Below are 144,179 nucleotides of genomic sequence, written 5' to 3' on the forward strand. Positions count from 1 at the left end.
TCATTTTTATGTTTTCTAACAATAGTGGGGAATACAAAAAGCAAATTCTAGTCTTTAATTCATGTGAAATTTCTCATTTTATTACACCTCTACACACATCTGAGCATAATGGCACAATCGAAAGACGCCATAAGCATGTTGTAGAAACTGGGCTTTCCTTACTATATTTTGCATCTCTTCCATCCCATTATTGGTCTCATGCTTTTCAGACTGTAGCTTATTTAATAAATTGTCTCCCCACACCAATCTTAAATTTTAAGAATCCATTTCAAATGCTTTTTAACAGACTTCCTACCTATACCAAACTCAACCCCTTTTGATGTTTATGTTATCCGTGGCTTCACTTATACGCTACATCTAAACTCTAACCATGATCTACTCCTTACATCTTTCTTGGTTACTCTACCTTGCAATTTGCATATAAATGTCTTGACCCTACCTCAAATCATCTTTCATTGTACCAACATGTCAAGTTTATTAAAGATATTTTTCCTTTTGAATTTTGCAATAAATCTCATTAGTTCATTAACTTGTTTGAGATGCTTGCCATGTAGGTCCTATATAGGAAGATAAGCAAAATTAGTTGAACTTGGGCACCAACACTTGGTCTCCTTTTGTTTGTACCACCACTATCTTATTACCTATTATCACCTTCCCACACCCCAACTATAACTCAACTATAACCTTTGGGCCATCTCTATAATTGTGGACCCAACCTTTATTGTCCCATCACATACCTTGCCAAACTCTCATACACCAACTACCTTGCCTATATCGATTGTTGTATCACTATCTTCTCCATAAATTACTCCATCCCCTCTTCCAAATCCTACCTATTCTTGACTAGCTTGTGTTTGGTGTTCTAACCCCAAGTACTACAATGACAAATTCATTAACCTCATCACAAGACACTGACTGCCACCTACAATGGAACCTTTTATTGTCATTCAAACTTTTAAAGACTCTTTTTGGCAAAAGGCTATGAATGTTGAATTTAATGCACTATTATAAAACGACACTTGGGAACTCATCCCACCATCTATTCATGTTCCCATAAGTTGCAAATAGATATTTCGAATTAAAAGAAAACCAGATGGATCAATCGACAAATATAAAACTTGTCTTACAGTGAAAGGATTCTTAGAAGAGCCAAACAGAGATTATTTTGATACATTTAGTCCTGTAACAAAGCCAACAATGATATGCATTGTGCTATGTCTTACCTTATCTAACAATTGGCCTCTGCGACAATTAGATGTAAACAATGCATTTCTACATGGCACCTTACATGAAAATGTCTACATGATGCAACCTTCTAGATATGTCCATCAATAGTATCTATATCACATATGTAAACTCAAAAAAGCTCTATATGGCCTTAAACAGGCACCTCGCAGCTGGTATATAAAGTTGAAATTTTTTTTACTTACTTTTAGGTTTTACAAATCACTTGCTGATGTTGTCTCTTTGTTTACCATTGGAATGGAATCATGGCTTTCTTCCTGGTTTATGTGGATGACATAGTTCTCACAAGCAGCCATCCCAAATTCTTGGATCAGTTTGTTCATAAAATAGTCAGTCATTTTTCCATTAAAGATCTTGGATCTCTGTATCACTTTCTGGGAATGGAAGTCATCTCCACTTCGAAGGGCCTTTTTCTATCATAACATAGACACATAGTTGACCTACTTGACCAATTTCACATGGCTGGTGCAAAAGCGGTTGCCACACCTCTAAATCTATTTGACATTCTAACTCTTATTGAAGGTTTGCCACACATTGATGTTACACCTTATCGTTGATTGGCTGACTCTTTTTAGTACTTAGCCATAACTCGTTCGGATGTGTCTTTTGCTGTGAATAAATTATCCCAATTTATGCATGCTCTTACTCAATTGCATTGGCAAGCTATAAAAAGAGTTCTCCAATACTTAAAAGGCTCAATTCACCATAGGTTGTTTCTCAAACATGTTTCTCCTCTAAAACTCACAGCTTTCTCTATTTCTGATTAGGGTGGTGTTCAGCATAATGGTTATTCTACCACAACATATGTGTTATATCTTGGTTCAAATATTATTTCATGGAGGTCGGCTGGTCAAAAAATAGTTTCAAGATCCTTGACTAAGGCTGAATACAAAGCACTGACAAATACAACAGCAGAGGTTATCTGGGTTTAGAATTTACTACAAGACCTGGGTTTCCGTATACCACAACATTCTACCTTATTTTGTGACAATACAAGAGCCACATATCTATGTGCCATTCTCGTTTATCATTAACACATGAAACATTTGGCACTTGATTATCACTTTGTTTGCAAAAGAGTTTTTGAAGGTTCCTTGTGTGTACTGCATATTAGCTCCAAGGATCAAATAGCCGATATGCTTACAAAACCTCTAAATCGTTGTTAGTTTCTCGATTTTCATTCCAAGATTGGAGCCTTTGATGGATCCTTTGATGGAGCCTTTCATTCCAAGATTAGCTCCAAGGATCAAATAGTTGTTCTTGGTTACAGCTCGTTGGTTGGACTTATTCCGATGAGGCAGAGATGTAGACTGAGGCTTTAAACTAGAGAAATATGTGAATAATTAAAGTTTTATTTAATTCTAGTTTTGTGTTTTAATCATCTTCAAAACAAACAACTAGGAAGTAGTCAACTCTTTTTTAATTAGGTTGTCCCATTCCTAATTAATATAATAATATCTCCTAAGATAATGTTGTTGAATACTGAATAATCTTGAGCTTAGATTAGATTAATTAATATTACAGTTCGTGATTTAATGCGTGGACAAAGAAGCTAGCCGGTTAAAAAAAAAAAAAGTACAAGACAATGAAATTTCGATTGATTTTCGTATATAATATGGTATGGTCAGATTAATTGGCATGTAATTGTGTGAAACCATACCCCTTGGAAGACTTGTTCATAGAGCTTGTCTTTTGCGTATTGAATTTACATAAAATATATATATGTATGTTTTCTTTTGTGATGTATATAGATTAATGTTGTCGAAAGCAAATTAAATTTAAGAAAATAAAATAAGTAATATATAAGAACAAAATGAGATTAAATAAGCTTTGTAACCCACACAAGTGCTCCTCCAAAACTGAAAATTTCCGGAAATTTTTGGTTAAAAACTAAGAGTAGAAGGAGAAGCAAAGAGAACGATTTACGGATTTTTTCAGCTTTGTTTGCTGAAATCTTTTCTCGAAAATAGACAAATAGAAAACTTTTCGTTTTTCCAGAATATTTGGGCAGCAACTGTTGCGGCTGTAATAGCAACTGTTGTGGCTGTAATAGCAACAGGGTTTACAATTTTTAATACTATCTATTAAATCGGTATAAAAAATATTAGATTAAAATTGAGTATTTTGATCTAAAATTTATTTTAAATTAATCTGATATGATTCAAAATTAAATTAGGTAATATTAAAATTCATAAGAAAGTAATTTGATACGATCTAAATTAATTCAAATATTTTAGAAAAATATTACTTTAATAAAATTTATTAGAAATAAATTATAAAAATGTTACAAAACAATATTAATAACAATTGAAATATTTTTAAATTGCATGTAGTTATATTTTTATACATTTATAATTATTCATATTATATTTATTTTTAATTATTTTTTTATTTTATTATTAGATAATAAGAATTTGATTTAGATAGTTAAATTATAGACGTCTTTTAAAATTTTTACTCATATTATAATTATATGTTATATCTTTATAATAAAATTTTAAAATTTTTTACCAATTGCATATAATTATATCTTTATATAATTATTATTACTCATATTATTTTTTATTTTTATTTAATTTTTTATATTATTAAATAGTAAAAAATTAATTTGATTAGCTAGATTACTGATGTATTTTAAAACTTTTCATATATAAATTTTTAGACTATTTGTTAATAAGATAAAATATTATATTATGTGTTTTATTAATAGTATGTCTGGGTAATTTGTTAAGAAAATAAAAACGATAAAAACACTTTAAAAAGTAAAAATAATAAATAATTTTAAGTTAATTTAAATATAACCAGGTTGGGTTAAGGTTAAAAAATGTTAATATAATGCTAATTAAGATCATATTATAATTAAAGATCTTCCACATAAAATCTGAATCAATATGATATAAACATAAACCAATGACACGAACTAACAAATCACAAATCTACATATAAGTCAACTTGAGATTAGGTAAAGCATGATAGCACTTTCTCAAAAAATAAAGCAATACTTTGGCAGAATATCCTAGGGCAAGTTGCAACAAACACACGTATGGTCCCAAAAAAAATTACTAGTAATAGTGCCCATCTTTAAATTTTGAGAATTTAGAGCAAGTTTAATCAAAGAACCGAATTATTTTATGGCAGGTATCCTATAGCTTTAAACTTCAATATATGTTTGAAAATAGATTAATATTTAAAGTGATCCGGAAACAGAAAAACTCAAAAGAAAGTTCATTGGTCTTATCTTCTTTCAAGAGCACCAAAAAAAAGAAAAAAACAAATCAGTTTGTGAAATATGGTGGATGCGGTAGTGTCATTTGTGGTAGAGAGGGTTGGGGACTATCTCATCAAAGAAGCAGCCTTGTTAAATGGAGTCACTAAAAAAAGAGCTAGAATGGATGAATTGTTTCATAAAGGATGCCGAAGAGAAATAAGTTGACAACCCTTCGATAAAACTGTGGGTGTCTGACATTCGAGAAATTGCATATGATTTTGAGGATGTCTTAGATGAGTTCATGCTCCAAGTAGGCGACAATGATGAAGAAGAAAAGTCTTCAGAAAAAAGTACGAACTCTTTACTGCCATTAAGAAATCGGTTGCTAAATCTTATCGCAAGGGAAGGGGGAAGGAAAGTACGTACAATATAGGTAAGAAGATTGAATCTCTGAAAATGAAACTCAGTGATGCTTCGCGTTGATGTGAATCATATGGCCTGAGAGGCATCAGTATCAAGAGGGACGAAGACAGCCATGCTGTTAGAAGAATGAAACAGCTGAGAAGAACCACCTCTTTTTCCTTCAAAGAGAAAGTAGTTGGTTACGAGGATGAAATCAACAAACTGTTCGCTAAACTGATTGCGGATGAGCCAAGGCGTTATTTGATCTCTATTTGGGGCATTGGTGGCTTGGGAAAAACAACCCTTGCTAGAAAACTATACAAAATCTGTGCAACTGAACAAAAATTTGATTGTTGTGCTTGGGTTTTTGTATCTCAGCATTTCAACTTTGAAGATCTACTTCGAAGAATTATAAAATCTTTTGGTTTTTCAGTAGAGAAATTGGACGAAATGAGTGAAGAAGATTTGGAAAGGCATGTCCATGAATCTTTTCAAGGGCGAAAATATTTGGTGGTAACTGATGATGTATGGTACAAAGAAGATTGGGCAATCCTCAGAAGAGCCTTTCCAGACAATGAAAAGGTAGTAGAGTAATTATGACCACTCACATTAAAGATGTTATGGAGGGTTCAGATGAGAGTACTTATGCACATGAACTTAGATTTTTAAAGCCAGATGAGAGTTGGCAGTTATTCTGTGATAAAGCTTTTTGAAATTTAAGAATAGACGAAGGACTGGAGAAATTGGGAAGAGAGATGGTAGAAAATAGTGTAGAATTGATCTGTATAATTGGTAATACTTCCAAAAGAAGGTTTATACTAGAAAAATTACCCACTTTATCATCTGGATTGTATCATACAATCATAAAAACAATTAAAACCTATGCAGTATTAAACTAGAAGTTCTCTTATCCAAAAGTATTTATGCTTTGACATTACCATTTAGGTCACCCAAGATTTACAAGGGTGCATAGGATTATTGAAAATTCACATGGACATGCATTAAAGAATCACAAGATTTTATTGTCCAATAAAAAATTTTATACCGTCTGTTCACAAAGCAGATTAGTAATCAGACTGTCTTCTTTCAAAATTAAAGTTGAATCTATATCATTCTTATAAAGAATTCAAAAGGCTATATATGGACCCATTCATCCACCAAGTGGGTCATTTTGTTATTTTATGGTCTTTCCTGATGCGTCTACACGATGGTCACATATTTATTTATTGTCAACTCAAAACTTTGTCTTTGATAAACTATTAACACAAATTGTCAAATTAAAGATATATTTCGTGGATTATTCGATTAAGTCAATACGATTATATAATGTTGGTGAATTTACATCCAAGACATTTGGTGATTATTACATGTCTATAAGGATTGTTGTTGAATATCCAGTCTTGCATGTCCACACTCAAAATAGATTAGCTAAGTCTCTTGTTAAACGTCTCTAGGTAATTGCACGTATTTTATTCTAAAAAACTCAATTACTAACTTCTATGTAAGGACATACTATATTATATGCTACAACATTAATTCACTTGCGACCTTCTTCTTATCATCAATATTTTTCTTTACAATTGGTTCTTGGTCACTAACTTGATATATCCTATTTGAGGATATTTGGTTGCATTGTATATGTCGTTATTGTATTTTCTTAATGCACAAAAATAGGACCTCAATATCGTTTGACAATTTATGTTGGATATAATTCACTATCCATTATCAGGTATCTATAACCATTAACAAATAATCTTTTTACTTCACGATTTATAGATCGTCACTTTGATGAGACAACATTCTTACCTTTAGGGGAAAAGAAAATGTCTCATGAAGTTAGACATGAACTTACTTGATATGTACTTACCATGTCTCATCTAGATCCTTACACATTCCAAAGTGAAACTAAAGTATCAATGCACTAACAAGAATTAATATGAGTATTGAATAGTCCATTTAAGTCATTACTAGTCAATCTACTGTATGCCAAAAGTATGGTAAACCTGTTGGATTGAAAGTTACTATCCCTAAAAAAAGAAAGGCAAATAATCAAACAGATTCAATCATAAAGATCCTAAAATGAATGAAAAATCTATACTTTCTATTATTTATCAAGAAAATGTTATAGTCCCTAAAGACACTCGAGCCCCTAAAGTGACACAAACCTTTAAAGAACAGGAAAATGAGAATACTAAAATATCTTTAAATTATGCTTATACATGAGAGATATGGAACCATGAAATGGTTAACATTGATGATGTATTTTCATTTGTAGTAGCTACTGAAATTATAAATGATGATGATTTTGAAATACATACTGCGGACGAGTGTTGAAAAGACATTATTGACCTAAATAGGAAGAAACAATTTAAGTATAATTAGTTTTTTTGGCAAAACATCAAGTGTTTGAGCCTATAGTCCCAACACCTAAGGACGTATAACCCATTGGATATAAATGAGTATTTGTGAGAAAAAGAAATGAGAAAAATAAAATTGCTAGATATAAAATAAAGTTTGTAGCCTAAGGTTTTTCCCAAAGGCCAGGTATAGACTTTGATGAAACATATGCATCTATGATAGATATAATCACATTTAGATATTTGATTAACTTAACAGTCTCAAAAGGATGGGATATGAACCTAATGGATGTAATTACTACTTATTTTTATGGAGACTTGGATATTGAAATTTATATGAAACTCTTTGAAAGATTTAAATTACCTGAAGCAAAAAGGATTAATCTAAAAGGTATGTACTCAACTAAATTACAAAGATCATTGTATGGATTAAAACAATCTGAAAGAATGTGGCATAATCACCTTAGTCAATATTTTGAAAAAAAAAAGGCTATGTAAATAACCCCATATGCGCATGTGTCTTTATCAAAAGGTTAGAATCAAGATTTGTCATTGCAGTAGTTTATGTTGATGACATTAATTTAATTGAGACTCTCGAAAAACTCTAAAAAAAATTTAAATATCTGAAAAAATAATTTAATATGAAGGATTTGGTGAAAACAAAATATTGTATTAGCTTGTAGATCGAGTACAATTTAAATGAAATACTTATCTATCAATCAGCGTATATTGAAAATTTGTTAAAATGTTTTAATATGGATAAAACTTATCCTTTGAGCACTCTAATAGTTGTTCGGTCTCTCGATCCAAAAAACTACTCATTTCATCTTGAAAAAGAAGATGAAAAGATACTCAGTCCTGGAGTATCGTATCTTAATGTCATTAGAGTCCTATTATATTTGGTCCAATGCATTAGACCGAATATATCTTTTGCAATGAATTTATTAGTCTAATTTAGCTCTGCACCAACCTATCACTATTGGAACATAATCAAACATATACTCTATTACCTATGTGGAACTAAAGATTTGAAATTATTCTATTCTATCAAATCCCCTAAAAATCCTAGTTTGGTTGGATATACAGATGTTGGTTATCTTTCTGATCCTCATAAAGCCCAGTTCAGACAAAATATGTTTTTACTTATATTAACATAGTGATATCATCGTGTTCCACTAAAAAGACTTTAGTTGCAACATCTTCAAATCGTTTAGAGATTCTAGCTCTCTAGAAAGTCAGCCAAAAATGCATAGGGTTACAATTTGTCATCCATCATATCTAGAATACATGTATTCTTCATTCTATAGTAGACATTGGTAGATGACGACTTAACAAACAACCAAATTAATCCCACTACAATCAGGGGAAGCATTCATCAGAAGTAGCACTTATCAAAGGAAGGAATTTTTTAAGTTTATCATATATTGGACAAAATATGCACAGTATTCTTTTTTCTTTTACTAGGTTTTGTCCTACTGAGTTTTCTTAATAAAGTTTTTGATGAGACAGTTTAAGCACTTCCAACTCTATTTTATAAGACATTAAATAATTATGTTTTTTTGCTTTGACTTTTATTCAATTAGGTTTTTCCTTATCAAAGCTAATATAATTATTTGTAAGTGGTGGAAATCCAATGAGGAGTGTTATACACAATGTGACTTCCCACCATAAGAACACATTGGCATGGATAAGTCTCCATATATGACTTTGGGTGTGAATACATTTAATGCAATATGGAGAGAATAAAAAATTTGGGCTCTAAGTACCCCTTTTCTCTTTGTATTTTGATTATCCTAATAAGGAATCCATCTATATACATATTTCTCAACTTCCTCTCAATTATCTTCTCTTAATATTTCTGTTATATTATCTATCTCTCAACTTTTCTTTCTATATATATTTTAATATTATTATTATATTTATAACATTGACAAAATAATTGATGAATTATTAATCTAAGACTTTATACGAACCTTGAAATTGTTGTTCTTGGTTACAATTCATTGGTTGGACTTATTCCTATATGGTAGAAACATGGGGCTTTAAACTAGCAATATATATAAATAATTGAAGTAGTGTTTACTTATATTTTTGTGTTTGAATTATCTTCAAAAACAAAGAACTAGGAAATAGCCAACAAGTGTTGTGAAATTACATGTGAAGAGATATTAACTAAAGTTTAGCTAGAACCAAAATTGATGAAAGGGAAATAAGTTCCCCTAAAAGAACACTAAATCACTATAAATTTAATGGTGACAAAGCCCACAAAAGGTCATAATAAAATCCTTTTCAAACTCCATTGAAAGAAAATCCAACCATCACGCTGTAAGAGAAGACAACTTGAGATTCGCTAAAGAGTATGCGGTAGCATTTTCTTCTTAGAAAATAATTCATTCATGTATAAATCTAATGGTGGCAAAGCCCATAAAAGGTCATAATAAAATCCTTTTCAAATACCATTGAAAGAAAATCTAACCATCACATTATGAAAGAAGACAACTTGAGATTAACTAAAGAGTCTATGCTAGCATTTTCTTCTTAGAAAATAACAAATTCATGTAGCACAAAATACTTTGGAAGAAGGTAGCTAAAAAAATAAAATAGTCAAATGGAACAACCCACCAAATAAGTTTAACAGAAAAAAGCTAATAAAGTCACCTAGCATTAAATTTGGAGAATTTAAACTAAGGTTAATCAAAGCACCTAATATTTCAAAGTAGGTTATCCTAGCTTTGACTTCAATATATGTAAATAAATACAAATAAATAAATAAATAAATAACAATCAACTGTTGTAAATATAATTAAACAAAAATTATAAGTGAAAGAAGAAAGATGCAGTAGAAGCAAAACAGAGGAGAAAACATATTAGAAGAAGCAAAACTTTTAATTAATTTGGGAAAATGATGTATACATGAATATAAAGCAAATGGGCATGTGTCTTTCTTTTCTTACAAAATGAGAGAAATGTTAGGCTATTTATAATACCTTCGCATTGACCATATTAAATGCTCCCAAGCTTTAATGCCACTTATTTGTTGCTTTGGTGGAAAACACTACTCATCTTTTTTTAATTAGTTGGAAAACTATCACTTGTCATTCATTATTTTGGTGGAAAACCACTCTTCATGCAACACTTTTCCGTTGATTTTCACCACTTACAAATAATTATATTAACTTCATTAAGAAAAAATCTAGTGGGATGAAATGCTAAAATAGATAAACGTAATTATTTGATGTCCTATAAAGTGGGATTGGACATGCTTAAACTGTCTTGTTAAAAACTTTACAAGGAAAATCTAGTGAAACAAAACCTAGTGAGAAAAAAAGAGTACAATGCATATTTTGTCCAATATATGACACACTTCAAAATTTGCTTTCCCTGATGAATGCTCTTCCTCTTTGTAGTGAGATTAATTTAGTTGTTTGTTAAGCTATCACATACCAATGTTATGTACTAACTTTTCAAATGTTGATGTCGATAGTGTCTTAATTAATAAGTCTATAAGATTGTCATTAAATCGTATTTTTTTTACATTAATCTTTCAGATATGTTAGAGCTAATGAGTGTAAAAGAACTTCGTTGAGATATATTTGCATTTGTCTCCTTTAATGTATCCTCCTCTAATTTAGGTTATACTTATTGCATTATCTTCATATAATATGGAAGAAATGTTTGCTGTAAAAGGAATATTGCATGTATTTTTGATGTGATGGATGACAAATTATAACCATATACAATCTTGTCTGACTTCATGGAGGGCTAAAATCTCTAAATGATTTGAAGATGCTTCAAGCAAAGTCTGTTTGGTGAAACGTCATGATATTGTTGTGTTATTATAAGCAAAAACATATCCTATCTATTAACAGGTCTTATAAGGGTTAGAAAGATAATTAATATCTGTATATGTAAGCAAACTAGGATTTTTAAGGGATTTGATAAAATAGAATAATCTCAAATCTCTAGTTCCACATAGATAACAAAATATATGTCTGATTCCAATCTAATGGTGATAGGTTGACACAGAGCTAAATAAGACTAATAAATTCACTATAAAAGATATATCTGATTTAATGTATTTGGCCAAATATAATAGGGCACCAATAACATTAAGTTAAGGTACTTTAGGACTAAGTATCTTTTCACCTTGTTCTTTAAGTAAGTCATTTTTCAAATCGAGAGACTGAACAACCATTGAGGTGCTTCAAGGATAAGTTTTATCCATATTAAAGCTTTTTAGCAATCTTTTAATATACGTAGATTTATGGATAAATATTTCATTTGAATTATGATAGATCTGTAAACCAAAACGATATTTTGTTTTCCCCAAATCCTTTATCTCAAATTCTTTTTTTAAATATTCAATAGGCTTTTAGAGCTCTTCAAGAGTCATAATTAAATTCATGTCATCAATAGAAACTACTATAATAATAAATCTCAATTCTATCATTTTTATAAAGACACATGAACATATAAGATCATTCATATAACCTTTTTTTTTCAAGTATTCACTGAAGTGATTATACTACATTTTTTCATATTGTTTTAACCTATATAATGATCTTTGTAACTTGATTGAATACACGCCTCTTAGATTAACCATTTTTGCATTAGATAATTTAAATCCTTCAAAGAGTTTCATATGAATTTTAATATCCAAGTTTTCATACAAATAAACAGTAAATACATCCATTAAAGGCATATCTAGTCCTTCAGAGATTGTTAAATTGATCAAATACTTGAATATGACTATATCCATCATAAGTGCATATATTTCATTAAAGTTTATACTTAGCCTTTGAGAAAAGCTTGTGTCACAAGCCTTGTTTTATATTTAGCAATCTCATTTTCTTATTTCTTTTTTTCACAAATATTCATTTATATCCAATAAGTTGTACGTCTTGAGGTGTTAAAATCACAACCCAAACACTTGACGTTTTGCAAGTAAAGTTAATTTTGCCTTAATTACTTCTTCCTATTTGGGGCAATCTTGCCTTTGTCTATATTCATTCATAGTATATGGTACAAAATCATCATCATTTATAATTTTAGTAGCTACTGCAAATGAGAATACCTCATCAATGTTAACTATTTCATAGTTCCACATTTTTCTTGTACAGACATAATTTATAGAGGTTTCTATATTTTTATTTTCTTGTATTTTAGGAGTTTGTTACACTTCAAGAGCTCTAGTTTCTTCAAGAACTTTTGGAGCTCTGGTGAAATATTAACGAGTGTGGATTTTTTTAATCATTTTGGATCACCATGATTGATATCTGTTTAATTCTTTGTCTTTTATTTTTGAGGGACAATGTCCTTCGATCCATTAATTTTATCACATTTCTGGTGTGTAGTAGATTAACTAGTCACAACTTGAATGGACTATTCAAAAGTCATATTAATTGTTGTTGGCGCATTAACAGTTGACATATGTGATCTTGTCACTTTTGTTGTATCCACAAACATAGGCCAAAAGACTGTTTCCCACCCAAGTTTTGGTAAAATGACAAATATATATCTGTGATAGATAAAAATCCCCAATACCCACCCAAGTTTTAGTTTGTTAGGATACACCCATAAATCTTCTATTAGGGTTAAGGGGTAAAATTATTATTTTATTAGTAAAATTAAAATAATTAAAATTATATCTTATTTTTTCTCTTAGTTTGGAAAACTAACATTTCCCCTTGGATTAAGCTTTGAAAAATTCACTTTTTTCCTCTAGGATACCAAACCTGAAATCTAACCACTTTCTTTAGTGAACGACACACCAACGGTAGAAGAACAAGAAGGAGTTGTCCAAAGGACAATCTTTGGACGATGACTATCATCCAGATCTAGATGACGAGCGTTGTCCAATCCAATAACACATTGTATGGGTCACCAATCACCGAAGGAAGGGGTGAACAAAAAACTTAGGGATTTAGGGGGGGGGGGAAGTCACTTTTCAAAGTTCAGGCATGGGGTGAAATGTTAATTTTTAAAACCTAAAGGGGAAAGTAAGATAAAATTATATAAATTTTTAATATTATTGTTAAATGATGATTTTACTCTTATATTTAACAGCAATTTAAGGATGGGTGGGTGTTTAGGTTTTTCATTTGTCATAGGTGTATTTTTAAGATTAAGCTAAAACTTGGGTGGGAAATAGTACTTTGCCCCCACAAATATATCAAACATTTGGTTTACAATAGTTTGTAAATAGACTATTCTCTACACTTCAATTTCACTTTAGGATGCATGAGGATCTAAATAAGATATGGTAGATAAGTGCCAAGTAAATCCGTGCCTAACTTTAGGAGACATTTTCTTTTTCCCTAAATATAAGAATATTGTCTCATCAAAATGACAATCAACAAAACGTTTAATAAAAAGATCAAATGTCAATAGTTGCAAATACCTAATAACAGATGATGAATTGTATCTAATATAAATTCCCAAACGATATTACGGTCCTCTTTTTGTGCTTTGAAAAGATGCAATAGAGACATATACAATGCAACAAAATATTCTTAAATGAGATATATCAAGTTAGTGACCAAGAACCAATTGACAAGGAGAGTATTTATGATCAGAGGAATGTCGCAAGCGAATTAACAAAATATCATGCAGTATAACACGTCCCCATGTAGAAGTCGGTGATTGAGTTCTTAGCAATAAAGTATATGCAATTACCTAGAGTCATTTAATAAGGGACTTAGCTGATCCACTTTTAGTGTAGACATGCAAGATTAGACATTTAACATCAATCCTCATAGATATGCAATAATTATCAAATGTCTTAGATGTAAATTCATTAGTATTGTCTAGACAACTGACTTAATCAGATAATTTGATAAATGTGTCTTTAATTTGATAATTTATGTTAACAGTTTAGCAAAGACAACATTTCGAGTGGGTAATAAACAAATATGAGACCATTATATAGATACATTAATTAATACCATAAAATAACGAAATGACCCATTTGGTGGATGAATGAGTCCATATATGACTTCTTGAATCTTTTATAAGAATGATAGAGATTCAACTCCAATTTTGGAGAGAGATAGTCTGACTACTATTTCGCCTTGTGAACATGCGATATAGAATTTTGCACTAGACAAGAAATCTTGTGATTATTTAGTGCATGTCCATATGAATTTTTAACAATCCTACGCATCATTATAGATCATGGGTGACCTAGACAATCATACCAAAACATAAAAACTTTTGGATTAGAGAACTTTTGGTTCGATATTGCATAGGTTTCAATTGTCTTATGATTATATAATACAATTCAAATGATAAAATGGGTAATATTTCTAGTACATGTTTTATTCCAAAGGCATTACTAGTTATACAGAGGAATTTTGCATAATTTTCACTCATGATTTTAATATAATAACCATTATTTCTTGTATTTTTAAACAAAGTAAATTTTTTTTGGATCTACTTGAAATAATGCATCATTGATGCTTAATTTGGTCTAAGTTTTTGAAAAATTGTGGTTCATTTGGAGTCTTCAATCAAATTTATTGATCTTAAAATTGTGTTTATTTTAACTTCAATCGGTCCTAAAGTTAAGAAAATTTATTTTCCTTAAGGATTGTGAGTGTTGTTTACATTATCCACCAAATACATGTCTCCATCATCAACATTTGAAGTCAGTGCTTCAATTTTAGAGTCCATATCATTTCATTTAAAAAATATACTAGTTATAAAGCACATAAAATAGTGAAAGGAAGGAGTATATAGTAACAAAAATATAAAATACTATTCATGACTCTAAAACAAAAATATATGATGGATTTAATTATGAAAATTTTGGGCATTCACATCACTATTCAAGTGACTTACATTCTTACTCTTGAAAGAAGTATTGAAGCATCAAGATTCGTTAGATCGATAAGATCTAATTCAACAATTTGAATTCAATAATTTGTGTGTATGACAAGTACACAACCAATAGTATTTACAACAACATCTATTTTCATAGTCTTGTGGTTTATTCTATATTATTTTTTGTTTCACTTCAGTCTTAGTTTACATCTGGTGGTAAGACTGAGATTTTTTATTATAATAATTTATGGATCGAAAATTTGTTTCACCCATGACTGTGCTCACACTCATCATAACAACTGTTGATAGTTACATGCACTTTAGGGAAAGATGCAATGCCAATGAGGTGAGTTTGATAGTTTTTCATCAACGATCAAATATAATATTAATTCATAATTTTTTTCATGATATTGCTACTACTACAAGAGCATATTTTAGGGATGAAAAGTGGAAAATATTTTCTTTTTTACATATTCTCAAATATTTTCTCTCCACATAACCTTAATCGAGGGAAAATTTTGAATATAGCAAAGTTGTACTAACTTACAGAGCCATTGAAAGTTGAATTTAATATTCAAATCCATCTTTCAAATTTCTCCACAATTTTAGTGGGCCTATCATTATATTCACAATCTTTCTAGATGTGATGTTGGAGAAAAAAATTTCTCCACAATCTTTTTGGATGTGATGTTGAAAAAAAAATAATAATGTCATGGATTTGTCTTCTTCAAGGCTCATATATTTCAGGTGAAGAACAAAATACCCATTTAATATAATTTTATCCATCTAATCTTAGAAACTTTAGGTTAAGATATTATTCGTATTCTCAAAACTTCTAATTTTGGAAAGAATGTATTAAGTTTTGAAATTTTAGGTTCAGATATTATTTCATATTCATAAAACTTTTGGTTTTGCAATTAATATTCAAAATCTTATAGTATTTAAATCCTTATTTCCAATGATATTTTGGACTTGAAGTTCATATTTTTTCACAATTTATACGAATTTCATATTGCAAATGAGATATAGTTATTATAAAACAAACAAACAAACATTTTGATGAAATATGAGACTTCCAACCCATATATATATGTGTGTGTGTGTGTATGATATTTTGCAAACTTCATAATACAAATGAGATACAATTACAATTTTTATTTATAAATACGAAACTATTATAAAAATTAACATAACTATAGTTTACTTTTGCAAACAAAAAAATAAATATAATAGAAAAATTAAACTAAATAATAATGATAATTGAAATATACATAGCTTGTATTTTATAAACAAGACAATATCATAATTAACATATTTATATTTGTATTACACAAACAGACGATATAACATAATTTAAATATCAAGATGAAGTTGAAGCAAAAAAGAGAAGAAAATGAAATGAGAAAGATATATATAAACAGATACATATTATAAACATAGTTAAAAAAAATTAGAAGTGAAACGAGAAAGATGCAGTAGAAGCAGAAAAGAGGAGAAGCAGGGGAAGAAGCAAATCCTCCAATTAATTTGGGTTACACTCAAGACTTTAATGCCACTCATTTGTTGCTTCTGTGGAAAACAACGCTCTTCATTTATTCCACCACTCTTCGTTTATTCCAGTCTTCAATTATTACTTTGATAGAAAATCACCCTTCATGCAACACGAGCAATATAATTTGTTTCCAAAAAAAAAGATTGATTATTAAGTCAGTCAATTCTTTCCAAAAAGAAACTCTCTTATCTTCCTTCAAGGGCACCAAACAAAGAAAAACAAGTTTGTGAAATATGGTGGATGCTGTAGTGACATTTGTGTTGAATAGGGTTGGGGACTATCTCATCAAAGAAGCAGCCTTGCTAAGTGGAGTGAGAGGTGAAGTGGAGTCACTCAAAAAAGAGTTAGAATGGATGAGCTGTTTCATGAAGGATGCTGAAGATAAACAAGTTGACAGCCCTTTGATAAGACAGTGGGTGTCTGACATCCGGGAAATTGCTTATGATTTTGAGGATGTCTTAGATGAATCCATGCTTCATGTCGGTGATAAAGATGAAGAAGGGGAGTCTCCAGAAGGAAAGCACGGACTCTTTAGTGCCATTAAGAAATGGGTCGCTAAATGTTCTCGCAAGGGGAGGGAGAAGGTAACTACGTACAATATTGGCAAGAAGATTGAATCTCTAAAAACGAGACTCAGTGATGTTTCTCGTAGATGTGAATTTTATGGCCTGAGAGACATCAATATCAAGAGGGATGAAGACAACCTTGCTGTCAGAAGAATGAAACAGCTTTGAAAAACCACCTCCATTTCCTTCGAAGAGAAAGTTGTTGGCTACGAGGATGACACCAACTGTTGGCTAAACTGCTTGCGAATAAGCGAAGGCGTCATGTGATCTCTATTTGGGGCACTGGTGGCTTGGGCAAAACAACCCTTGCTGGAAAACTTTACAAAAGTAGTGCAATCAAAGGAAATTTTGATTGTTGTGCTTGGGTTTCTGTATCTCAGCATTTCAACATCGAAGATCTTCTTCAAAGAATCATAAAATCTTTTGGGTTTTCAGCGGAGAAATTGGAGAGAATGAGTGAAGAAGATTTGGAGAGGTATGTTCATGAATCTTTGCAAGGGCGCAAATATTTGGTGGTAATTGATGATGTATGGCAGAAAGAAGCCTGGGCAAGCCTCAAAAGAGCCTTTCCAGACAATGAGAACGGTAGCAGATTAATTATTACTACTCGGATCAGAGATGTTGCAGAGCGTTCAGATGAAAGAACTTGTGTACATGAACTTCGTTTTTTAAAGCCAGATGAGAGTTGGCAGTTATTCTGCCAAAAGGCTTTTTCGAATTTAAATATAGATGAAGGACTGGAGAAGTTGGGAAGAGAGATGGTAGAAAAATGTCGTGGTCTACCACTTGCCATTGTTATATTAGGTGGCTTACTTTCAACAAAGAAACCACAAGAATGGAATTTGGTACATGATAATATTTGGCGGAATTTAATTAATGATTCCATTCAAATAACATATTTATTGGCTTTAAGCTTTAATGATTTACCTTATCAATTGAAGTTATGTTTTCTCTATTTAAGACATTTTCTAGAAGACCGTGTAATCATCACAGATAAACTGATTCGCCTGTGGGTGGCTGAGGGTTACATACCGCACAATAAAGAAATAATGGAAGATGTGGCTCGCAGTTACTTGAATGAGTTGATTAACAGGAGCCTTATTCAGAAAGAGAAAACGCGCCTGGGCAAGGTTGTCAAATGTCGGATTCATGATCTTTTGAGGGAATTAATGATTCAAAAGGCAACAGAGCTCAACTTTATTCAAACTTATGACGAAATGAAAAACTCAGCACCTCACTCTTCCATGCTGTCATGTCGGCGACAAGCTATTTACTCTGGGATGAAAGGGACCGCGTGGCTTCAACAGTGTAATCCGCTCTTGCGTTGTCTTTTATTCTTTGATCTCAATAAAGAACGCCCAACAATGTCGCAATTCGTATCAACTTTGTGCAAAACATTCAAGTTTCTAAGAGTGCTCGAGTTTGCGTATTTCCGGCGAAGATCAAGTTGGTCCTTACCCAAAGATATAGATAAGTTGATTCACTTGAAGTATTTGAGTTTGAGGGATACAGGGATTTACCATATTCCGGAATAGATTCTCAACTTGTCTCACCTGGAAACACTGGACTTACTCACTGATCTGTTCTTTGGTTTCAATCTACCAACTGAAATTTGCAAGCTGAAAAATTTGAGACATCTGACTGGAAACTGCACAAGGCAATATCTGCGGATAGACAATATGACAAATCTTCAAACTCTTAATCGTGTGGCAGATGACACTTGGACTAAAACAAATCATGAATCATTGGTTAATCTTCGAGAGCTACACCTATTTCTGTACCGTGAAAGCGAGAGGATGTTTACTTTCGTTTCTATTGCTAAACTGAAAAGCATTCAAATTTTATCAGTTGATTTATCAGATAATAATTTTTTTCCTGCATTGCAGCCGCTCTCTCACTGCCCACATCTCCGAGACTTAAGCTTAAGTGGGAAGATAAAGAACCTACCAGAAGATATGCATGTACTTTTGCCGAATGTTGAAAGCCTATCATTACGCAAGTCCAAACTCGTAGATGATCCGATGCCAGTATTGGGGAAGATGTTGAACCTGACAATACTTGAGCTAAGATATGATTGTCTTCGTGGAAAGAAGATGATGTGCAGGGCAAATACTTTTCCTCGGGTTGAAACATTAGATATTGAAACACATTATTTGGAGGAGTGGCAAGTAGAGGAAGGAGCTCGACCTGTGCTTACAGGTTTGGAGTTGATAAATTACAGCCAACAATTCCAACTTCCAGAAAGATTGAAATCAGTTGCACGCCTACATTGAAACAGATGCTTGTCAGAGGTATTGATAGTTCAATACACTCTTTGAGGTGATTGTTTGTGCTTGTACTCTGTTTTCTTCCAAATTTTATTCATCTCTCGCCCAGCATTTGAGTTTGAGCATTTCCATTTATTCAATAGCTTTTTGTTGTTTCCGTTTTGCACATGTAAGCCTCTTTACTTATCCAAGTGCCATAATACTTGTGGGTTGTGTATCTGCTTACTGAAGCTTTTTCTGCCTTCTCTATAATACTGTTTTTCAATTAATGTTCTCATTCAAAAGCATTATTTATGAAATAAACTTATTAAAATTTGATAGGAAGAGAACTACTTTATTATTTTTATTTTAGATTTATGCTATTAAAAATTGCTTGTGATCTAACACACTAATAGCGTAAAATAAAAGTAAGAGAAACAGAAAATCTGAAAAGGCCAAAAAAAAAAAAAACTTAATTTACTTTTCAGGAAATTGTACAATCCTAAAATATAAAATAGTTTGACAAAACCTACTTATTATATTTTATGTATGGTCTATAAATATTAAAAATCATAATAAAATGATTAGTATGAGGAAATGTGAAAAAAAACATGTATATTGACCGTATAAAAATAACATGATAAATTTATTTCTCACTAGAAATTTTCTTTTGAAAAAAACATACCATCGTCACTAGAATGGAATTTTGTGAGGTGGCCAAAAGACAGCTAACTTCACTTTGGGCTTGAATCTGAGCTTGGTTTTTGGTTTGGAAAGAGCATTCTATTGATGCGGTTTAGCGTGCCATGTGGGTTCTTTTTTCTTTAATTGCAAAATAAAAATAGGCTTATATCTAAGCCTAGAAGCATATAGGGTTGGTTTTGGGCTGAATTGGGTCTGTGTTCACTTCGGAGAAGACTAAGGTTTTCAAGAAATATTTCTCTGACCAAAGCCTTGATGAAAGATTGAGCCCGTACAAGATAATGACTGCGTCGAAGTGGTGTTGATTTTGATTCTGAAGTACACCCCTTTCACTTAAAACACGTACATTTGGTAGAGGAGGCTTAAGAATTATAAACAAGGTTTTATTCATCTTTCATGAGTTATTTTAGTGTTGAGATAGAATATATTGGAAACCTGAATTTCAATCAAGCTCTTCATAGAATGTAACTGCAACTAAAGGTGAATTAAAATTAAAAATTAAAGTGACTATACCAATGTTTAAATAACTAAGGTATGATGATCACAATTTGTCCTTTTAAAGTGAGTAGGGCTGAGCAGGTTCTACCTGAATTGATGAGTTACTCAGATTTTGATAGGATCCTACCCAAAACTTACTCAATCATAGGACTAGATACGAAGCGAGTTTATTTGGATTCAAAACAAGTTTTACTCGAACGAACTTGAGTCGACTTCCCTTAAATGAATTCAAATACGAATGCGAGTCTGAATTTTAAACAAAAAACAAACACGAGCCCAAACCTGAATATGGGTTGAGCGAGCCGAGCTTGGCTTGCAAGCCGCTCACTCAAATAAAAAAAAAAAATTTAACTTGGAATAAACGACACCATTTATTCCCTAAAATATGAGCCTGAAGTCGAGCTTCCAAACTTAAAATGTGAGCTCGAACACTAAAATTATGAAACGAACCAAACACAAATATGTATTTAACGAGCTCAATGAGTTTGAACTTGAACCCGAGCTTGGTTTTATCGAAAACAAGTCGGGCTCAGTTCGGTTGGTATCTTCCAACCCTCCTCAATCAACTTCAATTTCGGTTTTTGGTACCATCGATGGCTTATGACTTGCACACATTATGTTTAAACAGATACTTAATAGATTCTAATATAATCTGAGATGTGAGGTGCAAAGCAGCTTCATATCCTTTTGCCTCAGCAAAATCTAATTGAGTTGTATTTGAACATAAAAGTTAAATGAAAAAAACATGCAAATGAGATCAACTTGGAACAAAATTTAATAATAAAAAATTAAAAAAAGAGCATTTCTTAAAAGAAACAAATGTACATATAAATAAGTAAATCGGTATAGAAATAATGGAGAGACACGATAAAGTCGAACAAAAAGAAGAAGAACAAATACAAAAGCACTTTAAATAAATAAAAAATAAAAATAACTAGTTATCCATTGAGCCCTAAAATCCAAAACAATCAATTAAACTGACTGACCTAATTAATTGAGATCTGAAATTCCAAAAAAAAAAAAAGGAAAAAGAAAAGAAGAAGAGAGAGACATTTTTAGAAGCGCCAGTGGGTCCGAGTAGGGCTGGATTCGAGCCGAGCCGAGCTCGGGCTCGGCTCGCTTTATTTAGGGGCGGCTCAAGTTGAACTCGGCTCGGCTCGGCTCGATTTTCATATCAAAACGACATCGTTTTGTGTATATATATGGATCAAAATGACGTCGTTTTGTATAAAAAATTTTTTTAAAATTTTTTAAAAAATATGCCCTGCCAAGCCGAGCCAGCTCGAGCTCGATCGAGCTGAGTCGAGCCCGAGCTCGAGCTGGCTCAGCTCGAATCCAGCCCTAGGTCCGAGCCTAAAAGCTCTTTAATTTGAGGGTGTATGTGAAACCATACTCTTGGGATACTGGTTCAAGTGTATGAAAGGTTTGGTAAAAGTTGAATTTAAATTACTGGATCGGGTCATAAAAGATGTTTTTCTATGCATTGAGGATGAATAAGTGATGATATATATCTTATTTATATTTTTAAATTGTAATTATACATTGCGTAAATAAATTAATCTATAATATGGTAAAATATTTTTTATTGCATAATCACGATATTTCTCTGTCACAGATGAAAAATTATCAATAAAATATTCAGACACTGTTTTCCATTTTAATAATTAAAAGATGATTTTTATTATTTTTAATTTAAAAATAAGAAAATTGAAAATGAAATATACTTACAATAGGATGTTTCCGGGTATAAACCAAAATTAATAATTAATTGACAAACTAATTAACGAATTATTAATCTAAGATTTTCTAGGAACCTTGAAATACTTGTTGGTGGTTACAGCTCATTAGTTGGACTTATTCCTTTAAGACAGAAATGTGGGGCTTTAAACTAGCGAAATATATGAATAATTAAAGTTGAATTTCATTCTAGCGTTTTGTTTTAATGATCTTCAAAAACAAAGAGCTAGGAAGTAGCCAGCTCTTGTTTAATTAGGTTGATCCACTGTTTATTAATTCAATAATATCTCATAAGATAATGTTGAATATTGAATAATGATATTCAATTAAACTAGAGCTTAGGTTAACTAATATAAAAGTTGATGACTTCATGCTTGCATGAAGAAGCTGGCCAGCTAAGAAAAAGAAAGGCCAAATAACTTATACCCACGTCAAGTATGCTGTTATCTCAAGTTTTCCTTCATTAACGTTGAAAATCTTATTTACCCACCTATAGACGGTTAAAATTAACAAAATTCTAACCTCTTAAAATTTGATTTTTTTTTTTCCCCCAAACCCTAAAACTAACAATTTTCCCATAAACCAAGTTTTAAAAAATGACATTCCCCCCTAGGGTTTCGTTTTCAATTACCAATGCCAAATTCGGTGTCATCGCTAGCGACGAAACTTTCTCGACGCATCACCATGCTCTAGCAGTCCCTCTCCCTTCTTCTAAAATGTTGGCTGACGCAAATCTAACCTAGAAAGTTGAAGAGTGATCTCCTGATGAAGCTCTCAATCATTCCAAGTCAGATTTACATCGGCCAACATTCCAAAAAAGGGGAGAGAGACCACCCTAGCATGGTGATGCGTTGAGGAAGATTTGTTGCTAGTGATAACGTCAGATTTAGTGTCAGTAATTGAAAATTTAACCCTAAAGGGGAATGTCAATTTTTAAAACTTAGTCTAGGGGGAAATAGTTAGTTTTTAGGGTTTAGAGGGGAAAAAAAATTAAATTTTAATTTATTTTTAATATTATAGATAAAATGATGATTTTATCTTTGAAATCATTAATTTTAACTATTCATAAATAGATAAATAAGATTTTTAAAATTAATAAAAAAAACTTGAGATAATAATATACTTTAGGTGGGAATAAGTCCTTTGGCCAAAAGCAAAATATGACAAAGGAAATTTCGATTAATTTTCGTATGGTCAGATTAAATGGCGAGTAATATCTTAATTTAATGTGTGAAACCGTACTTCTTGGAAAACTGGTTCATAGGACTTGTCTTTTGCTGATTGAATTTACACAAATATATGTATGTATGTATGTATGTTTTCTTTTGTGATGTATAGAGAGTAATGTTGTCGAAAGTAAATTAACATTAAGGAGCCGTTTGGTTGAAATGTGTTAAAAATTATTTTGATAATCTATTTTTTATTATTTACATTACTTTGTTTGTTTGTCAGTAATAAATTATTACAGTAATCTTCTATTATCAATGTTATCGTGACAGATAATATAGGTGGTAACCTAATTATCACTTTTATCTTATGTATTAAAAAATTACCAAGATAATCTTGATTTATTATAATTATATTATTATTTATTAATTTTTTAAAACAAAAATAAATTTATTTTTAATTAATATAACAAATAATATAAAAAATATTTAAAAATAGTTATATTCAAGGATATTTAAGTAAAATAATTTACTAGTATTTTTTTATTATCGTTAACCAAATACATTAATTATTTACATCATCTATTTTTATCAAATTTTTTCAAACATAGTAATTATTTATACCTAATAATCTTCTCAGTAATCTATCTTTAAGGTAATTTCTCTATTTTGGTAATAAAATATTACTCAAATCAAAGGCCTCCTAAGAAAATTAAACGAGGGATATATAAGAACAAAATGAGATTATGTAAAATAAGCTTCTCTAAAACTGAAAATATCCCGAATTTTTTGGGCTAAAAACTCAGAATAAAAGAAGAAGCAAAGAGAAGGATTTAAGGATTTTTTTCAGCTTTGCTTGGTGAAATCTTTTCTCTAAAACAGAGAAACATAACACTTTCTTTTTTCAGAATATTTGGCATTTGGGCAGCAAGTGTTGTGAAATTACATATGAAATCGATACATATTACCGTTTAGCTACAACCACAATTAATGAAAGAGGACAAAGTTCCCAAAAAAGAACATCAAATCACTGTAAATCTAGTGGTGACAAAAACCACGAAAGGCTAAAATTCAAACATCACGCTGTAACAAAAGTCAAGGTTGGCAAAATATTCTCGCAAGTTGGCATGTGGCAACAAAAAAAAAGTAACAATGTTGCCCTATCTTTAAACTTGGAGAATTTAGACCAAAGTTTAATTTAAAGAACCAAATTATTTTATGAAACTTCAATTTATGAAAGAAAATAGGTTGATTATTTAAACTGAAAATTTGAATTCGTAATCCGATTCAACTTAAATTCTCAATATTTGGGCAACAAGTGCTGTAAAATTACTTATGAAGTGGATACCTCCCTACCACCGTTTAGTTACAACCACAATTAATTAAGGGGGACAAAATTCCCAAAAAAAAAAAAAAAACATGAAATCACTGTAAATCTAATGGTGGCAAGGGATATTAATTAAGGTAGGTATCAATTTTTTCGTATAAATCATTTAAGTAAATTTATAGCGATTTTAATTTTTAAGTAAATTTAATTTTGTTTTCAATAATACATATATCAGCTAATTACATCACCCTCTCGGTTAATTATGTTATATTCGATATAATTTTTTTGACAACCTTTTAGTGTATTCTATTTGGTAAGTTATGATTCGAAGAATCAAAAACTTATTCCAAAACTGATTAATTTATATTCTAATACAGATCAGAATGAAAAGCTGAATATACGTGAAAAGAATGGTGTAAGTGCAAGCAGGTGCGTGTGGGTGCGTAAGAGTACGTGCGGATGGGTAAAGGTGCGTATGTGTAAGGATATGCACTGGTGCTTAAGGGTGCGTGGGTACGAAAAAATGTACGCATCTACACGCATTATATATATAAAAAATATTTTTTAAATATTATATATATGTGTGTGTGTGTGTATGGGTGAGTAAAGATATGCGCATCTTTACACACCCACACGCACCCTTATGCACCCATACGTACCCATATGTACCTGCTTGTACTCGCATCATTCTTCGCACTTATATTTATCTTTTCATTTTGCACCCATATGTACCTGCTTGTACTCGCATAATTTTTCGCACTTATATTTATCTTTTCATTTTAATATGTATTAGAATAAAAATTGATTTCGAATAAGTTAATATGCTAAAAAGGTGCGTGTGGGTGCGTAAGAGTACGTGAGGATGGGTAAAGGTGCGTATGTGTAAGGATAAGCGTGGGTGCTTAAGGGTGCGCGGGTACGAAAAAATGTATGCATCTTCACGCATTATATATATAAAAAATAATTTTTAAATATTATTTATATTTATATATATAAAAAAGTGTGTATGGGTGAGTAAATATATGCGCATCTTTACACACCCACACGCACCCTTATGCACCCATACGTACCCATATGTACTTGCTTGTACTCGCATCATTCTTCGCACTTATATTTATCTTTTCATTTTGATATGTATTAGAATAAAAATTGATTTCAAATAAGTTAATATGCTAAAAAGATTGTTGAAAAAAAATTATATCGAATCTAATGTAATTAGTCGAGATGATGATGTAATTAGCTGAGAGAGATTATTAAAAACAAAATTAAATTTATTTAAAGAGATAAAGTAACTGTAAATTTACCTACAAAAATATAGGTGAAAAAATTAATGCGTATTTTAATTAATATCGCGGATGACAAAGACCACAAAAAATCTTCTGGGAAGATGATCGTCTTCCCAGATGAAGACGACAACTTCGTCTTCGTCTGGGAGGACGAAGAACTTCGTCTTTCTCGATGAAGTTCTTTGTCTTCCATCGCTTCTCTGACATCGATCATCTTCCATCGCTTCTCTGACGTCGATCGGACATCCAAATGGGAGGAGAGAGACCATCGAAAGGAGAGGATGCTTCGGGAGGGAGAGGTTGTCAGCAATGGAGTCGAAGATGACGTCGAAATTTTCAAAATGAAACCCTAGGGTGAAACTGTCATTTTTTAAAACTTAGGATGGAAGAAACTTTTAGTTTTTAAAGTTTAGGGGGCAAAAAAGAGATCAAATTTTAAGGGGTTAGGATTTCGTTAATTTTAACTGCTCATAGTGGATATTTGAGATTATCAAAGTTAAAAGGAAAAACTTGGGAACGCATCATACCTTGGGTGGGAAATAGTCCTTTAGCCTAAATAAAATCCAACCATGACGTTGGATGAAAAGTTTTCTTGATATTAGGTAAAGTGCCAGTGGTATCATTTTCTTCCTAGAAAATAATGTAATACTTTGGCAAAACATTCTCAGAAGTTGGCAAGTTACAACAAATATCCGTGTGGTCCCAAAAAAAAGAAAGGTAATAATGTTACCCTATGTTTAAATTTGAAGAATTTTAGACCAAGTTTAATCAAAGGGCCAAATTATTTTATGAAAGAAAATAGATTGATAATTTAAAGCCATCCATCTCTTTAGTGCTTGAAATAGAAAAACTCAAAAAAGAGTTCATTGCTGTTATCTTCCTTCAAGAGCCCAAAAAAAAAAAAAAATTCAGTTTGTGAAATATGGTGGATGTTGTAGTGTCATTTGCAGTGGAGAGGATTGGGGACTATCTCATCAAAGAAGCAGCCTTGTTAAGTGGAGTGAAAGATGAAGTGGAGTCACTGAGAAAAGAACTGGAATGGATGAATTGTTTCATAAAGGATGCTGAGGAGAAACAGGTTGACAACCCTTTGATAAAACAGTGGGTGTCTGACATCCGAGAAATTGCTTATGATTTTGAGGATGTCTTAGATGAATTCAAGCTCCAAGTCGATAAAAAAAATGAAGAAGGAGAGTCTTCAGAAAGAAAGCACGGACTCTTTACTGGCTTTAAGAAATCGGTTGCTAAATCTTCTCGCAAATACAATATAGGCAAGAAGATTGGATCTTGAGAAAATATTTCAAAGAGAATACAATGTTTTTGGAAGAGAAAGTTTTGTCTTTATTCACCAAGAAATCACACATATATATAGTATTACAGTCCTAGAAATTAGGAACTAATTTAGCACGTAGAAAACACTTATACAGGAAAGAAAATCTCTACCACCTAAATAAGCATGTAATTAGGAACTAATATTTTCTTGCTATACAAGACTATACAACTAATATACAGAGAATATTGCCCTTATTTTCTATTACCCCCCTTTAAGTTGGAGCATGCAGATTATGAGTGCCCAACTTGTGAAGAAGATGCTCAAATTGGCGACCACCCAATGCTTTAGTAAAAATGTCAACCAACTAAGAACCAATGGGAACATATGTTGGTTGGATCACACCACTATGAATCGCATCACGAACAAAATGACAATCGATCTCAATATGTTTAGTGCATTCATTAAACATGGGATTGGCGGCAATATGCAAAACTGCTTGACTGTCACAGCATAGTCGTACAAGAGTCAAATGATCTACACCAAGAGTCAATAATGGTCCTTGCAACCATTTTAATTCACAAGTAGTCATAGCCATAAATCGATATTCTGCTTCAGCCGATGATCGAGAAACAGTGTGTTGCTTCTTGGTCTTCCAGGATATTGGAGAACTACCTAGCTGAATATACCAACCAGTCAAAGAGCGACAAGTCAGAGGACAACTCGCCCAATCGGAGTCACACCAAGTAGAAAGATGCAAATCACTTTGCAATTTGAGCAAAATTCCTTGGCTAGGATTTCCTTTCAAGTAATGAACCACCCTTAAGGCAGCCTCCCAATGTTCTTTTTGAGGTTGTTGCATAAATTGAGCCAATGCATGCACACAATATGATAATTCAGGTTGAGTGATCGAAAGATAAATAAGTCAACCCACCAAACATCTGTAACTCTCTGGATCATGCAGAAAAACACCTGTGGCTAATGCCAAATTATGATTCTGTTCGATTGGAAAAGATACTGGTCTAGCTCCAAGTAAACCAACTTCTAAAATAATGTCCAAAGCATATTTTCGTTGACACAAATAAATTCCATCGGAACTGCGTGCAACTTCAATACCCAAAAAATACTTCAACACTCTCAAATCCTTCATATGAAAACAATTACTCAAATACTGCTTAAATATTTGAATAGTCGTATGATTATTACCTGACACAATAATGTCATCAACATAGACGAGGACATTGATTTGCACCTTGCTTTTTCGCAAAGTGAAAAGGGAATAATCAAAATAGGATTGTCTAAAGCCATATTCCTTTAAAACAAAAGTCAATTTTGCAAACCAACATCTAGGAGCCTGTCGTAGCCCATATAAAGACTTCTTCAAATGACATACCATTCCTGGTTTATGAGCGTAAAAGCCAAAGGGCATGCGTATGTACACCTCTTCTTGTAGATCTCATTGTAAAAATGTATTATGCACATCCATTTGCTGAAGTTCCTAATTTTTAGTTGCAGCTACTACAAGAAAAGTGCGAACTGTAACCATTTTTGCTACAGGTGCAAATATCTCATTGTAGTCGATTCCTTCAACTTGCCTATTTCCAAGAATAACCAATCGGGCTTTGTAACGTTCAATTGTTCCATCTGCATTATACTTGGTCCGAAACACCCATTTACATGTTATTGCTTACTTGTCGGGTGGTAATGGCTTTACAATCCATGTTCCATTATCTTCCAAAGCTTGTATTTCTTTCTTCATAGCATCTCTCCATCGTACATCTTTTACAGCTTCAGCAAAAGAATTAGGTTCAACACTTATAGTAATAGTTGCTAAGAAAGCACGGTGATGCATAGAGAATTTATCACAGTTCACATATTGTGTAATAGGATAAGGACTACATGAGGAATGCTGATGATCGAGTGAGTTTGCAGAAGGACTCATTACTTTCACGGTGTTTAAGACAAAGTCTCGTAACAAAACAGATCCACGTTCCTCTCTGTGACCACGACCAAGTAATACTTCAGATTGTTGATCTTGTTCAGTTTCGGTGATACCACCCCTCCTTGCTACAATCATATCTTGATTTTGGGCATTGCTGTTGGGCTCAGTCAAATCTTGATACTGCTCATCACTCTCATCATTTTTCTCTTGTTCAGGCATCCTATAGTGTTCCAACTTTTCTTCACCCAAACAATCTTCAACAACATTGTGACCAGTCTTCTCTTGTTTGTCATTGGTTTTATGTATATAAGGAAACTGATTTTCCACAAAGGACTACATCTCTTGAAACAAACAATTCACCAGTTTCCACATCATACATGCTCCATCCTTTCTTTCCAAAAAGGTATCCAACAAACACACATTTGCAGCTTCGACTAGCAAATTTATCTCATTTCCGTTGTTAGTTATGAGCATAAGCCAAACATCCAAACACTCAAACATTTTCATATGAAGGAGCTTGACCATACAAAAATTCATAAGGCGTTTTGCCTTTCAACAACATAGATAAAGTTCTATTAATTAAATATGCAGCTGTTAACACACATTCTCCCCAAAATTCAATGGGCAAGTTTGCTTGAAAACGACGTGCACGTGCCACATTAAGTATGTGTTGGTGTTTCCGTTCTACTCTTCCATTTTGTTGAGGGGTCCCAACACAAGAAGTTTGATGTATTATCCCATTCTTCACAAAGTAATCATTCAAACAAGTAAACTCAGTCCCATTATCACTCCACACTACTTTTACATTACCTTGAAATTGTCTTTGTATTAATGCAAAGAAATTACAAAGAGTTTGTCCTACTTCAGATTTATTTTGCAACAAATAAACCCACACACTTCTTGAATAATCATTAACTGTTGTCAAAAAATAATGTGCACCACAAAAGGTTTGAGTTTCATAAGGACCCCACAAATCACAATGAATCATTTCAAAAATACTAGACGCTTTATTATTGCTAGACATAAACTCTCCTCTATTTTGTTTTGCTCAAAAACAAACTTCACAACTGGCACATTTATCACTACTATTGTCAACAAATGGCAATAAACTAACAATCTTATTAGAAGGATGTCCTAACCTTTGATGCCAAATTTCAAAGATATCTTTCTGCACCGTCTTCAAAGCCTTAGTACACTTCACGCCTTCAATTCCCTGAAAGTAATAGAGCCCCTCGCGCTGCTCACCTGCACCAATCAGCATCTTCAAATTGTGGTCCTGTATTACACAAAATTTGTTAGTGAACAGAACTATGCAATTCATCTCTTCAATAAGCTGTGACACAGAAATCAAGTTACACTTCAAATTAGGAACATATAGAACATTGTTCAATTTTATATATTTATTTAACATCATAATTCCTTCCTTCTCAGCCATGGTTTCCTTCCTATCTGGCAATCCAATCGGGACAGGATGAGCATTTTTTATGTTGCTAATTAATTCAAGTCTTCCTGCCATATGATAAGAAGCTCTAGTGTCAATTATCAATTCCGTACCATTCAATCTTTCCTTCCTTTTGAGCATTCAAAAAATTAAGCAGTATGTTCCATTGCTCGCTACTTAGTCTGCTCAAACTTCCTTTATCTGTCTTGGTTGTCTTGCTTTCCTGTGATGTCACAATTGTTGCATTGGCTCTAATTGGTCCACCACATCCTCTACCACCTGAGGCTATAGATTATTTTGATCCTCCTTGTTCACGTCTTAATCCATGTCTGCTGCCTTTTGGCCTATCACCCCACCAATCTGGATAACCAATCAGCTGAAAACATAACTCAGCGTTGTGCCCCAGCTTGTCACAGTTTGTACGTACCATGGACTTATCTTTATTTCCAATTCATCCCTTTGAAGTCGATCCTGTTTGGATAGCAAAAGCCATGTGCTCACTTCACTACTCCTTTCCACAAGTTATATTATGAGCCCACTCTTCTTGAATCATTATAGCGTATGCTTGATTCAAACTTGGAAGTGGCTCGGTACTCAAAATATTGGAATGTACTGTTCCATAAACCGAATCGTCTAATCCCATTAAGAATTGATGCAACCTTTCTTCTTCACATTTCTTATCCAATTCTATACCAATATTACATTTGCAGTCTCCACATCTGCACACCGGGTTCTGCTCATAGTTTCCCAATTCTTCCTATATCATCTTCAATTTTCCATAATAATTCACTATAGTCATCCCTTGTTGTTTCCACTCCACCAATTCTGTTTTGAGCTTATGAATGCGTGGTCCATTCCCTACAGAAAATCTCTACTTAATATCATCCCAAAGATCCTTTGCGATTTCCATATATGTGATGGTTGATCGCAATGTCGGTTCTATTGTATTCAATATCCACGATAGCAGCATGGAGTTAACAGTCCACCAATCTTCTTGCTCTGAAGAATCTTCTGAAGGCTGCTTTACGAAACCATTAATGAACCCATACTTTTTCTTGGCTTGAAGCGCTGTCCTCATTGCTCTTGCCCATTCGTCATAATTTTCTCTGTTCAATTGAACCTGCATAATAATACCTGGATTATCATTTGCCGAAAGAAAGTATGGTGACATCGTCAATTTAGTTGAGGCGTCACTGTCCTCCTTTTTTTCACTATTTATGTTCCCACTCATGGCTCTGATACCATGAGAAAATATTTCAAAGAGAATACAATGTTTTTGGAAGAGAAATACAGAGAATATTTCCCATATTTTCTATTAGATCTCTGAAAAAGAAACTCAGTGATGTTTCTCGTAGACGTGAATTATATGGCCTGAGAGACATCAATATCAAGAGGGACGAAAACAGCCATGCTGTTAGAAGAATGAAACAGCTGAGAAGAATCACCTCCTTTTCCTTAGAAGTGAACGTAGTTGGTAACCAGGATGAGATCAAAAAACTGTTGGATAAACTGCTTGATAATGAACCAAGACGTTATGTGATCTCTATTTGGGGCACTGGTGGCTTGGGCAAAACAACCCTTGCAGGAAAACTTTACAAAAGCAGTGAAATTAAACAAAAATTTCATGATAGTGCTTGGGTTTCTGTATCTCAGCATTTCCAACTTGAAGATCTACTTCGAAAAATTATAAAATCTTTCGGTTTTTTCGTGAAGGAATTAGAGAGAATGAATGAAGAAGATTTGGAGAGGCATGTTCATAAATCTTGGCAAGGGCACAAATATTTGGTGGTAATTGATGATGTATGGAACAAAGAAGCATGGGCAAGCCTCAAAAGAGCCTTTCCAGACAATGAGAACTGTAGCAGAGTAATTATTACCACTCGCAGCAAAGATGTTGCAGAGCGTTCAGATGAAAGAACTTATGTACATGAACTTCGTTTTTTAAATTCAGATGAGAGTTGGCAGTTATTCTGTGATAAAGCTTTTCGGAATTCAAGTACAGAAGATAAAGGACTAGAGATGATGGGAAGAGAGATGGTAGAAAAATGTCACGGTCTACCACTTGCCATTGTTGTATTGGGTGGTTTACTTTCAACAAAGAAACCACAAGAGTGAAATTCGGCACGAAAAAACATTTGGAAAAAATTAAGTGATGATTCGATTCATATAACATATTTGTTGGCTTTAAGCTTTGATGATTTACCTTATCAATTGAAGTTATGTTTTCTCTATTTAAGTCAATTTCCAGAAGACTCTGAAATCGACACAGATAGGCTGATTCGCTTGTCGGAGGCTGAGGGTTTCATATCGCACAACGAAGAAATAATGGAAGATGTGGCTCGCAATTACTTGAATGAGTTGATAATAGGAGCCTCATCCAGAAAGAGAAAACGTTGTCGGGCAAGCTTGTAGCATGTCGAATTTATGATCTATTGAGGGAATTAACGATTCGAAAGGCAACAGAGCTCAACTTTATGCATACATATGATGGAATCGAAAACTCATCAGCTCACTCTTTCAGGCAATCATGTCAACGACAAGTTTACTCTTGGATGAAAGGGACCATGTGCCTTCCACAGTGTACTCCGGTCTTGCGTTCTCTTTTGTTGTCGGATCTCATTAATGAAGATCTAACACCGCAGAAATTCGTATCAACTTTCTGTAAAAAATTCAGGTTTCTAAGAGTGCTCGAGTTGGATAGTCTTCCGGTTTTTCCCTGGTCCATACCCAAGGATATAGGTAAGTTGATTCACTTGAAGTATTTGGGTTTTAGGGATTCAAGGATTTCCCATATTCCGGAATCGATTCTCAACTTGTCGAATCTAGAAACTCTAGTCATACGCGATAGTAGTGCAGTCTCTCTACCAACGAAAATTTGCAAGCTGAAAAATTTGAGGCATCTGATTGGAAACTTCAGACGGCAATATCTGTGGATAGACAATATGACAAATCTTCAAACTCTCAAATATGTAAATGGTGAAACTTTGACTAAAACAAATCTAGAAACATTGGTTAATCTTTGAGAGCTACACCTTTCTCTGAGATATGAAACAAAGTCGAACTTCACTTTTGATTCTATTGCCAGCCTGAAAAGCATTCAAATTTTATCAATTTATTTATCAGATGATCAATTCTTTTCTGCGTTGCAGCCGCTCTCTCATTGCCGAATTCTCTGAGACTTAACCTTAAGCAGGAAGATAGAGAAACTACCAGAAGATATGCATGTTCTTTTGCTGAATGTTGAAAGCCTATCATTACATGAGTCCAAACTTGTAGACGATCCGATGCCAGTGTTGGGGAAGATGTTGAACCTCGCAATACTAACGTTAGGCCATGATTGTTATCTTGGAAAGAAGATGGTGTGCACAGCAAGTAGTTTTCCTCGGGTTGAAATTTTAGATATTGATTGTAAATTGGAGGAGTGGCAAGCAGATGAGGGAGTTCTATCCGCGCTTACAAGTTTCTACTTGGGAATCTGCGAAGGACAATACCCACACCAAGTTCTAGAAAGACTGAAACATCCAATAACCATGTTTGAGGTGATTGTTTGTGTTTTTACTTTGTTTTCTTTCAAATTTTATTCATCTTTAGTCGCCTAGCTTTTGAGTTTGAACATTTGTATTTATGGAATAGCTTTTTATTGTTTTCCAGATTTGAATAAAGCTTGTGGGTTGTGTATCAGCTTACAGAAATAAGAATGCAGTAGCAAATACTATGTGTAATATGGAAATGTGGAGCGAACAGAGAGAGTAAGGAGATTGGTGGAACCTGTTTCTGTCTTCCCTTTATTAGTATTTTTCCATTAATGTTGTCATTCAAAAGCATTATTTATGAAATAAACTTATTAAAATTTTCTTAATATAAAATTTTTATTTTCTCTTTTCATTATAAACTCTAATCCCAAATTTTCATTTTAATGATAAATCTTGAGCCATTATATATATATATATAATTGCCAAAATGTCCATGAACCAAAATGTCCAGCTACACTTTTTAATTGCCATTAGCGATTTATGAGGTTTCTAATTTTGAGAAAGCTTAACCTAAAAGAAAGTAATGTAGGATAAATGCCTTCAGAAAGAAAAATATCTTTACAAATTTAATATATAAATAATGTGGGGTAAAGATTCAAGAAAATATCTTAACAACTCGATACGGGCGCAAGATCAACAGTTAATGAGAATAATTGGTAAGGGGAAATGTTATAACAGGGCACTGACTCTCTCATTTTCTGTCCAGAATTTTCTTCACTCCACAAGAATCCAGAATGCTCCAGCCGCCTTATACATGGTATATTTTTTTTTTGTTTTACTAATTCTGTTGAATTATGGTTTTAAACATGGTATATAATTTTCTCCTGGTCATGTTTACCTGTGTGTTATTTTAAATTCATGACTGAAGTTTCCAAGAAAGAGCCAAGAAATTTCCCATACCTAACCTTTTTTTTTCCACTTTATTAAAGTACTGACTATCAAAATCAGAGAGAGCAGAGTTGGCTCATCACACTGAACCAGAGAAGCTCAGAAAATGTAAATGAAAAATATTGTATTTCTATTACTTATTATTCAATCTTTACATGCTATGGTTTATATACTGTAAATCCTAATCCATACTTGGTAACATAATATTTGTACAAAAGAAAAGGAAGAAAAATAATTTGCTCATCAATGTAGATATGATCTTTAGGGATGTGATAGCAAATAATCTTGGATATGATAGGATGATTTGCATGATTTCTGGAATATGATTTGTATGATATCCAGGGATGTGGATATGATTCTAATTTCCAATACTCCCCCTCAAGCTTATGGTTTGTAGATGTCATAAACTCCAAGCTTGTGTAGGAGGTAAAGAAGTTGTCTTGATCCCAAAGGTTTGGTGCATATGTCAGCCAACTGTTCTGTAGTTCGAATGTGGTAAGGTTTTATCAATCCTTCTTGTATCTTGTCTCTTACAAAGTGATAGTCGATCTCTATATACTTAGTTCTTTCATGGAAGACTGGATTAGTAGAGATATCCTTTGCCGTCTTATTGTCATAGTAGAGTTCAACTGGTTCTGAGATTATCACGCCCAAATCCTCTAATAGACCACGAATCCATATTATTTCACAAGTAGTTTTTGCCATTGCCCGATATTCTGCTTCAATTGAAGAGAGAGGGACAATAGATTGCTTCTTCGTTTTCTATGAGATAAGAGAATCCCCAAGTTTTACACAGAAGCTTGTCAGTGATTTCCTTGTCATGGGACATGTTCCCTAGTCTGAGTCGCAGTAAGCTGTTACTTTCAGTTTTTTATCTCGAGGGAATAACAGCCTTAGACCTGGACATCCTTTTAGGTATTTAATCACCTTTAAGGCTGCATCCATGTGAGACTGCTTTGGTGCATGCATAAATTGACTGAGGATCTGAACTACATAACTAATGTCTGGTCTGGTCATTGTGAGGTAGATTAGTCGTCCCACTAGTCGTTGATACTCGAGATGATCCTGTAGTGGCGGGTCTTCTGTTGTTTCACTATTATGGTCATACTCTTGACTAGTAAGTTTGACATTTTGTTCTACTGGGATTATACTTGGTTTGCAAGCAGATAGTCTAGTATCCGCTATTAATTCCAAGGCATATTTCCTTTGGCTGAGGACGATTCCATCTTCAGATCAAGCAATTTCAATCCCTAAGAAATATTTTGGAGACCCTAAATCTTTTATCCTGAATGAATTATGGAGGTGAGTTTTCAGCTCTTTTATGGCGATTGTGTCATTCCCAGTTATGAGGATATCATCTACATAAACCACGAGGCATATGAATGATTTTCCTTGTCTTTTTGTGAACACGACATAATTATGTCTTGATTGTTTGAAACCTAACTTAATCAATGCTTCTGTAATTTTGGTGTTCCATTGTTGAGATGCTTGTTTCAGGCCATACAAGGACTTTCGCAGTCGACAAACCAAATTCTCCCCCTGTCTGCGAATTCTAGATGGAACTTTCATATAGATTTCTTCATCTAAGTCCCCATAAAGAAAAACATTGTGAACGTCCATCTGATGAAGCGACTAGTCATGAAAGGCTACAATAGCAAGAGGTGTGTGAACTGTAACATGTTTGATGACAAGCAAGAAGGTTTCTTGGTAATCAAGGCCTTCTTGTTAAATGAATCCTTTTGCAACCAATCAAGCTTTATAACGTTCAATGGAACCATCAGCCTGGTGTTTTATCTTACAGACCCATTTGCAGCCAATGGCTTTCCTATGAGAAAGGCGCGGTACCAAGTCCCAAGTGTTGTTGAGGTACAGAGCTTCAAATTCTTCTGCTATCATCTGACACCAATGAGGTGTTTGAACTACTTCTAAACATGAGGCAGGTTCATGATGTTTAGAGATGTGACTGATGCAGGCTCTGTGCCCTAGAGATAACCTGTCATAATTAATATATTAAGAAATAACATATGGTTCAGAGGAAACAACACAAACATAGTCGGTGCTCCAAATGGGAGGTTTTCTAGATCGTGATGAATGCCTCAATAGAACCTATGCAGGATCATCAGAGGTAACTGGGACATCCATGGATGATGAAATTGGATATATAATAGATAAAGGTAACTCGACACCTTGTGTAGGGTCAAATCTTGTCAATATACTGTTAATGTTGTGAGATGATGGGATGATGTCATACTCGTGTTCCAGGAACTTAGTGTGCTTCATAAGTGTTAAGCCAGTGGGTGTCGTCTCTTTAATTTCACCAAAGGGAAAAATATCTTCATGAAATGCGATGTCCCTATTGATGAAGAATTTATCTGTAACCATATCATACATACGATATCCCTTTTGTAGTGGAAGATATCCCATGAATACACAGCGAGTTGCTCGGGTGTCAAATTTGTCTACTTGTTATGGTTTGGTGGAGTAGCAAAGACATCCAAATACTCTTAAGTTCCTGATGTTTGGTTTCTTGCCAAAGAGAAGTTCATAAGGTGTTTTCCCATCCAGAACTTTGGTTGGTATTCTGTTGATCAAATAGGCTGTCGTGACCATACAATCTCCTCAGAATTTAGGTGGAATTTTGGATTGGTGTTTGAGGGCACGGGCTACTTCCAATAGATGTCTATGTTTTCGTTCCACAACCCCATTCTGTTGTGGTGTGTAAGGGCAAGAACTTTCATGTAGAATTCTTAGAGAGTCAAGATAGGCGGTGGTGGTGTGGTTAAAGAAATCTTTGGCATTGTCTGTTCAGATTCGTTGGACTTTGGTGTGGAATTGAGTTTGGATTATGGACATAAATTTCAAGAAAAAAGAGTGTGTTTGGGCTTTTGAATTCATAAGGTATAGCTATATGGCACGTGAGAAGTCATCTACAATGGTAATAAAATATTTGGAGCCATCATAATTAGGTGTACTATAAGGTCCCCAAATGTTTAAATGTATCAATTGGAATGGTTTTGTAGTTGTAGAAGTACTTATGAGAAAGGTATTGCGAGTTTGTTTAGCGAGAGGACAAATAGGACACTTTGGATATGGGACAATACTCGAATGCCCTAATCTTTGATGGGAAATGAATGACACTTTATTAATTTGATTTGTATTACAATAGGTAGGAGTAATACAATTTTTATTGAATAAAGGAAGTGTCTTGGGGTCTAGTGTCCAATAGTATAACCCATGTTGTTCATTACCCAAGCCCATCAGATTGTCAGTCGAATGGTCCTGAAATGCGCATATAGTAGGCAGAAAGGTTACTACACATTTGTTGTCTGTGCATATTTTGGATACTAAGATGAGATTGAAACGAAATGTGGGTATGCAAAGTGCATTTTTTAGTTTGAGTTTATCTAATTGGACATCTCTTATTTGTGTGGCTTGAGTTGTGGTTCCATTAGGTAATTTAATAGGTGTTGGAGGGGATTAATATTTGGTGTTGGTATAAAATTCTGGAGAACATGTTATATGATCACTAGCCCCTAAATCTATTATCCAAACATCTGGGGAAATAAAAGTATTTAAGCATGAAATCGTACCTGCGTAAGAAGTTATAGTGTCACTACCTTTTGGTACCTGATTTAGAAGCTGAATCAGTTGATCATATTGTTCAGATGAGAGTCCTGTTGTAGATCCTAGATTGGTTAAAGTAGCTTGATTTGTTGTGGGCTTTTTTGTCTTTGTTCTACTGGATCCAGAACGACCATATAGCTTCCAACAAGTATCTTTGGTGTGATTACAACGTTTGCAATAGTCACAATACAATTTTTCCTTTTGTTTGGGGGGCTGATTATAACTATTGAAACTATTTTGGGCTTGACAGAAGTTGTTGAAAGTTTAGGAGCCTATTTGATTTTGTGTCGTCGGTGAATATGCGTCGTTAGATCTCTTGGTTTCATCTTGGTCATTGATTTTCCCATATAAATTACAACTTTGTGGTAGCCCTAAATTATTTCTTTCTTCTCCAGTCACTTGTTTTCTTTGGTAGGCGTTAAACACAGTAGCTCCGTCATCTCCAGCCACTTGCTTTCTTTGGTAGGCATTGAACGTAGCAGCTCCTTCATCATGCCCAACACTTCTTTGGCTCTCATCTTGAACGACAAGGTGGTAAGCTCGCCGCAATGATAACACTTCTGCAAATGTAAGGATGTGGGTTCTGAAGGCGATGAACCCTTCGTTCAACCCCATCAGGAAGCGAGTCAGTCTTTCCCTTTCCTTTGCATGTTGAATCTGTTGGAGGACTTCTGGTGGAGCTACGATTGATTCTTCGACGATGTCCAACTCGTTCCATGCAGCGGAGAGTTTGTTGAAGTAGGTCGTGACACTTTGGTTGTCTTGTCGGATCTTGACAAGTGTTTGTCGCACACTATAGATTTTCGCAAGATCCAGAGCTCTGTACATATCCTTGATGAAACCCCACAACTCGCTGGCATCTTCTATAAGTGGTAGACCTGCTATAATTTCTTCATTCAAACAATTACTAATCCAGGCTCAGACAAGCGTATTACATCGTACCCAAAATCGAGCAAGATCAGGTTCAGACGACATGGGTACAATGCCATCTACGAACCCAATTTTGTCCTTTACTATGAGTGCTCTTCTGAAATCCCTAGCCCATTGGGCATAATTCTCAGCTCCAGTTAAGGTTTGCTTTATTAGAACGCGTTCTAGTCCATCTGATGGCAACGTATAAAGAACATCTCTAGGCTCTGGCTTATTTTTGTTTATGGGAACCAGGTGAAAAGCCAACATTTGTTGTGAACTGGCGATTGGTTCAGAAGCTTGGTTCACTATTGATGCTTCAGTGGAGGATTCTGGTGATGTAAGAACAACAGGTGTTGTCTTGATTGGCTCTATCTAATAATCTGGTTTTCTTTTGTGTAGGTTAATGAGACAGAGGCAAGGCTGCCTAGTATTGGATCTGGACAGAGGAGAAGGATGCCTGTTTACTCGACAGAGAGAAAGAGGATAATTCAGAAATTCACTCTAATACCATGCCAAAATCAGAGAGAGTAGAGTTGGCTCATCACATTGAACCAGAGAAGCTCAGAAAATGTAAATGAAAAATATTGTATTTCTATTACTTATTATTCAATCTTTACATGCTATGGTTTATATACTGTAAATCATAATCCATACTTGGTAACATAATATTTGTACAAAAGAAAAGGAAGAAAAATAATTTGCTCATCAATGTAGATATGATCTTTAGGGATGTGATAGCAAATAATCTAGGATATGATAGGATGATGATTTGCATAATTTCTGGAATATGATTTGTATGATTTCCAGGGATGTGGATATGATTCTGATTTCCAATACTGTCTTTTCCATATTCAACCTATATTAGAATTTGATCGGTTTCCCTTTATTTATTTAATTTTGAATATTATGAACTTTCAAGTCAAATTTGGTATGCCGAATTTTTCCACAACTTGGAAGCTTCAGCTACTGACCACTTTTTGCCCGTGAATTATATGAGCCAAAAGAAAAAATACAAAAGCAAAATTAGATTTTACAATAGTTGGCTAACATGGTGAAAAGAAATAATGTTTCTACCCTCACGCATGGTGTTTAACCTAGGGCTGGATATGAATTGAGTCAGATTAATCTCAAAAGCTAATTCGATTTAATTAAATTCGATTCAAATTTGTTTGATTTGAATTTCAATTGAATTTGAGTTAGAAGATTCAACTTATTTTTAAACCGAACCGAACTCAAGTTAACTAATGTTCAACTCAAGTTCAGTTCGAATTCATAACTCGAATTTGTAGTTTAATTCTATTCGAATTCATGGTTCAAATCAACTTAAATACATACTTTGAATTGGAAGTTTGAATTCATGGCTCGGTTCGGTTAGGTTTGAATGCATAGCTTGAATCCATGATTTTGAATATTATTTAAGTAAAATAACATTATTTTATCAATAAACCATAAACTCAAGCAGTAAATTCGAACCAAAGATTCGAACTGAATCAAACCACAAATTCAAACTATTGATTCAAGCTACAAAATTGAGTTAAACTTGAATCAAATCAAACCGAATCATTTTTCATTTAGTCAAACTCGAGATACCTTAATTTTGTTTAATATGTCATGATTATCTAAAAAGTTGTCAAAATAAATATTGCTATTGACAAATTTACAATGGTCGTCAAATAATATGTCATAATAATTTGACGGTGTCAAAAAATTTGTGACATTACCATTTACTAGCCAAAATTGCCCTCATTTGCAAATAATATGTACTATCGTATCAACATCAATTTCATGACTTTAAATTTATTGTCACGACTTAGAAAGATCATCGAATTCCCACCGATTGACGAAGAAGAGCTCTTGAGACTGCCACCACCGCAAGGGAAACGTAAAGTAGTGGTAACATGTATGTTATTTCGTGATGTTACAGTACCATTGAATAATTTCAAACAGTTTGGAAGGAAAGTTGTTGGAGACATTGACGTCCAACTACTATCTTCTATTGTTGAAAACCAGCTTGAATCATTCATATGAAGTTTGGTAAGTTCAAAAATCTGAAAAGATAACCTGTGAGAAAAGAAAAATAAAGAGTAAGTTTAGTGTGAAGATCAAAAACTCAGAAGAAAGTTTACAAAAAAGAGAAAACAAGGCAGCTTGAGAACAATGGTGGATGCCGTGGTCTCGTATGTGGTTAGCAAGCTGGGGGATTATCTCATCCAAGAAGCAGCATTCTTACGAGGAGTGAAAAATGAAGTAGAGTCGCTAAAAAAAGATCTAGAATGGATGCTATGTTTCATAAGCGATGCAGAAGATAAACAATTTGACAATTCTTTGATACACCAGTGGATATCGGACATCCGAGAAATTGCTTATGATTGTGAGGATGTCCTGGATACATTTATGCTCCAAGCCCAAGATGAAGGGACTGCAAAGAGAAGGCGAGGATTCTCCACTTTCATCAAAAAGTACTATTCCTGGATAGTCTCTAAAACAACCGGTCACAAGAAGCCCAATCTACATAGCATAGGAAAGGAGATTGAAGCTCTCAAAAAGAGACTTCGAGAAACCTTTGATAGATCTAAAATGTATGGCCTTAAAGCTATTGATAACAAGTGGGAAGGAGAAAGCAAGGCTCTTCACAAGCTGAAACAACTAAGAAAAACCACCTCCTTTGCTCTTGAAAACCGTGTTGTTGGCTTTGAGGATGACACTAGCAAATTGCTGGCTAAACTACTTGAAGATGACCCAAGGCGTTTTGTAATTTCTATATGGGGTACGGGTGGTTCGGGTAAAACAACTCTCGCCAGAAAACTTTACCACTCTAGCCAAGTCACGAGTAAATTTCAGCGTTGTGCTTGGGTTTCCGTGTCGCAAGATTTCAATATTGAAGATCTTCTTCGAAGAATCATAAAATCTTTCAATTTCACGGAGACGATAGAGAAGTTAAGTGAAGAAGAATTGAAGAGATTTCTTTATAAATCATTGCAAGGGTACTCATATTTGGTGGTGGTTGATGATGTATGGGAAACAATAGCATGGGAGAGCCTCAAAATAGCATTTCCAGAAAACAACAATGGCAGTAGAGTGATTATCACCACTCGAAATAAATTTGTTGCTGAGCATTCAGATGAGAGAACCCATGTTCATGAACTTCGGCTTCTGAGGGAAGATGAAAGCTGGGAGTTATTATGTGAGAAAACTTCAGGCAAGGCAAACGAAGATGAAGAAATGAGGAAGCTGGGAAAGGAAATGGTCCAAAAATGTGGTGGTCTACCGCTAGCTATTGTTGTATTGGGTGGGTTATTATCTACAAAGAGGCCAGAAGAGTGGCGCTTTGTGCGCGATCACATTTGGTTAAATTTATGTAGCAGTTCAACTCCAATCCAAAATTTATTAGCTTTGAGCTTCAACGATTTACCTTGCCAACTCAAATTATGCTTTCTTTATTTAGGCCATTATCCAGAAGACAACGAAATCCTGACATGGCAGCTAATTCGACTGTGGGTGGCTGAGGGGTTCATTCCGCAAAATGAAGAAATAATGGAAGACGTGGCTTATCGTTACTTGAATGAGTTGATTGATAGAAGTCTCATTCAAATAGATAAAACACGCGCAGGGAGGATAGTCACCTGTCGAGTCCATGATCTTTTGCGGGATCTTGCAATTCAGAAAGCGGAAGAGTTGAATTTATTTCACATTTACAATGAAATTAAAGATTCAGCTCGGTGTTCGAGTAAATCATCACGTCGACGGCAGGTTATTTATTCTGGAACAGGAGCTTACTCGCAATTATTGGATCATCATAATTCACTCTTGCGTTCTCTAATTATCTTCAACTTGGGGCAGCGAGAAATTCTTACCATCTGCACAAGATTTAAGTTACTAAGAGTAATCAATCTTTCCTCAATACTTTTTGAACTCATAATTCCTGAAGAATTAGGAAAGCTGATTCACTTGAAATATTTGGTATTAAGATATTCTGAAGTTAAATATGTTCCAGAGTCCATTCTCAACTTGGTGAGCTTACAAACATTGGACATAGTCAGTGGTACGTGTCCGCAGATGCCAACTGAAATTTGTAAACTGCAAAAATTGAGACATTTAATTGGAAACTTTTCAGGGCAATATTTGCGGATAGACAATATGACAAACCTTCAGACTTTGAAGTACATAGAAAACAAGACTTTGACAAAAACCAATTTGGAGAAATTGATTAATCTACGAGAGCTCGGCATACTTTATCATGATGAAGAAGAAAAGGAGTTCAGTTTCAATTCTATTGCAAAGCTGAAAAACCTTAGAAGTTTATTGGTTCATCTACTGGATAATCCTTTTGCTTCACTGCAGCCGCTCTCTCATTGCCAAGATCTAATGCACTTGAGCTTATGCGGGCGGATAGAGAAACTTCCAGAAAATATGCAAATAGTTTTGCCGAATCTGGACTACTTAAGATTGGAGTTCTCCTATCTTGTGGAGGATCCGATGCCTGCATTAGAAAAGTTGCCGAACCTGACAGTTCTTCATCTAGCCAACAGTTCTTACTGTGGAGAGAAATTGGTATGCAGGGACAATGGTTTCCTTCGGCTTCAAAGTCTGTATCTTAATCTGAGGGAATTAGAGGAGTTGCATATAGAAGAAGGAGCTATGCCTATGTTGACGGGCTTAAGCATTGTAAAGAATTGCAAATTGAGAATTCCAGAGAGATTGTTTTCAGTCCCATGCCTAGCCGAATGGGAATGCAGAAGAGATTTCTTCGAGGAATTGTTGTAATGAAATAACTCAAGCTAACCTACTCTGATTTTTGGAATTAAATGGTGAGTTTGTGTTGTGTTTCATTTCCTTCAATTTGTTTTTCTTTTTAACTTATCATCTGGTGTTTGTTGTCATTTCAGCTTACAAAGAAACAGGAATCCATATGATGAGTAGCACACAGCAGAAAATCAAACCTGGAAATATGCAGTTTACAAAGCCAGAAAGCAGGAAAGTTTCAGGAGACTGAAAAGGAATGAATAATTCAAGTCAATGGCCAAGATTAGAGCCATAAAAATAGGGAGATTAATATTGGCCGTTGACTTGAATTATTCATTCCTTTTAGTATCTTAACACATTGTAAACCTCATTTCTGATCTGATCGTGGTGTTTTTATGTTCGCCTTCAATTTTCCCTTTAGGGCTGCAGTTAGGTTTTCTACCTGAGCATGATATTTGCAGTGAACAGAAAATATTTAGTGAACGGATGAGAAGGCAGGGGAAGTGATGAAAATTCATTCTGTTTTGCTTATCTTTGTTTTCACTTTATTATAGTGTCAAATTTAGTTGGATTCTGCAGATGTTGCAATCTTATCAGTTTGGCATTTAATGTGTTAAAAGCTTTTCTATAATTTAGTGGAAAGTGGGACAAGCACCAAAAATGAGACAAATACTTTCACTTTTCAGGATTTAAGGTTAAGATGATAGATTTTCATGTCAGTTCCAGGATTCTAAGGCTGCCAATGGGCCATTACGCTCGTTGGTGTTTGAGTTTTTAGCAATGCAATTTTGATGCAAGTATTGTCACGTAGCCTCATCAATGCTGAGAGATTCTACATCTTGTCAGCTTCCAATCAGCCACTTCCTCAACACTGCTTCCTTTACTGCACATCAATTCACTAACAACAGAAAAAAATTATTGTCATAAATGACTGAAGAAATGAAATTTTCCTGGGACAAACCCGACTGACAATTGCAATTCATATTAAATGGCTTGAAAAATTAAAAAACAGAAATAAACGAGATTTCACGTTGGGATATCTTCTGTTTATCATATGTCTCCCAAGTACAAAAAGAAGATCCATCCCAATGATGCTGTCAAGAATAAATTTAATCATAGTTCTTGAGTTTCTATTTTTTAATATGAAAGAGTGACGAAAATGGAAAGATTATGTTTATGCTTCTACGATGACGTTTTTAATTTAAGCATTGATTTTGTGTCCTAGGTGTATGTTTTTCATTGTTTCACCTTTAATACGTTGGTTGTGATTTCAATAGCTTAAATTGAAACAAGAATTCCTTATTAGTGAATTTAAGTAGATCTATTGAGAAGACAGCACCTGGAAAAATATTCAGTGGATAGAGTGTTAAAAATTGTGGCTTATATTTGAATAATTGCTTGTCGCAAAGTTCCCAAAACAATGATACAAGCACTCCATGATCCAGGAACAGACATTCTAAATGTTGAAATTCAAAAATAGGTTGTTCCAAGCCATGTAACGTATCAGAATGACCCATATTGTAAAAATGTCATGGTGTGTACTAGAAGGTTTGTTGTCGTTCTTCAGCAAAACGAACCAGTCTAATGGTCGTTCCAAGCATATTTGTCGCATCTGATTTGCGAGAAGAAGATCGGGAGTGGAATGGGGTTGTTCAACGAAACGACCAAGACTTAAGAAGTAGAATAAGCGTTCCATTAAACGGAATGACTGTTTCATCGGGCGGGCCTAAGAATTTTAATTAGGGCATTATTATGTTTTTGGGTTACTCAAGTTACCATACAGTTTAAACTATTATTACATATGTCCTTCCTATCCGTCTTTGTATCAATAATTAAAAAAAAAAATGAAAATTAGGCCAAATTTGAACGAAGGGCCAACCCCAAATCATGTAGCATTTTGTTCATATCTGGCCTAAATCTATACGCTGCACTAGGCGGGTCGGTTTCGTTCCGGAATTCAGGGTGTTGATTGATAACCACCATAAGAAATAGTTTAATTAATTAATTAATTATATATAATTTCATTATTCCTAATTATTTACACCATCACAGCTATTTTTGAAATACCTCTAACGGAGGGACAAATAATCAATTTTGAAAGAAAATTTATCTACCACTTTTCCATTTGAATCTATTTGATTTAGAAAAGTAAATTTGTATCGGTATATCAATTTTGATTCAAACATAATTTTGATTAACACTTCATTTTAAGTAATAGTTAACATCATATAAAATGAAATAGTATATATGCATTATAATCTCTTAAAATTTATAAGTTTAACTCAATGAGGTCGAAGAAATTAGGCTAGTTCATAATAATTTAGACTGGTAATACTAATACAAATATAAATATGAACACCGATATAATGTGATTTAATTATATCTAATTTTTAATTAACTTAATTATATGTTGCATCGATATTTATACGTATTTTTTATACCCTTTGTAAATGTATGAAATATATTTGATAATCCACATCATGAATACATGTTTATATTTATTTAAGTATATTCAGTACCTACCAATTGAAAAAAAAAATAGAATGGAGCTGATGCCTTTTTTTTTTTTTAAATTCAATTTACTCGTGCTTGAGATGATATTTCAATTTGATTAATAAGTATATATAAATAATATGAATAGGTAAAATCACTTTAAATTGATGTAAGTTCTATATTATTTCATGCAAAAGATGAAGCCTTAATCATTCACATCAAAATGGAATTATGTATTACCATCTTGAAAACGAAAAACATCACCAATCCAACCATATTGTCCCTATGAAATTAACTCTAAATTATTTATATCCAATTTTAATCTCCCTCTTTTTTTTTTTTTTTTTTGGAAATGAAATCTAATGGTTTCCCATGAAAGCTGAAAATGATACAAAATAAACAAAGTCATGTCAAGAGGATCCTGATATTTGGGCACCAAATCAATATTTGATCCCATAACTTGTATGCTAGTGACTTAACTTATTCTTTAAGTAATTTTTAAGTTAACAATTTATCTAACTTAATTATATCTAAAGTAATCTAACATTATCTTGTAGTCACCGTCACTTCCCATGAACAAACCAAATCATATAAAAAAATGAAACCAGTTACTTCTCTATGCCACAATGATAATATATTTATATATATACATAGATCAGTAGCTATATCTGTCTCTCTTTCATATCTGTAAAAGATTTTGCGGCAATTAGAGAAGAGATGTGTTTTAATTTAGGGTTAAAAATCAAGAAGGGATCAAAGAATATTAGAGTGAAGGAGAACAAGGGAGAAGATGAGAGCAGAGGGTTGTTATATATAGAGATTGAGAAATGGAAGAAGCAACAAGAGATGTTTAATCAAGGAAGTCATGCTGCATCGACACTCCCAAATCACTATCTTTCTGATGCCAAGAGTTGATCGGTGATCATTATTCATCTCTTTTGTTCTCATTATTTGCATTGAATTGATGTTGTTATTCAAGTTGAATTATTGAGTATGTTGTTGTGAGAAATACTTCGATTTTAGTAGAATGTTTGCGAGGGAGAAGAGCTCGGATTAATGTAAGTACATAGCTTAGTTGATTATTTCTGATCAATGCATTTGTTTGTCTTTGCTGATCAAACTAAAGAACCAGAAAGAACAATTACAAATATGCTCTTTGGTGTGTTTGTGAGTTATTAGAGTTTTGTTTTAGAATAATATTCTGTACTATTTAATTTCTTCTGATTTCTATGAATATCATATTTTCATCTTTGTTTCCAGGAGAAGATTTACTTTTCTTGCATTTTGGGTTAATTAAGTAATAATTTATTACCGAGGGGAAATTCAATGGAGTAATTTTGAAGTTAGATGATTGCAATTGTCTATTCAAATTCTAGGTGGTTAATTATTTTCACATTAAGAGTACCCTCACCTACAAAATCACTTTCTTTGAGATAATTGCCTTCAGGGGTTGTGCTTCTGCTTCAAGTTTAATTCATAAATAGTTGGTGGTGGTGGGTATTGTGAGCCTTTCTTAGTGTACGGTTTTCTTCTTCTTTCGGCAATGATGTTGATGGCCATTTGAGTTCTGCTATTGGGCTTCTTCCTTTTACCCAACCCAGTTTCTATTCAGGGTTCGGGTCCAATAGAAGTCAATATATATGGTTTGAAGAAACAACAATGATAATATAACGAGTAATATTTCTTTCATAAAATGTGTATCATAACTTTCATATCACGTATAATTGATGTGGGTATGTTTATACACGTCCAAAGGTTGTGCCGGAATGAAATTGGTGTGGCCCGCAGAATGACAAAGCCTGAGGTACAGTTAGTGACAGATTTAGGATTTTTGTTAAGGGGAGCCTCATGTAGGGATGAATACGAATTCAATTAACTTCAAACACCCTTTGACTTGAGTTTGATTTTAATAAAAAATAATTTAATTTAAATTTGACAAACTAATATTAATAATAGCTCAAATTCGATTCGAATAAAAATGATTTAGTATAAGTTCGACACAATTTGAATTCATAGTTTGGTAATATGATATTGTTTTACTCAGGTAATAGGCAAAACCAACGATTTAAGCTATGAATTCATGGTAAACCAAGCCACAAATTTAAACCACCAATTTGAGCTATGAATTCGAGTTGGCTCAAGCCATAAATTTAAATAACTGATTTGAACCATGAATTTAAGTTGAACTCAAATCGAATTGAGTTATATACATCCTAGCTTAAATTTGGCTTAGTTTAGAAATGAAACAAAATCTTTCAGCTTAAATTCAAATTAAATGAATTCAACTTAAGCTGAACTGAGTTGACCCAATTTGTGAGACCAAACTAGCTTGGTTTGTATCTAACCCTATCACCACGACTCCCCCATTGTTTATCAATCAAGTAGTAAAAACTTTAAAAAAAAAAAAAAGCACCAATAATTGAGGAAAAGAAGATAATGTGAAAGAAATGTAAAAAGAGCAAAAAAAAAAAAAAAAAAAAAAAAAACAACCAGGGAGATCTAACAATCCATTTAAATCCAATTTAATGAAAAGTGTTTATATCAATCACAATCTATGAAAAATACTTCACACAAATTTAGAATGCCATAACAATTCTAATAAAAGTAAAATACATATAGTTTTAAAAAATATTGATTAACTTTATCAAATAAGTAGTCAATGTCGATCTTTAAGTTTTATAAATCTAAATCCAATTATTAAATCAAAATTTAATTGTCTAAATTATAAATTCACACGTCTCCTTATATACTAATAAAAAATTAAGTTAAAATAATATATTTAAATTTTTGAATATTTGAATGAGTTTAACATCATTTTTCGAAAAATTGAAACTTTCAAGAATGAAATCATGAGATGAGGTTGTCGAAATCAAGTTAAAGAACTAGAAGAAAAATCTAGCTTCTAAAATTAACATTCTTGATTTCAATAGATATGGGCTTTTGGGTTTTTTACACGTGTTGTATCGGTGATAGTTTAATTCAATTCTACATTAGGTTTAGAGGTTTATTTCACATCAAGACAACCTCAGTTTTAATTTCAAGCCTATTTGAGGATAGATCTAATAACATATTTTTAAATTTTTTTTGTCTAAACCTATTTATGGTTAAGAGTGAGTCTAGGTAACTTACTTTCATTTTATCAAATTTGAGAGTGGGCATAAATAAAATTTCCCCAAGATTTTTTTAATTTGAGGATGAAGCATGCTTACCCTTAAAATGCCTATGTTCGGCCCTAGGTACGGCCCAGAATCCCTTTGACCATGCTTCCATTGGTCTTTATTAGGTCAACCCATCATATTATATAATTTATATTTTTTAGTTTTTAAAAATTTTTACTTTCTTCACAACCTAACATATTACGGATTGGTTTATAAATCTCTTTATAGAAGCCATTTTCAATTTAATATAGTAATCAGATAAAATTCTAAACTACATTTTCGGACACTAATACCATAATTTTTCAGAGAACAATCAAAATGATCTAAAATTTATACTAACAAGAACAAATGTAATTCAGAAAGAAGAATGAAAAGTTTATATCAATGAAAATGCCTAAGCTCGAATGCTTTTGCAGAATAATTGTTGCATTGATTTCGTCCTTATGGTGCACAAGATTGGTAAAATTACGGTTGACTTGTAATGAAACGCACAAAGAATGTAAATGGAGTTGGCCCCAGTATCTTTATTCTGCAGTGTTTTGTTACACTTCATTTGGATATATAGAAATTGCATTTTGTCCGGTTTCCTAATTTGTGGGAAAAATGGAAATGCTCCGACGTCCTGAAAACTCCTACTACAGTTCTAAATTTCAAACTTTCCACTCTAGAGTATAGTGCAAGACCCTTCATCAGTCTTACCATTTGTACATGGGATACCATATAAAGTTCACTTTTCCGTTCAGTGATCTTTAGAGTAAACTATTTCAGAGTAAAAAGGTACATTAGCTACTCACCTTTTTTCAAAACTATCACAAATCATGTGATAAGTCTGAAACAATTTTGTATACCGGTTCAAAATCCTCTCCTAATTCCACGTATTTAGATGAATATGTAATATTAATTCAAATGAATAAGAGTTTATAGAAATACTTGATAACATATTCAATAAAACTATATATACATATTTTAAGTATAAAAATTGATATATACTTAATATATATTATCATACGATTGGATAATTTTAAAATAAGGATAAAATAATACTAATTATGTGATGACATATATAAGTATATATCTATTAGTGTACTCAAAATAGGTATATAGCATTATTTCATATCACTTGAATTGTTTTTATAATAATTGGTTTTCTCCTCTTAAAATCTCTCTAAATGATAACTTTAATAGATAGAGCTATAACTTTTGCAGTGACAACTTTCAATTATGTTTTTGTAGAACACACAAGTTTTATTTTATAAAATTACATATAAACATACATGCATATTGTAACATCCTTGGTCCAATAACTCAGTCCACTGTCAAGATATTGTCCATTTTAGACACATAGTCTATCATGGTTTTGCTTTTGGGTTTTGTAACCCAAAACGCGTTTTAACAGTTTAAGGAGCTCACAGACTATATAAATAGTCAAATTCTCCCACCACTAATTGATGTGGTATACATAGACAGAGTACAGACAGACCAAGTATCTCTCCCATGCTTTATGAATGTAAGATTTACCTAAGAATATCACATACACCCCTCTTTACAGGACTTAGTGTCTTCGCTGAGGTTTGCCCCACCATCATTCAAGAGGACATACGAAGCCGCTTTGATACCATTTCTAACATCTCTGGTCCAATAACCTAGTTCACTGTCAAGATATTGTCCACTTTGAACACATAGTCCATCATGGTTTTGTTTCTAGGCTTTGCAACCCAAAATATATCTTAACAGTTTAAGGAGCTCACAAGCTATTTAACCAATCAAATTCTCCGACCACTAACCGATGTGGGATATATAGACAGAGTACAGATAGACCTAGTATCTATCTCGTGCTTTGTTAATGTGGAATTTGCCTAAATGTATCATATACATCCCATTTACGGGACTAAACGTCATCACCGAGGTTTGCCTCACCATCATTCAAGAGGACACACAGAGTCGCTCTAATACCATTTGTAACATCCTTGGTCCAATAACTCGATCCCTGGTCCAATAACCCAATCCATCATGGTTTTGCTTCTAGGTTTTGTAATCTAAAACGCGTCTTAACAGTTTAGGGAACTCATAGACTATTTAACTAGTCAAATTCTCCCACCACTAAAAAATGTGAGATACATAAACAAAGTACAAACAGACCTAACATCTCTCCCGTGCTTTGTCAATGTGGGATTTGCCTAAGAGTATTACACATGCATACATTCCCAAAACAAAATAGCACCCTTAATTTTGTATCATTGCATTTATACCTTAAATGCATTTTGAACTTAACAAAATAGCACTATGGTCCTTGTTTTAAGTCAATAAGGTTAAGACTGCATTTTGACCTTATGCATGAGAGTACATACATCATATACAATTATCCATCCCATTATTTCTGAAATTCAACAAAAATCCAAAACAATGAGTGAATGGGAGGAGTTCATGCCTCGCATGTTTTGTGAAAATGTTCTTATGCATAGACGTGCATGTTAAGTGCACTGTTAAACCCCTAGGTATTTTGATTATGATAAAAAGTTAAATTAAAGTGGCTAACATGCCCAAATAATGTGTAAACAATACAAAATGAACGAAGAGTGAAAAATGCAAGAACAAAAAGCATGTTCATTCCATGAAGAAAAATGGCACATTTATCAAGTCATGCTAAAAGTCATTCCATGCTCATTCATGTTTTTGGAATTTTGAACAAGTTTGTTTTGGTCATGCACGAACGTTCCAGGCATTGTACCAAATGTTCATGATCATTTCCATGACATGCATGAAAAAGGCAGCCCAATACTCATCAATGCTTATTTGTTCAAGTGTGATCAATGTGGGAAAAAGTCAAACTTGGTGTACCAACCATTCCTCAAGCCTCGCACTGTCTGTGCTTCTAGATTTGTGAAAAGTAGCAAGGATGATGTGTGTTCTTGCAATTCGTTTGTGGTCAAAGCCAAAGTCAGGAAGATGATTTGTATTCAAACCATTGTGGGCAAGATCCTAAATAACTATTGTATTTGGGTGCAACCCTGAAGAAATTAATTGTAAAAGTTTGAAGAATTAGTGGAACTTCAAGTCGATTTGCTTGAAGAATTAGATGTAGGACCTTTACAAGAGAAAATTTCGAACCATTATAAACACTAAGCAATTTCTATCCCTTGTCTCTTTATTTTGTGCATTTTCGTTATTGTTTTTAAAGTTAGAAATTGTGCATTAAAATTAAGGGGTTTTTCATACATGACCATGCAAAGCATCACATAAGGAAAATCATGATAATGAATCATGAAAATACACTTGTGCACGAGTGTGCATTCAAGGTGCATGACTAGATATAAACTGTTTTTCCAGAATTTTGTTGTGAAGTGAAATGTTGGAAAATCCTTTATTTTCCAGCAAGTCCTCATCAAACTCAGACAACAAGGCATGAAAGTCTATCTCATCTTGACTACAACTTTCATTGTGCACAATGACACATAACAAAAACAATTTTGCAAAACAATGTGAAATAGACTAATAAACTATTTTCACAACAAATCATATAATTAGAGATGTCAATAGGTTGAGCCAGGCCAGGCCGGCTCCGGCTCAGCCCATTGGGTTAACGAGCCAGGCCGGACTCGAGGCCCAAACAGTAATGAGCCTTCGGGCCAGGCCGACCCATTAAAATATAAAGGCCCAAAACCTGGCCCATATAATAACAGGCTTTAAATGGGCCAGGTCGGGCTTTATTTAGGCTGGGTCGGGTCGAGCCTTAATCGGGCTAGCTCGACCCATTTAATCAATATTTAAAAAAAAATTTAAACACAAATTATTTTTCAATTATTAAAACGAGGATAGTACCCCGAATTTCACTCCAATATTTTTTAAATTTTTGTTCAATTTGCAGACATATATTTTGAAAAGTATGATGAGAGTGACGATACCTATGTTCTTTAAAAATATCACTTATTTCTACCATACTATATATTATAGAACAAGTTATTGGATAATACACACCTGAACAATGATCTGTGGTTGTCTTCAATGGTTCTAACAAGTTCATTAAAGTCATAGCTAGTTCCCAATCTTGATCTATCAAAAAAATAGGATCTTGCGAATCCATTGGTTGGGTATTAAATTATCGTGTTATAGGAACTTCATACCCTTCGCATGCTTTCAACATGAGATATGTTGAATTCCACCTAGTTCTAATATCTATTTTTAATTTTTTCCTTCTTACCCCCATTAATCTACATAATTGATAATATGTTTGTACCCGTGATAAGGGTGATGAAATATATGCAATGGCATGTCTAATTACTTTTAAATGTTTTTTTGCCAAGCTCAAACCATCTTGAGCGATTAAATTAATAATATGATATGCACACCTAACATGAAATAATTTTCTATTAAATGGTGGAGATAAATGATTATACATATATTCAATAACTTTATCATTATTTTTAGCATTATCAAAAGTAATTGAAAAAATAGAATTATTAATTTTATATTCCTCAAAAATATTTGCTAATGCACGATAAATCGTAAGACCATTATGCGAATATTCTAAATTTCTAAATGCAATAACTTTTTGGTATAATTACCAATCAGAATTAATATAATGGACAGTTGCACAAAGATACCCTATATGTTGATTTGTAGCAGTCCATAAATCAGAAGTTATTGAAATAATACAATTAAAATTACTTAATTCTCCAATAATTTTTATTTTCATTAATTCATAATTTCTCAATATATTTAACCTAGAAATCCTTCTAAATGCTGGTTGAATACTATTTTGCATCATCTATTCTAAAATTTCATCTTTTGCATAACTAAAAGGTTGATCAGAAGCAACTACATACTTGGTCATGTAATCTCGCATCTTCATTTGATCGTACGTAAAAGTCGACATTTCTCCCATATGTCCAGAACCGCTCGAATCTCCTACTGAAGTAACACCTGGACTAACGAATCGCGATCTGGTGAATGCAATTTGTTTTTGTCCTCTAAGTTCATGTGGAATTTTTTTACAGTAATTAGTAACATGTCGACGAAGATGTCTCATCCCACTTGTACTTGCACATGTTAAACAAGAACCGTAATGTTTACATACTGCTCGACGAATTAATTTCCCATCTATTGTTTCCTCTATTCTATCAAAGTGTTTTCATACCATTGACGTTTGTTTTCTTTTTTTGTCTGTTGAATAATGCGAACCTGTACCCATACCACTTTCACCCATTGGCGTTCCATTTATTCCACCTTGTGCATCATCAATAATATCATCAGCACCAACATGATAATATTCAAATGAATTGAATTCATTTGACATTAGATCTATTTGTAATATTTTGTGATGATAAAATTAAAATAGAATGAGATTAAAAATATAATAAAATAATTGAGATTGAGAGTTTGAGAGATTGGGAGTTTGAGAGATTTGTAATTGTAATTGAAAGTGAAAATGAAAAATTGAATAGGTTTTTATAGAGAAAAAATAAATTAATTTTAAAAAATTTTAAAAAATGTTAAGCAACAGCTATTGGCGTTAGTAATCGTTGCCAACAGCTTCTGCCTTATGGCAGAAGCTAGACTAGAGGCTTCTGCCAAGTGGCAGAACCTAGACTAGAGGAGCAAATTTTTGCTTTTGCCGCAAGACAGTAGAAACAGTTTTTGTTGCCTTGCAGTAAGATATGCTTTTGTTGCCTTGCGGCAGAAGCTGTTTCTGCTGCCTTACGGCCTTGCGGCAGGATATGCTTGTGCCAGGAAAAAATAAAAATAAAAATTTTTATATTATAAATAGTGTCATGACGGGTCGGGCCAGCCAATGGGTCTAATATTAAAGCCCAAAGCTCGCCCGATAGGCCCATGGGCCTGGCCGGGCACTCTACAGTATCAAGTCGGGCTTTGTCGTGCCTGGGCTTTTTTTTGTGCTTTAGACCAGGCCTCTATTCGACCCAACCCAATTGATGTGTCTACATATAATTATGTGATTGAATTCAATGAAAACTAAAGAACACAAAAATCAATAATTAACAACATATTTACATTCGTATGGGATATCAAATGAGCATGCTTTAACACACCACTGATCACAATAGTTTCCAAAATTTTGACATCAAAACAACATAAATATAAATGCATACACATTCAATCGAATTCATATACATCAAGATTTGTATAAGAATGCCTCAAATGTTGGCTTTGATACCACTGAAAATATTTATGGCCTCTAAATAAACAATTTAATCAACCATAGGGTGTAAAAAATTATCATACCAATAATAGTGGCTCTTTCATCTTTATTAATGTCAAAAATCATGAAGAATCACCTTTGATCCAAGACTAGAATGACACATTTGGTATCCATATTGAGCACGAGTAGTGAGAGGCCACCAATGAACACTCTATGGTTTGTTAGGACTTTTGTGAACGAGCATGAATAGGAACAAATGGGTGTACGTGTATGTGTTTGGGCAAAAGTTGATTATCTAGATTTGCAGATACGTGATATGATTGTTGGATAAGATCAACCTAGATAATGATAGGCATGCATTGGACCATGCATAATCATGCATTTGATTTAACACTTACCTGTTTTTCAACTCAACTTTATCTAATTTGGATAAATTCAACACTTTACAATTTCATTCAAACCCATTCATGTTTGGATTATTTTTTTTGGTCTTCAAAGCATAAAACTTACACTTTTAAGTATAATAACTTTACGAGACAAAAAACCAATAATCTAGATACTAGACTTGATTCATCTCAAACAATCCAAAGCCTCTAAAACTTGATCTAGTCCTTATTGTATGTGACCCATAAGCTTTTTATCATATTGGTAGTGTATATATTCATCCCAAATCTATAATCTAATAGCAATCTATACATAAAGTAGGATTGGCCTCTAGCAAATCATCATGGCTACTCAATCGATGAAGTATCAACAATTGACTTAAACCTATCAACAATAAAATTACCATACAATTTAATCCATTTATCATACCATTTCTTCAAAGTTGAAATATATAATTAGTATCTACCTCAAGGAATCCTTGATATTCATTGGATGATGTATGTATCAATGATCAAATGGTATTGGACTAAACAACAATATAAAAAATTGTAGCCATAGGTTCAAGTAGTTATTGATGTCTGTTAATAGGCCTATTCAAGATATTAACTCCCATGCATGTGAGTGATGAATCTTTTATTGATTTATCATACTTTTCATACATCTCTCAATATAGCCAATTATCACTATTTTAGCAAACAAAATTGATTCTTGCATAAGACAGTTTAGTAATCTCAAATCCAAAGATCACACGTACCACTGTTTTTTAGAATATATAATAACCCTGGGGTAACCATCTATACAAAATCCTTTGGTGAGTCAATTGGGTGGACATGTTTATATAATGTGCACTGATGTGTTACATCAAACTGTTTGTAAATAGTTTTGACATGTGAAATCTATCACTACCTTTCGATAAGGTTATTCAACATTATGATAGTTTTATGAATATTACATGCGCTCTTGGTTAGGATAATATCGAGAGCATAAACATTTTTAAAATGGTCATCTCATGTGAATATAAGGTTCTCATGATTAATTGACATGCAATGATCATCTCGTTACAAATCCACCATTTTAAGAACATTTATCTTAGTATGCATAAGCACTTATAGATAGAAAGTTCAATAAGGAGTTGTAGATTATAAAATTCTATCATCAAGAGTATTGGTTCTAGAGCACTAACTTTGACAATCTCCTACTCATATTACAACCAATCCATGCCATCAACATTAAATGGCACGTACCTACCATGCTTCTACTGCAATAGAGCTTTATAATGAATGAACCAATCTAGCAAACCTTTCCCTTTTTCAGATACTTTTGATAAAGTGAAAACGTGTAAGTACTCAACTAGATCCCACAGAGAAACCACGACTCCAATGGCTTGGTACTGTTATAATGAATTAACCAATCTAGGAGTTGTGATTAATTCAAAATTGAACTTCTATGATCTAATATGCCTTTTAAGGTTTTACATTTCGAATGCCTCCACACTAAGCTTTCATTGTAGAATTCATCAACTTGTGATCGAGTTATATGAATTGACATGATTATTATTATCACTGTTTCTCCAAGTAGTGATTTCATCTTTTTCATAAATCAGAAAGTATCCATTTTCTCTTTTAAGAATCTGGCATGAGTGTTCACACAAAATTGGTTTTCATTAACATGTAGAATGCATATCCCTCATGTAAAACAAGTGTTTTGTAAATCTGAACAAGTGTTTTATATGAATTGAAAATGCATGCCACAAGATTCCCACTTATCGTAATGACATGAAAGTGATTAGAATAACCCTTTTTTAATGAAACTGATTGCTAGAATGAGGCAACAGGGCATGAAATCCTTATCTCATCTCAATAGGAAGCAATGATCATGCATGATAACAAACAGTAAAGGCAATATCGAACAACAATGAAAAATTAAGGATTTTCCAGCAAATGAATTTTATATAATCTATAAATTCATCAACAGAATATAAAGCAACAAAACTCAATAATAATTAACAAAATCATATTCATATGATCTTAAATAGCATGTTAAAAAAATTCCATCATTCAAGCAACCCAAACACAATAATATGCATATATAATCCTATTAAGCAGCATCTGATACTAGTATAGGTATTCAAGATCACAATTTTATATTAGGGCAACAAAATATTACGTTGAAATTCACCTAAATAATACCAAGATCTTATTAAAAGGATTAAATATGTATTTAAAACAATCATAAAGGTGTTTGGAATAACATATCAACTTGGGTGCTTTTTTCTCCTTATATAAAATATGCTAAAGTCTTTCTTTGTCTATTTAAGCATGGAACAATACCTATTTGTCCACACAGATGCACCAAAACAATCCTTGATGAAAAATGAATCCAAAGAAGTTTATGATCATCTACTGAGGTAATATGGTATGTAAATATTAAGAAAGAGAGAGAACAAGGTTTTTGGAATGCTTTTAGTGATATGAAAAACATATATGACTTGAGAGACATCATTATGTTTACATAACGATAGGGAATGACCATTCTAATCAATGAAACAAGCATTCATTAATCTTAAACATTTTTGGTCAACTTCTCACAATATCTTTCTGGTCCTTATATTGGGTTATTATAATTTACCCCTAAAGTAAACATATGTAAATCTCCTTTAGGTCTAACAACCTCATGATGATTAAAGTCACCATTTCAAAAACTAAAAGTGACTCACTTATACAAACCCAAAGCTCCTAATCAACCATTTATTATATGTGACCTATAGGTCTTTTATCATGTTAGTAGTGAGTAGAATCCTAAGTAATCTATAATCAGTTAGCCTTTTATTCACATACCAAGGTTTGCTTCTAGAAAGGTATCATGGGCATCTAAATGATGAACAATTAGTGGAAGAATGAACCTATCAATGATTCGGTTATCATACAATCAAATCTTTCAACTATTATCTCATTAAGGTTAAGTTATTGAAGTAGTGTTTATATCAGATAATGCATTGACTTGCATTATTTGTTTTCTAGATCAATAATCGAATAGTATTTGACTGACTGACAACTCAATCCTATTATAACCATAAATTTAAGTTATCAAAGCATCGATCAAAAGACATCGATATTTTTTCTCTCGTATCCAAGGGTGATAGATCATATATCAATCCATCATAACCTTCATACACTTTTCAATGTTGCCAATAACTACCATTCTGATAGTCATAACTTAAGGATTATGTTATGTAGCATCAAGTTATGTTGATTGGTGCATAAGTTACTTTTGTGATATCGAATGATAAGATCACATACACCATAATCTATTAGAGGAGGTATTCCATAGACACTAAGGTTACCAACTATATGGACTCCTTTGACGATTTAGTTTGATAAACTTATAATCAACAAGAACACGTGTTGTACCAAATTTTCAATAAACAACTTTCTTTGGAGAGGCCCGACAAGTGTTCAAGTGAGCATGCATTAACAGTCTCAAGGTTAGGAAGTTAAGGTTTCTTATCTCATCATTGATTGATGTGGTATTACTTCTAGGAATGTTAGTGACCCCAAGCGGTAGTTTTAAGGCTAAATTATTGACTTAGTTTTTAAGAAACGTTTTGATGTTACCTTGCTAAAGGGGTCTCTACTAAGAGTTAGCAAGTTCAACGCACGTGGTATACTAAAAGAACTTAAGAATCCTTTAATTGTTGGTATTTTTTCATTGTCATCATTGGCAAGAGCAATCGATATTTGTAGGGGATAAGAAGTTTTCATAGTTGTTCCTTTATTAGGGATAGGTCCTTTTACTGATATGTGTGCTACTAAGGTAACATTATATGTTTGTTGGGTAACATCAGAGTCTATAGGTGCTCTTAGTTAACTTTGGTTCGACAACTAAATTATGATATGGCTATGGAGTGTCAATTATTGAGTTCGGCTGACTAGTTTTCGTAGAACAAGGTGTTTATGGGTTGTTCTCTGATTCCTCAAATGTATGGTTTATTCAAGACCTTCTCGTGTCATCTTCCATAAGTCATCGAGAGTGATTAGTGTACCAAATAATCGAAATATAAAGTAGCTAAAATTGTGAAGGTCATCATTTTAGCAGCAATTTATTGATGAGATTTCTTGTCACCAAATGAAGTACGCAATCTAGAATCTCGATAGGTTAGTCTATGATAGCAATGATAAGGATCTAGTTGATGATTCTAAGATCTACTATTATGTGATATGAATAAAGTAAGAGAAATAGGGATGGTAATGGGTAAGGGCGAGGCTAAATGTCCTATTCCCCATTCTCGTCCTTGCAAAAGATATTAATCCCTATCCCCGACTCGTCCTATTAAGAGATGACAAAGATTTCTTGTCCCCTATCTGTGGGAAAAATCTCTTCCCCATCCTTGTACCCTCGAGGAAAAAACCCCCTTCTCATACCTTTTAAATATAATATAAATATATTAAATAACAAAATTAACTAAAACTAAAACCAATCCATTATTTCAATTGTCATAAATAGCATATGTTAACTACTTTAATATGCATAACAAAAAAACATAATAAATTTGAAATATACAAATAATCTAAAACTATAAAGATAACTAAATATTTTAAGCAAATATATTAATATAAAGTGATGAAGACAAGGACGAGATGGGTCGAGGATGGTACATATGTATATTCATCCCCGATTGTGGGTATACTTTTAGTCCTCATCCTCATCCCCTTTCCCATTTCTTTCAAAGAATTCCCACCCCGTTAGGGTTGAGACGGGTCAAGAACTTAAATTCAGACTGAAATTATCATCTCTAAAAGAAAAAAAAAAAATTAATATTGTTTGGCCTGATGATTGAAAAGCCTAAGTCCACAATATAACTATTGATTGTTTCTTACAAAATTTATCCTAAAAGGGATGTGTGTAGAAAGGAGTGTGTATATTTAGGTCTTCTCTTTCCCTTGGTCCTTTTCATTTATAGAACATAAGAGGAGAAGTTACATTCAGTTAAAAATATCATTTCGTAATTCGGATAGCTTTCCCTTGTTGTCACAGAGAATAGAAAAATCCTTTTAGAAAGTTCTGAACATAGTTATTGTTAAGTGGAGATCTTCCCATTGTCATAGGATGGAAGATCTATCTGATTTCCTTAAGGTATGGCGAATAGGACATGTTCTTACTATTTCTAGTTGCTAGCTAGTTGCAATTGTTCAGACATATTTCCATAACGTGATAATTCTCAGATAAACACCCTACGGATAAGAGAATACCATACAACACTTTAGAACAGGTGGGAGGAGATAAAACAACAAGCACGCAAGCACTAGTTGAGGAGCATATATCATAACTTAGAACCCTTTGAAAGGAACATTTATTGCTTCTATTCACCTATTGACAAAAGGGGACAGGCTTTTTGCAAATGATCTTCGGCCTGGAAAGCTCCACTAAGTGCAATTCCTTCAACTGGCACCACCTCATCATTGTTTGGATCAAAAAAATCATGTAGGACCTTGCTTAACTTGTAGTTGAAAAGACCAAATTACAGGACAGTTCAACAAAGACAAAAAAAAAATTCAAACTTAGTGACATTATAAGTAAGAATTCGAACTTGAAGCCAGTAATTAATTTTGATATCATTTTAAATAATAATTTCATCAAAAGTTTTAACTAGTAAATATTTAATGTCCCAATATAAATCCTTAAGTCTATCAACCTGCAAGTGGTTTCACACAATCAACAGGACATAAGAGAAATTGACAGATGTGCTTATCTCTTTCTCAAACAACTGGATTGTCTTTGAATACTTAAAAATTGAAATCATAGTGGATTTGACATTGCAGTCACCATATTGCAAATGCTTTTCCATCTTAATGGATTTGCAATCAGTGAATGTGATTACAGAATGCTTAAATCTTGTATATAAGATCATTCTAACTCGCCAACCTCTTCAGCATCACAGCCCAGAATATTCTCATGGATAATTTAATGAATCCTGAAGCTCAAATCTTGAGAGAGCCAGAAAGTTTTAGCTTCAGCTCTCCAAGTTCCCCCAAACCCTTCAAATCAACATTCACGGCTGCTTCTCCGGTCTCTGAAAGCTCCAATGACCAGGAAATCCATGACCTGGAGCTGAGCAATGGCCGTGATGGGAGAGCTCAATGGCTGCTCAATGCTCCCCAGCCACCAGGGCCCTGGAATGAGCTTCTGCACTCACTGAGAAAAACTGTTTCATCCCACAGAAACAAGTTCAAGAATGAGCCTGGACTAAAACATGTAGCTTCATTTCTGAAAGGAGTATTTCCTATTCTTTCCTGGTGCCGGAACTACCAGGCAACAAAATTTAAGAATGATTTAATGGCAGGTTTAACTCTTGCAAGCCTCAGCATCCCTCAGGTAAAATCTTAGGAGATCTTAAAAAAATTAAAAAATTTATTTGCTCAACTTTTAATGTGTGTTTCATGTAGAGCATTGGATATGCAACATTGGCAAAGCTTGATCCTCAATATGGCCTCTGTAAGTTAAAAAATCATTTAGATTTATGCCAAACTTCTGGAGAAAAATTTGATGTAAACCCTTCATATGAACTCATTTCTTTCTAGATACGAGTGCTGTTCCACCTCTAATTTATGCTGTAATGGGCACTTCAAGAGAAATAGCAATTGGACCTGTGGCTGTGGTGTCATTACTTTTGTCTTCAATGATTCAAAAACTAGAAGATCCAGTGGCTAATTCAATTGCATACAGAAATTTAGTTCTGACAGCAACCTTTTTCACGGGCGCATTCCAAGCTGCCTTTGGGCTCTTCAGGTGGGTCATTTTGTTCTATTTTATTATCAGTTATTATAGTTTCAAGCCTATTAAACAAGTACTAATTAATCCCTTTCTGCTGTTTGCTTTCACTGTTTGATTCAATAGGTTGGGTTTTCTTGTTGATATTTTGTCACATGCTGCTGTTGTTGGGTTCATGGCTGGTTCAGCCATTGTCATTGGTCTTCAACAACTCAAGGGACTGCTTGGAATAACTTATTTTACAGACAAGACTGATGTTATCTCTGTCATGAAAGCTGTGTGGAAATCAGTTCATCACGCTGTAACACTATTCCTCTCTTGTTTTTCTTTTTTCATTAAATTTGTTATCAGGTGGCCTAAACTCATTTAATATGTTCATTTATCCTTCAATTCTGTTTACTCAATTTCAGTGGAATCCTCAATTTTATCCTGGGGTGTTCATTCCTGAGCTTCATCTTAATTGCTAGATTCCTGGTAAGCACCATTGATATGTGGAGCCACATTGTTAAGTTTTTCTTTCATTGACATTAAGTCTGGTTAATCCAGAGAATCAGTGTCTCTAGAATTCCTATAAACTTATTGCTGAGTTTGACAGGGGAGGAGAAACAAGAAACTCTTCTGGCTGGCAGCGATTGCGCCACTAGTATCAGTTATTTTATCAACTCTCATTGTGTTCCTGACAAGAGCTGATGAACATGGAGTTAAAATAATGAAGCACATTGAAAGAGGCCTAAATCCAAGCTCAGTGCAGCAGTTACGGTTCATTGGCAAAAATGTTGGAGAAGTGGCTAAAATTGGACTGATTGCTGCTGTTGTTGCACTCACTGTGAGTGTCTTGTCGTTGTAAAATATAATTTCCCTTTATTCTTGAATATGATTTTAAAATATATATATAATTAAATTCCTGATTTTGTGTTATAATTTCAATTTTAGGAAGCAATTGCAGTTGGCAGATCTTTTGCTTCGGTAAAAGGATATCACCTAGATGGAAACAAGGAAATGGTTGCCTTTGGCTTCACAAACATTTTAGGTTCCTTTACTTCTTGCTACGTGGCCACTGGTAAAGCTTCTTTGTTATTTCAATTTCACACTGATTTATAGCAACGTCAACCCATCTTAGCCTGTGTCATCTTAGCTCCTTTTATATATAATCTGCATTTGCACCTCAGGATTGTTAAATCGAGTAACTCAGTTACCATATTGTACTGCAATAACTCTTTCAACTATATGCAGGTTCATTCTCCCGCACTGCTGTAAATTTCAACGCTGGATGTGAAAGCACTGTGTCAAATATAGTGATGGCCATAACAGTGCTTATATCATTGGAATTTTTCATAAGGCTATTATACTACACTCCAATTGCAATCCTTGCTTCAATCATTCTGTCAGCTCTTCCAGGCCTTATTGACCTCAATGAAGTTCACAATATCTGGAAAATTGATAAACTAGACTTCCTTGCCTGCATTGGAGCCTTCTTTGGTGTCTTGTTTGCATCAGTTGAGATCGGTCTTCTTGTCTCGGTAAGTACATTTTTAGCGAAAATTTTTCACTTTCAACAGACACTGGAAAGATATATGCACACCCACTTCACTATCATTCTAGAGTGCTTCAACTGTTGTTGAGGAAAATACTTTCAATTCAAACAGTAAATATATGAATTGGGTAAACTGTGCATCATGGAGTCCAAGCATGGTGATCATTTCTCGTGGTTTTAATTTCCATATGTACGGCATATATATAGAGTTCTATATACCCCACAAAAAGTTTTGGCAACACAACTTGCCTAAAAGCAAAATAATTAAATGACAGGTTTATGTATATATCACAGAGAATCCTTGGAATGACATATTCAGATACTAAACAGGATCCTTAATGATCGTTTTATACATCAATTTAGAGCTGAATAAGCAAAATAACAATGCTGGACTGTTTTGAGTGAAAAAATGGTAATACAAATGAGCTAGTCTGTGGCAGGTAACAACATCATTTGCAAAGATAATCCTGATCTCAATTCAACCAGGCATCGAAAAGTTTGGAAGACTTCCTGGGACTGATTTGTTTCGTGATGTAAATCAATATCCTATGGCTATCAAGACTCCTGGAATTCTCATAATCCAAGTCAAAGCTGCCTTGCTTTGTTTTGCAAATGCCAATTTTGTTAGAGAAAGGTATATATGTACACATTCAGCTGATGGATACTTTCATCAATTCATCAATTAATTAATTTTCTCATTTGATTGTTCAAGAATTATGAGAAGGGTAAAAGAAGAGAGAGATAATCATGAAGACAGCCAGGAAAAGGCCCAAAGGACTGTTCAACGTGTGCTTCTTGACATGTCAAGTAAGTGTTACATTATGACCTCCCATCTATTGAATTTCCAATAAAATGGATATTTGTAACACAATAAGTTGACCCTTTTTCTTTGGTAGACTTGATAAGCATCGATACATCAGGAATTGCTTCTCTAGAGGAATTGCATAAGAGCCTAGGAGAAAATGGCCTGGAGGTATCTGCTTTTATAAATTCACATTAATTATCCAATTTCATATAGAATTAACACAAAATTTCTGCATCTATTAGCTGGCCATTGCCAACCCCAAATGGCAAGTGATTCACAAGCTAAGGTTAGCCAACTTTCTGGAAAAAATTGGAGGAAGGGTCTTCCTGAGTGTTGCAGAAGCAATGGATGCAAATCTAAGTGCTAAAATGGCCACTATTTGAAAGCTCTCTCTTGAATTTATTTAGTAATTGGATTGTTGGTGCTTGTTTGGTGTTTGATGTTTAATGTTTACTATTCATGCCACCTGCTACTTGTGTACAAAAATAAAGTGGAGAACGTTCAACTAATTAAATCGATTGTGGGTTTGCTGATATCAGATCTAGTCGAAAGTGCTTTGTAATTAAACAGTTGTTGCAATACTGCATAGCGAAGTTTATCTATTTGCCCATCATTATGGCCCAGATGCATGCCCCACTAAGCCCGATGCACCTCAGACCCCAAAAGATGCATTAAATTTTATAAAAATTTGAATATCTATCTAAAATGGGAATTTCAGTCTGAATTCTCCCTCATCAACATTACAATCTTTTATCAAGTATGAAATATTGGCATTTAACAATCTGGGTTTGTAGACCTTACTTCTCATAGATATATTAATGGGAGTGTTTAGTTTGATTAATATTTTATTACTAAAAATAAAAGATTACTAAAAAGATAAAGTACTCAGAAGATTATTAGGTATAAATTATTATTATATTTGATAAATATTTATAAATATAAATAATTATTGTATTTAGTTAAATGTAATAAAAAAAATATCAAGATATTGTTTTACTTAAATGTCTTTGGTATAATTATTTTAAAACATAATTCATATTACTTAATATATTAATTGAAATTGAGAATATTTTGGTATTAAAAAATTAATAAATAAAGATATAATCATTATAAATTCAATATTACTTTAATAATATTTTAATACTTAAGATAAAGATAATAATTTTATTACCTCTTATATTACATGTCATAATACCACTAGTAATAAAAAATTACTGTAATATTTATTGCTTATAAAATAAAAAAAGGAGTGTCAATAAAAAAAATAAATTATCAAAATAATTTTTTATTCTCTTTAACCAAACGACCCTTTAAAACCAAGGTCTAGTCACTTATTTAATTGTGGTGAAGATAACGTTACTTTAAATACTACAAAATAATTATTCAATGATAGATTACTAGTCTTTTAAATATTTATCAAATTTTTTATCATCAATTGAAATATGTAATTCAAAACCTTTTGTAAGTTAAGTTATGACAATAGCGATAAAGATTTAATAAAACCTTGTTGTCTTATGTGAATAAAAACAGAAAAATAAATTAATGGGGCACGAGATTTTTAACGTGATTTAACCTAGTAATCAAAGTACATTCATCTATAGTATAACTATTAATTATTGTTTATAATGTAAATCATGTAGATGATGAATACAACAATATATATTTTTTGTCCATGTGTGTGTGTGTGTGTGTGTGTGTCTATGTGTCTCCCTTTCTTTGTCTCAATTGGCATTCATATTTATAGGATTGTAAAGAGAATTTACATTCAAATTAGGATAATTAAAAGATTTTTAATTCAAACATGATTTTATAGTTACATTGTTATTCTAATTGAACTAAAAAGAATATTTACATTGAAAGTATCTTGATCAGGAAGAAGTAAATAGTTTTCCATTGTTATTATGAAAGAGAATAGGAAATCCTAGTGAAAATTTTTTAACTTATGCACTGCTAAGAAAAGGTCTTCTCATTCTTTTGACTAAAAAGTATGTCAATGTTTCATGTCCTTTGGCAAACAAGAGATACTTTTTGATTACTGGTCCTACAATTAGTTATTGGTGGTAGTTGTCTGGGCAAGTTTCCTTAAAGAGATGCTTCTTGGTGAGATATTTTGTAGACAGTCGAAAACTATAAAACAGTTACCTTCAATTCTTAGAGTGCAAGGAGAAAGATTTCAAAAACTTTGGTCAATATCTATTTTGCATGAGTTGGTGTCATGCGGAGATTGTCATATCTTTGTAATAAGAAAATCTTAGTTGGCATTATTATCACTTTGTATGTTTTGAATCAAATATCAATCATGTTGTTCCACTTTCTTACATATGAAATTTGATTGGATGTGCACTTTTTGCATCACCGGATTATTGGCACGTGTTTAGGCATTGTGTTGAATGATAAAGATTAATTAATATTTGTACCCTAAATTTGGCTATAAAAGGAGTGGGTAGGCTCAAATTTCTTATGCTTTAAACATTTCTTTCATTGCAAATTTTATTGGTCTTTTAATAATACTTTTTGTAGGTCAATCCAAAGAATATCTTCATTAATGGTGAGCTATTTAACTTTGAGAATCTTCAATCTAAAGGTTTTGATGTGTTTTGTTGTTTTGATGCAATTGATAGTTGAGGTGACATAACAATCTAAAGAGAGAATTTCAAAGTTTAAGTCCTCCTTAGAGAGAGAGAGGATGTTATGAATAGGCATCCATGTGGCTTTTCAAATCACTCAAAGAGGCCTATGTTTTATTGTTGTTGTAGCAAATGGGATTATCCATCCCTCGTGAGTGTGTAGTGGTGTCCTATGTTTAAGGTTGGATTTAAACTGAGTCTGTTTAAACTCGAGCTCGAAACGAGTTAGCCCTAAGCAAGCTCGAGCTCGAGTTTGCTCATCAAAGTTTGTAAATTAAAAATTTTAAAACAAAACGACGTCTTTTTAATAATGAATTAATTAAATATTCAAATTCAAAACAAACCGAACTAAGTTTGAGTTCAAGTGTAACAAGTTCGAGCTCTATTATATATAAGTCGAGTCGAATTTGAGTTTAATTCGATTCGAATTCAACCCTATCTGTGTTATAATGACTGTCCAAATATGCATTTGTCGTATGAGTGTCCTTAGGCCTACTTGATGCTTGAATCTTGCCTCACGTAACACCTTGGAAGAGGATGAGGAAGGACACTTGTGAATTACTAAATAAGTTTAGATATATAATAATTGTATGCTAGATTTTGGACTCGTAAATAGATTTATTTTTGAAAAATATAAAAAATTATTTTATAACTCTATCCGTTCGGGTATCCAATCCGTAACACTAGCTTAACCAAATATCTCTTTCCTTTTGTGTTACATGTGTAAAAAAAAAAAAAAACATTTGAAGTAATTAAATTAATATTTAAAGAGAAAACTTAAATTAACTCATGCATAAATACGCTAATTCTTGTTAATATTAAAAAAATGTTATCATTATTTATTGTCATAAATATGTACAATTGACCTCCAGAAAATGGATACCTTGAAAGAATAAATGGAATATACTTCTGAAAATTCAATGGCATAAACAAATTACATAGTTTGCTATTGAATTTTTCTTGGCACTAAGCCTGTCCTCTTGAAAACAACACATGGTTCTCAGTTTTCATCCTCTCCAAGCAGAAATTCTGAACTTCTCTTCTCATTTTTTACCGAACTGTATTTACGTCTGAATTTCCCATCAACGAAGCAGTGAATGAGAGTGCTTGAGCAAGGCGTTGAGAGGTTGGTTTCCTTGAGATTTACACAATAGATTCTTCACACTTTCTGTCATCTGTTGTTGGTTTAAATTTTTTACCCAAAAAGTTCATTTAAATTCATTGTTAGTGACTAATATAACATGTGTGCGCAAGAAGAAAAATTAAAGCTAGCTTAATTAAATTTAAATATAGATTTTAGACCTTCGCCAAGCTTCCCCTTGTGTAGGGAACAGTTCTTTGATATCCAACTGAAGTTGGAGGAGACTTCCTGGTTGTCTCTTCTCTACATGATAATCTTCCATTGCTTCTACTTCTTGTTGTAATTCTGAGAGAGCTGTTCAATTTGCGATTCAACTCGCTCGGAAGGCTTGATTCCTATAATCACAATTCATGAAAATATCAAATAAACTAAGTAAAACACCTTAAAAGTATGCCCAAGTCATGTTCTAAAGTAATTATTTAGGGCTCGAAACGAGTTCAAGCTCAAGTTCGAATTTGAAAGTTAAATATTTTTTAATTCAAACTTTAGGGGTGTTTGGCTTGCTAAATTTGTAAGTTTAAAAATTTTTATATAAATCAACTAAAACAACGTTATTTTGATTAATATGAATTAAAACGACGTTGATTTAGTAATTTTTCACCCAATTATAGTATTAAGCCAAAGTCAAGCTCAACTCTTCTTAAATGAGTTGAGTTCAAACACCTTTTAGATGAGTTTAAACTTAGCTCTACTCAATTCGAACCGAATATGAGCTCAATTCGGTTTGAATATAATCCTAAACTAACTATATATTCAAGAGGCATTATTGAGGTCTAAGAAAATACCAGAAAGAGCACAGTTGCACAATGTTTCAGGACCTCCAAATTCATCCGAACATCGTCGAGGCTCCTGCTAAAATCAAAAGTAGCCGTCGATGATCAACTCCATTTTCATCGTTGGTGTGTTAAATGATTCATGCAAGCGAAATTTAAGCATCCAATTAGAGAATTGAGTCTGTCTTCACAATACATACCTGTGCTTTTGCAGCCCAAGCCCAAAGTAAGAAGCCAATGAAGCCATCTAAATTTATGTAAATAATAATTCGGTTAATACAGAAACATCAGGCGTCAAATATAGAAACTGCTTCTAATTCGCTACATACCTTCATATTGCCAGCTCTTCTACCGAATTTCTCAGTCAACAACCCCAAAGAATCAATCATTCCAACTGGCTCCGGTGCCGGCCTACCGATGTCGTCAAAGGCCTCTTTGATACGAGCACAATCAAATCTTTGTATATTGTGGCCTGCCCACACTCTGGAATTCAAAATGCAGAATATTCTATCAGCAACTTCCGCAAACTCAGGTGCATTTTCTACAGCTGCACGAGTTATCCCATCGCTTCGACTCGACTTCAACGCAACCGCCGACAAGTCCTTGGGCCTTATCAGGGTGCTGTAACTCTCCAGCTCAACAAGCCTACGCGGGCACACTACAATTGCACCGAACTCCAACACCCAGAACCGCTGCCCGGCTCTTCTGGGCACTGTCGTTTCCAAGTCAAAGAAAACAATCCCCGCTGAGGCCTCCATTTCTACAAGTTCTCAGCACAGGAACTCACTAGCTAGTTCAACTGGCTCGACCAGAAAAATGAGCTTTGGCTTCAGGTTTTTTGAAGCTTTCATGATCTTTCCATTCCAGGATATATAAAAGGCCTGGAAGGATGAGGAGAAAGGAAGAGAATGTTTTACATGAGAGGTTGATTGACTTGTAGTTCAAGTTAATAGTTTCTTCAGGATGTCCTATGCAATTGCAGGAGGGCAAGAAATATATTTCCTTTCTCTTAATCTCTCCTTTATAAATTTGCTTTTGGAACAGAAGAAACCTTTCAACTGGGTAATCTTCTGTTGAGGTTTATTACAGCTTGGGTTTGCATCATCCAAGAGGCTAAGTTATTGATTATTGTTCTGAATATGTTTAGAACCTCTATAAAAAATTAACTTCCCTGAATTGGAATTTGATTCCCTGGTGCCTTACATGACTTAATTTTGATCACCTCCGATAGAAAGATACTTTGGAGAGTTTTAATTCTCAGGTTCTGGAATCAGCCAACCCCGCAAAAAGCTTTGGATAATAACAATAAACAATGTTACCTATTTAATCATTATTGTAATTAATTTTAATATAGGGTTCGTAAAAATTTAAAAAAAAAAAAAATAGTATTATATTAGCAATTTTGAACAAGGAACAAAATAATAGCTGTTTCTACTTTCTATTTAATCACTGTTGGATAGATTTTTAAGCTTAGAAATTCTAAAAATTTTGTACACTCGGTGACATGACAGTAAATAGTCTTATTTCTCATAAATCAGAGTTTTTTTTTACAACATGATAGCACGGTATGGTATTTGTGGGTCTTCTCTTGTATTTGAGTCAATTCGTAATTTTTTACAACATTAGGGACAAACCCTTTGATCATAATCTAAATATCAACTTAACCGTGATCTAATGGTCCAAGTCATTGTTTAAAAATTGACTAAACCATGGTTGATAGTTTTTGGGTGTATTTAGGTCTAATAATTTGTCCTCATAAAGAATAAAAAATTATTATAAAGGTAAAATATATAAAATATTATTACCTATAGATTAGTTCATTTTTCACATTTAGTTAAGTTTGTATTTGTGAATCATTATTATGTTTAATTGTCAATAATAACAAAATATTGAGATATAATTTTATTATTTAAATATTTATGTGTTAAATTAAACCAAATGTATAGAAATAATGGGAAAACTACAACAAATTAAAAGTGAGGGGCTGAAAAAAATGGCAGGAGAAAATGTAGTAAATCAAAAGGTGGGGGATAAATGAAGGGTCTAACAACAGTTGCATTAAAAGATGCAGTCTCTCAATCTCATAGGGGTGGTGGCAAGATCAGGTGGAGAAAGGTGAGAGTAAGACATTGACGATTATCTACAGAACACAAAAGGGTGACAATAATAGAAAAGCAACATTTGAATGAAGTAAAGCCAATAGCTTTTGTTGCCAACTAACATGGCCTCTAGTGGGTGGCGGTTGACAAGTGATGATAAACTATGATTTTCGCTGGTGGAGGCAATTTGGTAGAGTTTCTGCAACCAAAAAGTTACACATTTTTGTCTTTATAATCACTTCTATTATGTGCTCACTCGAGTGCAGGTAATCCCCTCCGAAAAGGTGAATTTGGTATAAAAACCTTCACTATTTTCATTAGTGGCAGGCACAAGATATTTCCCAAATTACAATTCTTCAGTGTTGGAAGCCGAGTTCTCAGCCACAACCTTCCTAACTTTTAAGGGGAGATCACAAAAGGGATTGCTAATCTGGAAGATCTGAGCATTCTTAATTTCTCAAGAAACCAACTCACTTCATTACCAAATGAAATTCTACACATGACCTGTCTCACAACTGTTCGTCTATCATATAGCAGTTTCCTCGGTAATACTGGTCACTTTCTGGCGTCCCGGCTAAGGTAAATTTCCCATCATTGTTAAAATCACTTAAATGCTCACCAGGCGGTATCATTTGGTACGTCAAAGCTAATAATCAGTCATTGCTCTGATCACTACCCTGTTACTGATGATAAAATAAGCAAGAAAAAGAATTTTTTGTCCTTTCATTAACGCTATAAAAAATTTAACATATTTTATTTCTAGACAGGCAGAACAATTGCCGTTTCATCAATGAATACATAAGCCATTGCTGAGAAATAAAAATTGAACCTACTTTACAAGCCTACATTGTTTGAAGACAATCAGTAACAATCACACATCTTGAATTTCAAGAAGTACAAGAATGGAAACCTATTGCATTAGTGTTCATTTTTATTAAACAGGGACTGCAGGCCTCAGCCCAACAAATGCTTTCTTAATTCTCTCCATGGCAACTTGTAGGGTGGTGAGGGATGTGGTGGCATAGTAGATGCCAATACAAGTGTTATCCCCGAATGTGTCTCCCAGTACCAATGCAACCTATAAATCAACAGCCGTAACCACATTGCAGAAAAAGGATGAATAAAAACTAGATAGAATGTTAAGAACGTATTAATACTTTTTATGTTTTTAATTGCATAGTGTGTTTTACAACAAAAATCCCTGTCGAGGAATCTCTTTCGGAAGGTTGAGAGGAAATTATGAAGCAACCTCACAACACCTGAGCATTCTCTGACAAATATCGACAAAGGGACTCAGAATTTTCAATTTTCCTAAAGCCCTTAGCCTCTGATCCATAGTAAGAACTGATATCAATAAAGAGATAGAAAGCTCCCTGCAAGCAACAAGTGGGAATTTGGAAGAATAAAATAGCAAGTGAAGAAAACAAAAACGAAAAAAAATAATAATAGGTATAGGTAAGAAAACTAGATTCAACCAAACTGAAAGTATAGCAGAGGCTAGTGCCTGAGGTTCTGACGTTTTAACCCCGTCCAGTTCTCCAAAGCTCTTAACCAAGTAATCACGCCGCTCCTTGAAAGCTTTAACCATAGTGAAAGCTGTCTCCCCACCAGCATAGCCCAAACCTAATGCAGCAAGTCCTGCTTTCTGAGATATGCTACAGGCACCTGAAGTGAACTGCAGCAACATACACACAGAAATAAAAACTTTAGACTCATGCTTCACAAAGTAAAACATAAATTTATTTTTTATATGCGGAAGAGATAAATATGTCAAAAACAAAAATTGCCTTGCAGTGGTTTAACAGAAAATAATTGGATGTAGTTTAGTACAGATGTAACAAACCTGACTCTGGAACTTAGTACAGGCAGCAACAAAGTGCTTAGGGCCAGCAATGTATCCAAGTCACTAACCGGTCATTGCAAAGGCCTAGAAATGTTATATTCACATGTAATGCCCCAGAGTAGTAGCAGCTACTTGATTCAATCAATGAGAAGGGAATGAAAATCTAGGTTTAGCACCAGAAATTGCAATCGATCACTATTGATTTACCTTAGAAAACCCATTTACAGCGAAAGTCCTTTCTTGCATACCCGGCAAAGATGCAAAGCTTGTGTGAGTTGCTGGTGAATAAATTATGCGTTCATATACTTCATCAGACAGTACCTGACAAACAAGGCACAATTTGTTCAGGATTCAAATCTTGGTATAGAGCAGGAACTAAAGAGTTCAGGTTCAGTCAGATTGTACCAAAAGCCTGGAATGTTTAGCAACAAACTTTGCAATCTCTTCAAGCAAATTCTTGGGGTAAACAGATCCCGTTGGGTTGGATGGAGAGCATAGAATCAAAAGTCGTGACTTCTCAGTTAGCTTTGATTCAAGAAGTTCTGGATCCAAGAGAAAATTTTCAGAAATTTTTGTGGGAAGAATCACAGGTGTTGGATGAGCGACCCTTGCCATTTCTGGGTAGCTAACCCAAAATGGAGCAGGAATTATAACCTGAAGAAGGAAAGAGGGAATACTCATTAACTTTGTGACCTACCTACAATTACAAATGATACAACCAATAACAGAGTCCACTAAAATGCTGAATAAAATCCTACATGTCTTTGCCTTTCCTAACCCGACATAAATGAGGCATCAGTTATTATCATTTGAAAGAGCACGTGTGGACCAATACCTGCCAACCATTTCATTAACTTCCATGTGTTCTTTATTTCCAGTACATCATAACCTATATTTGATCTAAAGTTTACCAAAGTTAAACCAAAAGCACTCTAAAAATGGAGTACAGTCCAACAGATAAATGCGTGCAAGGATATTTTCTGTATGATCTAGAGCCAAAGGGAAAACATATCATGCATGAAATGTCTTCCCAGACTCTACCACCAAGAGGCTAAAAGAAATTGACTATTTCAATGCTCCAAATCAATACAAAGCTAGAACAGCTAGACTTATGCCAAAATCATTACAAACCATTGATTGTCTACCACAATTTTTTTATCTACACATATCACACTTACAAGGTCTCATGAGTAAACCTAAATTTCATACCATTAATTGCCACAAGTTTGCAGTACCATAGTAATTATAGTATATTTTTTGTCTATGTCTCTGAAGGAAGACTAATGCACTTAATATCAGAAAGATTGCAATGAATTTACCGAAATCATAGACGCCAACTTGGTTCAATCAAATAGAGTTATAAACCAAATAGCTTAATAAGAATCATGTAGTATGTCACAAGTTCTCACCTCGTCTCCTGAGGAACAAACAGCAAGGAGTGCTTGAAGGCTGCACTGTTTGGCTCCATTGCTAACAAGAATTTGATCTGGCGCATATGATAACCCATTCTCCTCTATCACGGCCAAAAACAAAAAATAATTAAATAACTAATTTTCTGAACTCGTCACACAACTACAAACCACGCATGGTATAAAAACAATAGCCAACTAACCTTTTAGCTTATGACAAATTGCTGAACGAAGTTCCAAAGTACCTGCACTTGAGTATACCTTGTGTAAGTTCATGAATCGCATTTATCGCAGCCTAGAATTATCACAAAACAAATTCAGGTAAATTACAAGCATACGCGTCACTAGAAAAACTAAGAATAAAGTCTCCCCCATAAGAAATTCCATAAAATCTATCTCTTTTTCCTATTTATTGATTATCATTTCGAAAACAAGAAAATGCAAACAGAGCCCCTCCTCAAATTATTATAAGCCAGATCCTAATAGATCTAACCAACTTAACTACCTTGCACCAATCATATTATTTATCAAAATTATACCAAATATCCACAATCTAATTGCGATTAAATCAAAGCTAATGACAAAAGGAAGAAATTTTACCTCTGCCATAGCAGCTGGGGTATCAAAATCAGGCTCACCTGCACCCAAACGAATAACAGGTACACCAGCTTGAGCAAGCGCAGTGGCCTGGTCTGTTATGGCCACAGTCTTTGAAGGCTTAACCACGTTAACTGTAGGACTCAAAGAGATGTCAACTGGCATTTCTGCATTACAAGCCCGTACAGTCCTCAATATTCTACTACTCTCTTCACCCCTTACAGTTCTCCGTATTCTACTATTCTCTACGTCTCTATCATTCACAAAACCAGAAACCCAGTTTACGTTTCGCACCTTTATTAATCAAATATCAACTTTATTCAAAATAAATATATATAAATAACCATTTTCTTGAAGACAAAGGTGGCTTCCCACTTTGCCTAAAGGCACGGGTTAGAAAATACACTTCTAAAAAATACATTAAGCCAATCTTTAATTTTTTTTTTAATCCTCCAAGCCTAAAAAATAAGAGGTTGCTTCCTGTTTGATAACTCTCCTAGGTTCTATCATCCAGAAAACCCAAAACCCGCTTCAAGTTGGGCATGGTAATCAATATAAACACAAACTTCGAAAAAAAATCCAAACGCAGAAAAAAAAAAAAGGTACCCATAAAGGGACAAATTATGTGGCAACTGAGAGGGGAAAGAGACGGATCGAGAGTTCGTTAAAAGCTTAAATTTTTGCGGGCGGGTGTGAGCTGAATTCGGAACCAGGCTAGAAGGGGAATGAAAGGAGCGAAGAGAATTGGTCATTAAAGAAATTTTGGTTTGATATACAGAAAAAATAAAGCAGTTTCTTCTTCCGTTTAAGCAAAACAAGGGAGGGAGTGGTGGGAAAATTCGAAGAGAAGGAGTCGTTGTAGTTGGCGTTGGTGGGAAATTTGGGGGGAGACTCGGTGTGGATTAGTATATCTGCAGTGTGATTAAGGGGCCAGCCGAGGAATATTTGGAGGGATGAGATTTGGGGTGGGAAGGAGTTGTATGTGAGATAGAGATCAGACGGTGAAGGGAGTTGATCAAGGGAATAGGATAGGTCAAGAGAACTAGGCGATTAGAAATTAATTTAATTTTGAGGCGAAAACACTTAGTCCCACCCAAAGTTTAGTATACTCTCAAACTCCCACCACAATATTTCAAAAACTCAAATATCTACCTGTTACCTAACTTCTATTAAAATTTTTTATTAGTTATAAAGATAAAACTGTCACTTTACTAATAATATTAAAATAAATAAAATTATATTTCATTTTTCTCCTTTAGTTTAAAAAAACTCACAATTTATGTTTATCCTAAGTTTTAAAAAGTTACATTTTTCCTCCCGGATTTATTTATCAAAGCCCAACATTTTTCAATCACCAAATTAAACTGTCTCCAACCACCTTCTTCAGCCCACCAAACTCTCCCTCCTGATGCACTCTTTCTTCGATTGAAATGCCCCCTATATGGCTTCATCATGCATGAAAACAAAGAGCCAATTCATCTTTATGCGCAATGACTCTTTATCTTCGATTCATCATCATGAGCCAACGAGAAGACAACCAAAATGCTAGCTTGTAACACATCAGGTACGTCTCAAGAGCATAATAGTCATTTCAAATATTTATATTTGATATTAAGTTTAGAGTTAAAATGTGAATTCTACAGGATTCATAATCGTATATGAGTAAGTCATGCTCTTGTATCGATGCCACATAAACCAAATAAGATGATTCTGTGTAAAATTTGAATTGAGTGATACACGGTCCTGTATGTTAGATACACACCTGTGTATGATGTTATGTGGATTCAATTTAAATAAGGTATAAAGGCTGCATTTTAGGTATTCTAATCCTTATCCAAATGCATGTCTTTGATCAGAGAGGGAGAGGAGAGTTAAACCTAATATTCAAACCTTTCCATCAGCAGTTTCAAACGATGAGGCAAAAGGAAGGTTAGGGAGAAGAGGTCTTGCTCACCAACCTTGATTCCAATGACTTTTGATCAAGAGGTAAGTAGGAATCTTTCCCACTGTTATGGTCATGTATTTGATGTGGAATAAGATCTCTCCTCTATTGTTAACATATGTATATTGCCATGTGAATCGATTGTAAAGATTGTGAGTAATCATGAAATTTTTGTGCAATAAAGATATGTGTATGTGTGTCCTTATCTTGAAGAGTGTTTGGGATTGTTTTTGCTTAATTTGCCAGCATTATTTCTTGATATGTTCTCTAACATCATGACTCATTGATAGATGTTTAAGTATTGGTATGTATATTAATAAAAGTTACAACAGGTTAGAAATTCATATGCACTTATGAGAAGTACATTGCTTGTTTTTATAGATTGTAGGTTTATGTTTGTGGCTTTTTATGATATGTTATGATTGAAGAAACAATGTTACTTTTTGTAGTTGTATGTGATAAGAATCCTTGAAATATTGTGTAAGGGATAAAGAATCATAGAGACCAAAGTAGGATGAGAAATTTGATCTCTCGACTTGTTTTTTGGGTTCAACACATCATTATGTGGTATGGGACACACACCCATATATGCAAACTCCAAGATTTAGGTTGAGCTTTTCCAATGTTCTAATGACCATTAGATGTCATAGTTTGATGGGTGGTCAACTAGGATACATGGGCTTCCTGTGTATATTTTAGCATGACCATGTGTAGGGTGAAATGACCAAAATATCTCTAAGAAATAGTGCAATTAAAATGAGAATAGAAATGGAAAGTGTATTAATTACTAAAAGGGGCACACACTTGTGTCACCAAACTACATGCCTGTGTATATAGAAAAGTATTACACAGGGAGATGCCACAAGGAAGATGGTTGTGTATATGTAGAGGATACACCCCCATGTGTCAAAGAGCACATGCCCTATGTATAAAGGGTAGATGAAAAAAAAGAGCAAGGGAACTAAGCCAGAGATTAAAAGGTTATCCCGAGTGATAGTATAGAGATTTCAGATTCATAATAATATTGTAACACCCCTTTTCAAATATATACCCCTACATGGAATGTGTACCCAAAGAGGCGTATCAAACTAAAATTTCACATGTAAAGGATTAATGTTAAATATAATTTATCAATATAATCCCACAATATCGAAAATGTATTAATTGTTATATGAAAATCAAGTATATAAATTCGAAAATCAAATCATAAGTTAAATGTGTACTAATAGAAATGAGGAATAACAATATATATGAAATGTCCAATTATGATAAGAAAATGACAAAATCACCCTTACCTTTATACGCTACCATGAGCTGACCTGCTGGTTTTCCCATTGTCGCCCCACTAATTTATAATCACACAAACGGAACGCTTGAATGATTCACACTCAGTAAATAGGCAATCCAAATAATTCAATCATATATATGATTACGTTTTCGTGTTCTTTATTTTTCAATTTGTGATCCCATGGATGTTTTTCCAACATCTTAAATGCCTATTTAGATTATCTCAATAACCAGCGTCTATTATTCAGCGGTAGTGTCATCTCAGATGACTAGTGTCAAATGATGTATGTTGACGTTTAGTGAAAGTAAGTGACATCCCAAATGTTATCTATAAGGTGTACCATATACACGTACCAACCATACTTGGGCTAAGAATACCATATCAAAGAGCAGTGAGACCCCAAGCCTCTCTTGCCATCGTAGATGCATTATGGATGCTTCAACGCTCATCGCCAGTGCGCATATATATATGTGTGTGTGTGTGTGTGTGTATGTGTGTGAGCCTTGTTGCTTTCAATGTCACACTACACCCAGTTCAGTGATTCATACAAATATAGTATATCATGTCTAATTTTTGACTTAGAATCACTCTAATCGGGGGTTCATGTTGTCGTCTACATAATTGGGCACATCCACAATGATTTTCATCACCAACAACCTTTGTTAAAACCTTATCGTTGGCTTTTCTCATAATTATCCTTTCTAGGGGCAAATTAGTAATTTCTCTTTGTATAAGAACAAAAACTCATGACCCTAATTGATCGTTCACGAATTTTCATTCACCAACGGACAATAGTCATAAGTTCAAATGGATGTTCCCTTAATTTTTGACTAACAATCTTACTCTTTTGCTTGTTTGTACCCAAGCTATGTCATTTTACTTATGATGCCATGAATGATCATTTGTCCCATACTGAATGAATGTCCATGGACATCATGAGACATTTTTGTCGAATGTTCCTATGGTGAACGAGCTACCTAAGCATTATCTTACGAGTGGAACGGTTGATATTGTTACTCAGTAACTCTCATTCTACACTATTTGCAAAACACCGATTTACTGGTCTCAACAATTTCTAGCTAACATATCACAAATCATCCAACCCAATCACAAAACATCTTAGCATGCCTCAACAACAACCATAATACAATTAAACACAACAAATATAACAAATCACCGTTTTTGCACATCCAATTGCATTAACAATATAATTCAATCATTTGGGTACATATAATATCGCCTATGCGAACTTTTTCATGCTTCTTATAATTAGCTTCTCTAGTTACAGGATCAAAACTCAACATACAATGCAATCATCTCCATCAAATATATCAAAACCAATAAAAACATCATCATCTAGGTAAAAAAAGGGATTATCTACTTACCTTTCCTCCCATAAAAGCAATTAGTCTATGTGTGGTTGTGAATATGATGTCCAAGACTGCTCCAAAATCTCTCTCAACTCACATTTATGCTTTGGAATTTGGAAGAAAATGGAGAGTGGTTAGCCAAACAACCATAACACCATGAACTAGCATTTCTCTTTTAGAAACGATCGTTCCAAACGTTACCTATTAATAGCAAATCTTGACTTTGCAACAAAACTGTCCCTTGTCTAATTTCAAACGACAAACGGACATTTGTGTCTATCATGAACAGTTGGTATGCCTCCACACTTATTCATTCTTATGTAGCAAAAGAAAAAATATAGTTTTGCCTTTCTTTACAACACACACAAACGTATGGCCTCCCCATACGGTCATGTGTCACTTATTTCACACATAATAATTGCTCAATCATATATACACATATACAAAGCCAAAAGACGAAAATACCTTAAAGAATACTTACAGGTGTTACAAGTGCCTTACGTTTCAAAAAGATGAAGTTTTAGTAAGGCACAAGACATATTTTAGGTGGAAGAGAGAGTGAGCCGAATTGAGTTAAGGCTCGAGATATAAGCATGTTATACATCATAGGATTGTTACGAAGGGGCACTGTGAGTATAAATTCCTTACACCACCTATAATAAGGCACGTCCATAGGAGGACACTATACCTATAGTAAAGTACTTTCTCGCATTAGAGCCCAGTTGACATATAATATTGGTGTAGTGGAATAGAGAGATAACTTATATGACCAAGATGCTAAATCCATGCATTCGATCCTATTCAAATAAGGTTATGGTCATGTTAAATAGAAATCTGAAAAGTGGTTCCTTAATGACCAAACGAGATATAGTTCGATTCGAGAGTTAAGATATGTAACCTAGATATTTTCTAAAGTTCAGTTTGTCAGAAATGGTGACATATAAGATCCACTATCATCCAAATGAGAGTTTAATGTTGACTCTAAATGACAGAGATAACATTGGTCAAATCAATGGTATTTTAGAAATTATGTAAAAGTTAACAGTAGAGTCTTATATTTGTTAAGTATTTTATCATTCATTCCTTTATTTTTCATGTGTGTAAGTACAAGTGATTGAAGTGATTGTGATGATTATGAAACAAACGATGATCTATAGGTATAGAACTACAAGGGCATTTTTGTTATTTCATATCTTTACCAGCTTTTTCTTGTTTTTTGTTGATTTTATGAGTTTGGCTACACTTGTTATGATTTTTAGTTTATGTTTTATTACTGGACATCTTTTGCACAATTTCGGGGCATGATTTTTGAAAAGGTTATTATTGTAATTTTTGCAATTTTAATAAATGATGTTTACTTAAAGGTTTCAAAGTGTTTTATTAATGAGTTTGAATGATTTTATTTTATATTACATGCTCAATTAGTCGATTTAGTGACACTTTTTCCTAAAGGGTAGTACTTGTTGGGAGGGGTGTTACACAACCTATCTTCACGAAGCGCCAATGAAGATGGGTAAATCTTTCGTCAAAAACAAAATGTCAATAGATGATTTCTCTTCTTCGTTTTTGGTGGAAGATTCGTCTGATTTGTTTTCAATTTTTGATGAATGATAAGGCCAAAAAAGAGATCGTCAAGAGGGAGAAAGATTGGGCATGGGTCATCGGTCGAAGATGGAAAAGGTGGTTAGAAATTTGGAGAAAGAAAAGAAAACTCTAGTAAGGGGAAAATACAACTTTTGGATGGGGGAAATTATTACTTTTTTAAACTAAGAGAAAAAATGAGATATAATTTTATTTATTTTAATATTACTAGTAAAATGACAGTTTACTCTTTTGACTAATAAAGAATTTTAATTGAAATAGAATGATGAATGGATATTTGAATTTTTAAAATCTTTTAGGTGGATGTTTGGAAATACAGTAAACCTTGTGTCAGAATAAGTCTTTTGGCCTTAATTTGAAAATGACAAATATAAATTGATGAAATTCCAATGCACATTTGATGCCTAACTTTAAACACATTATATAATAATATAATTTTATATTTGCCCTTTAAATAATAAATCAATAAAACTATGTTTATCCATTTTTAATATATAAATAGGTACATACTTGATATATGTTTTTATGTGATTACGTAATTTTAAATTAAAAATAAATTAACACACTTATATAATGACATATATAAATAAAAATCATTTGTGTATTATAAATGAATACATATAATATTTAGTGATAATATATCAATAAAAATATATGTATAACTTTATATACAAATTATGATATTTCAAAGTATGATTGAATATTATTTTATCTTTCATTTTTAATTATTCAATTATATTATAATATATTATTATTTTTATATAAAATTATACATAAAAATTATATGCATAATACTAATGGATTAATGATAAGTTATTTTCATACGTCATTAAATAATTAAAAAATTAAGGTATAAAACCATTATTAAGTTTTGTTATTTATATATTAAAATAAATTTTAAAAACTTTTTCTCGTAAAGTTATGATTCATAATATAAACTTTAAGAAATATTTTATTATTTCAAAATTTTTAAAAGTGATTTTTGTTATTGAATGAGGATTTTTATTATAAAAATCATTTAGACAATAAAGAAGTGGATAGTCGCAAATTTTTAAGAATTTTTAGTAATTTAAATATAATAAAACAACAAATGTTTAATAATTAAAATATTAAATTTTATATATATATATATATACACACACATTTTTAAATATATAAATAAATATATATAAAAAATATATACCCATATGATCCTTCGTTAAAATTTAAAATAATTTGGCTGCAGGAGCTACTTGGGCAGTCTGCTTTGTAACCACCTACCGCCTTACCGGTCCAGGGCCATGCAAACAACGTTGCCGTATGGATGAGGCATTTACACGTCACAACATCCAGCCACCTTTTCAAATAAATTATTTTTTATAATTTTCATTTAAATTAATGTCCTATCGACTCAAATTAGGACTTTAATTTTTCTAATCAAATTTCTTACCTCGATGCAAGAATATTTAAACTAGGTGTCATTCTTAGACACCAATTTAAAAATTATTAAAATTAAATTTAAAAATACCCAACAACCATGGAAGAATACAGAAGATATTAATTATTTTATCCAACTTTTTTTTTTTTATATATAAATAACTATTTTTTTTAATTATACATATATATATATATAACCAAAGATGTAAAAAATCTAAAATATTCTTTGAAATTCAAACTCACCCAACCAAGTCTTTCTTTTCTTGTACAATAGTTAAGCACACCCCACTAATTTTGTGCTTTAATATCTGATAAAATTTAAAAGATTTATGGGGGGATATTCAAATTTTATTATAATAAGCTTTATTTCTAATTTTAAATTAAGATTATATATAAGTTTTAGTTAGAATGCTCACAGACGAGGTGAAATTGCTAATTTCAATGCTATAACTGCTATGATGGTTAGATGTGTCATTAAAAATTCTACTCACTACCTTCTGCAGGTGCGCGGACTCGAACAATAATATGTCAACTTCTGGATTCACGGTTTATTGGGCTGATATTTTCTTGTTTTAGTGAAGATGTGAATAAGAGAATGTATAAAAAAAAAACAGTGTTCAGACTTGGTCGGCCGGCCAAGCCACATCACATCAGCATCGACATCCTGTTGAAGGAAATTATGTATCATATATAATAATAAGGTTAATATCACTCATATTTTAAGAGAGATTGCAAAAGGGACTGTTGATATGGAAGATCTAAGCATTCTTAATTTCTCAACAAACCAACTCACTCCAATACCAAATGAAATTGCTCTGATTCACTGCCCTGTTACTGATGACAAAGCAAGCAAGAAGAAACAATTTGAAAACATTATATAAAATTTAACATATTTTATTACCAGACCGGCCAAACAATTGTTCTTTCATCAATGTATACATAAGCCACTGCCCAGGGAAGGAAAAAAAAAAAACCTACTTTACAAGCCTACATTATTTGAAAATAATCATTAACAATTACACATCTTGAATTCCATCAAGTACAAGAATGGTAACCTTTTGCATTAGTGTTCATCTTTGTTAAACAGGGACTGCAGGCCTAAGCACGGCAAGTGCTTTCTTAATTCTCTCCATGGCAGCTTGTATGGTGGCGAGGGATGCAGCATAGGAGATGCGGATACAATTGTTATCCCCAAATGCATCTCCCGGGACCAACGCAACCTATAAATCAACAACCGTAGGCAGATTACAGGAAGAAGATGAATAAAAACTAGACAGAATATTAAGAAACTATTAATACTTCATATATTTATTTTAATTGAATATTGTGTTTTGGAACAAAAATCCCTGTCCTGGAATCACTTTTGGAAGGTTGAGAGGAAACTATGAAGCAACCGCACAATTAATACCTGAAAATGGTCTAACAAATATCGACAGAGAGACTCAGAATTTTCAATTTTCCCAAAACCCTTGGCCTCTGATCCATAATAAGAACTGACATCAATGAAGAGATAGAAAGCTCCCTGCAAGCAGCCAGTGAGAATTAAAAAGAAAAATATAGCAAGTGAAGAGAACAAAAACAAATGATAATTAGCATAGGTAAGAAAACCAGACTCCAACAATTGAAAGTATATCAGAGGCTAGTACCTGAGGTTCTGATATTTTAACCCCATCCAGTTCTCCAAAGCTTTTGACCAAGAAATCACGCCGCTCCCTGAAAGCTTTAACCATAGTGGAGCCAGTCTCCCCACCTGCATAGCCCAAACCTAATGCAGCAACTCCTGCTTTTTGAGATATGCTACAGGCACCCGAAGTAAACTACAGTGACATACACACAGAAATAAAAACTTTAGACTCATAATTCACAAAGTAAAACATAAATTATTTTTTATATTTGTAAGAAATAAATATGTCAAAAACAGAAAATGCAATGCGGTAGTTTAACAGAAAATTACGAATGTAGATTAGTGCAGATGTAACATACCTGACTCTGGAGCTTATTACAAGCAGCAATAAAGTGCTTAGGGCCGGCAATGTATCCAAGTCGCCAACCGGTCATTGCAAAGGCCTAGAAATGTTATATTCATGTGTAAACCCCCGGAGTAAAAGCAACTACTTGATTCAATCAATGAGAAGGCAATGAACATTTAAGGTTTAGCACCAAAAATTGCAATGGATCACAATTGATATACCTTAGAAAACCCATTAACAGTCAAAGTCCTTTCTTGCATGCCCGGCAAAGACGCAAAGCTTGTATGAGTTGCTGGTGAATAAATTATGTGTTCATATATTTCATCAGACAGCACCTGCCAGACGAGGCAAAAAATGTTGACCAGTCAAATCTTGGTAAAGAGCACAAACTAAAGAGTTCAGGTTCAGTCAGATTATACCAGAAGCCTGGGATGTTTAGCAACAATCTTTGCAATCTCTTCAAGCAAATTCTTGGGGTAAACAGATCCTGTTGGGTTGGATGGAGAACATAGAATCAAAAGTCTTGACTTCTCAGTTAGCTTTGATTCAAGAAGTTTTGGATCCAAGAGAAAATTTTCAGAAATTTTTGTTGGCAGAATCACAGGTGTTGCATGAGCTATCCTTGCCATTTCTGGGTAACTAACATAAAATGGACCTGGAATTATTACCTGCAGAAGGAAAGAGAGAATACTCATTAACTATGTGATCTACCTGCAATTACAAATGATATACATCTAAAAAGAAGAAACCAATAACAGAGGCCTCATTGGCATGCTGAGTAAAATCCTACAGGATAATTTTTGCCTTTCCTAACCTGGCATAAATGAGGCATCAGTAATTATCATTTGAAAGAGCAGGTGTGGACCGATACTTGCCAACCATTACATTAAATTCCATGTGTTTTTTATTTTCAGTACATCATAAGCTATATTTGATCTAAAGTTTACCAAATCTAAACCAAAAGCACTCTAAAAATGGAGTATAGTCCAACAGATTAATGTGTGCAAGGTTATTTTTCATATGATCTGAAGTTACAGGGAAAGCACATAATGCAGGATATGTATTCCTAAACTCTGACCACCAAGAGGCTTAAAAAAGTTCACTATTTCAATGCTCTAAATCGTCACAAAGCTAGAACACCTATACTTAGGCCAAAATCATTACAAATCATTGATTTTCTATCACAACCTTTTGATCTACACTTATCAGACTTGCAAGGTCTCGTGAGTAAACCTAAATCACAAATCATAAATTGGCACAAGTTTGAGGTACTATAGTAATTATAGCATTTTTTTTTTTTTGTCTATTTCTCCTAAGAAAGACTACTACACTTAATTTCAGAAAGATAGCAATAAATTTACCGAAATCATAGCCGCCAACTTGGTTTAATCAAAGAGAAAACCAAATAGCTAAATAAGAACCATTTAGTATATTCACAAAATCTCACCTCGTCTCCTGGGGAACAAACAGCAAGGAGTGCCTGAAGGGTGCTCTGTTTGGCTCCATTGCTAACCAAGATTTGATCAGGTGCATATGATAACCCATTCTCCTCTATCGTGGCCAAAATAAATAAATAGATAAATAACTAATTTTCTAAACTCGTCACACAACTACAAACCACACATAGTATAAAACCAACAGCCAACTAACCTTTTAGCTTATGACAAATTGCTGAACGAAGTTCCAAAGTACCTGCATTTGGAGTGTATCTTGTGTAACCTTCATGAATTGCAGTTATCGCAGCCTAGAATATTCATAAAACAAATTCAGGTAAATCGCAAGCATACCCATCACTAGAAAAACTAAGAATAAACTCTCCCCCATAAGAAATCCATAAAATCTATCCCTTTTTTGTATTTATTGATTATTATTTCGAAAATAAGAAAATGCAAGCTGAGCCCCTCCTCAAATTATTATAAGCAAGATACAATCCTAACCAACTTAACTACCTCACACCAATCATATAATCTATCAAAATTACACCAAATATCCACAATCTAATTGCGATAAAATCAAAACTAATAACAAGAAGAAAAAATTTACCTCTGCTATAGCAGCTGGGGTATCAAAATCAGGCTCACCTGCAGCCAAACGAATAACGGGTATACCAGCTTGAGCAAGCGCAGTGGCCTGGTCTGTTATGGCCACAGTCTTTGAAGGCTTAACTGCGTTAACTGTAGGACTCAAAGAGATGTCAACTTGCATTTCTGCATTGCAAGCCCGTACATTCCTCAATATTCTACTACTCTCTACGCCTCTATCATTCACAGAACCAAAAACCCAGTTTATGTTTTGCACCTTTTTTAATCAAAATGTCAACTTATATATATATACATACATATATATGTGTGTGTGTGTGTGTGTGTGTGTGTGTGTGTGTGTGTGTGCATGTATGCATGTATGTATGTATGTATAACCACTTTCTTGAAGACAAAGGTGGCTTCCCACTTTGCCTAAAGGCGCGTGTTAGAAAATACACTTCTCAAAAATACATTAAGCCAATCTTTAATTTTATTATCCTCCAAGCCTAAAAAATAAAAGGTTGCTTCCTGTTTGAAAATTTTCCAAGGTTCTATCAGCTACAAAAACCCAAATCCCGCTTAAGTTGGACATGCTGATCAATGTAAACACAAACTTTGAAAAAAAAAATCTGAACTCAGACAAAAAAAAAAAAAAAGGTACCCAGAAAGAGACAAATTGTGCTTCAACTGTGAGGGGAAAGAGACGGATCGAGAGCTCGTCAAAAGCTTAAATTTTTCCGGGCGGGAGTGAGCTGAATCTGAGACTAAGCTGGTAGAGGAATGAAATGAGCGAAGAGAATTGGCCATTAAAGAAATTTTGGTTTGATAAACAGAAAAAAGTGAAGTAGTTTCTTGTTCCGTTTAAGCAAAACAGAGGAGGGAATGGTGGGAAAATACGAAGAGGAGTCGTTATAGTTGGCGCTGGTAGGAAATTTGGGGGAAGACTGGATGTGGATTAGTATATTTGTAGTGTGATTAAGGGGCCTACTGAGGAATATTTTAAGGGATGAGATTAAGAGTTGGAAGGAGTTGTATGATAGATAGAGATCGGACAGTGAAGGGAGTTAATCAAAGGTAGTGGACAGGTCAATAGAAGTAGGCGATTAGAAATTAATTTTTCTTTTTAAAGATGGTAGGTAAGAGCTATAAAACCTACTTAACATTTGAATGCGTTATATAATATAACAAAGTTATATGTATTTATTTTAAATATATAAATATAATATTATAAAATTAAATAATTTTAAATTAAAAATAAAATATCACTTAATTATATAATAATACATATAAATATATATATATTTAAAATAAATATATAATAATATATTTTTATATTTAACGTTAATGATAAACCCCTCTCATATGTAATTTAAAAATAAAAAATTTTGGGGTATAAAACCATTATTAAGATTTTTATATTAAATAAATAAAAAAATATTTTTTATAAATTTATAATTCATAATAATATAAAATTGAACCTTTCATTTTAAAATTAACTTGCCAAAGTCAAACATTTTAAAGAATTTTTAATAATTTAAATATAATAAAAAATGAATCACTTTCAAACTAACATGTTGAAACTTATAAAAAGAAAATATTTGCTTGAAGAAGCTCCTCGGGCGGTTCGTTTTGCCAACTAACCACCTACCGCCATGGCTGTCCAGGGTCATACAAAACGTTGCCGTCTGGATAAGGCAATTACAAGTTCTAACATCCCTCCTATTCAAATAAAAAAGTTTAATAATTTCCTCTTAAATTGATATTCAACTGACTCAATCCGTATCTTATCTTACGATATGATATATTATAGATAAGAAATAATACACATCATAAATGTATCGTTTAATACGATACAGTAAATGTATCATACAATACAATGCATATTCATATATAAAATGATACACTTATTTAGAGAAAATGATAATACATTAAAAATGTATATAAAAATTTTTTAAATGCTAAAGATGTTCTCAATTATAATATTTTATTAACAATTTATTATTTTAATTTTTAAAAGGTATATCATAGAATATGATATATAATAAAATAAATTAAGTTTCTAATATATGATATAATACATGATTCAACTACTATAATTTAAATATTTTAAAATCATTTATATATATATATATATATAATATATATTATATTATATATATATATATATATAAAATAAAATCAATTGAATTGTAGTTTGCTAAAACATAATATAGATTTGTAAAATAAATATAAAATATATATATATATACACAATATGTATATGCAGAAAATGATTAAATAAATGTAAAAAAAGTAAGTTGTACACCTAATTACTTATTATAATATTTTCTCAAATATATATATATATATATATATATATATATATATATATATATATGTTATATAAAAATACGATTTATGGTTTGGTTTAGTTTGAAAATCTTTCAAACAACAACCCGAATTGAAAAAAGCAGTTTGAAAAACTTTAACTCAAACCAAACCATTTTACAAATCAAACCATAATTTTTAAATAAATAAATTTAATTTTATAATTTGAACCAAATTATATACACTCCTAAATTACACAATAAGGACTTTAATTTTTTCAATCAAATAGCTTCCTCCGATCTCCAATTCAAACCCTTTAAAAATTATTAAAATTAAAATAAAACATGCATCCCTATATCAAATAGCTCGATTTGGTCCCATAATACGATGATGAATCCCTTTAGCAAAGAAATAGAAACTCTAATCTTAATTAGCCACTAAATAAAGAATGAATAGAGGCAAAGTCTGATCTCATCAACCAATAAAAGGTTCGCAGTTTGCTTCAAACTTTGAAAATTTGGAAGGAGAAACACAACTTGAAGACATTATAACCAACAACCATGGAAAAGTTCAAATAGATAGATGAGTAAATATTTCTGAAACAAGGATTTTTTTTTTTTTTTTACATTTCACATTAATTTAGTTTAAATATTTAGACATTTTCTACGAGAATTGGTAAAATATGTTTTCTTGTGTTGTTCTATATGTTAAATGATGTTTAATTCTAGCCCCCAGCTCTCCCACCTACCCACCAAATGGGGACACTCAACCTATCCTAGGAAGCTGAAAATAATGCTGAAAAAGCATAAAAAAACACACATATGATGAATTGAGCGGAAAAAGAAAATGGTGAACTCCTGATCAACTAGAGGAACATATTATTTATCAACAAATCTCTGTGTTCCCATTTTTAAGTATACAATTTGACACACAGATGATTTGTTATTATATGATTAGATGAATTTAACATTCAATTACATGATAACACATTATCTGTGTATTCAATTGTATACTTAAAAGTGTACACACATAGCATCACTCATTATTTACAGCATATAATGCCAGATTTATAACACTGCAGGCAAAGTTAGGATGAAATAGGACCTATGAATGTATAAAAATGGTATTCTGCATTACAAGAAAAGCATTACCAAAACATCACCGGACCTGTATCATTGCAAAAGCCAGCAAATAAAAAAACATATTGTCAATATGAACTAATCTAATTTGATGTGTGCCCAGTCTAATAGATTAACATTACAATCCATATCCTTCACCAAGTATATGCAGTTCTACCACCAATCAATAATATTAATGATTCAATTACAGTTCATACAATGAGAAATGGAATTAACTTCTATCCTAACCAGCAAATATTCAAGTTAAACAAACTATTTGTTCAATGTCAGTCAAACTAGTATCTGAAAGAGCAAAATGAGTTACTTTTAAACCATCCTTAATAAACAATTTAGGACAAAAAACATCATTGACGAAAGAATTAGCATATACTCCAGGAATGTCATCTCAATAACAGTCAATCAGAATTAGCTTGACTCGATATCTACTTGAGTCCGACTTGTTCTAGATCCAGGTAGACTTGAATGAATACTACATGCATTATGGAAAGCTTGAACAGACTCATACTGCATATGATGAAATCATCCCATCCATTATTAATTAGACAAATGAAATGTGTATTCAATCAACAGTTATATATATACATGAAATGTCAATTGAGCGCTAGAATAGGAATTTCAAGAGCTTGAAACCTGCAAAGAGTACTATCTCATCTCTCAACAAAGAATTCAAACTTAATAAAAACCGCATGTGCAACAATACAAGTTTGCGGAAACTCTTCCTAAATACAGAAAGATTATCTCATCTATGATGCCAACACAAGAGTCAACTTACCACATAAACCTGTTTCTTCTATCAATCCAGTATGAATCTCCCCATACACAACAATGGACTTGTTTAAATGGTAAGGGAATTATATCACAATCACATATACATGCATTATCTGATTATCAAATTTTAGCACAAACCCATTCCACACATGGATTACAAGATGAGAATCAACACACAACATAAAACATAATTTTTAATCACACAAGACATATAACAAAGAACAGTAAGTTTCAAAATCAGGATGACTCAAATAAATCTTATATGCCTCAAAGGAAAAGTCATGCAAACTCATCCTATATATCATAAAATCATTACAGACATTACTACATAGGCTTGAGAAATAAAAAATAATATAACACGTGAATTAGACTGCAATCACAAATTTATGTAATGTCAATTCACCAACAAATTGCAACAATTTCTCAATTAACCTATATGTATTATCCAAAATCTCCACAAATTTACCTGCATTTCATTAAAAAAAAAAATCATCTCATTGATTATTACAAACCTATAGCTTCAAATCCTTGTGCACGAGGAATCAAAATCATCTGGAGCAACCCTAGCAATCCAATTACTTAAGGTCCGCTTGATATCTGAGTGATTTACATAAGCCAATTCATACATACTACACAAATTCACCACCACAGTTTCATTCAGTGCCACCGTGGGCACTCTTTCAAGTGCATTCTCCAGCACCTTAATCCCATCAGATAAATCCCTCAAATACATCAAACACAAAGCCTTGTTATTCACCGCCACCACGTCACTGTCATTCCTCTCTATACACTCCTCATACTCCCTCACTGCTGACACATAATCCTTTCCGATCAAATATACCAACACCTTGTTCCGGTTCACAAGATTCCTCAACTCAACATCACCATCACCATCACCATCACCATCATCACTCTTCTTCGACTTCAACATTTCCTCAACTCTATTAAACGACGTCGTAGCACCCTCCAAATCCCCAATCTGCATCTGAATGTACCCTAATTTGGAGACCAACACAGGGTCAAAATCGGCAGAATCTTTTAACAACTCTCGAATCAGATTCAAACACACCCCAAACTCTTTCCCACTCAAATGATAACCGATCAAACAATTGACCACAATAACTTCCCGTTTCCTCCACATACTCGCCGACAAATCCAATTTCTCGTCGATTTTTTGTCTCAATTTCTCGCGGATGAAATCTAGAAGGAGATAAAGCCGATCGAGACCTTCCTGCCGGTTTGACATCTTAAGCAGGAGAACCGCGTGGAGCCACCGGAGGGAGAAGGGAACCATTGATCCGCTCCGGTTCGGGTAGGCGTGCGGGTAGGATTCGTACTGGTAACTGGAGCTGTTGAAATCTTCAAGTGAGTCGAGCTCCTGGGCGGCGTCATCGAAACGACGTAGTTTCATCAAAGCGAGGGCATTGTAAGAGAGGTAGGTGAGGTGGTGGTGAGGGAGAGTGAGAAGAGAGAAGGAGCGGGCGCGTGAGACTTTGTCGAGAATCGATCGCCACGAGCCGCGCGTGGCCAGATCTTGAAGGGAGGAGAGTTCGGGGGCTAGGTCATTTAGGGATCCGAAGGCGTTGGTGAGTGGATCGGTAACACGGGTCGGGGTTTGGGTTTGATCGGAGTCCTCCATGGCGTTGAATTGGCGTGGGATTCGAAATTGAGGAAGGTGATGGCGGGTTTTGTAAAAGGAAGTGAAACGGTGCGTTTTATGACAGGCTTGGGCTTGGCCTTTCAGTGAACTTAGAAAAAAACCCTAATGGATCGGGTTTGGTGAAATGTAGTATTGGTCAAGTTGTTGACTTTAGATCGGGGTGACAAAAAATGCCCAATAAAATTTAATAGTACAAGCATTCTATCGAAAAGATATTATTAGATAATACTGGGCTTAATCCACTAATAACAGGTTGCTTTGACCCATATCTAATATGATAATTATTTTACTAAATTGTCCATGATAGTTATTGGGGAAAACGATAATTTTTTATCTAAGTTTTAGTTTAAATTCAAAATTATACCCATAACACATAAAAAACTTAAACACTTACCCATGAGCTAATTGTCATCCAAATTTTCAGTTAGATGTAAAGGTAAAATTATCATTTTATTCATAAACTTGAAAACTTAAAAAATTTATATTATTTCCTCCCTTTAGTTTAGAAAAATCACATTTATCTCTCATGATTAAACTTTGAAAAATTCACTTTTTCCCCTTTTCCAAGTTTCATCTCTAGTTGCTTAGGGAACCAATTGACAATAAAAAATAAACAAACGTCTTCTCTAATGAAAGACAACATTTTATTGTCCAGATCTAAACGATGAAGCATCATTCATATTGAAAAGACTCAACGAAAGATGATGAAACGACATCCTTCCTCGTCGCTTATGGATGACACAAATTGTCCTTCATCAAGTCTTCCAGACAATGAAAGACGATGCTTCATCGTTATATCTGGACGACTGTCCTTTATTATCTTTCATAGTCGGATCTGGAAGATAGACGAAAAACATCGGTCATCAGTCGGAATGATGGTGGTTGGAGAAGGAAACAAACTTTAGGGGTGAAATCTAAACTTTTCAAGCTTTGAGAATTAGTTCAAGTATTAGTTTTTAAAACCTTGAGGGAAAATGATATAAATTTTAAAGTTTTAGAGTTTATAAGTAAAATAACGATTTTATTATACAAATTTGGATGACAATTAGTTCATAGATGGGTTGTCATACTTATAAGACCTATTAATTTAGATATTAATAACAACGTGGATTATATTACTGGTTATTTTGAATTATAAGTAAAACCTGCTTAATTTAATACAAATTAATTACAAAAGACATAAATAAAAGAAAAAAGTTTGATAATTTCTTTCTCACTTATAGATTTATTTATAGGCTGGAGGATTTATTCCCATCCAAATTTTACTTTTTTTCTCAAGTTTTTCACTTATTATTTTTCAAAAGTTCAAATATCCATCTATAGGCTTCTATAGTTAATTAAATCCATTATTTTTAAAGATAAAATTATTATTTAACTAGTTATATTTAAAAAATAAAATTTTATCTCATTTCTCCTCCTAAACACTAAAACCTAATAATTTCTCCCCAAACTAAAGTTTTAAAATATTACATTTCTACCCTCTTAGGGTTTTAATTTTTCAATGATTTTTTTTGGCGAATAATTACGTTCTTTAGCACTCTCTTAACAAAGTCTCTTCCTCTCTAGTGTGTCATGAGATGGCTAAGAAAGAGAGACGACATCAAAGAGAGAGAGATTTTGTTGAGAGAGTGCTGAAGAAGGTAGTCGTTTACTGGAAAAACTCACTTAAAAATTAAAACTCTAAGGGGGGGGGGGGGAATGTAACTTTTTAAAACTTTTAATAGAAAAAATAAGATAAAATTTTATTTTTTAATATAACTGGTTAAATAATAATTTTACTCTTAAAGCAATATATTTAGTTAATTTTAACAGTTTATAAATTAGTATTTAGATATTTTTAAAGATAATGGGCATGAATTTAGAAAAAGAGCAAATTTTGAGTGAGAATAAATTGTTTTGGCCTTAATTTCATAATTTCAGTCTTAAGGATATAATGAAGCTATTTGGCAACGAGTCAAAACATTAATAATATACAAGTTTGCAAATCCTCACACCTAAAACGTGCTAAGTTTGAGGATTCAATTAAGCAATCAAATAAAGAGTTCAACTAAATATTTCTGACTTGCATATAAATGCAAAATGTCTTCTTCATGTTTGGTCAATTTTTATTTTTTATATAAATTTTTTTATATTTTCTAAAAATATTTATATTGTGTTAGCATACAACCTAACAGCTTCCAATCTACCACGATTGTAGATAGAATATATAAAAGGATAAGAAGCCATATATTATAATTATTTTCAAGGCAAAAAATATTTTTGTTATGAAACAAAATATTCAGACATAAGGGTGGCTGTTGGGCATTAGCCAAACAACAACCTCAAACTTAAAAAAAAAAAAAAAAAAAATTATGATTTTGGCCTCCATATGTACGAGAATATACAAATTAAAATTTTTAATTTTTAATGAGTCTTGTGAATATTTCCCATGAATTGCTTCATCCTATCATTAAGTTTTAGGTCCTAAAATAAATAATAAGAAGACAATTTAATAACTCAAAAATGTATAAATATTTTCTCTATTTCAGAAACCGCAAGGGAAATTTTTATTTTTCTATACCATACGTGGTCAAATTTTGATACGAGACCTTAAGTAGAAGAAAAGTTTTTTCTAGGCCTCTCTTTTTGATTTAGAAATAACCAAACAAAAACTTTTAAAAAACTAATGAATTATTTCACAAAGTAAGAAATTAAGCAGGAAAAGTATTTTATATATTTTAATAAAATATTCTTCAATAAAACAATTAGCTGATTAATGAAAGTAAAAGTACCTAATTAACCTTGGTTAGCTTGATCTTCTGAATCATCTATGTGAAATGAATGGCCCTACCCCTGTTTGTGATTAAAGGATCATTGTTTCATATTTATAATAAACTTTTGTTTGATGTAGTACAAAGCAAAGTACATTAACAAAAATATATACATTTTGTGTAGTACAACTTCAGGGTTTCTAAAAATAGCCACAAGGACTATTTTATTAATAATATTAAAAAATATAAAATTAATTATTTTTTTTCTTTATAATTTTAAAAAGTTAACAATTTTATCTATGCTTTAAGGAGTTTAACTTTCAAAAGTAATATTTTTTCTCCTAAAATTTAAGAATTATATTTTAAACGTTTTTCAGCCACCATCTCTGGCAACCGACAACAATATTTCAATCCACTATCTTATCGACCACCAAATCTTCACTGTTCGATGGAAGAAGAGGTAACAAAGATGCGTCTTTGTCGATTCCAGACAAATCGACAAAGATGCATCGGTTCATTTGAATAGATGAAAATTGCTCATCTTTGTCAATTCTTCTGGAATCGATGAAGACCCTTGTTTTCATCAATTCATCTAGAATTGACGAAAACTTGCTGATTTCATAAGAATCAACGAAGTCGATGAAGACGATTCTTCATCGAATCAACAAAGATGCATCTTTGGTGCATCATTTGGAAGCTTCAGAGGTAGCCGGTAAGATGGTGGGTTGAAGCTCTTTCTTCGGTGGTAGAAGATAGTAGTCAGAGAGATTTTAAAAAATAAACCCTAGGTTTTAGGGGAAAAATGTTATTTTTGAAAGTTAAAAAACTTTATACGAAGATGAATTTGTTAGTTTTTAAAATTGTGAGGGGAAAACATAATAAATTATATATATTTTTAATATTATTAATGAAATAACAATTTTACCTTTACATTTTTTAATAGAAGTTACCCTATGAGTCGGATTTCTGACTTTTCAAACTCTATAAGTATGACTTTGAAAATACATTAAAACTTTTTGGAGGAAGGGGGGTGAATAGTCATTTGGCGCTAAATATATGACCAATTAATTGAAATGGGAAATTAATAACAACAAAATTATATTTATATATTATGTTATTAGATAATTTTAAATTAAAGATAAAATATCACTTACTCTTATAATGATATATCCAAATTATGTACAAAAAATATGTACACATAGTATTACTCAATTAATATTGTCAAATGAATTATTTAAAACAGGAAAAAAATTTACAATTTTTTATATAAAAAAGTTGGAATGAAAAATAATTTTTAATGTTTACTAACATTAATACATATTAAGTGATATCAATAACAATACAAATATGTGTATCCATTTTGGATATATAAATATGTACACACTTATATGTGACATCATATAATTTATTGATTTTGAATTAAAAATAAAATAATACCAAATTATATGATAACACATATAAGTATGTACATATTTATGTACCTAAAAAAGGTATACATAATACTACTCTATCAATAAACGAAGCTCATATTTAGAAAAAAAAAAAAGGTCAAAACACAATTTCCCGCCCAAGGTTTACTAAAACGACAAACTTCTATCCATTAAGTTTGAAAAAAATTAAATACTCATCCATGAAGTGTTTTTGTTAATAAAATCTGTTAGATGTAAGAATTCAATAGTCATTGTACTTAGTATTCAATAATCTAATTTTAAAATTATTTATAATTAAAAAAATACTATTTTATAAATTGTAAAATAAAAAATTAATGTGTCATTCCAAAATGTAAAATTGAAACGTATTTAATGTAATATATTATTCAATATTAAATTAATAGTAAAAAATTGATTGTGTAAATTTGTTTAGATAATGTAAGTAAATGTAAAATTAACACGTGAAAGGTGGAATTGTCATTTAACATATAATAAAAAATATATTTAAATAGGATAATCAACAATTTAGAATTCACTTACCCAAAAAAAAAAAAAACAATTTAGAATTCTCATTTGGATTGTATTGCATATTTTATACCTTAATATTAAATATTTAATAACTAATATTTTTCAAATTTCTTGTTGGATTAATGAATGATTTTTAAATGAATTTGATGAAATTTAGAAATAATAAAATAAATTAGTAAACTAATTTTGTATTTACTTTAAATATATGGATTAATTTTTTATATAAAAGGTAATTTTGTAAATCCAATAAACCAAAGTATAAATATATAATTTAAATGTATATTAATTTATGATTTTTTTTGGTTATTATCAGTAATTTATTTAAAAACTAACTAAAAATACCAACAAAAATAATTTTAACAATTCATTCATTCTTATTTAGATTTTTTAAACTTAACAAGTAGAGATTTATCATTTTAACAAACCTTGAATGAAAAATAATTTTTTGGCTTTAAAAAAAAAAAAAACATAAGAAACGTGCATTATTATACCTTTTTAAAGGGGGATATTTTATAATAATAATAATGGTGAATAATTATACAAAAATTTCAAAGAATAATAATAATTCAAACATTGAATTTAAGTAGAATTAGAAGGAGTTGACACTAACAAGGCAATAGAAACACAATAATTTTATTTTGAATTTTGTATCCATGTTTATGGCATGTAAAAATTTAAAGTTAGGTGGACTGTAAGTAGTTATTAAGGTTGAATTAAAAAAATTTGAAGTTTTAGATATGTAGTATAAAAATGGTTGCTTATTAAGATTTAATATCTTATAAAGAGAGCTGGTTATGGTTGATATCACATCCATGAACATACTGAACTTACTCTTTTAATCATCAATATTAAGATGTAAAAGTATCTGTTTATCACTTTATTGTATATTTTTTTTCATTTTTCATGATGATTTCCTCTTCAAATATAATAATATATAATATGAAAATACGTTATCAATAATAATAAATTGGGTATTTAATTAAAGTTTAAACGTGCAACATGTGCATGGGATGAAATTCCAGGGAGACATATCTTGGTTTCAACATTAATTTATTGCAAATTGGCATCGTTGGATTGACTCTTGCTCAAGTTTTCGTTTCTATATAATGAACAATTTACATGCACAAATCTCACACAATCACGTTTATTTGAGTTTCGCAAGCTCCAGGAGTCTGAAACTCTTTAGCCACAATGGCTGGAGAAATTTTATTTTTCCAGGGAACAAAAACGCATGTTATTTTTCTAGCTTTCTGCCTGGTGGCCACCTCTTTATTATTGGCGGAGGCTAAAGTTCATAATTTGACATGGGAGGTGAGTTATCAGTATAAGTCTCTTGACTGCTACAAGAAACTTGTTATTGCCACCAATGGCAAGACTCCAGGGCCTGTGATTTCTGCAACCGAAGGCGATACGATTGTCATCAATGTTAAGAATAATTTGTTGATGGAAAATCTCGCTATCCATTGGCATGGTATCAGACAGGTAGAATATTTGCATATATTTATCTGCTTTGCTTCTTTTCTAAGTTAAAGACATTTGGAATCTCGGAAATCTTCTATTCCCAAGTTTCTTTGCTGAAAAGTTTTGTTCTAAATGACGAATCAAAAGAGGATTAAACTTTTATTTGTTTTCATGGCAGATTGGAACTCCTTGGAGTGATGGAACAGATGAAGTTTCGCAATGTGGAACAATGCCTGGTGACACCTTCGTTTACAAATTCGTTGTCGATAAGGTAAGTGTTTAGAAGTTTTCATATAACCTGTTCTCTATTATCCAGTCAATTGGTGACATGTTAAACTATTGTAAATTACAGGCGGGCACATATATGTACCATTCGCATTACGGAATGCAGAGACAAGCAGGACTATATGGGCTGATTAAGGTAGCTGTTCCTTCAGGAACCAAAGAGCCCTTCACATATTACCGTGAGCATGGAGTTGTCCTGAGTGATTGGTACCATGCAAGCTCTTATGAGCAAGCCACAGGCCTCACTTCCATACCCTATGTTTGGGTTGGGGAGCCTCAGGTAACTAAACCACAAAATTTTACAGGTTTTGATATATGAAAATATATTTCTGAATCACCTGTGTTCAATCCGTTTGTATAACCTCGTTTTCAGTCACTTCTAATAAATGGAAGAGGAAAGTATGATTGTGCAAATCTTAGTGCCAGTGTTTGCAATGCAACAAATCCTGAATGCGCTCCAGCTTCATTTACAGTTGTCCCTGGAAAAACTTACAGATTTAGAATTGCTAGCTTAACTTCTTTATCAGCTCTTAGTTTCCAAATAGAGGTAAATTTATTGATTTTCTTATTATCCCAAAATAATAAGTTCAAGAAATACAAAAAACATGATAACCTAAATTTTTCCAGGGACACAACATGACTGTGGTTGAAGCTGATGGCAACTACGTGGAGCCATTTGTGACAGAAAACCTGTACATTTACTCAGGAGAAACATACTCAGTTTTAGTCACAGCCAACCAAAGTTCCTCCAGGAATTACTGGATCACCACAAACGTTGTCGGCAGAGAGCCCTCCACACCAATCGGCCAAGCCATCCTGAACTACTATCCGAATCCCAGCCAAAAATCCCCCGCAACAACTCCACCTTCAGGGCCTCTCTGGAACGACGTAAACGCCCGGAAAAGCCAAAGCCTGGCCGTCAAGGCCCGCCAGGGCTACATCCAAACCCCCCCGGATCCTGACAAAGTCATTGTCCTCCTGAACACTCAAAACAAGGTCGATGGCTACACCAAATGGGCCATCAACAATGTGTCACACACTCTCCCGGAAACCCCCTACCTTATCGCCTTGAAGAAAAACTGGCCTGATGTGTTCGACCAGACACCCGCACCTGAGGGCTACGACTATGAAAACTATGACATTTACAGTGTCCAGAACAACACCAACGCTACAACAAGCTCATCCATTTACAGGCTTGAGTTCAACTCCACGGTGGATGTAATTTTACAGAATGCCAATACGATGAATGCAAACAACAGCGAGACACATCCCTGGCACTTACACGGGCATGACTTCTGGGTGCTGGGCTTCGGAGAGGGTCAATATGACATCGAAAATGATGATACCAAATACAATGTGGAGAATCCGATAATGAAGAACACAGTGCCGTTACATCCTTACGGGTGGACGGCGTTGAGATTCCGGGCCAATAATCCTGGAATCTGGCTGTTCCATTGCCACATTGATGCACATTTTATGCTGGGAATGTTGGTGATGTTTGAGTCAGGATCCTCAATGGTCTCGGATCCGCCTCAACAGAACATGGGGTGTGGCAAAATAAGACCTTGATGCAACCATAGTTTAAAAAAAATTATTGAATTGTATGTGACACATACAAATGGCTGCAGAAGAAAAATTAGGTGGGTTTTGCTTCTGAATTTTAATAAATGTTTTGGTGGTTGTTATGCACAATAATGTTGAGAAATTTGATTAGGGAAAGGCGTAAACCTTATTAGAAAATTCCTTTAAAAAGGTACCTCCAGAAAATTGTAAAGAGATTCTTACCAAATTCCTGATAAGGTCCTGAAGTCTCTTGGAAGATATTAAGAGATTCATAAAAAGTTAAAAAAATTTGAATTTACTATATTTTAAATGTCTCAATGAACGAAATGATCATATACTATAAACATTTAATTAATGATGTTATCATATCAATCATATAATTAATCCTTGTATCTACTAATAAAGAGGATTAACAAGCTCATAATGTTTATAATATCATCCTAATAATATTATCAGGAGTGAATTACATTTTCTCATATAAGGTTTAGTCTTAAAATATTTTTCCACCTCTAATTAGTATAAATAAAACTTTTTTAATTCCTATCCAAAATGAGATATAAAAAATATTTTTCACATAAAATTAAACTCTGTTAAATGAAATAACCATATAAAAAAGTAAAATTATCATTTAATCTCTAAAGATTCATTTTTTAAAATTATCAAATAACCATAAATTAATAAAATAATTTTTTAAATATTTAAATTATATAAAAGTCTTCTTATTTTTCTTTTCTTTTACTTCATTATTACTTCTTCCCCTTTTTTTATAGATAGGAATATTTTTGGCATATAACCATATATCATGAGATTATCTATAATTTTTTAAAATATTGAACATCTTTTTGAAAATTTGAAGAGGTTTTAGGAAATTTGGAAAAAATTTGGCATTTTTCAGAAAATTCTAAAATAATAGTTTCAAAAATGATAATTACACCTTAAAAGAATTGAATATAATATAACAAATTATTAGTGTAACTATTATATTACAACGATTGAGATTATATAATTGTTTCAAAATATACGAAGGTTTGAAAAGATTTTAGATATTGATTTGTGGGTTTTTAATTTTTTTTTCAATGATAAAATTGTTATGTTTGAAACTTTTGAGGTTGATAGAAAGCTGTAATTTTTTTTTTTTTTAAATTAATAGATGATAAGTCAGCTATTCTGCCCTTATTTATGTTATTGTTTTTTTTTTTTTTTCCCCAAACAATGGTTGATTACGGATGGAAAAATATTATTTGTCTTAACTAAGACTACAAAATTCTTAGGTTAAACCTTGGGTAGGGACATGTTATTTGTCTGCGATTTGATTGGAATGCCGGCGTCACAATATTATTATCTCAATAAATTTATGGGAAAAACATTGATCTTTAAGGTTCTCAATGATAAAAAAGACCCATATGTGTTGCGTGCGAGAACTTTATTATGCTAGCAAAGTAGCAAAGCAATTCCCCATATATGGATAGTAATGAAGAGGATTAGGAATTGGTATATGCATAATTCGATTCATATCATAAAATCAAATGGAATTATTTAAAAATTACAGTTTAGTGTTATTTGATTTGTAAAATATTTTGGTTTAAATTAATAAATTTTTGAAAAACAGTTTTCCGTTTAAATTATAGTTTGGACAATTTTTAAACCGAACTAAACTTTAAACTGTATTTTTGTTAAAATAAATATATATAACTATATTTGATAAAATTTTTCAATATGTGATTGGATGTATAACTTCTTTTTTTTTATATTTATTTTTTCATTTTCTATATATATATATATATTGTATATATATTTCATATTTATTTTCTATATTTATATTGTATTCTTAAAAAAACTATAATTAAATTAATTTTATTATATATTATATATTTAAAAGTGAATGATTTTAAAAGGTTCAAACCGTATTTTTTTAATTTATTTTGGTTTGAAAATTTTTCGAACCGTTTTTTTAGTTTAATTTGAAAAAACTCTTAGACTGTATCAAATCAAACCATACACACCTCTAATTGAAACAGTTTTTGATTTTAGGTATTATGGTCTTTCAATGTGATATCTGGTTGGTTTTGAAGGTCACAAAATCAAATGGTTATTTTTTAATTTTTATTTGTTAACATTCACTAATGTAGTTACTTTTGAAGTTTATGAAAAAACATTGGTCATTTTTTAAAGGCCAAAACATTGATCCCTATCCAAGGTTTAGTGCAAACAGGATAAATTAATTTCACTGTATATTTTATCTACCCTTTTAAAATTTCTTATACATACCCAAAGAAAAGACAGATTTTAAAAGAATATATTATTTAGAAAAATGACATTTCCCCTTACCGTAGGGTTTCTTTATTTTTCAAAATTTTCATTTTAATTGTCCTCCAAAGTTTAGAAACATCAAAATTGCACCTATGTCTTCCGCCATGTTCTCCCTTCATCTTCAGCGACATCTCCCTTCATCTTTGGTGGATGAAGAAAACCAAGAGCAGCTCCATCTTGCAGACTCAAATAAACAACGAAGAGATCGATGTTGCCAACAAGAAATCAAAAAATCCGAGAGACAAAAACCTAGTTGATTCTCGTAATTCATCTTCCACAAATTTGATTTGATAGAAAATGAGGAATCAATCGAGGATTCAATCATATAACTTGTCTTTTTTGACATCGATTTGATAAAAAATACTGATGACAACCTTAATTTGATGAATCAAAGCTTTATTTTTCATTGACTTTTTGATTTTATTGACGTTTTCTATCGTCGAATCTTTTTGTTTTATCCTCTTTGTCTTCTATCCCATCATCATCTTTCTGCATCATTGATTCATGGTCAAAGTTTGATCATTGAGATAAAAAAAAAGAAAAAGAAATTCTAAATGAAAAATATAATTTTTTAAAATTTAATTACGATAAAAAAAAGTCTAACCAAAAGTGGAATATAAATTTTTATATTTTTTAATATTATTAATTAAATATTAATTTTGCCCCAATAAGTAACTTGTTCAGTTAATGGAGGGCTTGAGTTTTCGAAAATTAGGACGTGGGAGTATGGGAGTTCACCAACTTTTGTCTTTGTTTAACTCAAGAACCCATTCGCTGTGTCTCGTCACCGTCTTCAACCTCGTAAAAATCGGCTGCAACTGATTCTATTCTATTACCATACACTCGGTTTCAATGGAAGATAAGCCCTCACGGAAGCGCCAGTTTTTTGAAGACAAAGATTCCAGCAAACAACCCATGTAAAAGCGTAATCTTTCTGTTTATAATCCAGCTTATTTCGGTCTTTTATATCTTTAATCTCTAATCTCTTGTTACGGAAGCCTTGAGTAATCTCATGTTTATTTTGATTGTAATATGCATCTGGATTCTAAATTTCTCAGATGAAGCCTGCACTTGGAATTTTTTTCCTTCCTTTTTTTAGGGCCTTTTCTTTTTTTTTTGAGGTAGTGGTAGAGGCATGATATATTTATGCCACTGAATTTAAAAAAACTTGAGCTTGAGTAAGTTTTGTTAGGTTTTAGTAAGAGGGTACTGGCCTACTTGTTATATAGTTTAGGAAATGCTTAGTTCTAGAACTGTTACTGGGTCAACATCTTATTGGTAACACGCGACGTTGTATTTCTAACGCTCAACCTTAAATTAGCATCGACTATGGATAGTAACAAAGCTTGTAGGGTTGGAGAAAATGGAGAACCTTAGTTAGCATGACCTACCCGGCAAATAGCAGTAAACCTGCTTCTGGAAATGTTAGGTCTTCAAACTTGAGTTCAGTAAGTGGGTAATAAGAAATCATTTTGGTGATGCACTTCATGTGATTGGTAAATGTTTATCATTCTTATGCTGCATTACTGAGGCAGTAGCGGAGCTTCTTTTTTCATTTTTTTTTTTTTTTTTTTTAACTTGTGAAATGAGGTTCTGTTTAGATTGTTATAAGTGATTTTAATTTTCAGGCAGAAGAGAGTGAGATTTCCCAAGGGTAAGAAGGTGAAGCCTGGGGATGAAGTGGTGGGCAAAGGCAAAGCTGTTGATGATGGCCAATGTGACTTAACAGATCCTCATCTTGCTGCCAAGGAGCGTGCGAATCGTAGGAACCAATTGACTTTTGGGCTTTGCAGTGAAGAAAGTAGAGGCGTTATTAACGATATCTCGACTGCTGAAGAAACTTACAAGGTCCCTTTATCTTTACATATCCCTCTCGTCATAAAGATAATGTTTACTAAACTATCAGTATAGGCTGGTTGGAGGATAATACTTATTAAAGCTTAGGCATAGTGTTGTTGCTGCAAGTTTTAATAAAAACTTAGTGCATGAATGACCATTTATTTAAAAATATACCAATAGGAAACTAAAATCCTTTTAATGCTGCTTCACTTGTTCTACTAAGTATAATACCGAGCAAAATTCATAGTATACCTGTATCATGTCCATTTATATGCATTCAAGGAAAATGCACAATAATATACATGTTTTTTTTTTTTTTTCAAAAAGTGTAGTTCATGTATGAACCTATGAAACTTTTATGAAACAGACATGTATAATTATCTGCATTGATTAAGCAAGAGAAATGCTTGTTTAATGTCTCATCAATCAGCACAGTGGAAGAGTTGTTGACTACACTCCATTTTCTTATAATCCTTAAGTATCTAGTTCTCTGTTAGAAGTTTAGTAACTGGATTTGTAGTCTATAATCTCATCTTTATCTATCATAGTTATAATTTTTGGAATGCTTCTGCCAGGAATCAAAAACAACAGTTTACAGTTGAGATGCTTGTGTGGTTTACCAATTGTTGGTTCTGGGGAATTGATAAACAATGATGGGAAGTTTCTTTTGACAGGATAATGAGAACTTTGTTGATGATGGGATTCACATAGAGCCTTTCAATCTGGACAAGGAGAGGGAAGAGGGGTTATTTTGATGCAGATGGAAATTTTGTTGAATATGTCAATGATAATGAAATTAAGGTAAGCTCTATGTTGTATTTTTGTGCACTTTTATCAAACATTGGACTTGTTTATAACTTTCATATGGATTCTTGTAGGATGCATGGCTTGATAGTCTTGAAATTGATCAAAGATTTGCTGGTACTGCTGTAACACATCAAAAACATGTTTATAATGAGGATGAAAATGAGATCCCTGACCTTACTTCTGAAGAACTAGGAGTGGTGAAGAGGCGTATTGCCAATGTGCTTGAGCCGGGAGAAACTGTAAACTCACATTGTTTCTGAATATTTATCCTGTTGTTATTTTGTCTTGTGGTTCTTTTCAAATCATAGCCAGAAATATTAAGTATGTGCTCTGTTTAATTTCTTTATACTAGTTTGTTTCACTACAGTGGCACCACACATTTCAATATTACATCTGCTGATCTTTTTCACTTCGTCAGTTGGATTCCAAATTCTATACTTTAATTAATTTAAAGTTGGTTTTGTTTTGATTTTGGGCTGGAAACCCAGCCACATGTATGTTCCGTCACAAATTCATCATCTGCAATGGATCTCTTTACAGGAGTTGTTTGTTTAGGTTTTTTGTTATACAGGATTGGTCTTATCAACATAGGATTTCTTAGTTATCCATGCCGATAACATCATTAAACTTAATTGCATCAGTGGGTCTATCTCTATTTGTGATAAGCCATGTTTTTAGCTTAATAAGTTTCAAAACCTGGCAGTTTGTACTGATTGTGTCTTTAACAATTAGAGGATAGATTACTTAGACCACAAGAAGTGCGTGATTTTTGAATTTGCATGATTTAAATGTTTGTGGATGGATATGGTCAAGGTAATATTGGACTTTCGACACATATTTAGAATCATTTAGAGTTATTTCTTCTTGTGATACCATATATATTTGAGAATCATAAGCTTCAGTGCTCGATAAAAAAATATAGATAATTTTCTTCGCCCTTTTAGAACGAGATGATTAACACTGAAAATTTTGTATTTATCTGGGTTCTAGCAAAGCGTTAACTGCCATTTAAGATTCATTTATATGGTGATCTTTGGACTTTTAAAACCATGGAAGAACTTTACATCAACAGATGTGTCTATGTTTACATGACTTTATGTAGTTTGCTGCTCTGACAGGTCACACAAGCTCAGAGAAGGCTGAAGGGAAATTCAAATAACAAGAAGGAAAAGATGTCAGCCGAGACAAAGTTTGTGTTTGACCAGCTAACTGAGGATGCCATGAAGCTGATGGAGGAGAATGGTGAATATAGTAAGTGTCTTGTTTTTTTGGAACTTTCAAGTAATTTAAAATTTTGAAGCATAATTTTAGTGTTGTGGAAGTTCAGGAAACATGGCGAGATTTTGTTAGCATTGTTTGGGTGTGAACTGTAATAACCATCTTGTACCACCAAAGTCATATTGAAACGATACTAATGAAAAACATATTTTGTGAATAAAATGGGACCCAAACCAGGGAGAAGGGTACTTTGTTATATTAATATTAGATCCTGCATGTAGCTGCTGCAGGCCATCTGGTTTCCTTGTCTGCTAAGGAGAAATTTGATTTTTCCTTTTATAAGCTTATTATAATCAATAATCACTTGTCTGTGTGAATTTTTGCTCTGCAGATGTGTATAATGACAAGCAGGAAACTTTTGTTTGTGAAGCAGGTTCAAGCACTCTCTTAGAAACTCTAGTCTTATTATCTATTCTATTATTCTGTTTCCAGCAATTATGTTCTGTGGGGAGCATAGGTGGATTTGTATGCATGATTGTTTAGGATTCTTTGATTCCTACTGTTGTTTAGTGTCTTGCTGTCAATGGGCAGAAGTGTTATGCTCTGATACCAACAGATGGCATTGGACCAGACAATTCTCTGAAATCGGGACATGAGGCAACCATAGGTAATATTTGTGATTTGGAGTACTAGAAGCATATATTAAGTTGTGAATGTTTTTGTTTGCTCATAGGGTAGTCATTGAAAGAAAAATCATTATCAAGCTCACAAGTGTTTGAAAGTTTTATAGTACAGATTTGTAAAGCACCAGCATATTGTTCTACGTAGTTTTGGACAAATGAAGGTGCTCTCTCCTTTAACTGCCCATATGAATTGTTAAACACTAATGGGGACAAATTTCATGTTCTCTGTTTTGTGAAAAAGCAAAATTCTCGATAGGTGAAGTAGGGGAAGTGCTGCACAAATCGTAGTTTTATATATAAAACAGAGAGAGAGAGATAAACCTAGATTTTGCATTTGTTGCACAGATCTTTTTTACATACTATTACTGTCTTCACAGTGTTTTAAATGAAAATTTAGTTGAAAAATATTTCTTTTCATCCTTAATTCTAAAATGTACTGCTATCTGCACTTTGATTACCCTTGTCATTCTGCTGGTTAAACTATGATTTTGAGCAATGAGATGGACAATTTTTCATATTTCTTATTATGTTACATATGTTGGCTCTGTTGGAGCAATAGTGGCTTTGGAAAGTTTACCTTGGCTGACATTATATGTAAGTTCAAACAGAGAGGGATAAATATCATGACTTGTTATTGGTTATATACTTTATTCATTTATTTTACTTATCTATAGAGGGGTATGAGAGGTTAGCCCAGTCAAGGCGATAGGGCACATCTGTGAATGCTGGACAGGGGAATCCTGATTCAAATGGGGAGAAGTACTTATCTAGTGTCACCAATCCTGGATTTGCTTCTTCACTGTTCTCTAACTCTGCAGTGGGAACGTTAGGCGCAAATGTAAATGCAACAGAAAGGCCTAATAATGAAGATGATGGGTATGATATGTTTGGGGATGATGATGAAAATGCTACCAATGAACCATCTACAGATGAGCCTAATTCAGTTTCTGGCCCTGATTCAAGTGCAACTGGTGCATCAGATGCACCAAACACGGCTTCTGAGAGTAAGCTCTATCCTTAATTGTCAATTTTTACAAGTTTTTAAGATGGATGAATAACTTTTTATGTGATTTTAATTTTGATTTTGATTTGTCTACAGGTGGATCTTTGCAAACTGATTATGTCTATTATGATGAATCCTTTGGGTATTCTCTCGCATTTTATAGATATCATATAATAAATCTTATATTGTGTGTTCTTATTCTTCTTCATTTCTATTTATGGATTGATTGTAGTTTATCTATTTTCATTCAAGACATTAATTCTGGATCTGTTTATATCCATCTAATTATTTTTGATATGGAAGCTAATTGTAATTATCTGATGCCCTTCAGGTATTATTACAGCAGCAGTTTGGGCTATTACTATGACCCATCTACTGGACTATATTGCTCAGCATCTTCAGGGCAATGGTATAACTACAAACTTTGCTTTTCTTAAACACATTTTCTGGTTTATGCTGGAAACTTTTAAATTTGTTATGCGTGTGACATGAATTTCTTTGTGCAAATTTTCATGGAGGTCAGTGGTGGTAGCAGTGGAGGGATTTGGCTGATGTGGACCTTTCTTTACAAACTGGTCCATTTGTCTTAGCTCAATTATTGTACACCACTGTACACTAATATAAAAGGGTTGTCTACAGTTAGGGTCACCAGATTTTAGGGTTTCCAATTTTCTAGAAGAGAGAAAAACACTGCCACTCGCTCCTTGTATTCAACTTAAGATCTACTGAACTTTTACCTCTTCTGCCTGTAGTATTTCTTGATTTGGGTTTTCCAGGCAAATCTCTGCTTTCTTGTTTGTTTAAGTTTACTTGTTGCCATTTTTCTGGTTGCTTATTTGGTCACTATAATATTACCTATTTCATCTTGAATGTGTTAAACTTTAGTGAAAAGAGACACTTGATGGTACTAATCATATACTCTAAATGAATGAGCAGTTTGTAGAGTGAAAATTCTGATCCAGAAAATATATTTAATAAAGTTTCACATGCTATCTGGTTTCTCTAAACCATTGAACTAAAACCTGTAATTTCACATATTTATGTCATTTATGTAGTTGGTGTAGAATTTAGTCTGTAAGTATTTTTTGGTTTTATTCTGCCCTCGGTTATTCTGAAAATCACCTTCTTGTTAGGCAGGAAGTGTTTTCCTTGCTTACTAAAGAGTATCTCACTATAAGATAAAGAAGCATTATGTGTATAGATTTTTTCTTTATTACTTTTAACAGTGAGATTCCATCATGATCTTCTGGTTTGATAACACCATTTTTGTAAAATTATTTTTATCTAGGTACTCATATAATGAGGAGACCTGTGCATACGATGATGAAGTCAAGGAGGCTGCCTCCAATGCAAACCGAGCAAAACATATTTGAAGCTTCACTTTGGATGTTTGTACAGGCTACAAAATGACTTTGTAACTAGTTGGATTATACCAGCTGGGTGGTTTTTTTTTTTTTTGGGTTGAAAGCTAATCTCTTTTGTTACATTTCCTTAGGTGATTTTAGAAAACATGAATTCATGGTAGAGCATCTCTTCTTGTTTGTCCACTGACCAGATGCCATATTCTACAAGGAAAAGAAGAAGGTAGGAGGTTGGGGAGGAGAGGATCTTTTGTCAAAGTGTTTAGAGTTCAAGAAGACGGGACATTTTTTTAGCCTTGGCAATAGGAAAGTACTCATATTTATGTTGAAAAAATTTCCCAGGTGGTCCAAACGTGAAAATTTTTAATCTCAACCTGCAAGAAGGCTGTCTCTAGTTTATTTTCAATATTCTTGTGATTAATTGTCGTGTCGGGCTCAGCCCATAGTGCAGAAGTGTTACAGTGTTGTTGCTGTTATCTGGCAAGTTTATTATAGAATGTTGAAAGTTCTAGTATTGTAACTGTAATGATAGACTTGTAACGTTATTGAGAATGATTGATAAGTGAGTAAATAGGGAATTGGAATATGAATTGTAGACTTGTAACTGTAGAGCGAATTCAAGCAAACCCTTCAAGTAAATTCAAGTTCTAGTGCAGAACCAAAAGTATATGAGGTAAAGCTCTAGAATTTCGCGGAACCAAAAGCAAGTTCTAGTGATGTACACATGGAGTCAGGGCTTGTTTCTGTGACACAAGTGGACCATATGGCTAAATCCTGACTCGTGAATGTAGAGCAGCCAATATGAACATGGCCAACAAGATTTAATCAGGGAGTTTGCAGCCACTGTTAGTGCTGTAATATCTGCCAAGTAAGTGGTTTACGTAAAGCTTAATTAATTAAGTTTAAGGTTACATGTTTCAAATCAAGGGCAGCTGTGTGGAAACCTCATTTAATTTTAACAACTTATCATGAATTTTACTTTTTAATTCAGAGATTTTTGCTTTCTATCCGTTCACTTGTCAACTTTCTGGCCATCATGGATGATCCCAGCTGATTAAAAGTTATAATTATCGGGACATACGGTAGCTCTTAACCTACCTCATTGACTAAATATTTTAATAAGATCAAATTATATATAGTTTCCAAGCCAAGGTTTGCCCCGAAGACTGATTAATTGGTGAAGTATTAAATTCAAGCAGCACAAAACCCTTCAAGCAAAATTCAAGTAGGAAACCTACGTTTAAACAATGTTTTCTTTTCTGTGTAAAAGGGCTGTGATTAATTTGTCATAACAACATATCACAGGAGATTAGATGTTATGTATAATGTATGATTCGCATAAAAGTGTGTTCGGGGTTTAATATTAGCATGAACTAGATGTATGGATTCTGGTATGATTTGAATATTCAGATAGAATTATTAGTGATAGTAATAATAAGTCCATATGGTATAAACTGGCGATATATGTAAGACATATATGGTATTTATCTAAACATATATATATTGAGTATGCAAGATAAAAACTAAAACTAAAACTTGCGGAATATTAAACACTAACCTCTGGCTATTGTTTGATGATTTGATGTAGAATAATTTTCTGAAAATTATTTGTAAGCTTTTGTCTTCCAAGTGATTTTTTTTTACACAGAATGGTGTATGTGCTTTTTCAGAAAGAGCTCACCCAGGGACCTTATTTGCAACCTTAAATAAGCATTCTCCCATCAAGAATGTAATGACAATGTGTGGACGCTAGTGGACGATCTTACAGATGACACACATGACCGTCTCACTGGGTGCCCGTACAAAAGGGATATATAATTATTTCCTGTGCAGAATGACAAATTTACTCCTAGAAAACATGCACATCTAAAAAGGAAGTTGGATGTTTATGAGAAAGGTTGCATGCAAATGCACCATACTATGCATGCCCGTGACCTAGTCGTGATCAAAGAATGCCCATGAGGGCTAAGCCGAATACAAAAAAATAAGAGAAATTGAAAATTTCACCACAAATATTTACTACCTATACAGATATATTCTGCATTCATTTCATTTAACATTAATACAACAAATTGAGAAAAGTCCCTAAATTACCTCTCAGTTTAAGCACTTTGCTCAGTTTAAGCATTTAACATTTTATTTCGTTTCATTCAAATGGTCAAATGAATATTGCTCAGCATTCATCTCTAAAAAACACTCACCTGAAAACCGCACAGTGATTAACAGACACAACCGACATAGCCTAAAATCACACAGTGACCAAAAAATTGCATGTTCACCTAAACACAACCAATAGATAGCATTCAGTTGGATTGTTCTGTCTTCTTCGATGTTTTAGCGGTGGTCAACATTGCAATGACATCCGAGGTGAGTTCTATTTTGCATTTTGACCTAAGATTAATAGATTTTGATGATGTTTGTGTTTTTTGTTAGATTTATGATTTGTGTTTAAAAAATTTTTGATTTTTTTAAAGTTAGAAATAAGGGGTTTTTGTCAGAAACACAAATATTTATGTTTAAGAGCTTGATTTGTTAGTTGTGATGTGGTACAAGTTGGTTGATTTGAGTCGGCTAGGTGAGATATCTAGATGAACAAGTAGGTGAAAAAAATCTCGCTTAGGCAAGATGTACCAACTAGGCAAGCCTTGCCTAGTTGTTACTGTTCACAAAAGGTATAAATTTATGTTGTTATACTGAGTAATAGATGCTTTTGTTATTTCATTAGGGATTTGGGATCAACCATCAGGAGGGTGCATACGGATTTCATAAGACTCATGTATTTTGGGTCCAAATGATGCTTTACAGGAAGGACATGGTGAGCATCATCAATAGGAAATTAATGATGACCAAAGGAGAGATGTTTCGGATGACATGTTTTGGGCACTTCTTAGTATTGGAGACCACTTGATTTAGTGTCGTACTAATACACTCAATGCTATTTCGTTTAATTAATAGTGGGAATGTAAAGAGAGAACTTTGGTTTAAAATAAACGATGTCAAAGTTCGTTTTAGCCCTCTGGAGTTTGTAGTGGTCACAGGTCCCATTTTAGGACTTGATATGGATGTGTCAGCCTATGTGGATTGTTCAAGACGCCCCTATTTGAAGTAGCAATACTTATTAGGTGTAAGGTCAATGACTTATTTAGACGTCTAGAAGACAGTTCAGTCACAAATATAAGGTGACAATAACAATGATGTTGTGAAGTTTGCACTATTATATTTATTGCATGTCGGACTATTGGGGTTAGACAATAGGAACGTGATTTAAGATTGTATATTTTTTTTAGTCAACGACCTTAATGCTTTCAATCAATACCTCTAAGGTTCAGTGGTTTGGATTAATACAACAGACTCCATAATGCAAGGCATACATGCCAAATACAAGGAATGTTCTCAAAATTTTCCATTTTACATGTGCCTACCCCATTTGCTTAATTACCCATCAATAGGGTTCCTAATTGCATTCCAAGTAACCATGGTAAAATCCATCTAGTTAGAGTAGTACATATGATCGTAAATACTAACTAGAATTTTTGCCCATTATGCAATATTGGATTTATGAGACGTTGGTAAACCTAGGGGCTTTTGTTCTTCTCCAAGGAGACAATAGGGTTTCCCAAATGCTTAAGTTGATCATTCATCCACATTTTCATTTCCTTCTTTGCCCAATACCAAAGGCCAATGGATAAATCTAATTATTTTCGATTTTCAAAACATTAATGAAAAGTGACCTAAGATACTTCTCTTTTAAATGTGAAACGTCAATGCATATCACTAGATGACAAAACTATTGAAACCCCCTTATCGGACACCCCAATGCTATAAATAAAAACTTAAACTTATTATCTATGTTAGTGTCAATATGTGTTGCTATTCCTCAAGAGATCCTTGTAATGCATTTATTGCATATATTTTGGCATGTCGTTCTTGTGTGTATAGTATGTCAATCTTGTATCTATCCGCCATATCAAAGATAATTTCTTTAAGTTGATATATGCAATCAATCACAAACATTGATTTAAGAATTGTTCCTATTGCCCAAGCACCCATTTGTCTATAATGTGACAATATTTGATCCCTAGACAAGTGTGAGTGTGTCACCTATATACTGTAACACCCAAAAGTCTCTATCCTTATCCTTTATTGCTCGTATCCACCATTTATATTGTTCCACTACACACTTGATCTCCCATCGTTTCTTATCACAGTAAGGTATTCTGAATTGAAAAATTGTCTCTAAAACACGTTTTTCAAATAATATTTTCAATTTTGCTTTAAAATTATAAAAACCCATTACTTTTAAACTCATGTTTGTTCGTATTTTACAATTGCCAATACCTGCGCTCTCACCCATTGAAATGGATTAGAAGTATAAATATTACCTGTATATGCTCCATTATCAATGGGACCATGATGTTTTGTGCTACACTTGATCCCATCATTACAATTAGTGGTTGGATTTCAGGGTCTTGGATCAATAAATCATACATTTCATCCACATCCACAAACCTCACAAATTAATCATTATCGTTATCATCATCATCATCATCATCATTATGATTCACATCACACTTCTAGAAATTATGTGATTGTGCTCAGTCATATATCGGATAATCCTCACTTTCTCCTTCATCAAGCTATTCTTCTTACAAATTGTCTCTTTTTTTTGACATGACTCTCCATAACATAAAGTTGTGTTGATCCTTATTTTCTTTTTGCTACCAACATCACATACTAAATATCATCATCATCTTGAATCTTATATGACCTTTCACTCACTAATGCTTCATTAGGGGTAAATATGTGGGCATGTGATTGACTTCAATCAATTCTGAGACGATAGAAAATTTTCACAACAAATTTTTTGAAATCAACACTTGTATCAATACAAATCACTCTTACAATCCCACCAATAGATCTCATAACATTATTATCTTCTGTAACTCATTGCCTTCCAAACCGAATCATAAACGAAACTTTTTCTATTTTGAACTAAAAATAAACCTAAAACATAAACAAATAAACTTGGGAAAGTATAAATGGCAAATTAAATTTCTTAAACTAAATTGGAAATCAACCTAGGCAAGGCATGCCTGAACACATTTTCTACATAATTTTCCCCTCAAACACATTAGAAACAAGCATTCCACCTAAGCTAATAAATTTTTCCAGTTGAAATAATTAATCTAACCAATTTAATTGACAAAAAACATTTTTTATCAATATAATCTCATTTCTTAGTCAAAATCACATAATTTGTCTACTTTACATTTTTTAGTCTTCAATTGTGAAACAAAAAAAAATGCATAAGATTAGGGAATTGGATCAACACTGACTTGAATTAGAATGAATTTTATGCCAGATCTTTGCAAACCAATAGTTATTTTGTGGTTAAAAGTTGGTTAAGGCTTGTGTTTTCAAGATTGAAGGCAAGGGTAATTGTGGTATTGTGCTAAATTTTGTAGTATAGATGTATAATAAAAAAAAGTTGAGTAAATTTGTATAGATGACACAAAATTCTGATCAAAATTTTAATTTCCCAAAAAAGGGAAAATGACTATTTCCCATCCAAATTTTAGCCCAATTTCAAATCCACACCCACGAGAGATGAAAAACTTAAACTTTTATCTATGACTAAACTTCTGTTAATTTTTTCTGTTAAAGAGAGGGGTAAAATAGTTATTTTACTATTTATATTAAAAGTTATAAAGTTTATTACTTTTCACCCCCAAGGTTTTAGAAACTAACATTTCACCTTTACCTAAAGTTTTTAACATTTTCACCCTCAAATCTAGGGTTTTCATATTTTTCAAAGCTCAGTTGCTTTCCATAACTTTCAAAAACAACAGTTTCACCCCCACTTTTCAACTTCATCTTCTGACATCATCTTCGATATCGTCTCCAGCCTCCTACTTCTCCTAGTGCTACGACGATGGTGTGAAGAAGAGATTTTCGTCTTCTCGTCGCACGGTGCGACGAAGAGACGGAGATCTCTTCGTTGCACAGAGTCTCTTTGTCACACCACCGTGTGAAGCAAAAATCTCTCTTCATCGCACAACCCAGATGATGAAGGACAACGCTTCATTGTCCTTCGTAGCTCGTCACGTCATCTAGATGGAATGATGAAGGATGATGAAGAGTCGTCTTTTGTCTATTCTTCCAGATCTAGATGACACTTTTTCGTCTAGATCTAGGCAACAAAGGTTCGTTCTTCATTGTCCTTTGTAGTCGAAGAACGAAGATCGGTGGAAATATTTGGCCGTTGGTGGTGGCTGGAGAAGGAAGCAAACCTTAGGGGTGAAATCTAAACTTTTTAAACTTTGAGGATGGGTTGAAGTGTTAGTTTTTAAAACCTGGAGGAGGGAAATGATATAAATTTTGAAGTTTTAAATTTTATAGATAAAATAACAATTTTACCCCTATCTCTAACTGAAAATTTAGACGACAGTTTGATCATAGGTAGGAGTTTAAGTTTTTCATCTCCCATAGGTGTGACATTAAGATTGGACTAAAATTTGAGTGAAAAATAGTCCATTTCCCCCCAAAAAATGAGAAGACTGCACACGCCTATACATCATGACACGACCAGGTACACCCACAAAGGTTAAATTAACCGTTCATAGAAATAAAAACGCATGACCATACACTAAATAGTGAGCAGCCGTACTTTTAAGAAAGAATAAAAGAATGATGAGAATTGAGTTTAAGCAGCTACAACCTAGTCAAGAAAGATAGTAAATTAGTAATGGGATTCGGCAGGTAATTAATAATATGATGATTAATTTAACATGATTTTCTGTTTTTTTTTCACTGTTTAATGAAATTGTAAGTTTATTCTATGACTTTGAACAGAGAGGAACCCGAAGGTTTGCTGGGACAGAAGAGGTGATTGAATGCCCAATTGTGCCTGGACAAGCTTTCACATACGCTACAAATTTGTTGTTAATAGAGTGAGTGTCACTAGTCTTTCACCATTATTTTTGGTGTTTTTTTTTTTTTTTTAAATTGTCATGACGAGTAGATTCATGTATTATTGTCCAATCTTTGACATCAAAGTTGAACCTTCAATAAAGCCAATTTTCATGTCGCGCCAGGCTCTTGTCAAATTCACTTAACCTTAAATTAAAATTTAATCTTGTATAAATTTTTCATCAGATGTAATATCGATTAGTTATCCATAGTGTTTATGCATCACGTTGGTCCATGCGTCGAGGACCAATATCTCTGACAAACATTGCACTGCAATTTTCAGGGGTAAGAGATTGAGTCCGTAAAGGCTCGTCAGGACGCAAGAAAGCTCTCTCGTGACTTTCCTTCTACGCCTGAAGAGAGCTTTATTCCAGTGCTAGTTTCTCATTTATAATCTGGTATTCATCTTTAAGTCTTGAACCTGAGGAAGCCTATTAGACGGCCCATCTCCTGCTTCGTCCTTTTTTTTTTTTAACAAAAATCTTTCTAATTCACATTGTACGTAAGAGGTCTACTCACTTAATATTATTTTGGGTCTTAATGAAAAGATCATTCACCAATTTTATTTCTACAGCCTGGAACATATTTATACCACGCTCATTATGGGATGCAAAGAGAAGCTGGTCTATAAGGATCCATTCGGGTAACCCCAGAAAGACCTGAACCACTTGCCTATGATTATGATCGAAGCATCATCCTGAACGAATGGTACCGCGAAAGCACTTATGAACCACTGTCTTCTCCTTCCCAAAATTCCAATGGGTTGGAGAGCCTCAGGAACTTGATTTGTTGCTTGAGCTAACCATGATTAATGAAATTGTTAAGATATTTAAATCTAAAAAAAATATTACCATAATGAAGCACATCAAACTACAGATTTTATTCATAAAAACATTGAGAGCCATTAGCAAAAGACCGTACAAGCAGCAGTACAGTTAGGGCTCGTCACCCTCTCCTGACTCAAGAGTCAACAGTTGACTAACACGCTGACTAAGCAGTAAAACGATATGTCGTCATCACAACATATGGTGATCTTCGATCTCAACCGTTGGTTTCTTATTATCGATCTTGGAAACTGGCGGAGCCATACCACAACCTCCTTCCTGCTCCTCCGTCGCCGAGCATGCACCCTCACCGAAATGATCTCCACCGTCTGATGCTCCAAAGCCACTGGTTCCCATCGCCACATGATCGTACAAGTCTGCCTTATGATGGAGATGCGGGAACGGCAAGAAAACACTGTGGATTATGATCTTCAAGTTTCGTATCACATCAGGAACTCTCACTCTCACGTAGTTAATCCTCAAAGGAGCTGCCGTAACTCCGACACCGTCTCCGGCAGTTGTGATTACCAGGGACTCACCTCTCACCAGAGTCGGCAACGTTGTCCCCACTGGCAACTTCTCGAGCTCACCAACGGTTAAATAATGATTCGGCACGATGTGAAATCGGATATTACTGATATACGTGTAAGATCCAGAGAAAATCGCCACGTCATCAAGAGCGAACACGGTCATGTTGTTGAGCATGACGAGCTCTGCATACTTCACCTTGAAGGCCAGCGAGAGAATGCTGAAGCCGTTGTTGCGGAGGCGGAGCATCGCATCGCGTAACATCCACCGCATGATCGACGGCTGGTTCTGAAACACGTGGTTGTCGTTGATCATCTGGTTCTGATGGTAATGATTATTCTGGAACGAGAGCGACGTCATCCGTTCCACGTCACAGGATAATGGCGAGAGAGGCGAGATGTAGCCTTGGATGCCGTGAACTATCACGAGGCCGTTATTGAAGAGGTCCGGATGAGTGATCTCAACGCCGGACACGAAGAGTTTGGAAACGGTGTCGTTCTGCTGTTTGGTTGAAGTGACCGTGATGCAGCGGCCGGGGGATAGGGTTTCTATTTTGGTTCCGAAGGCGAGTTTGCGGAGATAGTCGGCGGTGAAGAGGCCAGGGATTAGGTGTTCGCGGAGGAGCGAGGGAATGGAGCATGAGATGCACGTGCGGAGTGAGGAATCGGAGGCAGCAAAGAGTGTGGAGGGACCGGACCAAGTAGTGGATGCTGAGGAGGCATCCGCATTGATGGAGAGAGAGGGAGACGCCGTGGCTAGCTCATTGAAGCCAAGGTGAGAGAGGATCGGTGCGAGGAGAGCCGTGTGTGAGAAAAACGATGCCTGGTCGGTAAGGTCTAGTGGAGGCTGTGGCGGTTGCTGAGGTGGTGAATGGGTAGTGGTGGTGGAGGGGAAGAGAAATTCGAGGTCGTTAACGGCGGTGGTTTGGGAGATTGAGAGGAGAGAGAGAGCGACGATGATGTAGAGAGTGGCCATCTGAGAGAAATGAAAACGCTAGCGAGGAGATGGGAGTGAGTGAAAATTTATATGCAGGAGAAGAAGGTGGAGGGCACGAGGAGTGTTGAGCGCGTAAGGAAGGAGAATTTTGAAATGAGGGTTGCGTGGGTTTGTTAGGGGAGTGGTGGAATCTTGATTCTGTTAGTTTTGGCGGGGTGAAACACCAGTTATTCATCTGGGAGGTATGCTTGGTCCAGTCATTTTAAGAGGAAATTTTAATGGAATTTCACTGAGGGATATGTCACTACTTCATTGGCTGCACTAACCGGGTGGAATGACAACAGCTAGTACCCAGTGTAGACAAGACTTTCTTCATCATCACTGCCAATATTCTTTCGACTGAAAAAGGAATTATTTCCCCCTCAAGTTTTATCCAAATTTAGAAGGATACCCATAATAGTTAAAAAATTAAATACCAATTTAAATTAAATCTTGTTAGACTTTTTAATTAGAAACAGAGTTAAAATTGCTGTTTTATCATTAAATTCTAAAAATTTATATTATTTCCCATCTTTATTGTAGAAAATTAATAATTTCTCCTATGAGTAAATTTTAAGAATTTCATTTTTCCTCTTCCATATTTCTAGGTTTCATCTCTTGTGACTTAAGGAATCTGGCTACTAATCTTTTTTGATGAAGGATGACCCTTTGTCATTCATATTAGAAAGATATTTTGTTATCTTTCATTGTCTAGACGATACAATAAAACATTGTCCTTCATCGTCTGGACGACGCGATGAAACATCATCTTTTGTTACGTTTTCCAAATCTAGACAACGACCATCGTCCTTTATAGTAATGGGTGGTAGTCATCTTTCATGGTTGGATCTAAAAACTAAGTGGAAAGCACAGACTATCGATTAGAATGGTGATGGCAAGAGAAGGGAAACAAACCTTAGGGGTGAAATGTTGACTTTTCAAATTTTAAAAATGGGGTGAGGGGGGAATGATATTATTTTTTAGGATTTTCGTGTTTAATAGCAAAATAACAATTTTATCCTTACCTATAATTAAATTTTTTAATAAAAATTAACTTATGAGTAGGTATTTGAATTTTTAAACTTTCATAAATGTGTTTTTAAGATTTGGTTAAAATTTATGTGGGAAATTGCCCTTTGGCCTATAAATAAATTTCCTTATTTCATCTCCTCGTTTAAGTGTCATTCTTATTTTTAATTAATTAGTCGCTAGTCTTTATCATCTTCTTATTATTGGGCTCTTACTCAATTTTAAAAATAATTGACTAGTCAATAAAATATCAAGATTCGTTATTAAGAAAAGATGTGGTTTGATTGATACAACTCATGAAATTTTACTCTCATCGTGGAAAAATTAATTAAAATAGGCAAATATGCTATCATTTATACGTTTTAGACTAACCTTTGTACTTTTTACTATTATAAGTAAACTCATATTTTTATTCTAATAATACCATTTTTTTCACTCCACTTAACTAATCTTCTCTCGCCGTTTTCAATACTCCTCTTTATAACACTTTAACGACAATATATTCTAGTTGTTTTGTTTTTCATTCATCATTATCATATACCAAACAAGTTTCTTTTATATAAATGGCAATTTATATTAAAAAAAACTATGAACCAAATAACTTTTCTTTATATAAAAGTAAAAAACTTTAATGATGATTTTTGATAGAGGTTGATTTTTTTTTTTGTTAAATACTTACATTATTTTTACAGTCAATAGTTTTGGTGTCTAGCTCTAAGAAAAATGGAAATCGTTATATTTTTTGGTAAATTACAAGATTGGCAAGGTCTACATTTGTGGGGTTTGCGCATGCATAGTTTGTGTTTGCATAGTTACCGTTTGCATGGTTTACATTTAGGTGGGTTTGCATTTGCATGGTTTACGTTTGCGTAGTTTTCTGTTTTCTCTCTCTTCGAAGTTTTTGTTTCTGTTTATGGTTGTTTTGTTTCTAGATTACTTAATTAATTAAAATTTTGTGTGTGTAAGAAAAATGGGTAAGCTAATATATTTGCTTGGATATGGTGGATATTGGATTAATGAAGGTGATAACAGTTTAAAATATATTGGTGGAGTTCAGACATTTGTATCAATCAATAAAAAAATAAATTATGATGGATTTGTAAAAGCAGTATATTCTCGTTTGTGCATTAATCAAAGTTATAATATTGTAAAAATTTATATGCAAAATCCAACCACCTACAGTGATGTACCATTTTGTTAAAGGATGATTTTGATATTCAGATTATAATGAGGTTATCTAAGACACATAAAAGGGATTTGTTATTTCTTATAGTGTTTACAAGGCCTACAGAAGTCAGAACCAATATACAATAACAGCAAACGGAACCATAACTAGGAGTTCAATCATTTGAAGCCATGGATGATGAGGTTAACTCTTTGGATAAAATATATGTTGAGACATAACTAGAAAGTATGTTTGAAGGTGATGGTGTTGAGGTTAGGATACCTGATGAAATAGTAAGGCAGTAAGACCTTTTGCGGGGTACACCAAAGAGATGTTATGATATGGGTAATGTTCCAATAGATAATTTTGAATCAAATGAAGAAGAATATGATGGTTATGATGATTATGATGATTGGGGTGATGATATTGGTGATGACGAAGGTGATGATAGAAGTGGTAGTGATAATGGTGGTGATGATAGAAGTGGTAGTGATAATGGTAGTGATGATGATGGTGAAAAAAGAGATTATAACAAGGGTAGTCATGAAGCAGGGTTTTGACCAAATGGGTTAGTTGTGATAATGTGTTGGTTATTTTTATTTTTATTTGTTGTATTATAAACTTGTTAAATATTTAATGGTTATAATACTATATTTTAATATTTTAAAAAAAATTTGGCATAGTCTCTCTTATATTATTTCCATTATTCATTGTATATCTTATTTATGTTTATATTGTATTTAAAAACACATTCCAATAAGTATATTCAATCAACCCAAATTTCGTTTCATAGCATGATAAATTAACATGATAACATAATAAGCAAGAATATAAATATACATTAACCATTAACCATGCAACAATAAAATTAATAAATATACATCGAACATAAAGTACTAAAATAATAATAATACAATGTATATAAACATCGTATATCAATCATTGCATCTGTGAGAAAAAATCTTAGACGCGATCATCTTATGCAATGAACAGAGTCTTTGGGTGCATAGTCAAATGGGCGACCAGTGGCTAAGTAGTCTATCATCATAAGTGTAAAGACTCCACAATTACCTGAGGTTATGCCCTACTGTGGAACATTGATACATAGTGCAAGCATGAACAACTCCATGTTTAGGTCTTCACCCCTAACCTCCTAGTAGTTAGTGGCATTAATGATAGACAAGAGGTGTTGATATCATGCTATCATCTTGATAAACCTATCCATGGAAGTTATGAAGTTAATTAAAGAGTCGTATATAGCCAAAGTTCACACTTTGAGGTCAATTTCACTATACACCTAATGTTGACAATTGTAATTTATAAGAATGTATACCTATAAAAACAATAACCAAAAGTTAGTATAAAATAATCATAATTGAAAATGTGTTAGCATTTGTAAAATGTTGAACATATGTACTATGTCAACTTTCGCCCATGGGATGTATCCTATATCTTTTGCCTGATCTAACACCTGTTGACTTATTCCTTCAATGGGATCTAGTAATAGTCGAGGCCATTGAAATTTTTCTTGGCCAGTCATATCCTAATCCTATAAAATATGTGGTAATCAACCATTGAAGAACGTATCAACACATATCCAATTAGCAACTAGGTACGAATGACACAATATAACTAAGTAATTATCCATATACTGAAAATACAACAAAAACATAGATTATAATTATATTGTTAATAATAACAACATTGTATAAATATAATATATGTTGATAACTTAGTCCTCTCATCTGTTAGCCACTTGTTTTCTATGCAAATCTAATCCCACGAGTCAAGGTTTTTATAAGGGCCATGCAAATAAGTTAATGTTGTGTCATTACTAGTAGCATTATTATACCACTACCCAAAATTGATGTATATTCATTGGTTTCCTTCTCGTGACCGGCGTTGTCTCATAGGATCTATAAACAAGTTGAGTAGTGGCTACCCTTTTTTGATAATTCTGCTCTGTAATGTTTTTCGGGTACTCGATCGCGGTTTTATTGGTGTCTTTACAGGTCCGCACTCAATGGCCACCTCATATGCATCTTGATATCTAACTGTATCATTATCACGTGGACATAAATTATCATCTTGGGCTACCTCAATAATGACCTCAATATCATAAAAAAATTATTATCATTATCATTGTTGCATTTTCAAAATTAAACATATGTTTTTTTTTTTACATTAACCTCATCTCTAAAGGTGGCATAAAACATACATTGCATCTCTATAACCTTTGTTTCAATCAATATCTATCGCTCTTCAAACTATCTAAAACATTATTCTATTGTATCCATGAACCCACGTAGCATTTCCTTAAAATGAACATTTTCAACAATTGATGTGGGCCCAGTATATGTGACATTAAGGGATCTTCTAACGGTCTATCAATCGATGATTGATATATAAACTGATGCTCAGACCAATCAACCGGTGGTGCAATCCATCCAGACATTACTAGACTGTGTACAAGTATGCTTTGATGTGCATGCTAAGGAAATTGGATTGTATCGCCAGACTGAATAGGGCTACGGTCATTATCAGATTTTTCTGTACACCCCATGTAATCCACGACCTCTTTATACCATGCCAATTGCTTCTCCTTGACAGATGAAATCGACACAAAAGTGACAACATCCTAATAAATGTTTCAATAAATGTATCAATTTTTAAAATATAACAAATTTATTGTTTTTTTATATTCAATATAAATTAACGTGCCTAAAAAGTCCCGAATATGATGTTAACAAAATCCTACCCTCACTGCTCAAGTGACTTCCATTTTGACATTGAAGGAATCCTATCTTTGGACTTGCATGTTGCGAAACCCCCCAAATTACTGAGAGCTTCATATATCCATAACTGCATCCTATAAAAAAATATTGTCAGATAATGTACATAAGTAAACCAAAAAAGTAAAAGTAATATAACTCTAATTTAACCTAATATTTATTTCTAAGGTTACCTCAATGCAGTTGTATATCCCATTAATGCATGACTTTGCACTAGAATATTTGGATTGTGTGTTTGATGATCATTCATAACTTCTTCATACTTTTTCTCCACTGCTCAACTTATTGACTCCGCTATCAACTTCCAAACCATAGTCCCCTATGGAAATCTATAAAAAACATCTCAATCATCAACTAACTGCAATATATGTTTTGATACCATTTTTTGATTATTTGCTCCTAATAATCCATAATGTATCAAATACAATACAACTACTTTAACCACATCTTCATCACGGTTTCCCCATGCCTTAGACATTAAAGTTTAACTGAGGGCACCATAAGTCACAGATTTGGCACTTGGAAATGATGAGATTAATGTTAAGACAAGATGTCATGATGCTCATGATTTTAAAGTTACGATCAATATTTGTAGTCATAAATATATGATGAAACATATAAGGGCAAAATTAACTTTAGAACAGAAGATATTGTTTAGACAAATATGTTTTGGACATTTTTTAAATATTGAGGTGAATAGATATAGTTTGACCTTACTATATAGTGTATTATTTCAAAAAGTGAATAATGAGTTGGGAGAGGTGTTTTAGTTTAGAAAATGTTCAGAACATCTATTTTTTTGGAACAACATGAACGCTCAGATTTGAAACTTAGGTTGTGTAAAGCTATTAAAAATGACTTGAAAAATGTGCTTATTCACGAAAATGCCATTTTGTTTATGCTGGTTTTATTGTTCTGAAATTAATAAATACGTGAAATGAAGTACTAATTTTTAAAAGGAAAATTAAATTAAATGGCCATTTTATTTTTTTATTAAGTAAAATTACCTATTTTTCTTATTTTTAAGTAAAAATATTCTTTTTTCCTATTTTTAAGTAAAAATGTCTTAGATTCTTTTAAAATATCAAAATTACCCTTCACCACATCTATATAAACCTTCTCACTCTCACTTTTATTAAATACATCTTTCATATCACTTAAACATTCACTTTCACTCTCATTTTTACTTAATATCAATTTTTACGGGTTCGTTCGGAATGAAAAAGTTCATATTTTTAATTTGAGTTGAAAAAATGAATTCGTAAAAAAAAAAGGATTTATACGAATTTTAACTCAAAATTTAATTTTATTTGTTAAATCTAGTATATATGTCATGTAAAGAGGGTATTTGAATATTAGATAATAATTTAGGGGTTAAATAAAATGTTAGAAAAATATGGTGGGTATTTTGATATTACACAATTTATAAAAGATTTAAATAACATATTAAGAATAGATAAGTATATTTTGAAATAAGACAACATATAAGGGTGTTAAATGAAGTTTGGATAATTATGGGGGCTAAAAAAATATTAAAAAATATGAGAGGTATTTTGATATTAAACATTGTAAGAACATTTAAATGAAATGTTAGGGATAGATAAATGCATTTTGATATAAGACAACATACAAGGATGTTAAATGAAATGTTAGATAATTATAGGGGTAAAATAAAATTTTACCAAAATATGGGGGTATTATGATATTACATAATATATAAAGTATTTAAATAACATATTAAGAATAGATAGATGTATTTTGATAGAAGACAACATACAAAGGTATTAAATGAAAGCTTAGATAAGGGCTAAATGAAATGTTACAAAAATATGAAGGCATATTGATATTACACAATAGACGAAGGATTTCAATAATATGTTAAGAATAGATAAATGCATTTTGATACAAGACAACATATACGAATGTTAAATGAAATGTTAGAAAAATATGAGATTATTTTGATATTAAATATTGTAAAACGGTTTTAAATGATATGTTAAGAATAGATAGATGCATTTTGATATAAAACAACATACAAAAGTGTAAAATTAAAGGTTAGATAATTATGGAGGTAAGTGAAATGTTTAAAAGATATTGGGGGTATTTTGATATTAAACATTGTAAGAATGTTTTAAATGAAATATTAAAAATAAATAAATATATTTTGATATAAGACAATAAACAAAGGTGTTAAATAAAATGTTAGATTATTATAGGGGTTAAATGAAATATTATAAAAATATGGAGATATTTTGATATTAATCATTATAAGATTGTTTCATATAGGTATTGTAGACTTTTTCTTATAAATAATTAATTTTTTCAAAAATTTGTCATTGTAAGATTAATAATTAACATGACTGATTATGTCTCGGTTCATTGCCAAGAAGAATGAATTCAAAGTGATGACAACACAATGAAATATGTTGGAGGATTTAAACAATTAATTACAATTCCCTCTAGAACAACATTAAAGAGATTTATTGAGCTTTTGAAAGAGTCTTGTGATCTTGATCTAATGAAAAACTACCTTCAACTATCTATGAAGCCAAGAAAAATTGAGTTTGATTGTCCCATACAGATCCAAAATGATGAAAATGTCCAAAGTCTTATTAATATGTCTCAATACTTATAGGAATGTATTCTTGTTTTTGTTATATGTACCCTGATTGAAGGATAAGAAAAAGAAGAAGAAGAAGTACAAGAAGAAATTTGTGGACTGAAAAAAAAAATATGATTTGGAAAACTTGATTGATTTCAGTAATGACGTATTATATATTGCAAACTCATAGGCTCATAGAGAGAAAGATAGGGTTCTCGACTAGAGTGACTTTGATAAAAATAACTTAACTGATATTCCTTTTGAAGAGGCAGAGCTCGAGCATAAGCTAGTTGTTACCAAGGGTATAAAAAGTTTATAGCTTAAAGATCCTATTTTGGGTGACGAAAATTATTCTGAGTCATTTTTTTGACAATGTCTCCACTGATCCATTTAGGTGGCTTCCTGATTTTCCACTACAGTCATTAACATCATTAGGTGGTACCAGATCGATTTGAAAAGAGAATACTATAAAGCTTGGTGATATTTTTCATAACAAAAAACAATTGAAAGATGTTGTGAAGTAATTCGCCCTACTAAAAGGATTTTAATACAAGGTAAAGAAGTCTAATACGAGGCGATAGAATATTAAGTATGACGCTGAAAACTGTCAGTGGTATATATTTGTAACCAAATCTAAAGTCGGTTAAGTCTTTCAAATCAGTAAAATGAATTCAACCTACACATGTTAAGTTGATCAAATAATGTCACATCATCGATAAGTTGGGGCCCAAGCTTTAGGTCAATTAATGAGGTCAAAGTTTATGTTGATTGATCAAATTTATTGGCCTAAAAAAATAATTGTGGACATTATCGACCGATATAAAATTGACATTTCATATTCACAGGCTTGACGTGCAAGAAATTGGGTTTTAAATTTTCTAAGGGGCTCACTAGAAGAATCATTTATGCTCTTATCAAATTATTGTTATAATTTACAATGTACTAATCTGGGAACCATTACCGTTATTGAAACAAACAATAACCATCAATTTAAGTATTTTTTCATGGCATTAGGATGTTTTGTTCACGCATTTAGAAAATATCTTCAACCTATTATTTGTATTGACTCTGTTTTCCTTAAAGGCCGATATGTAGGTCATTTATTCTTTACAGTAGGCTTTGATAATAATAACCTATATCCCATTGGTTTTGGTGTTGGTAAAAAAAAAGATCACGATACATGGTGTTGGTTTTTCAAGAAGATTAAAGAATGTATGCATGACATCCTCAAGTTTGTGATAATCTCATATCAATATCATGCTATATACTCTGCAATGACTAAAATCTTTCCAAATGTCTAATATAGATGTTGTTGTCATCACCTTCTGTCTAACATGCAGGCAAAATACAAACGAGACTCAAAGGTATTATGTTTAAATATGTATAAATTTTTATTCTGTTTAACATTTTAAAATTTTGATCATAAAGTTCTCATATTATTTATTACCTTGAAGGTTGCAGGTGTATATTGGAAAACCATAAAATCATATACAAAAGTAGATTTTAAGGCTATGATGCAATGACCCTTAAGCTAGGGCTTATCTACCTAAGGTCGAATTTGAGCGATGGAGCAAAACACATTTTCTAAGGCATCAGTACAACATAATGATAACTAATATTGTGGAGTCATTTAATACCTTTATCAAACATGCACAGGGTCTACCTATCACGATGCTTGCCGAGTTCATTCGTGGCTCCTTGCAGCGATGGTTTTATGAAAGGAGAAACCATGTAAGTACGTATACAATTGTTAATAATTATGTATTTGAGCATGTATTTCTTTCCTTGTGTTTGTTATTAACAGATGTGTTGTTAATATTTTTTCAAATTATAAATGAATGCCCCAATTTTGTCACCCTTCAGACAAAGGAGAAGATCAGCTGTTGTGTGTCAAATTTTGTGCGCTTAGAAGTTCAACCAATTACACCTCTTTAATATTAGGTTGTTGGTTTTGGTGGATACATAGACATTGTGGATTTCAATAAAATGTCTTGTATGTGCAGAAAGTTTCAGCTTTCACATATTCTGTGCAGGCATGCCATTACTATTGCAAGACACATGAGGGTCACAAATGTCAATGCATGGATTCATTAATTCTTTTGCATCAAGTTCTACTGTGCAATATATGAAGAACCTATCAATCATTTTACAAACCAATCAGAATGATTGCATGCACTAGAAAAAAGAGTTATCCTACCCCTAGTTCTTGATAATCGTCAACTAGATCGCCCTTTTAATAGAAATCGATGTCCTTCACAAGGGGAAAATGTTACACCTAGGATTTGTAGTCGTTGTAAGGAACTAGGGCATGTCCGAACCCAATATAAAAGCCTAGCACTTGTCCCGAGCTCCATCCTACAAGGTTCATCCAAAAAAGGTAAAGGATAAAGATCTTCATAGGCTTCTGTTTAGTTTTATTAATTATATGATTCATGATTGTTGCTCAAATGATATGTAATCGATATACTTAGATTATTGTTTCAAGTGAGTAATTGTATTTATATGTGATATAATAAATTTAGTGTGAATAATTTCTTCATTTCATATTCGTTAGAATGAGCATTATTCTTACAATTATTAGAATTAAGTTTTCCTGATTTGATTAATGTATGTTTTACTTGTATATGAAGTTGAACTTATAAAAATCAACAAATTATGTCAAATTGATCTTGAACTATATTAAATAAACAATAATGATATTAATGTTGAAAATGTTTGTGAGTATTTCACTAATACTATAATTTAAAGTTAATAACATCACTTTAATCTCATATGATTATTTCCGTGATAAAATTATTTAAAAAATAAAATCAAATACATATCCATATATAATGATATAGAAAATGTATATCATATACATAAACACATACAATAAATATATACATAACAACCTTCGCATCGAATAAATAAACAATTATCGAATTAGATATACATCTGTGATCTACTTGAGACAGTGGAAATACAACTGTGATGCTAAACACCGATGTATAAAAGTGGACAACTCTCAAGGAAAATTCACACTCTGTGACAATGTCAAACACTCAATAAAGCGTAACATAAACACGCCATAGTCACCGGAGTCTTTGCCTCGCTAGGGGATACCCTTTGCTTGATGTAACATTAAGGGATTATGTTATGGTGTACTCCCAGAAGCTGTCCAAAAATTCATCGTCTCTAATAATACCAATATTAATGTCATGTACGGTTGTATCCGCCATTTGAGGCACCTTATATTCTCTGAATATGATACCTCGAAGTCATATACCGTAATCGATTAATCATAAAAATCTATAACGTTGACTACCTAATGTGCACAATCGAAGTTTATAGGGATGAAAACCTAGAAACAGTGAGAAATTAGAATGGATACACGTGTAGATTATAAATTAATTCAATGGAAATTATAATAGAAATACTATTATACTATAGCGATCCCTCATAGTTTGTAAAACAATTCTGGGGTATAATTTGTCTCAACCATCTTCGTGAAGAGCTTAGGAAATCGATACTCCCCTGTCGGTGTGGTTTGCCAACTCTCGAAGGCCATCTTGCTATGTCCTACGAAGAAGGTATGGATAGTCATCCAACGCTGTGAAACGATCGTATGGTGATCATCCTAGTATAGACGTAATATGGCCAAAAAATAATCGACATGCTGAAATGATATAAAAAACTTGAATTGTGTTAGTTATTGACGAATATATACAACTTTTAATCAAATTATATAGTACACATAACTTACATCGTCGGTCACCCACTCACACAACTCCATCACAATCAACCAAAAACTATTTTTCGATGTTAATCGGATAAAGTAAACATCATGCTCTTTGGATGTTGTAGCTCTAACGTACCATGATAGGAAAGATTCCTCATGCTCTGTAGCAGAGGATGGAATGGTTCAGAGTTGTCATTTTGCCTTCGCTTTGATTGGATTTGTATATGAGGTGCGAACGAGTGAACCCTTTCAGATGATTTGATCATGTGCAATATGAACCAACTGTAAGTATATACAACTGTTAATTCATTATTTCATCTTAAGTAAAAATTACAAATTAATCGATTAATGTTACATTATCCATGTATGCCGAAGGAGGTTTGACTGGAGAGTCATCTATCATAGTCAAGTCAACCATGCATACCCCTTAACGAACTACAAAATGATAATTTTAAAATTATCAGTGATAAGTATATATTAGTATTTATATATTAATTATAATAGATATACCTCAACCTAGTTTGCATCAGAAAAATCTTCCTGTAAGTCTTCCCCTTGTGAACTAATATCCATTGTCCTTTTGCTCGAGCTAGGGATATCAACAAGTACCCATAACCGCTAATCCCAAAAAAATAAAAAAACATTTTTAAATAAACATAATAATTGAAAAGACAAATTGATCAAAGATATTTCATCAAACAATACACTACCTCAACGATCGAGGAAGGTGTACAAGGAGAACTCTCGATCGATAATGCCTTAAGGCCAGTACCCTATACGAATAAAAAAAACAAAATGATAAATGATATTTCATATAAAATATAATAACTACAATAATTTTCATCCCTCGGAGGGCTCTAAATCAATCGGAGGTCCAATCGAAACACCTTTATGAGTAGGACCCTATACGAATATATAAAAGGAATTAATCAATGACAATTAATTAAAAAATATAGTGACAACGATAAATGACATACTTCAGGTCAGAAAGTTGATGTAATAGAAGGATCAACCTATATCCCCTCATAGCGACTACCCTAAGGTAATAGTAATAATAACATAATCAATGACATTTCATATAAAACATAATAACAACATTTAACATTAAATATTTCTAGAAAATTAAATGCAGATCTCATGTGGTTGATAGAATGGTATTGATCTGTAAATGGGGGAGGTCGTCCTAAAACTGTCATGCATACCCTGTACAAAGTTAATATAGATGTTAGAATAATAACGGAATACAATTTTTATAAGGAATAAATAAGATACGGTTTTATAACCTGATTGACTAGAGCTGGACTTATACATGTGACAATTTCCTCCAAACAGGTTAGACAATTCTCTTATAGAGTCATCTGAGAAGACACATCGTCGTGTAATTGAGTCATCTGTGAAAACACCTCATCGTAGAAATAGAAAACCTCACGTAAAATTATAGTGCCCCAATGCACCAATGCAACATCTACTGTGGACCGAGTGGGTGATGCAGACGAGGAACACTCTTATGTGTCAGGATGAGTATCAGGTCCTCAACCCAAAGAAGGTTTGCGGCCTCAGTGGCTAAAGTTTAAACTAGAAGGGGCCATGAAGGCTGCTCTATAACAGAAAACTGATAGACTCCTCAATTATCCCAAGAGTACTGACTGGTATATCTGAAAGTGGCATAACTGGAGAAATCCCATCTCCCATCGAAGGAGGCATCAAATATGATGAGAAGGAATATGGATCTGACATACCGGTGTATTCATAAATGTCTACATACCATGGTCTAACCTCTCCAATCAATGACAAACGAAGCAAAAATGTGACATCATCTTATTCATTAAATTATTTTGAATTATATAAATGCAATATCCAATGAATCAATTAACTCAATGATTAATGATTACATACTTGATCACCGGTGAAAATAGTGCATATATGACTCCAAGTAGGAATATCCTAAGTACGCCACCTAAACATCCATAGAGACACATGGATATCAATCATATCAACCCAATCATACAGGGTGTTCAACGTCTCATATATCCAATATTACAATATAAACATTAATGATTAAAATAAGTCAATTCATATTTTTGTCGATTAATATATATAATCAATAAATATAAACTTATGTGAAATGCAAAAGGAAAACTCTATCACTCACTTATGACATTGACTATTATGTCATTTGCCACACGATAACGTCTTAGGGATAGGAATTAAACTCATCCAGATTATCAACTAACTATAAGTATTCGACAGATACTTTCTTTCGTCGATCATTCTCTAATAACACCATATGAAGACAGTATAGTAAGACCATCTTGATGGCGTCAATATCGTCATCCCCTCGTGGCTTAGCTAAAAAAACACATTCAATGTTGTGGTATTGCACTTTTAGATAGTCCCAAAAGTAGGTATCTCTAATCCTATCTTTGGATGAACGGAGAATATATGATAAAAAAGTAGTAAGTTAGCTAAATAATGACCTTGTCATCAAGGAAAACTCGAATGGGCTGAATCTCATGTCAACCCGTTAACCCTAAACCATAACTCATCTCTGACGGAGGGTCAATGTAGCTGTTGCAAGAGAAATACATGCACCAACACTTTAAAAAATTTGATATCGATAACCGAAATAGATGCCTAAAACATGTCCTCTCAAACAGTCAAAGTTGATTCGAGGTTAGTGTTGACCTAATCTTGGACATGACGGTACGTTGTACACGACATATAACCTTTACCCGAAAGTGTCTTGACTCATCGAGGATTCGTAGCTCGCCTTCGACACGTTTCCTTTTATGAGAAGTATCTTGCAAAAAATTATGAACATTGGTAAGAATTTCATAAAAATAAATCCCTAAACAAATATGGAAATGAAAAATTAAAAAACATAGAAAGATAAAAAATAGAAGAACAATCAAAGCAGAAATGAAATTTGAAATCTACATATTGAAATACCCTAGAATGTCAATAATTAAGAAATTATTCAAAAATCTGAAAAATACAAGTCGATCTATCCTAAAATGGCAAAAATAAAAAAAAAACTAAAATTCGAATTTTATATGTTAAAATATCCTATAGTGTAAATAATCGAAAAATCATTCAGAAATCTAAAAATACGAGTCTATATATCCTAAAATATTAAAATTTGAAAAAATAGAACTGAAATTTGAATTCTATATGTTGAAATACCCTATAATGTCAACAATTTAAAAATCATTCAGAAACCTGAAAATACGAGTCAATATATCCTAAAATTACAAAATTCGAAAAAACAGAACTGAAATTCGAATTTTATACGTTAAAATACCCTAGAATGTCAACAATGAGTAAATATTGTTGATGTTTGGTGTAGCCTAGTAGAGTTTGCCTTGGTAACATGGCTAATTTTTGGTGATATTATGGATGTGTCATCATATATACACATTTCAAGGGTCCCTCGATTAAGGCGGTAATACTTTTAGAGGGCCGCATTGATTAGTTATACTAATATGAAAAGTGACTATTGAGGCATGTTGCTGGGGTGATGATGATGAGGATGCAATAAAGTTGTTCGTCCTGTATTTTGCACTTAATGGGTTGATGGAGGTAGACAATAACATGGTCATCCAAGATCAGTTCATACATTTAGCGGACAACCTTGACACCTTCAGTAGGCACCCGTGAGGGCCTATTGTGTGGAATGTAATGACCGAATTGATATGGTGGGCAATACACACGAGATACAAGTACATGATGAACAATTATCTATCTTTCACTGTCATACCCCCATAAATTATCTGATAATGGGGTATGCAATAGGCTTCTAGGTAATCATGTTATTTATTTATTAATGATTTTTTTTATCACATGATCATATTTGTTAACTTGAATGGTTGGTGAAAATGTAGTTTCAATTTACGAGACATTAGGCAACCTTAGGGATTTTGTTCAAAACATCAGAGTTGATCAAACGCTCAGAGGCTAAAATGAAAGACCGTAAGTATCCCTTTGTGGGAACAGGAACCAATGATTATAAGGGTTTCTCCTGCAAGGACTAATTTCAAATACTTTATAGTTGTTTGTATCAATAATTTTAATTTTCTAACCTAATTTGCTTTAATTTTCTTAACAGGGTGTTATCTCTTTTATGTGACTTCTTACACCATTAGAGAGAGAAGTAGAGTGGTTTATTAGGGTGGTGTCATACATGTGTGAGAAGGGGGATTATGAGATTGGACAAGATGATGATGTTGTACCTAGCCACCAGTTCCCAATAGTCTCTCAGAGGTTACCTTATCTCTTGCCCATGGGGTTAGCTTGTAGTTTCCCACGGTGTCCTTAAACATGGGAACCTCAACCTATCCACATAGTTGGGGTGCCACTTACTCACCCATATTGCCGATGAGCCCACAGTTACCTAACGTTTCCTCTAACATTCATGCTTTACTAGCATAACAATTTACTAGCCCACAATTGCGTAACATTTCCCCCTACATGCAAGCGTCATCCATACAACAAGTTTCTAGCCTGCAATACCCTAGTTTTACCCAACATGACATTCATTTGTCAGGCCATCTACAAGTTATATGTCTATAGAGTGCCTGTAATAGTTGCTAGCAAGCCTTGATAATGCAAAATCATATGGACAAAATATTGTTGACAATTACCAAGCAAATCAATCTGATATGAATAGAGTTAGATAAAAACATGTATTGCATGGACATGCACATGAAAGCCATCAAGGCATTGTATAAATCAATCCTCATAAAAGACCAGGTTCATTTGACATGTTATATTAGCTTTGTAACTAATATTCAATGTTCACTTGAAATGACACATATTATACCTATGTAGGAGGAGAACCCCTCTGAAGATGAATGTTAAGAGGAGTTAACAAGCAATGAAGAATACCTTCATAAGAAGGCAACAAGTAAAGATGACCCGCCCCAAGGACTTACCTTTATTATAAAGACATTGTTCGACCAAGTTGTCAAGAAAGGGAAGCATAAAATAAATCCCTTCACAAACCCCACAAAACCACGAAGGTGATTCAACAACGTTAATAAATTTGGTTGATACGTCTTATTACAAAGATTTTCATGATTGGTACAACACAACAAGTAACAATGACTTCAAAAAAGTATTTCAGCTTAGTCAAATGAGAAGATATGGCTTTTGGCATAAATTGATAGACCTAGTTGGCTTATTGACAAACAAGGAAAATTTTTTCTTCAAATTCTATACCATCTAACATAAAATAATTGTTTACTATAAATTGACATGTTTTATTTTCTAACATATCACACCGATAGTTGTTTATATATCTTGTGACATGCATACAAGAATCAAAACTAGGCGACTTTCTTTACATTTCTAAAAGGGTCGATAACCTATTCTTTTGCCCATGGAGTGTGATAATTTATTATAATGTTATGTGTACCAAGTGTATTTTCCCATAAACTTAGAGAATAAGCATTAGGTTTATGGTGAGCTTAATTTGCATGAATAGGTGATGACAATGTATGACTCTATGAATTACACAAAAGATGCTATGAAATTTAATATGTATGCAACCATATAAGACATTGTCGTATATGAGGAAGGCAAGTAGTTATTAGGACAAATTGGGTCATACTTCACAGATTGATAAGTTGGTCATCACACATCATAAAATCGATGTCCTTAAGTAGAAGTTTGGTTCGACAAATTGCAGTGTCTTTATGTTTCATGATTGGTATGCATGTTTTGTAACTTGCATTTTTTGGTGCTTAAAGGAAACAAATGTCATAATTGGCATACATATTTTTTTATGATAAGATTTAAGTAATATCAATTTAAGTTACAATAATATACATGTTTATGTCTCATATAATCTTACACATTTAATTGCAATTCAAAATACTCTTATAAATGAGATTTATTTATACTTAGGCATGCAATTGATATTCATGAATATTTTTAACGACATACACCTACTTAACATATATAAATACATGGGATTTATACTTAGGCATGCAATTGAAATTCATGAATATTTTCAACAACATACATGAAACAATATAAATAAATATATGAGATTTATATGTCAGCTGAAGGTTATCCCTTGCTTCGATTGGAAACTCAAGAGGAAGATGCCACGGTTATAGGGGCTAGACTTAGACATGCATTTCTACAATGACTAGGTTCATGGCATCTACTGTAGATGCGTTCTTGAACTTCCTCACCCTATGAGGCTCTTTTGTGGTAGCTGGACGGTTGATCGATCGTCGTTGTTACATTGGCAACGAGTGAATTTCAGATAGATTATTAAGATAAACCCATATGGACTAATCACTAATTACATTCACATCTTTGTTGTACATTGCCCATAAATATTCAATGAAGTAATACCTGCTCACTTATTTATAACAGTCTGACATGTTATTGAATCGCATAACTATAATGACATGTGTACAAAGAATACTAGACAGTTGAATTTTTCTACAAAAACATGAGTTTTCCATGAGATTAATATTGTAAGACTTTTGTTGCATGTCATGGACTTTGTATCAATAGACATTGATTAGTTTGATAATCATGTTTGTTGATTTATGAATATGTCTAGTAATCTTGTTTTTGGCCCATGGTGTTAACAGGTAAGTACACGCAACTGGAAAGAAAAAGAAACCCACCATCAATAAATAGTAATTAATGAATAAGAAATCATATAACGTAATTTTTTTCATTTAATATTTAATTCACCTACCAAATTTCTTCTATTATAAAATTATTGTTATCTTGTGTTGTGAATAAACTCTACAAAGATGGTGATTGACAAACCATGAGTTGTCCTTGCCGAAGTGTTAAATGATTTAGTAATATTAATAGTCATAATATTGTATTGCAACACATTGAAATAAGCTCTCCCTTATTTATCATATCCAATGCCAACCAACTATGTCGCTACATCAGGATTTATACGATAAATATATCTCATAACATTATCAAAATTATATAGACAATATGCCTTTGCAACCCTTCAAAATATTCTTTCAATTGATTGCATTTTTTTTGCATTGAGCACTCATGTTACCTTTAATGTGATGGTTGCAATAACCATGATAGACATTGGGTAAGATGTTTGACACTGACGCAATTATTGCGAGGTATCGATCTAAAATAATCACCAAGTTTAGGATGTCATCAATGCATATATGTAATTATCTATGGAATGATGTCTACGACTTCATGGCCTCCTTTCCCCTAATGTCGAATATCAATAGATAAATCTAGTTATTGTCATCTTTTCCAATAACAATAAATACTCTCTCAATGTACCTCCCTTTCAAATGTGCAACATTGATATAAATCACCAAATGACAAAATTGTTGAAATGTTTGTACTGAATACCTTAATGTTATGAAAACAAAACTAAAACCGATTACCTTCATTGTACCAATATAAGTTATTGTGTCAGGGTTGCATAATATGAGATTATGATAATAACACTCCAGTAATAGCATGAAAGAATCATATAGTGAGCCTCTTAATATATTTGATGCCCATGTCTTTGCCTACCATGTGTTTTGTGTATGATATGTCAATCTTGTATCTATCTGTCATATCAACGATGATTTCTTTCAGTTGATAGATGTAGTCAACCATAGGCATTGATGTAAAGATCCTTCTTAACTCCCGAGCATCAATTTATCTATAATACGATAATATTTGATCTCTAGGACATGTGTGTATTTCATCCAAATGATGTATGGTTGATAAATGTAGTCAACCATAGACATTGATGTAAGGATCCTCCTTAACACTCAAGCATCAACTTATCTATAATATAGTAATATTTGATCTCTGGGAAACGTGCTTATTTCCTCCAAATGACGTAATAACCAAAATTTAGTGCCATCTTTCTTTATTACTCGTGCCCACAATTTACGATGCTTCTTGTTTCTACATCTAATCTCCTACCATATTGTTGTTAACCAAGCAACTTTGTATTAAAAACCATGTTTTAAAGCAAACTTTGCAAATAGATCTTGCAATGTTTCCTTGCTATTATTGTAGCCCATTAATTCGATCCTCGCATCATGTCGTCTTTTAACATTGCCAATAATCTCGTTTTTAACATCGATAGCTACCAACAAAACCCATTGAAATGGATTAAGGACATCTATTTTTACCAGGATGCTCCATTATCAACCTAACATGATGTGTCATGCTATACTTGCACCTGTCATTATAAAAATTACTTGGACTTTTCACAATGTCTTCTCTTCTATCTAACTTAGGCTTCTTGACAAGTGTATCATACATCTCATTAACTTTCATAAACCTATCAAAATCTTCCTCAAAATCCTCACTTTCATTATAATCATCATTATCATCATCATCACGATTACCCAATTCTTCATCCTTTAAGACACTATGTGGTTGTGCCCAATCATATGTTGGATTATTTTGCAATTATTCATCATTAACTTGCTTTTTATTGAGATTGTCTCTTTCTTCAATTTGACTCTCTATAATATAAAGACATGTCGATTCTTATTTTCCTACTGCCATAATTAACAATTCAACATCCTCATCATCTTGGAGCTCATATGGGTTTCCAAGTATGACCAAATCATTGTCCATATATATACAAACATTTGATCGCCTTTGATTGATTCTCAGATAATAGTATATTTTCTCAACCAATCATTTAAAATAAGCTCTTGTATAAACTATTATCATTCTTTTGTCCTCACTAACATATCTCATAATACCATTATCTCTGGTAACTCAATGCCCTCTAAACTTAGTTATAAATACAACTTTAGCCATTTTGAAATGAAAATAATACTTGCAATACAACACAAGTAAAAATATAATATAATAAAAATAAATATTTATATAATAATATTCAGAAATAAATTCATACAAATTTTGCTGGTCGACCAACTAATCCAACCAAGCCCAAAACCTAGAACACAATAGTTAGGTTTTCAAACAACATAATATCACAGAAACATTTTCTTTCTACTTGATCTATTGAACTTTTTCGATTATTTAGTTGATACTTTGTCTAATTTAACTTTAAAACAACAACTTTTATTAAGTACTCATGAAGTATTATATAAACATACTCTCTAAGAAAATAAATAACTTTAAAAAGATGTAGATCTAAACTTACTTAGATCTTTATATCTTTGCTTTTGTTTTTGTTTTTGTTTTTTTTGGCTAAAAATTTGCTACAATAGACCACATTGTTGGCTTACTTTTCTCTATTTAAAGACAAAGTCAAACTAAAAGATGGGTATATATGTATAGTAGAAAAAAAATAAGTGACTAGATTTGTATATGGAAGAAAAAAGTTGGCTAAAATAATTAGTATCCCAACATATTGGGTTATAAATTTATTTCCTCCTCAAGGTATAATCGAACTATGTATGCATCCAAAAGTTTTGGATAATAACAAATACACTCAAACATTTATTAATTTACTCTTGAAGTTACTGAAATATAAAATAGAAAAAATTTAATTTATTAAAAAAATATTAAACATTTTTCTTATAGGTGAATTTGATTCGACAAGCTCGAGTTTGAATCGTTGTTTGTTTAGATTAAACTAAAGCTCGTATCATTGACAAATTTTTTCAGTGATTTTTCTAAATTAAAACAATTTTTCTTTTTTTTTTTATAAGTCAAATAAGTCAAGTTCGATTTCGAATTGGTCATTTTGTATTTTAACCAAACTTGATTTTGATCTAATCATTCTAATTGTAGCTTGACTTGAATTCATCTCACTTTCTTTGGTATATTTTTTACTACTGAAAATCACTTTGTACTTTCCTCAAATGTAGAGGGGGAATTTGTCCCATGGCTACACCATAATTGCCCTGGAGGTTACTGTGAGTCGGCCTAGATATGATTCAAGTCAGTTTGGTCTCGAAAGTCAATTTGGCTCAATTTAACTTGACTCAAATTCGTTTGATTAAAACTCGACTGAATTTGAGCCAAAAGATTTAACTCGCTTTTTAATTAGAGTTGAATTGACCTAAAGGTTGTTTGGTTTAGTTTAACTAGAATTCAGCTTAATTGAAGAATGTCCTAGTATAGTTTCTTGTGTAGATACTCTTACGCTAGTTGTAAGGGACTCAATTGTCACTTCAAATTTGTTTTTCATATTTTCATATTCTCTATATTTCATTTTTATTTTACCATCCTCTAAACAGGGAGGTCATTTTTAAAATGTTTCAATTAAATGTAAAGATAGGACAATCTTTAATTTTTAATACGGTCTAAGAATAAACTGAGTTGGTTTGGTTTTGAAAGTTGATTCAGTTCGATTTAACTTAACTCAAATTTATTTGATTAAAATTTAAATCAAACTCGAATCGAAAAATTTAATTTATTTTTTAATATGAGTAGAATTAAAGCTAAGGGGTGTTCAGATTCAGTTTGATCCAAATCCACCCCTTTGTGAGATTCAAACAAAGAATTTAAACCTGAAGATTTTAAAAGATGCTGCGATTTAAACGTGGGCTGTTCGAATTGTCGAGATGTAGGACTCTTCATCCAACGGTCCCTATGGAATAGAGTAATTAAGGGTGCCGCACCCATGAACTGGGCCTTGATGATCGTGTGGTTTAAAAATTTGCTGCTTGACTGAACGGACTAATCCGGCTGAGAACCCTAGAATTCAGTCCATATCTATAGTAACCCTACCCGACCAAGTTTGAATTTTTGCTTCCTCTTGAAATCTCTCTTTTTTTTTTTTTCTTAATAATAAAATTATCAACTAATCAAATTTATTTTAAGAATCAAGTTTTTTTTCTAATAGCCAAATTTGGGTATATCCTTGCGTTAGAGATATAGATCGAAATAAAAGTAAAATTATTTCTAAATTGAATATAAGTTTTAATTTGTTGACCTTAAATTAGAGTTTGAATTTGAGTCCATAAACGTGCATAAATAATAAATGTTAGTAAATTGATATAATATTATATAATTGATGATCTAATCATTTATATTATCTTTAGTTCAAATTATCCAAGTATATAATAACAGATTAATTTATTTATATATGTTAATATTTACTATTTGTATATATATTTGAGGTTTGATTCAAATTTAGTTTGAACCCATAATTGCTAATTTAAACTTAAGATTGTTTGACTTAGTTGGAAATATTATAAAGATCGCCGATAGATGATGGGATGAGAATGTTATTGGCAAAATAAATATTGTCATTAATAGGATTAATAATATTGTTTACAGAATAAATGATGTTATCAAAAGAGGATTCAAGCCAAACCTATGTTGGGCTATCATACTGAAACTTTAACTCAAATCAAATCAAACACTATTAAACTATTGAACTAAAACTCTAACTCAAATTCAAACATCATAAAGCTTGACTAGTTCAATTTTAATATAACCCTACATAAAGTATTATTGTAGCAAAATTCACCCACATAAGCCAAGATGCCAACAACCTCAATTCATCAAATTCGAATTGATTTCAAATTAACTCTTTTAAATTTAAATCTATTTTGAACTGAATTTTGTTGAAACTCAATTTAAATTGATTCCAACTTTACCCAATAGTGCATGTGCCAATTGCAAGGAACACGCGAAGAGGGAGTGAATAATATCTGTCTTTCCAATATAATATAACCTTTGATAGTGGGCCTTTATTTCAAATGGACTGTAAGAGAAATTGCCAAAATTTTTAATCGGGTTCGGTTGGCCTTACGTGGTTCACAGAGTTTTAAGAGTTGAGAGAGTCGGAGCCCTTCCATCAAGTAGACTGGACAAGCCTTTTTAAAAAACCTGAACCACAGAGAGAGCAGAAGAAAAATTGAGGGGTACAAGGACATTGTTCAGTAACAGAAGTTTCATTAATAAAGGCAAATACAAATGATAAAGCTTCACATGCACTTGACTCAAAGACATCAAGGCAAAGCTTGAGTTTGATACAGGATCGGCTGACTCGGGTTTGACTCGAAAAATTATTTTAAGCAATGAAACTTCTAAAAAAGTTTATTTAAACAAATAACTTATATATTTATCAATTAACTTATATTCAAAGTCAGATAATAAAATTTTGGAGATCTAAATATAATATTTAAAGTTGTTTAAGGTTTATTAATATATTAAGTAAATCAAGATGTTAGTTCAAGAGTTCGCTAACTCAACCAACAACAAATTTAAACTCGATTTGAGAGTTGAATTCTAGTCACTTGAGCTTGACTAAATAATAATCAAAATGAACCCAGCTTGTCTCATTTACACCCCTACTTAAGAGTGAATCAGCAAAAATTGCGTGAACAAAATCCCTTTGTTAAGTCAACAACATTTATTCTTGTTGCTCAACAAGTGACTCTAAATTAGACCAACTTAATTGCTTTAGGTAATGGGTGGCTGGCTCATAAAGAAAGATACAAGATTTTTTTAGGGATGGCATTTACTGAATGATTCATCAAATGGGTTATGGAGTTCATGGAAATAACATGGTTTTGAAACCGGATTAAAGGTTTGACCAGAATCTGTGGCCCTACCCGATCCGGGTAAAGTCAATTTTTGTTCATGTAATTGGACCCTTTTACCCATAAAAGAACCACTTGATCAAAATAGATTTGGATTAACTGTAATTT

At 32.9% G+C, this 144,179-nt stretch overlaps 10 protein-coding genes and 3 pseudogenes across 10 annotated transcripts; 8 read left to right on the forward strand and 5 right to left on the reverse strand.

The window, feature by feature from the left end:
- The first annotated feature begins 5,002 nt into the window (after positions 1 to 5,002).
- On the forward strand, positions 5,003 to 5,828 carry LOC123212155 (annotated as a pseudogene).
- A 10,990-nt stretch (positions 5,829 to 16,818) lies between these two features.
- Positions 16,819 to 18,686, forward strand: LOC123212244 (putative disease resistance RPP13-like protein 3). The gene is made up of 3 exons (XM_044631365.1): positions 16,819 to 17,295; positions 17,403 to 17,996; positions 18,093 to 18,686. Exons 1-3 carry the CDS (start codon positions 16,819 to 16,821, stop codon positions 18,684 to 18,686), a joined length of 1,665 nt encoding a protein of 554 aa, XP_044487300.1.
- A 144-nt stretch (positions 18,687 to 18,830) lies between these two features.
- On the forward strand, positions 18,831 to 19,424 carry LOC123212335 (putative disease resistance RPP13-like protein 2). Its single transcript, XM_044631475.1, has one exon. It carries the CDS (start codon positions 18,831 to 18,833, stop codon positions 19,422 to 19,424), a length of 594 nt encoding a protein of 197 aa, XP_044487410.1.
- Positions 19,425 to 32,086: 12,662 nt separating this feature from the next.
- Positions 32,087 to 33,098, forward strand: LOC123194055 (disease resistance protein RPP13-like). The gene has a single exon (XM_044607188.1). It carries the CDS (start codon positions 32,189 to 32,191, stop codon positions 32,879 to 32,881), a length of 693 nt encoding a protein of 230 aa, XP_044463123.1. The 5' UTR covers positions 32,087 to 32,188; the 3' UTR covers positions 32,882 to 33,098.
- Positions 33,099 to 41,825: 8,727 nt separating this feature from the next.
- On the forward strand, positions 41,826 to 45,276 carry LOC123215178 (putative disease resistance RPP13-like protein 3). The gene is made up of 2 exons (XM_044635230.1): positions 41,826 to 44,531; positions 44,610 to 45,276. The coding sequence occupies exon 1, from the start codon at positions 41,881 to 41,883 to the stop codon at positions 44,485 to 44,487; it is 2,607 nt and encodes an 868-aa protein (XP_044491165.1). The 5' UTR covers positions 41,826 to 41,880; the 3' UTR covers positions 44,488 to 44,531; positions 44,610 to 45,276.
- A 17,334-nt stretch (positions 45,277 to 62,610) lies between these two features.
- LOC123212506 (low affinity sulfate transporter 3-like) lies at positions 62,611 to 66,148 on the forward strand. Its single transcript, XM_044631705.1, is given in 13 exon segments — positions 62,611 to 63,030; positions 63,102 to 63,150; positions 63,237 to 63,444; positions 63,553 to 63,727; positions 63,837 to 63,844; positions 63,846 to 63,900; positions 64,022 to 64,252; positions 64,360 to 64,486; positions 64,660 to 64,946; positions 65,401 to 65,594; positions 65,673 to 65,767; positions 65,857 to 65,933; positions 66,008 to 66,148. Coding segments are annotated over 13 exon segments (2,067 nt in total).
- A 3,117-nt stretch (positions 66,149 to 69,265) lies between these two features.
- LOC123194883 (protein NEN4) lies at positions 69,266 to 71,146 on the reverse strand. Its single transcript, XM_044608375.1, has 5 exons — positions 70,636 to 71,146; positions 70,507 to 70,553; positions 70,319 to 70,382; positions 69,695 to 69,868; positions 69,266 to 69,567 (listed from the first exon to the last, which is right to left on the reverse strand). The coding sequence occupies exons 1-5, from the start codon at positions 71,062 to 71,064 to the stop codon at positions 69,475 to 69,477; spliced, it is 807 nt and encodes a 268-aa protein (XP_044464310.1). The 5' UTR covers positions 71,065 to 71,146; the 3' UTR covers positions 69,266 to 69,474.
- A 1,965-nt stretch (positions 71,147 to 73,111) lies between these two features.
- LOC123212598 lies at positions 73,112 to 76,557 on the reverse strand (annotated as a pseudogene).
- Positions 76,558 to 84,739: 8,182 nt separating this feature from the next.
- LOC123229657 (bifunctional aspartate aminotransferase and glutamate/aspartate-prephenate aminotransferase-like) lies at positions 84,740 to 88,778 on the reverse strand. The gene is made up of 10 exons (XM_044655579.1): positions 88,525 to 88,778; positions 87,886 to 88,099; positions 87,493 to 87,586; positions 87,290 to 87,393; positions 86,262 to 86,510; positions 86,064 to 86,177; positions 85,856 to 85,939; positions 85,519 to 85,689; positions 85,281 to 85,394; positions 84,740 to 85,092 (listed from the first exon to the last, which is right to left on the reverse strand). Exons 1-10 carry the CDS (start codon positions 88,668 to 88,670, stop codon positions 84,952 to 84,954), a joined length of 1,431 nt encoding a protein of 476 aa, XP_044511514.1. The 5' UTR covers positions 88,671 to 88,778; the 3' UTR covers positions 84,740 to 84,951.
- A 3,752-nt stretch (positions 88,779 to 92,530) lies between these two features.
- LOC123208897 (trafficking protein particle complex subunit 12-like) lies at positions 92,531 to 93,920 on the reverse strand. Its single transcript, XM_044626532.1, has 2 exons — positions 93,856 to 93,920; positions 92,531 to 93,766 (listed from the first exon to the last, which is right to left on the reverse strand). Exon 2 carries the CDS (start codon positions 93,714 to 93,716, stop codon positions 92,598 to 92,600), a length of 1,119 nt encoding a protein of 372 aa, XP_044482467.1. The 5' UTR covers positions 93,717 to 93,766; positions 93,856 to 93,920; the 3' UTR covers positions 92,531 to 92,597.
- A 5,637-nt stretch (positions 93,921 to 99,557) lies between these two features.
- LOC123215893 (L-ascorbate oxidase-like) lies at positions 99,558 to 101,910 on the forward strand. Its single transcript, XM_044636178.1, has 5 exons — positions 99,558 to 99,927; positions 100,085 to 100,177; positions 100,259 to 100,471; positions 100,565 to 100,738; positions 100,819 to 101,910. Exons 1-5 carry the CDS (start codon positions 99,637 to 99,639, stop codon positions 101,758 to 101,760), a joined length of 1,713 nt encoding a protein of 570 aa, XP_044492113.1. The 5' UTR covers positions 99,558 to 99,636; the 3' UTR covers positions 101,761 to 101,910.
- Positions 101,911 to 104,747: 2,837 nt separating this feature from the next.
- Positions 104,748 to 111,572, forward strand: LOC123209957 (annotated as a pseudogene).
- Positions 111,573 to 118,783: 7,211 nt separating this feature from the next.
- Positions 118,784 to 120,277, reverse strand: LOC123194304 (fasciclin-like arabinogalactan protein 21). Its single transcript, XM_044607479.1, has one exon. It carries the CDS (start codon positions 120,269 to 120,271, stop codon positions 118,961 to 118,963), a length of 1,311 nt encoding a protein of 436 aa, XP_044463414.1. The 5' UTR covers positions 120,272 to 120,277; the 3' UTR covers positions 118,784 to 118,960.
- Positions 120,278 to 144,179: the final 23,902 nt, after the last annotated feature.

This window comes from Mangifera indica, chromosome 1, assembly GCF_011075055.1.
Source record: "Mangifera indica cultivar Alphonso chromosome 1, CATAS_Mindica_2.1, whole genome shotgun sequence".
In the NCBI taxonomy this organism is placed as follows: domain Eukaryota; kingdom Viridiplantae; phylum Streptophyta; class Magnoliopsida; order Sapindales; family Anacardiaceae; genus Mangifera; species Mangifera indica.

Bases quoted from the DNA above. Each gene is read 5' to 3' on its own strand.
- LOC123194883 (XM_044608375.1), bottom strand. From the start codon at position 71,064: ATGGAGGCCTCAGCGGGGATTGTTTTCTTTGACTTGGAAACGACAGTG. The intron at 70,554-70,635 runs GTATGTAGCGAA...ACATAAATTTAG, and splicing joins GAAGAGCTGGCAATATGAAG to ATGGCTTCATTGGCTTCTTA. The intron at 69,869-70,318 runs GTATTTTCTTAG...TTGTGATTATAG, and splicing joins GTGCAACTGTGCTCTTTCTG to GAATCAAGCCTTCCGAGCGA.
- LOC123229657 (XM_044655579.1), bottom strand. From the start codon at position 88,670: ATGGCCAATTCTCTTCGCTCATTTCATTCCTCTACCAGCTTAGTCTCA. The intron at 87,394-87,492 runs GTTAGTTGGCTG...TGGCCACGATAG, and splicing joins AATTTGTCATAAGCTAAAAG to AGGAGAATGGGTTATCATAT. The intron at 85,690-85,855 runs GTATGTTACATC...ATGTCACTGTAG, and splicing joins GTAATAAGCTCCAGAGTCAG to TTTACTTCGGGTGCCTGTAG.
- LOC123215178 (XM_044635230.1), top strand. From the start codon at position 41,881: ATGGTGGATGCCGTGGTCTCGTATGTGGTTAGCAAGCTGGGGGATTAT.
- LOC123215893 (XM_044636178.1), top strand. From the start codon at position 99,637: ATGGCTGGAGAAATTTTATTTTTCCAGGGAACAAAAACGCATGTTATT. The intron at 100,472-100,564 runs GTAACTAAACCA...CCTCGTTTTCAG, and splicing joins TTTGGGTTGGGGAGCCTCAG to TCACTTCTAATAAATGGAAG. The intron at 100,739-100,818 runs GTAAATTTATTG...AAATTTTTCCAG, and splicing joins CTCTTAGTTTCCAAATAGAG to GGACACAACATGACTGTGGT.
- LOC123212335 (XM_044631475.1), top strand. From the start codon at position 18,831: ATGACAAATCTTCAAACTCTTAATCGTGTGGCAGATGACACTTGGACT.
- LOC123194304 (XM_044607479.1), bottom strand. From the start codon at position 120,271: ATGGCCACTCTCTACATCATCGTCGCTCTCTCTCTCCTCTCAATCTCC.
- LOC123208897 (XM_044626532.1), bottom strand. From the start codon at position 93,716: ATGGAGGACTCCGATCAAACCCAAACCCCGACCCGTGTTACCGATCCA.
- LOC123194055 (XM_044607188.1), top strand. From the start codon at position 32,189: ATGAAACAGCTGAGAAGAATCACCTCCTTTTCCTTAGAAGTGAACGTA.
- LOC123212244 (XM_044631365.1), top strand. From the start codon at position 16,819: ATGGTGGATGCTGTAGTGACATTTGTGTTGAATAGGGTTGGGGACTAT. The intron at 17,296-17,402 runs GTCAGAAGAATG...CTTGCGAATAAG, and splicing joins GGGATGAAGACAACCTTGCT to CGAAGGCGTCATGTGATCTC. The intron at 17,997-18,092 runs GTACATGATAAT...TATCAATTGAAG, and splicing joins AACCACAAGAATGGAATTTG to TTATGTTTTCTCTATTTAAG.